The sequence below is a fragment of the Gopherus evgoodei genome, chromosome 16 (genome assembly GCF_007399415.2).
Source record: "Gopherus evgoodei ecotype Sinaloan lineage chromosome 16, rGopEvg1_v1.p, whole genome shotgun sequence".
Classification (NCBI taxonomy): domain Eukaryota; kingdom Metazoa; phylum Chordata; order Testudines; family Testudinidae; genus Gopherus; species Gopherus evgoodei.
The window spans coordinates 19,320,749-19,443,881 of NC_044337.1; the positions used below are offsets into that span (position 1 = coordinate 19,320,749).

The following is a 123,133-nucleotide window of genomic DNA, read 5'->3' on the forward strand; positions in this document are numbered from 1 at the left end:
CTGGTGTACAAAAGGTGAAACAGCAGAGAATTGGGGCCATTGTGTCAGGCTAGCGTTGTGCAGCAGATTGATGGCACGGCCACTAGATGTCACTCCTTTTTAAGACTGTGATTGAAAATTTTAGATTTTTTCTCATTGACATGTACTTGAGGAGGGCTAGGGTGTCTGTAAAATTTGCAGCATTTCCTGCATTCTCTGTGTGGTTTTGGTAACAAGCATACCAAATATTGCATGTTTCATCAGATGAATTTGTAGTGAGTGCTAACTGTTGTGAAGCATCATACAAATATTTATGCTCTGTGAAATTAAGTTTATTGGCAAATAAATCAAGGTGGCATTGTTGGCCCTTTCATCTGTGGGAAACTAAAGAGAACTGACATACATTTGGAGATATTATTAACAGGAGCATCATAGGTGAGACACAGGAGATAACTGTCCTGCTCTACTCAGCACTGGTGGAGCTTCAGATGGACTATTATGTCCAGTTTGGGAAAGATGTGGACAATTTAGAGAGAGTCCATGGGAAAGCAACCAAAATGATAAAAATTCTAGAAAACTTCACCTATGAGGAAAGGTTTAAAAAATGGGGCATGTTTAGTCTTGGGAAAAGAAGACTGAGGAGGGACCAGATAGTCTTCAAATATGTTAAGGGAGGTTATAAAGAGGATGGTAATCAATTGTTCTCCATGTCCACTGAATGTAGGACCAGAAGTAATGGACTTAATCTGCAGCAAGGGAGATTTAGGTTAGATAGAAGGCAATTAAGTACTGGAATAGATTACCAAGGGAGGTTGTGGAACCCCAGTATTGGGTGTCTTTAAGAACAAGTTAGGCAAACGCCTGTCAGTGATAGCCTGGGTATATTGGTCCTGCCACTGCATTGGGAGGTGGGGAGAGGAGCTCTCAAGGTCCTTTCCAACCTCACATTTCTGTGATATACAAACTGAAGGTGACTTTAATATTCTTTACATGAACTTTGAAATTGGCTTCTCATAAAAGAGTGGCTGGGCTTTTTGATCATTAAGGCTCCAGTGAGGCAAAACTCTTAAGTATGTACATAACTGTAAGTATGTACATGGCTGTACCGGAATCATGTTGGATCAGGAACTTAACAGAAGTTCTTGCTCTCTTCTGAAAAGCGTTACATCTGCTGTTCCATTGTATAGTATCTGAACAGCAACAAACGCTCTAGAATTGCCTTCTCCTTAATCCTGAGGATGTATCTCCCTATTCCTTTGTTCATAGAGGTTTCTAAATGCAGTGATTAGAAGCCAAATTCTTTGCTGAGCCAACCCGGGGCAAGTTTTAAACCACCTTTGAACCCTCCTGATTCAAAGTTTCTCCAGCAGCAAAAACAGCTCCCAGCATAACTGTTGCATTCTCCTGCTCAGTGCAGCTTGTGGCACAAGTCAGAATGGCTATAACGGTATGTGCTATGCCCGGTCTCCTCCGACTCCGTGGTTCCACCCTCAACATGCCTTCTACACCAGGGCTTGCTGCAGAGCAAGTATAGGGAGCAGAATCTCTTTTTGAGTTTTGTGCTTGCTTGGGGGTTGTTTGGTTTTAAGGATTTCTTTCCCCTTGACCAAGGGTTTTATATTACACTCTCAAGGGTCCATTAGCGTGAATTGTTTTTTGTTATCTTTGTATGCTACATCTTTCCTGGTCTTGGTAATAACATCCGTGTATAAGTGCACTGCCCTGTGTGGGCCCAGTCTTGCACATTTAAAACAGATGAGTAGTCCCGCTGGTCAACTCAGGTGAGTAAAGTTATATATGTGCATCAGTATTTGCAAGATTGGGACTTTAAGCCCTGATCTTGAGATGAGTTCCACACAGGTGACTCTAGGGCCTAATCTTGTAAAGATTTATGTATGTGCTTATCTTTAAACATGGCAGTAGCCTGGGACTACTCACCAGTGTAAGTATTTGCAGGTTGGAGGAGTGTCTTTTTTTCTTTGTAACTTTATTGCAAAATATCCATTATATATAAAGTATTTTTTGTTCTAAAGCATATTTTCTCTATTTCATTTTCATCGGGTGTTGAAAGACATTTTAGGTTTTAACTCTTTCCAGCCTAAAAATGTTATGTACATTTACATAGAAAAAGTCACCTATTTGTTCAAAGAATATTCCCTTATTTCTCCCTTTCTCTCTCTAATGCAGAGTGCAAACTCCAGTTTAGCTTTTGTTTGTTCCTTTGTACACCTCCACCTCTTATCTTCTTCAAACTGATTGTCCCTTTGCCCTTTTCTAGGCCTGCAATTCAATGCAGAACCTGAACTGAACAGAGTAAAAAGGGCTATAAATATAACTCTGAAACAGCACTGTCACTGCACTTCTTCACGGCTAAGAAAAAGGAGCTGATAGTCCTCGTTATGAACTGTCTGTTTCTAGAAGGAGTGGTATTTCTGTCCGGGTGTTTCAGTGAGTTAAATAGGAGATGGCAGATGGTGTGGAGAAGACTCAGAGATAGCAACAGAGCTAGATGGGAAGTATAGCTTGAACTAAAGGTCTTTGTTAAGTGCAGGGAGAGACAGACATGGCTGGGAAAATGGAAAAACTTAAAACACGCACTGTCTGATGATTATTTGCCTACATAAAGACACTACTGACAGGTCACTTGCAAATTTTGAACATGGGATCTTTCGATCAAGCCTGAGCCTCTTACTGCTTGAGCTATACATATGTGTATAAAGACTGGCACTCATGAATTCACCAAGTCCCAATCCAATACCTATTGAAGTGTCAGTAGAAAGACGCCTGCTAACTTCAATGGGCCTTGGATCAGGCCCCAAATGCATTAACCAAGTTGAATTCATGTTAACTTTAAAAAAAAAAAGTTTACTTTTTTGAGAGGCAATTTGTTTCTATGGACACGAGCAGCATCTAGGGGTCTGTGACTGTCCAGAGATTAGCCCCACAACTGAGGTGCTGGTGTTCATACAACCACTGCAGTTTGGGGTGCTGCCCTGCTGAAACACGCCTAGAGGAGACCTGCTAACATCCCCACATGGGTCACCTGCAGCGACGGAGCCAGGTAGCAGCAACATGCAGGGAGCCTCGGGGGCCATTGCAGGGGCAAGATGCAGAGAATCCGGTTAGCCACCGAAAAGACCCATTGAGTCCTGCAGCTCGGAGATTTCACTTCAGGCTCCGGATTTTTCAGAAGGGCTCACACCACCCACCGGAGCGGGGAGCCGCAGGTTTTCACGGGGACTCCCCTCCCGTTTCGGTACCCAAATATGGGGCCAGATTCTGCACAGCTCTAGGTAGCTAAACGGGAACGGGGCTCTTTTGACACTCGGCCCCCCGCTGCCTGAACAAAGGATGCCGCAGCCTTTGCTGCCCTAAGGCATAGGGGGCCGGGAGGTTCAGGAACCGATGGGGGGGGGTGGCAGAGATTAAAGAGACGGAGCCGGTTCCACACCCCCCTTGGCCTCATGCAGCACAGGGACCCCCCAGCAATTCGCCATCTGCAGCCCCGCTCCCGTGCAGGCTCCGCGGGGGCAGAGTTGGCGGGGCCGGGGCCATGCACCCGCCCCCTGCGCTGCCCCCCAGCCGGGGCCGGGCCCTACCCCCGCTCCGGCCCGCGCAGGCCGCCGCCTACCCCGGCGGAGCCCTGCGGCGCATGCCCCCCGCTCCCCGGGGGCAGGGGAGGAAGCGCCGCCCGGCGCCCGCCCCTGCACCAGCTCGGCGGGCAGCGGCCGGAGCAGGCGGGAGCCGCGCCCCGGGGCCCACGCCGCGCCCGCTCCCCCAGCGCCCCCACCCCGGGGCCCGGCGGCAGGTGAGCGGCCAACGCGGCGGGGAGGCGCCGAGGCCCCGGCCGGGCAGCGGAACTGCCAGGCCCAAGGCGGCGGGAGCCGTTGCCAGGCGGAGCCGAGGGGCCAGGCCCCGGGCAGCCTCCGCTCTGGGCGGCGGGGCGAGGCCAAGGGCGGTTGGGGGGCCGGGGTCGGTTAAGGCCCGGGCTCCTGGGGGGAGGGGCTGGGATCGCGGAACGGGGCCCGGGGGAGCTCTCGGGGGGGTGACAGGCTGCGACCCCGGGGTGGGGGGCTCTCCGGCGGTGACAAGGCAGGGTCCCGGGGTGATGGGGTGGGGTCGAGGGCTCCCTGGGGGTGATGGGCTGGGATGTGGGGGGCAGGGTACTTGGGGGTACAGGGCTGGGATATGGGGGGCAGGGAACTTGGGGGGCTCGCTGAGGGGGTCACAGGCTGGGAAACTGGGAGGGGGGCTCCCTGGCAGTGACATGCTGTGATCTCAGGGAGTGACAAGGCAGGGTTCTTGGGGTGATGGGCTGGGGTCCTGGAGGTGGGATCCCCGGGGTGTGCAGGGCTGGGGGTTAAGGGCTCCCTGGGGGTGACAGACTGGGATCCCTGAGGCTGGCTGGGGGGAGGGGTCCCAAGGGATGGCAGCCTAAGGTGTGTCTGGAAGGGACTGGAGGTTGTGGCCCAGGAGGGTGGAGTGGGTGATGTTTGAGCAGAGAAGCCAAGGGCTGGTTGGGAGTGTTTCTGGGTTGGGATCCCAAGGGGGTGTGAAGGCACAGGCCAGTGTGAGGTGGAGCTGAGGAATACCAATGCTTTGATGTCTCCTGATAGGGGCATCTCCTTCAGGAAGGCAAAACTCAGTGTGCCTGGTCATTCTTGGGCATTGAAGGTACGGTGGCACTGTTTGCGGACCATCTACTTTGCAGTGATTGGACTCTTCAGCTGCTGTTAAATCCTTTTGCCGAGGTGGGTTGCTATCACTGTGTCCATTTACAGCAAGTTACTGAAGGTTGTGTGGCAAGTCAGTGACACAGCTCTGAAGAGAACTGTGTCCTCTTCAGGTCCACGCCCCACCAGCAAGAGTAAGGATACTAACTTTAATGTCCTGGCCAAACTCCACTTGGATAACTAAATTCTACCTCCTCAAATGTCTGTGCTTGTATTTGGGTGCAGTATCCCGCACTTGCTGTCTTAAATTACTGTGGTACCTTACTGTCTAACATTAAATAGCTGCTACGTAACTCCTTAGAAGTGGCTGCATTTCAAGACTCAGTGACGTGATAGCTGTGTATACTCTCTGTAATGTACTTTGAGATCTTTTGTCCATAAAGATGCTTAATGTAGTGGTTATAGGTAATCTATTGCTTTAATTTAGTTGTGTGCAATTAAGTTCCGGCAGCCGCTGTTAAATGATTGGCAGTGGCCCACCGACGTTATGGGTGGATAACATGACACACAAATTAAACCCAGTCCCCTGTGGATAGCTGTGAATTTTCAGTATGCCAGCAATCCCATGTTGTTCAGATAATGAAAACATCCGCTATTCTGGAAAGAAAGAGGTTAATAGGGAAAAAATAGTGATGTGTACAGAGCCAAAAGCTTAAACGTATTGAATGCATTACTCAGGGGTAACTAGCCCAGTGTTCTGATTCTCTCACGCTCTTAATTCATTTCTCTCATAACATGATTATTTAAGTTACCACCCATGCTTGAAAGCTTCTGGGTTTTTTTATGAAGTATACCGTAAATTATACCACAGAAAACTTGGAAACTATTTAATCATCCACATTCTTTACCAGTGACCCTCTCAGTACATGTTACACGTAAAGTCTTCTAGGCTGCTGCTAAGTAATGACCACTTAGCTAGGTCACCAGTTCACCTGTGGTTCCTAATTGCTTGATACTTGAACAGTCAAAGATACTTGTATTTTATTAGAATGTGCATACTAGGGGTAAACTCTTAACTTTTTTTTTTTTTTTTGCTTGACTATAGAGAGAATTTATAATCGCATGTGTCAGATTGCTCTGGGCACCAACCAGATGGAAGAACATTCTTAATCAATATCCTTAAAAATTAAATTATATAACAAGAGCAATGCTCTAAAACTAATTATCACGGGGGAAAAAGTCAAGAATTGATATTTAGAGCCAAAGGCTTGAGCAAGAATGTTTTATGTCAGAACATTGTGGCAGGGAGCCAAAGGATGAAGGAGCAGCAAAAATATTAGCTCCGCTGGACTTTCCGGGATGGGAAATCATGTAAGGCAGATATGGGGTGATTCTGCCTAGACTGGTGGGATTTGAAAAATGACCCAGGCTGCTTTTAAAATGGTGTTAAAGTTCACCCCTGCCTCTAGATCAAAGAACAAGTTTGACAAAAGTAACCACATATAGCACACTTGCAATGCTTTTTTCATTCTTGGTGCTCCAAGCTTGCCTGATAAAAGTAAGCAAGCATCATTTCCCCCCGCATTTTTAATACCCACTTGTCTGTAACAAAACATGAGAGAGATAAGAAAAAGTTAAAATGTTTTGTTTAAAAATTATAGAATTATAATAATTCTTAAAGAAAATATACTGCCACAAATTAAATTTTTGCAAAAAACATCTTTCTGAATGCTCCGTCTAGAGGAAAGTTAGATTGGAAGAAATTCAAAGATAGAAGCTTGGTTTTATAGTTTCTGTACAGTACAATGCCATGGACTGATTGAGACCCAATATGTTTGTGGGGATGATTGTGTGCCACAGTTGTGGCATGTCTCCATTGCAGCAGTGTTTTGACAGAACACAGAGGTTGATAGGAGCATGCGTTGAGCTAACAAAATTAGGTCTTGATGCTGCAGACTGGTGCCTGTAGTCAGAATCCTGTGCCCTTGTGGAGTCCCATGGAAGATTGTAAGGTCTTTGGGGATGAGGTCTATTTTACGCTGGGTGGCTATACAGTACTTAAGAGAGTGGGTGCCTACTGTAATATAAAGAATAATTCATAATCTTCTTACCACTTTTACTGGCTCTTGAAGATTTGTATTTATAGAAGGGCCTTGATCCCGCAGTGAAGTCATATTGCTGAATGTATAACGTTGCAGTCACTCAGTGGAAATATAGTCATAAATAATTTTGCTGCACAACCAAATAGACAGTGAAACCTAGTTATGGATGGAGAACATTTAAACACAATAATCATAGTCAAGAAAATACAGATATTAGTAGAATATTTTGCAGTTTTCCCCCCAAGTCTGCTCCAGTTAAAAAGACCTTTTTAATTTTTTCTTTTGTCCCCAAACTCTTTATAGAATTAATAAAATGATGCACCCCCATATAAAGAGTCCTCTTCACCCATCCCTAAAATGCAGCTACAGCTCACCTTGACAACTTTTTATAGCCCGCAGCATTTTAGAATTAGAATCAAAGAATACTATGTTCAAAGTGCAGGGAGAGTTTTAGGTAGGCAGGATGTAATTACCTGGACTGGACTATAGCTAGAGCCAGAATTCCAGGGGATCTTTAATGACCGCAAATGGTCAGCACCTCAGTTTTATCTCCTCTTTAAATGGAACAAGTAGTAGATTTCCCATTTAAATGATATTGAGGAGCAACTTCTGTGACTAGCTGATGTAACAAGACTACTGGACATTAGTAATGTATGAGTTGTATCACAGAGTATCACATGGAAAACTAAGTAATGTGTTTATACATTTTATTTTATATACATTATATGAGTGTTTTTTCTTTTCCCTTAGGATGGATGAGAGACCAACCTAAAAAACAGTTCTTTTGCGGACTTCTTCATTGCCTGCTAGAATGTTTCTTATGAATGCCTCTCCTTTGATAGCTCTGAAGACAAAATGGGAATCTTTTGGACAATCAAGGAGTTGTAGATACCCTGTTTGCTTCTCTGAATCTGAAGAGGATGTTACTAGAGCATCTGTAAGTGCAAAAGTTCAGATGATCATAAACAACCTGCAAAGTCAAGAGTCTTCCCTGGATATGAACAATGATTATGATTGTATTACACAGAAAAAACGAAAGGGAGAAAAAAAGAGTAACAGACTTACATCTAGTACCCGGGTGCTACAACAGCACACCTATTCCAAGTGTGGTTGCCCTGCTGATTCTGATGGCACAGAAGTGGAAGACAGTTCAGAGTTTGGGACCCTCCTGTTGGATTCTGATAGTGATGATTCTGTTGATCGAGACATAGAGGAAGCCATTCAAGAGTACTTGAAAAAGAAAAGCAAGAGTATCCAGCCATTGCCAAGCAATGCAGAGTGTTCAGATAGAACAGATGTAGACAAGAGGGTCAAAAGGGAACTCTCACAGAATAAGGTGACTAGTAATCTACTCCCTATGAAATTTAAAGCTGAAATGGTGACTGAAGGCTTCATTTCTGACCATGTGGGAATTTGTGAAAAGCTACGGTCAGCTTCACCTCTGAGCATCAGTAGTGATGACTCTTTTGAACAGAGCATACATGCTGAAATTGTACAGTTCTTGAATGAAAAGAAACAGCAAGAAACTAATAAGTGTGTAATTGTGGAGGATAAAAACCTGGAACAGAAAGAAACTCAAGTGAAATCTATGTTTAAATATAACAAAGAATCAGCTAACAAAGCAAATCGCAGTACTTTAAAGCAAGGATGCAAAGCACTTCTCTTAAGGCACCAGCCCAAACTGAGGAAGACCAATGTACAATCTAAATGTTTGAAGTCTAAAATCAGTGAAGAGCCTAGTGACTTCAATAAAGCGACCCAGACACATTTTAAAATGACTGCTACTAGCCAGCCCTGGGTTGTCGAACAAAATAAAGAAGGTGAAGGCAAGAGACATTTCTTCAAAACCGAAGGAGAACAAATAATTGAAAGCACTCACTTATCTGATTCAAGTAGTGATGATGGTATCGAAGAAGCCATTCAGCTTTATCAGCTGGAGAAAATCAAGAAAGAGGTAAATCCTACAACAGACTTCCAAAAAGGTGTAGCAGACATTTCTGCAAGCCTAACAATTAGCTCAACAAAATGTGCATCGGCAGAAGACCATAAAAAATCCTTAAGCAGCAAAAGGAGGGAGATGAGTACAAAATCCACACAATTTAAAGGCACTGGCAATGAATTTAACAAACTGTTTAAGCCTTTGAAAAAAGCCAGAAGTTGTGCATCTCCGGTAAACAAAATTGCCAAATGCAAGCTCACGTTGCAGGCTTCTTGCCGAGCCGACACATCCACAGAACTGATGTGTGCGGAAGCCATCCTTGACATTTCCAAAACAATCATGCCACCCCAAATGGGATGCGAGGGCAAATCATTTGCAGCAAACCCTTTCTTCTACCCCCAAAGCTTGCCTTCCTCCCACTGCGAAAGCGACAGCAGCCCTGTGGACAGCGATGATAGCATAGAGCAAGAAATCAGGGCTTTTTTGGCTCTCAAGGCACAGTCAGAAAATCTTGTAACAAAACCTGGTAATTTGTCCCACTCTGTCCAAAGGCCCTTGTCTTCTGAGCGTAACAGTGTGACTGGTGGCCTGGAACCTTCCCTCCCCAAAACACTGAATCTATCATTGAGTCGTAAGAGGAGACTTAAAGGAGAAAGCAAAGTAGCAAAACAGAGCATAGACAATAAAACAGAAGGGCTGGAGATGGGGTGTACCCATGCGGGTTATGGTAATAGCGCCAAAATGCTAGTTTTGCAAGATGGGAGTGGCCTGAGCTGTCATAGAAAAGCCTGTGAAGCTGGAAGGTCTGGTAACAAAGAAACAAGTCAGCAGCTGATCTCTGCAGAATTCACTGGGCTTGTTGACAAGCATGTTGCTTTAGACTTTGCAAACAGCTTGATGCAGGTTCAGGGTAACACAAGAGAACTGATAAAAAATACAGTCCAGGCTCAAGAGAGAGATGGTACAGATGACAAGAGCAGTTCTCTGGACAGCGATGAAGATCTTGATAGCGCTATCAAAGACCTCTTAAGGTCCAAGAGGAAACTAAAGAAAAAGTCCAAAGACCAAAAAATCCAATGCAAGAAGAAAGTCAGATTTGGTGACACAGAAACCCAGCTTTTGGATGAACTCAGTAGCCTCCAGCGAAAGGACTGGAAATGCAAAAGTCCTATTCTGCTAAAAAGCTGCCTTTCAAAATCACGTAAAGATACTAAGGAAAATGCAGTTAGAAGCCCCCAGAACAATGTAAATGGCAGGCTCTCAAAAGGAAGATCAGAAAGCATAAAGGACTTACCGTTTGCGTTGCAGTTTAAAAAAGAATGTAAACCTAAACCAGTTTGCAACAAGAATAACTTGGAGGCAGCTAAAAATAAAAGATGTTCTTTGACTGCTACTTCAGCAACAGATGACAGCAGCTCTGTGGATAGCGATGACAGCATTGAACAAGAAATTAGGAAATTTTTGGCAGAAAAGGCTAAAGACTCTGCAAACAGTATGGAAATACGGAGGGATAACTTAAGTGCTGACTCATTGAGAGTTACCAAACCACGTGCAAACAAAGGAAAAACAAAGCATCAGCTAATCGAAAATGAGACTAACATGTTATCGGGTCAGAGTAAAAAAACTAAAAAGGTACCTCAGCAAACAGATGAAATGAAAAGCTCTCAGAGAACTGTAGGAGAAAGTGCAATAATGCATGATGGTGAGAAAAGTGCGTCCCATGCAGAGAATGTGTTCCTCCATACTACTCTGGAGTTGAAGGCTGAGCAAGGGACAGTATGGACTAAAGGTTTAGCTGCTGGTGCTTTGTCTGTAAAAGGAAATCCATTAAGTAAAAAGAGTACTATAGAGCCTAAGCAGAAAAGCCTTTCATCTACACACAGCAAAGGTGATGGGTGTAAATTGCAAAATTACTTTAATGCTAAGTCTAATTCCAAAAGAAATAGCACCTTTCAGTTAAAAATTTCAAGCAAATTTATAGCTGGTCTAAAGTATGCTCGTGATAGAAAGAAATCTGTGCTTTTAAACAAAAGGCAAAATGTAGAACTTCCACTTCCCCATAGCAGCACATTAAGGACTGAGGTAACTCTCCCGAATATTTGTGCACTTGAACAAAAAAGTGGAGCCTTGGTGCAGAATGGGGACCTTGGTGGAGAGGGAAAGACAGGAATAAAAGAAGCAAATTTTACTCAGAGCCTCATAGTAGAGGAGACAGGTCTCCATATAGCAGAAACCTGTGAAAAACTGGAGGCTGCTCCTTTGCATGTTAAAACTGAAGCAGATGATTACAGAAAGGATAACACTTTGGGAGACAAACATATGTATTGCAGCTCAGATTCAAATCCAGATCCCCAATTGCAGAAACCCAACATGGCAGCAGTAAGCGTTAGCGTAGGAACATGTATTTTTGAGAGCCAAAACACATCGATTAAGGAAGAGGAAGGAGAGAGCCAGCAAGACAGCAGCAGGCAGGAAGAAATTAATGTACCCAACTCTAGTTTGGAAGGGAAAATGTTAGCCGAGCAAAGTAGGGAAGCTGATCGTAAAGAGGACCATGTTCAGGAAACTTTAGACAGAAGTTCGACAGAGTTTAGTGACATAGCTGTACAGACATGCACAAGTTCCCTGGTGAAAAGCGAGGTGTCAGATTTGTAAGTATTTTTTTTTTATAACAGCATTCAGTCTTTTTAGAAAATACCTATCATTGTAAATACCTTGATAAAAGTTGAGAGTGAAAGGGGGAAGATGGAAGATACTGATCTACATCATGTGTACACTAATGTGAAAAATCCTATTTAACAGGTGTATCATGGATAAATGTTTAATTTTTTTTTGTAGAATTTTGTAAATGATTTAAAGTGCTTCAAGGAAATATTTTTATAATGATTTTTAGGGCATGCATTACTACAGGATGCTGTATTTAACATGTCATTGTCCTAGATAAGAAGATAGCATGGCTAATTATGCTTTAAATTATATGGTGCATCAAAACATACATATATTGAAAGTGAACCAATTTGTGTCCACAGTGTATTGGCCAGTTGCTAAGAGATCTTAGAAAACAGCAGCAGCTGATTAGGAATATTACAGATATTGAAGCACATTCTCTGTCATTTCATGGAATTGGAACTATTTTAGAACATCTGCATGTAGCTATTTTCCACTTGGATCCCCATCTTAAAATTAGAACTGCTCTGCTGGACGACTGTAACTAACACAGGCCCACTGAAGTCAATGTAGCTCCATGCAGATACAAGGGTCTGTCCCTATAGATTCAATTGCAAGTTCAGGAACATGGTGTGGAGCAGTCTTTTAAGGGCTTCCAGCTTCAACTCTGAGACTGCTGAGTCCTTTTTATCTTCCGAACATTCTGATAACCTCCTGTAAGCAGATGCTTCAAAGCACAATTGGAGTTCAGTATAGTGAAGCAACGTTTTGCTTCCATATGTTCATTCAAACAGCATTATTTCAGTGGATTGCACTGGATCTACATGCTGCTGAAGTAGACAAGGCCAAAATAATCCCATAGGCATTCTTTAATCTCATTTTGATGCTCTACAAATACATGATGAGTTTTGGCCTTCAAATTTAACTTGATGTTGCATTGGAGTGTCTTGTGTTTAGTTTTTAACAATGGTTTCTGTAAGATGCATCTCTGCAAAAATTTGATCTTTCTACTGTTTTGTGCAATAGAGGAAACTTAGGCTTGCTACAGTAAACACGTCCTTAAAAGCTTTGGCTGGCAAATATTTTGTCTGAGTGAGATCCTAGGGTATTTTCAGTGTCCCTACTCCATTCACCCCTCACACCTCTATTCCATCCACTGATGTTGGAATAAGAGCATCCCCACACATAGACTTGCACTGAAATAACTAAAATATGTGAATTAAAACTGATTTCATTGTTTCAGTTTGTGTGTAGTGAAGCCCTTCAAGTCAGTCTGTATCTTTTGTATCAGCAGTGTGATTTGGCATTTCTGTAATAATCTGGTCTTCTTAAGTGGCTAATCTCTTCGAAATCTCTATCTACCACCCATCTATTTCTTATTTCAACAGCCTGCCTGAGGCTGGCCTTAATTTCCCAGAATAGAGCAAAAGCAGTCAAGAATGCATCCAGTATTGCATTTCATCCCCCTATGTGCTCTGATCTTGCAGAGAATTGACAGGCTATGGCATAGATAGTGTAGTACTAGTAATGTTGTTATAAAAAAAGAAAACAATGACCTTTATGTCTAGACATCTTTTGTGTGCTTTATACTGTTGTGCAGTTACACTTAAAAAATATTTTAATAATGGTCGTCTGGCATCTTACTGCCTGACCACATTTGATTTTTAGATTAAATATTACATCAGGTCACTACAAATTTTAATTTAGTAATAGTACACCTGGAAAAAAAGTTGTATTCTAAGCCCCCAAAACTGTAATCAGTCTGCACAGGCATAAGGTTCTGCCTGCCTGAATCTGATTGCAAGACTGGGGTCTTTAGTTTGAAATTGGAATGCAAGCTGGTATTTTAAAATAGCAGTTTTCCAAATATATTGCTTTAATAACATTAAGCTGTAATTATTTTTAATGATGGAAGCACTATATACCCTGTCTATATAAACTAGGCTGAGTGTTTCCTCAAATAAAATTTCAGTAAACCAACATTGAGATTTAAAAAGTGTCTTATTCCCCAACTGATGTGCATGTGGTTGAAACCTTTCTTGATGTACTAATTCACTTTCAGTTAAGATGCAGTTCCTTGTAACTTGTGCTTTAAACTAATTAATTTTTAAAGAGCACTTTTTTAAAAATTGAAAAACTTGATTTGTATATAAGAAATGGTGTGAATTCATAAGTTTATAACATTTAATAAATTGGGTTCTGATCATGAACCATGAAACCAGCAAGATTTCAGGTGGTTTGTATCAACATCCTGTGTCGAAAGACTGATTCAAAATGAAATCTTTCTTTCCCTGCCCATTGTTTTTTTAAATGCAAGGTTGTCGAGAACCGCTGCCTGCAGTTTTTATGACTAGGGTCAGCTGGATCAAAACAAAGATTTACTCCGGCTTCCCTTGAAGACCATGGCAAAACTCCCATTGACTTAACTGGGAACAAGAACAGAGTCCCTAAACACTCATCTGCTCCTGCTGCTTATTGTCTTCTCCCACTTCTGTACACATCTTATCTGAAATCATAATTCTGTGGCTGACACACCAGGAGTCTGGTTTCCAGTGGGAAGAAGCAGCAGGAAGAGATTTAAAAGATCTTGGTTTTATGCAGATATTCCTAGTAACAATAAAGAGAATGAGAGGAGAACCTACAAAGCTATAAGAAGTGTGACTAGAATGTAGTTCGGAGAATTTCATGAGTGATGTGAAAAAAGGGGTCTATAAATCTAGAAGTTCTAATGGCTCCCAATTGCACTGAGAGCCGGGTTGATAGATGCTCCAGCGTTGCAAGGGAAGTAATAGTCGGCACCTTTTTTCCCCTAAGCTTGTGGACAAGGAGTGGGATCTTTCCTCAGCTTGCTGAAGCAGCTTCTGAAGACTGCTTTGCAGGAGTGGGAGGTAGGCAGAGGTAAGCAGAAGATAGTGGGATTGAAGGTGGAAAGCATTTGTAGAGACTTCACTAAGGAACTTGGGCACCACCAACCCCCACCTTCCAGGATCAGCACTCACTCTTACTCAGCACCACTTCTCCAGTATCCAGGACCAGCATACACTCTTTACAGCACCCAGGACCAGTGCTGAGGATTGGAGGCAGTGAGGGTGGTTGTCCGCCTGCACTGGTACAGAAGGAGGTGGATGGTTTCCTGCTTACACTGGGGTGTGAATGGCTGGGGTTTGAGACTGTTTTGGGAGGAGGGTAGTTGGAGATTAAAGATATTCTGCACGTGGCAGAAGCTTGTCTATTGTGGCCTGAGGTTGCATTTTGGTATGTGTCCCAACCAGTCTTCCCTGATGTTTCTGTCACAATGTGTGCCTTATGGATACGTCCCTAGATTGCTTTGATGCTTCTCCTGAATTTTCAAACTTCATCCCTTAGAATTGTTCACTTGTCAGAAAAGCAAACTGTCCACAGGGAACTTTTTTCTAAACACTACACATCATCTTCAGTGTTGGCACCACAGCCATACGCAGGCTGTTGTGTCAGGTGTTTTCCCATGCTGTGTTTGCAGCAGCATCATTCTGGACACAGTTCTCATCAACCATTCACTTAGTCAAGAAAATAAATCCTGAGTCCTTGGAACAATAAACAATCAATATTAAATGAATAGAATAAAGGCTGCCCAGTCAAGGAATAATAGCATTACATTAACTGAGTCAGTGACCCTGTGAATTTATGTGGATTTAAGCTTCATCCAGAACCTGCTTTGGGATCCTGCCTGACCCCTTCATACAAGGCAATGTCGTCTTAGGTACAATACCAGCATGGTTTGAGCTTCTGTTTTCTTTCTGCTGAGGAATGCCTTATTGGTACTCATCAAAGAAGCCAATGATTGAAAAGGTATGGAGCTAAACTAGCCCTCTTGACCCAACTGTGACGCCTCCAGGTGATGGTTGAAGGTGCACTGGCGTGCCCCTGCAGTGCCTGTCCTGTAGTTACAATGACTCCAAACTTCCTTTAGAAGTTGGTGTTATCATTTTACTGTTCCATATTTCCTCAGTGGTAGACAAACTCAGATCTTAGCAGGTAAGTACAGAAGAAAATGACTTAATTTAAAATCATCCACTGTCTTATTTTAAAATGTAATGTGATTTTTAACTCTGTGCATAAATTCTGCTCATGTAGGTTTTAAGCAATTTAAACTATATATATTTTGATGCCTAAAGCAGAAGTGATTATAATGCAGATCTGTTCCACTTTGCCTACTGATGCATATATATATATTTTTTGTTTTTGTTATTTTCCAGTTCTTTAAGAACCTCTATTGATCCTGGATTGACAATACAACCTTACATAACTTTATCTCCAGCACAGATATGTAAAAATCTTACTTTAAAAATCCAGAATGGAAGGAGAGAATTCCAGGTAGATTCTTTTTTTTGTGCGCCTCATTTTTTAATCCTCAGTGTCCCAAAGTTTATAATATTTAAACACATTGAGGGCCTATTCGTTGCCATGGGTCTTCTCTGGAGCTTACTAGATATACTTTATCTTATACTTAATGCTCCATATAAATTGATCCTAGCAGGAATCATCAATACAGGCCTTTTTCTGGTTAGAATGGACCAGGCCATCGTTGTAGAAAAGCCTCCTCTTTACCTTATTTAACGCACAATTTTAAGAGCAGACTACACTGAAGCATTTATGCAGCGTGCAGACACAAGGAGAGAGAACCATTGTTCATACACGTATCCTAAATGTACAAGTCCTGTATTGACCATGATATACATTGTATGTGGACTGGATAATCTGGAGGATTTGTAATAAGATAACGGAGGCTTTCACCTCTAGGCCAGCTGTGATTTTAAGTTGCTTGTATCTAACAATGGCCTAGTGACCTATGTGCAATGAATTTGACAAGTCTCAGTCCCATTCCCAGTGTACAGATGCCCCCATTAATAAAGCCACCACTTCAAAAGGCATTAATTAGCACCTTTCTTGGCAGTCTCAGTAGAGAGGTCAAGAATTAGATGGGACCATAGAGGTTCCTCCAGGTCAGGAAGAAAGTACATGTGTATGCCTGCACTGTCTGTTCTTTACCTGCTCTGCTACTAAACAGGATTACAGTCCCCAAAGTTGTCAATACAGCACTTTTCACCAGTAGTCCATCTACAACTGGTAAAGGTTATGTGCTAGCTGTATTTCAGACTCTAACGTTGATGGGCTCATTAAAAATAACTAGGCAAAGAGATTTGTAATATTTGTCTGGTGGGGGTGGAGAGGGAATGAAGGGTTGACTTAAAATGTTTGGAACAAATGTTTCCAGAGGCTGAAAAAATGTTATACTAGTAAATTCTGGATTAGTCACACTTAGAGAAAATGTAAATTTACATCTGACATCGACATCTTAGCTTAGTACTAAGCATATCAACAGCATCCCTGTGATAAATACTCAAATACAGTGTAAAATTTTTAGACTAAAACCTGTATAAATACCTAGAAAAAAAATCAAATGTCCTAACACACTCTTTTAGCATGGGCAATTTTCTTCATAACCCTATGGAAAGACTTCCCCCCCCCCCCAAATCATGTTGGTATGTTTAATCTAGGAATGGTGGGGGTTATTTGTTTTTCTTTGTTTTTTGGTGCTTTCAGAAAGTGTGCTGCATGTTTGAAGGCAAAAAGAAAGAAAAAAGAAAAGAAAAGAAGCCCGATTTGTTTCTCAGGGTTGAAAAGCAATGGAAATAACAAAATAATGTATGTACTGCACTTCACTATGACACCACTCGTAGTTTTAAAACTGTCTAATAGGCTTTCTGCAGGCAATTTTGTAGCTCATCTGCTGTTTAAAACAGCTCTTCAAGGCTTTTCCCACGACAGTTAGAAGTTTTACCAGTTAGCATGAATATTATCCAAATACCCTGGTCATGGTGATGTTTGATTCAAAAAATGATGGAATAATCACTTTGTTTCCTAAAAGGAGGGATAAGTTTAGTTGTGCATCTTGTATTATTTCATCTAAAAGGGGTGTGTTCCAGCTCTTTATAATGATACACAAATACAATTCAGTACAATATGACTTTATTTTGCATAGCATCTTTAATACAAACTGTATCCCCAAACGTGCTACAGAGTTAAATTATGCAAGGCAGCCTGTTGTGGAAGGTTGTGAGATAAACCATATGTAACAAAGTGAAGCATTCAGCTCAAATACCAAAACCAGGGAATTGGTTTAGGCATAAGAGAAAAGATTTTTTTATTTTTTTTAGGTGAGATTTTAAGAATTGTGGAGAAAGTATGTGGTAGAGAGATATGGGCAGGTAAATGTGAGTAGTTTTTTAAAAAGAGACAGTCCTCCCTGTAAACTAATCTCATCGGTAGAAAAAGTGGATGGAATAATAAAATTGTGTAAAATTGCCTGATCTGTTTCTTATTTATTCTGCACTGTGTTGATTTTGTATTTCAGGCAAAGAATTGGAAACAACGGAGGAAATGAAGACATGCCCTGAAGTCCTAGAAGAGAAGTGGTAAATGAGAAAGCAGAAGGCTGATTTTTTTTCTAAATTACTTTGTTTTTTCTGTGGAAACCATATGATAGATATTGAAAATATAAAGCCTTTGGGTGAATTTCAGCCCTTGCTTTATTATATTTGTTCAACTCCGTTGACAGGTTATAAATGAAGGCAGAATTCTGCCAGGAATTTCTGTATTTGAGATCACCAAATATTGTGTGGTGTAATAGTGAAACTACACCATGGACCTCCTTCAAAAGTCTTGGGGAACTACAATAGGTTTTAGATCAGGCACCATATATTTGTATTTGTTTGTTCTATATTCATGCCTTTATTAGACTTACTATTCAGTTTCATATTTCATTGCTGAGCTTGTTAACTAGTAACAAAAGTAACCTTGCCTTGCTTGTATTTTTTAAAACTTTCCCTGTTATGCTTGACCAGTTCAGTTTTATAGAACAGTATAAAAATGATTCATGTCAGAGTGAAGTTTTCTTAAGAAAATGTTATGAAAAATATAGGTTGCAGTATTACCTGGACACATCTCATCTAATATACCAAATATTATTTTCAGCCAGCTGCTGAAAAATGTTCATAGCTTTTTGTTATATATTACCAGTGTGTTGCACTGTTAAACTAGGATAGTGTCTCCTCCACAAACAAAGTTCTTGAGAACTATACGTGGAAATACATTGCACGGTTAGAACTGCAATGGAGTGTGATTTATATAAAATTGCACAGTTTCATCGGTTGTATAACTGCATTTGTTGCAATAAAACTTTAGAAAATATTTCTCTGGGATTCATTGCCCTTGTTTGAATAATTCATTAAGAAATTATAGTCTTGAGACAGGAATGAATAACAAATGTTCTACAACAAATCAGTTAACAATACTATTTAAAGGGTTAATATCTTTGGGAAAACATGGATCTTGAGATATCTAGTCAGATTCTAAGCAACATAGAAACAAAGATTCAAAAACTTCATTCATCCTTTAGTACCATGCAGTATGAGCCAAGAGTTGAAAGGATCACTTGTGATTGAAGAAAAGCTAAGTATATGTATATCTTTGTTGTAAGCTATGTTGACTGAACTATCACTTAATTATAAGTAACTATATGTTGACTGGAAGGGGTTCAGCAAGGATTTCTACCTGAACATCATTTAATCATATTAAATGTGTGTTAATGGATGTCTTTTTTTCTAATAAAAGTTTATTCTTGAAATTCTATAGTGATTTTTTCTAGTTCCAGGGTGAAACATGATTGTGTTTCCTAGACAGAAGCTATTGAAACTGTTTACAATGAAATTTCTTTAAAAATTTTGGATCTCCAAACGTAGATTTGAGGGTTTAGCTACTTGACAGTCTCTCTTGAACAAATTTCCCAGATGACACCTTTTCTCAGCTTTATGAACACAATTCCACCTTAAAACTCTTAATTTTGTAGTTGCTTTGTCAGATCCTCATAGGAAGTGTCCTGTTATCAAGCAAGGTAATTTTTTTTTCCTGCAGTGGGAAAAACATAGTTTAACAGGACAAGATTTGACTTTGAAGGTTAATGTGTTGGAGCATTTTTGTTAATTTGCTACCACTTACTGCACTGTAGGAATTATTTTACGGACAATTTATGTACTTCTGTTCTTCTATGCGGTATCAGCTCAAGTTATTGGTACCATTTAAACTACTGTTTCTTGCAGTAGACAAGAATCCATGTCACAGAAGTCACCATTGTAACTGGTACAGATTGTGTTCAAGAAATATGTCTGTTCTATAGTTAGGAAAAAAACTGATGATTATTCATATCAGATGATGATGATGATATATTTCTACTCCAGCAGTAACTAAATATGTTAAACAGCAGCTACTAACGTTAGACATTTATAAATCAGTAGGTTCAGATGACTTGCATCCAAGAATTTTGAAAGAGCTGGCCAACAAGCTCTGTGGACCTTTAACGTTGATTGTCAGTAAGTCTTGGAACACAGGGGAAGTTCCAGAAAAGTGAAAGAAAGCTAGTGTTGTGCCAGTATTTAAAAAGAGTAATGGTATGACCTAGGTAATTACAGGTCTGCCAATCTGACATTGAACCCAGGAAACATAATACCGATATAAGACTCGATTAATAACAAATTAAAGGAGGGATTAATAAAAAATTAAAGTAGGGTAATATCAATGCAAATCAACCTAGATTTGTGGAAAACTAATTTGATATTTGATGAGACTGTAAGTTTGGTTGATAAAGGTAACAGTATTGATGTAATATACCTAGACTTCTGTGAGGTGCTTGACTTGATAACAGATGGTATTTTGATTTAAAAAACAAGAATGATATAAAATTAACATGGAACACATTACATGGATTAAAATCTGGCTAACAGGTAAGTCTCAAAATGTAATTGTAAATGAGGAAATCATAATTGAACGGTGTGCATTTCTAGTAGTCCCTGGCAGGGATTGGTTCTTGCCCCAGTAGTTTTTAATATTTTTGCAGATGACCTGGAAAAAAATATAAAACCATCACTCTCAATGTTTGCAGATGATACAAAAATTGGGTGAGTGGTAAATAATGAAGAGGACAGGTCACAGGTACAGAGCGGTCTGGATCACCTGGTAAACTGGGCACAAACAGAAGGCATCTGAATACAGCTAAATGGAAATGTATACATCTGAGAACAGAGAACACAGGTCATATTTGCAGGATAAGACACTCTGTCCTGGGAAGCAGTGACTGAAAATAGTCATTGTGATGGATAATCAGCTGAATGTGAACTTTCAGTGCAAAATGGCTAATGAGAGGCTTAAACAGGGAACCTTGCGTGGGAGTAAAGATGCAATTTTACCTCTGTATTAGGTACTATTGCAACCACTGCTGAAATACTTTGTTCAGTTCTGCTGTCCACAGTTCAAGAAGGATGTTAACATATTGGAGAGAGAAGAGCCATGAGAACAATTAAAGGGTTAGAAAATATGTTGTATAGTGATAGACTGCGAAAGTTCAACTTATTTATTTTAGCAGAGGGAGGATTAAGGGGTGATGTGATCACGGTCTATAAGTACCTTCATGGGGAACAAATGCAGATAATGGGCTCTTCAACATAGCAGAGAAAGATGGCTCGCTGGAAGTTGAAACTAGACAAATTCAGACAGGAAATAAGGTGTAAATTTCTAACAGTGAAGATAATTAACCATTGGAGCAATTTGCCAAGGGCCCTGGTGGATTCAAATCAAGATTGGAGATTTTGCTAAAAGATCTGCTCTAGGAATTGTTTTGAGGAAGTTCTGTGGCCTGTTATACAGGAAGTCAGACCAGAGATCACAATGGTCCCTTCTAACCCAGAATAAGTGTAGCCCTTACTTGACAATCTGAGCAGAGGCCCAAGATAGGAGGGGGTCGTAGAACTTCTCTGAACTTCTCTCAGTGGTGTTTGCTGGGCATTCCTGAGGCACACTGCCAGGGCAGCGTGGCATGGGAAAGTGTGTGTGCTGGCTGCCTGTGGAGTGGAGCCATCCATTTATGTTTAACAAGCATTAAATTCACTTGTGTTCACAGGCATTTTAATAAAACAACAAACATTTTTCCAGATTTTTTTTCTTTATTAACACACCTGCTCTAAAGCAGCATTTTGCTCTTATTATTCTCTCAATGACAGAGTTTTCATCCGTGCTCATTGACTCATTTTATTCCGTTTTCATGACCTTTTCTACTACGTCATGCTAACATTGGATCTAGGCTCTCCTTCAGCAAGGTAACCTCAAGTCAGACAGCATAATAAAAGATTGCCATTGCAGCTTAATGATGCTTCAATGGCATGCAGCATTATTTTAACAGAAGCCTGTGTTTGTTGTGGTGAATCATCCTGCAAGCTAATGTGGCAGATGGAAGTGTATTTAACATCACTCAGTGCAGGAGTGCACCGTTTCCAGTCATGCTTTCAAAGATTTAGGAGAGAAGCAGAAATCCTAAGGAAATGTCAATGCTATTGTTCGCTCGTTCTTTTGTGTTTTTTTTTAACCAGGCAGTAGACAGTAGACTGAAGAACAGGTGTCATACTGCAGACATGATGGCTGAAACATTATTCACAGTGGGATGGGCCACTGCCATTGTAACTGGGGTGAAAGTTGAGTCTGTCGTAGAAGGTGATAAGGTTATCTATGCCAGTCACATCGCTTTTCTCCATGTAGGTGTTGAGCCCATTATTCCTATACATGCCACACTTTCCAAGATGTTTCGAAAATGCATGTGAGGTAATGTTAAAGGAGGTCTGTGGGGGAGAAAAGCAAGAGGAAATATTGTAGATACTCATATGAATAGCATCTCTGTGTTTTTACAAGAGCGAGGTTATAATTAAAAGGGCTCTAAATCTTCATGCTTCATAGCATGAACCACACACCAGCTATGGCCAGAAAAAAAACCCTACCCATCCACCCATTGTTTAGTATTTTTAATCAAGGGCCTGTGTACTCAGGAAACTTGTCCTATATTTTGCTGCAAGGGTGCTGGTTTCTGCAGCACACCAGTGGTGCAGGCCAGAGATGTTACACCAATTTCAGCTAAATTCAAAAACTGCAATTCTTACATACCATATTAATTCTTCTATCACAGAAAGGTATACTATGTGTGAGTGGGGAGAAGAGCTAGGGCCAGCTTCTGGAGCTTCAGGCATTGATCATCACACATTTCCCTGTGTATGGCTTTGGTTATGGTTTATTTTTTCACTTTGGCAATCACTATGTTCCACCTCAGCTTTTCTGATTTTTTTTTTAAACGTAGTAGTAGTACAATTGTTTGTGGGGGTGTTTGTGAGTAAACACCTTGTTCTCTTTGGCATCAGACTTCAGCCACAAGTTGCCAGAGACTAACTCTCCTTGTTTATTTAGGAGGGGAATATAATTGTGTCCAATTAAAAAATTATTGATCTACTCCAGTGTGTTTCCAAAGAGATTTTAGGTCAGTGTATCTGTAGTTTAAACTACCGAGTCTTTTCTTTCTAACCCTCTTATACTGTAAAATTCATTGCGTGGAGATACTGAAGCTTCTGGGTCGAATTTTTCAAAAGCCCCAAAGTGACATGAGAGCATATGTCTCACTGAGTCATTTAGAGGCTTCTGAAAATCCCACCTTCTGATTTCAGAGATCTGCTGAGGCCTACAATATGAAAATAGAACTATGGTGCCCCTCAGTTTTTCATGAATTATATTACTGTATTTTCCCTTCCTTTGTAAGTGGCTGGAGTGGCAACATGAAATGCAAATTCGAATAGCAATTGAAAAATTCACCTACTGGGTCTTATATAGGAGACCTAAATTTGAACCACTGCTGGCCACCATCAAAACCCCTTAAATTTAACAAAAGATATAAGGGTAAAAAAAAATTTTGAAGATCAGAATTCCCCCTTGCCAATTTCCCTTGACTACTTTTCAATATTCTGTGCCTGTATTCTGGTTGGCTGTGCCACACACGGACTGTTTCCCTACCCAGTTTGCTCATGCCAGTAACAGGCGATATCTGGGCAGAGGAGGGTGAGTAAACAGTGCCCGCAGGATAATATATGCATTTTAAAATACTGCAAAGGATAGATACTCCTGTAAGGAAGGTAAAGTGAATTGACAGTTTTTTTTAAAGGAACAAAGCAAAAAGCATAGCTGAGTATTTGTTTAAAGTATTCCTACAGATAAAGCAAATAACTTATTCCTCAACAGGTACCTAGAGCTCACTTAAAAGGTAAGATTGATACACACTTTAATTAGCCTTGTGCTGCATATACTTACTGGCATTTCATGTACGGTAGGCGCTTTGCTTCCATAGATCTGGTTGGTGGTCCTGTACATTGGATGAGACTCATTCGTTCTACACAATAGAATGCAATTTTACTTGGTATGGTTTCTTTCATACAAACTGTATCCCACAGCACTCGACAGAGTGAAATAGTGCAGTTTACAGAGATAAACTACAGTAACAGATGGACATTAAGAAGTGCAGGCAAAGGAAAAGATTCTTTTGGGGATGAAATGGGGAATGGATAAGGTGGGGAGAGATGAGAAGGCATTTCTAAGGGTATGTCCTACAGTATGAAATTATTTCAAAATTATTCTATTCGAATTTTTGGAAGCGATTTTATACATTTGGTCTTGTGTGTCCCCACTAAAGCACATGAATTCGGCAGAGTGCGTCCACAGTACCAAGGCTAGCATTGAATGTTGGAGCGGTGCACTGTGGGTAGCTATCCCACAGTTCCCGCAGTCCTTGCTGCCCATTGGAATTCTGGGTTAAGCTCCCAGAGCATGATGGGGCAAAAACATTCTCACGGGTGTTTCTGGGTGTGCGTTGTCACTCGTTCCTCCCTCCATGAAAGCTACGGCAGACGCCATACTGCCAGCAGACGGTGCACTGCCTGTCTCCTGGTACTATCCAAAAATTCAAATAGAATAATTTTGAAATAATTTCGTACTGTAGACTTACCTGTCTCCTGGTACTATGAATCCACCAGCAGTGAGACTGATGGGGCAGAGAGGAAATGTCTGCTAAGGAAACAGAAAGACTAGGATCCTGGAGGAATTTAAGAACAAGGACAATTCTGTGCATGCTTGACTCTGGAGAGCTGGGGCTTGAATGAAGATGGAGCAAAGCGCGCTTGGGACCTCTGGCCATGATGGCTAATCTGGCTGTAGATAATGGGACATATCCCAGAGGCCCTTCAGGCCTTAAAATGGGTATCATTTTCACAGACTTGCAGAGGTCATGACTTCACAGGATCTCAGGTCATTGTTGCAAAGTGTGGCAACCTCTGGGTGCACCATGAACCCCTCCCTCTCTCTCAGCATGCTGCTTTTGCTCATCACACAAGTTGTATCAGCTTCCTCACCTGTAGCCCCGAAACCATCCTGGGTGGTTGAACCTGGCTGGCAAATTGTCATTAACTCTGTAGTAATCACTGGTTCTCTGGGACCGACCCTCCTCTGCCTCTTTGTTACAGGTGGTGAATGCTTCCGGCAGATGCGCCTGGGACATTTTGAGTTAAGACTTTTTGGTGACTCTGGTCCAAGCTGGACAAAGAGGCAGGAAATTGACCAGGCACACAAGAAACAGGGTGCTTAAGTAACAAACTATGTTGCTAGGACACAGGCTGTAACTTGGCAACAAAGCGAGAGGCCCTTAAAGGCACAGTGCTGTAGACAAGGGTCCAGCTTACAAACGCTTTCCATGCACACCACTGGGAGTAGTCCCTTGAGGGCTGTGGAGTATTCGCTCATAGACTCATAGACTTTAAGGTCAGAAGGGACCGATGTGATCATCTAGTCTGACCTCCTGCACAAAGCAGGCCACAGAAGCCTACTCCTACTAAGCCCTGCAGTGGTTCTGTTACTTTCAGTCCCCCTGGTTCAGTAGTTTTCCTGAGAGTATTCCGCATGCCTCCTTTTCTAGCCGCGTATGTAGGAGAGAGAACCCTGCTGAAGTGAAGAACTAAGGCACATTGGCTGACCCATAACGTCTCCTTGTGTCCTGGCACTCCCCTTCTGCCTGCACCTCTTCTCTTTTACCCCATACTTAGTTCCTGCTGCAAAGAACTGACCTTCTAGCCTTTTGTTCTGTTTGCACAGTGCCTTGCGCAAGGGGATCCTAATCTGGGACTGGGGCTTTGAAGGGCTATCGCAGCCCACACCATAAATACTGATCATTTCTAAAAAGGGGGGTTGAGCTGAGGAACAGTCATTTGCTCACCAATAAACCCTGCTGTTTCCAGGGGGCTGGAACAACTTTTACGGTGGGGGTGCTGAGAGCCCTTGCACCAAACTGTAACCCCTGCCTAGAAGGGAAAGTACTTCAAGCCAGGGGGTGCGGCAGCCCCCCAGTTTCGGCACCGATGGTTGTTTCTAGGGACCCCTGTTCGGGTCCCGCTAGGAATTCCAGCCCGCGCCTGCTCTGCCCTTGAGGGGGCATTTGCAGCGCGGGGTCTGTGATCGGACCGGGCCCAGCACCGCAGACGAGCCCGCGGCAGGGGAGGAGCCGGAGCCGGAGCCGGAGCAGGCGGAGCTGCGCCCGGGGCAGGGGGTTGGAGGAAGCGGAAAGAGCCGGTGCAGCAGCCTAAGCTGCTCTTCCGTGGCCGGGCCCGCTGCTGCTGCTGCTGCAGCTCCGCTCCGGAGATGGCCGCTGCCAGGCTGCTGCAGGCGGGTGAGGCGGGGAGACGGGGCTTCCTGTGCGGGCAAAGACTCGGGCTGCAGGGGGGCTGGAGCCGCGGGGAGCGGAGTTTGAGGGGACAGGCGGGCGGATCCCTGTGCAAGTGCCTCTCTGCTGCCCTGGGCCGTGGCTATGCCAGGCTTTTGCCTGGTGTGTCTCAGGTTGGGGCAGTCGTGCCAACCTCAAGCACGTAAAGATCCCCAGTGGCTTAAATATCCGGAGGTCTCTTTTTTTTTAAAGCGCATTTTGAAAAAATGGAGCCTGGTCCTTTGCTCTCTGGTGTCTGAGCCTTGAGGGTGCACGTGGGTGACAGAAGCTAGACACTTGCCTTTAAATGTGAGCTGAACTTCTCCTGATTCCAGGAGCTGGGGCTTTAAGAAATCCCCCGACGATCTGGAGACTCGCCTCTTGCGGGGTTATGCTGCTGGAGTCTAGCTCCCCGGGAAACAGCCCCTCTGGTTGTTACTGAAATCAAGCAACCAACTTCTCCAGCAGTCCCCTTCTTCTCCCTAGCAGAGATCCTAAGCCTGTGCCCCGTGCTGTCTACCCTCTGCCTGCCAGGATGTCTGCTCCAGGCTTTGCTAGAGGAAGGGGGGCAGCTTGACTTGTTATGAGGTCCCAGGATCCCCTATGCAGAGCCTGCCATCTGGTGTGCACGCTTCATATTTCTCAAAGCCCAGTTGGAAGAGAGAAAGTTCTTAGATCTTTCTTAAGAAACTAGGCTCTAACCCTGAGAGGGTCCTGAGCAAGCTACTTCTCCACCGTGTGCCACGGAAAGCCTTCGTGTTTATGGAGTGCTTTGGGTTCTTCTGCAGATGGGTGCTGCAACGTATTCTGATTGGTGTCTTTATTTTACTACCCATCTGTTTAAGGCTTTTGTTTAATTTCTTCCTTCTCTCCATTGTCAGTGGTACCAAGGTTTCGCTGCCTGGGGTCCCTGGGGAAAGCTGCTCCCAGTACTTCACAGCTCAGCAGTCGGCTTTATGGAACTCTTCTTGCCCCGGAAGCGAATCAGCAGGTGGACCCCACTGGTGAGAGTCCTTACCCCACCTACTTTAGGAGAGTGAAAGCAACCGGGCTATTTGGCTTCTACTGTCCAAAGCAAGTTGAGTTAAGCCAACCATCCCTCTCTGACAGCCACCAGGTTTGCTTTAAGCTGGAAGATAATGTATCGCTAAGTTAATGAGTGTCTCTTCTGAGCCCTGTTGGCTACTTTAGTTTTCTGATTGTTTATGCATGTGATTTTCAGTACATTTGATTCCCCTCTAACCTATCTGATCATACACCTAGGAGAGGAAGGAAGGTTTTGTGCCTAAAGTTTGGGATTCAGAGTCAGACTCCTGGATGCTATTCCTGGCTCTGCCACAGACTTCCAGTGTGACCTTGGGGAAGTCACTTCACTTCTCTGTATGTCTGGTTCCCTGTATGTAAGAAGAAAGAAATAATATGAGTCTTGAAATGTGAAGCTCTAAAATACTTGGATGGAAGGGATTGTGTAAATGCATTAACCACCATATACACACCCAAACATTGTGCTGTTATTGGCAATCCAGGACTAAACGACCCTCTCCTTTTCACACCACCACTGAACCTTTGTGCTGCACAAACTAGGGGCAGAGCTCAAACCTCTTTTTTGTCCTCCTTTCAGTTATTAATGACAAGCTTATAACCGAGCCCCTCAGGCACCCGGACTTCTTCAACGTGAAGGAGCTCTTCTCCCTGAAAGAGCTGTTTGATGCCAGAGTGCACTTGGGGCATAAAAAGGGTTGCCGTCACGGGTAAGTTACACATCTTTGATGTGGAGCCTTGGGGTTGAGCCAATACTCATTGAGTCAATGGGTGTATTTCCATCAACTTTGGATCCAGTCTTTAGTTAAAAGAAGGGTCGGATTATTTGCCCTGTAAAGTGCTTTCAGGTGGCTCCTTACTAATGACTTTGACAATAAGTCTGTTTTTGACTGTCATAGCACAGAGAAGGTTATTTTATTTGCTGTTACGCAGGCATGCAGCACTGGAAGCAAAAGGTTTTTGGCATTCAAAGATTTATTCATATTGCCAATATTCTGGGATTTCAGTGTAATGAGCTGAGTGGCCAGTCAGTTGGTTTAGAACCAAAATAAAACCAGATCCACCTGGACGAGCCCGTCTATCAGGGCGTGGTGCAGGGATCTGATTGGCTGATCAGGGCCTTAACTGCTCTTTCTCTTAAATGGAACACAGGAATTGCCAGACAGGATCAGACCCACGTCCGTCTAGCCCAGTGGCCTGTCTCTGACAGCAGCAGCAGCAAATCCTTCAGACGAAGGTGCAAGAAGGCAATTATGGAACAACCTGCCCCCTGGCAAATTATCTCCTTGACTCCCATTGGTTAGAGGCTGTCTGATGCCCCAATGTAGAAGAGTTTCTATAGGGGCAGGAAGCATTTGGAAATGTCAGTCAAAAAATAAAAATGTTCTGAGTTCTTTATGTCTCATTCTCCTTCCCCAGGTTTATGGAGCCGTATATCTTTGGCTGCCGCCTTGATCAGGATATTATAGACTTGGATCAGACAATGAAACACCTCCAGCTGGCTCTGAACTTCACAGCCCATGTCGCTTACCGCAAAGGGATCATCCTCTTCATCAGCCGCAACCGTCAGTTCGGCCACCTGGTGGAGGTCACGGCCAGGGACTGCGGGGAGTACGCCCACACCCGCTACTGGCAGGGGGGCCTGCTGACCAATGCTCACATCCAGTACGGGACCGGGATTCGCCTGCCTGACCTCCTCATCTTCATCAGCACCCTGAACAACGTCTTCGAGCCACACGTGGCCATTCGGGATGCCGCCAAGATGAACATCCCCACTGTGGGAGTGGTGGACACTAATTGCAACCCCTCCATCATCACGTACCCCATCCCTGGGAACGACGACAGCCCCCTGGCGGTGGAGCTCTACTGCAGGCTCTTTAAGATGACCATTACCCGGGCAAAGAACAAAAGGAAGCAGATGGAGGTTTTGTATGGACTGCAAAACAAAGCTGACAGCAGTTAGGTCAGCGTCGTGCTTTTACTAGCCCCAGTGCAGGATCTGCTAGCTCATCCATACCACGATGGTGGTCAGTACTCAGCAGGGTACCTACCAGGCTTCTTTGACTTGCATAGGGCTTGGGAGGGAGGGAGGGAGGAGGGGATGGGAATGCAGGCTCCCATCTTAGCTCTGTACAGGTCTGATCCAGCTCCCATTGAAGGCAGTGGAAATATTAACATGAACTTCAATGAGAATTGGAGAGAGGTCCCTGGCCTAGTCCGGAGGAGGAGATCCCATGGGGATGGCAGCCCCTGCTCTGCTGTCACACATCTGTGCTCATCTGTGATTCTTAACTTGCCAAGCAAAAAAAAAAAAAAGTGTGTGGATTTGTCAATGAATATCACTCACCTGTGGGAGCCACTTCCCCCACAAAAGGAACTTCATCCAGAGCAGCTAGAACTATGCAAGGCTAAATAAGACGGGTATATCCAGTCTGGTTTGCTTGTATTTGCCTCTTCTTCAAGGAGGAACATGTAAAGCATCTGTCTGTGATGTCCCTCCCCCAACCCCCCTTAAACTTACTGTGATCTGAATTTAACTGTTAAAGTTCCCATCCCCTCTCCTCCCACTTCTCTTCTCCCTATGAAAAAAATAAAATATTCCTTCTTTTGCACGTGCAAGTGTGTTTTATTAAATGAAGGATGAGAAATCCCTTACAAAAATATAAACTGACTGGATGTCATTGATTGAGGGAGAGAAAAGGTGTCTTACAGCCTAATCAGTGCCCAGTCTGAGTCAGGTGTTAGGTCATAGGCTGAGTATGAATTGTATCATATGATCCTAAAATATGGCTATAAAATCTCTACTCTTTAAAGTGTCCCTATCAGCTTGAAATCGGGTGAGTTTAAAAAACGAGTTAAGTAGTTTCAGGTTCTACACTAGCCCCTGAGTGACCCAGGCCCATTTTTGTAGCTTGAAAATCATAAGAACGGACATACTGAGTCAGACCAATGGTCCATCTCGCCTATTATTCTGTTTCTGACTGTGGCCAGTGCCAGATGCTTCAAAGGGAATGAACAGAACTGGGCAGTTATTGAGTGATCCATCCCATTATCCAGTCCCAGCTTCTGGCAGTTGGAGGTTTAGGAACACACGGAGCATGGGGTTACACCCTTGACCATTTTGGCTAAGTGCCATTGATGAATCTATCCTCCACGAATTTATGTAATTCTTTTTTGAACCCACTTACATTTTTGGCCTTCACAAAATCCTCTGACATTGAGTTCCACAGGTCAACTGTGTGTTGTGTGAAGAAATACTTCTTTATGTTAGTTTTGAAGCTGCTACCTATTAATTTCATTGGGTGACACACACACACGTTCTTGTGTTATGGGAAAGGATAAATACGTCCTTGTTCACTTTTTCCACACCATTTATGATTTTATAGACCTCTGTCATTATCCCCTCCCCGCCCCCAGTCCTATCCATATTCAAAATATGGGCATACCATGGATTTATATAGTGGCATTATGATATTTTCTATTCTATATTATCTATCCTTTTCCTAATGGTACATAATGTTGTTAGCTTTTTTGACTGCTGCTGCACATTAAGTAGATATTTTCAGGGAATTGTCCATGATGACTCTGAGATCTCTTTCTTGAGTGGTAACAGCTAATTTAAACCCTATCATTTTGTATAGTTGGGGTTATTTTTTTCATTTTGTATTACTTTGCACTTATCAACATTGAATTTTCATTTGCCGTTCTGTTGCCCAGTGACCCAGTTTAGTGAAATCAATTTCCTCTTTGCAGTCAGGTTTGGACTTAACTTTTCTTGAGTAATTTTGTATTGGCTGTAATTTTGTCACCTGTTCACCTACTTTTCCAGATCATTTATGAATATGTTGAATATCACAGACCCCAGTGGAGATCCTGGGGAGGACCCCGCTATTTACCTCCTTCCATTGTGAAAACTGACCACATGTTCCTACCTTTGTTTCCTAACGTTTAGCCAGTCACTGATCCATGAAAGGACCTTCCCTCTTATACCTTGACTGCTTAGTTGTCAAAGATTTTCTGAAAGTCCAAAAATACTATGTCAGCTGGATCACCCATGTTCATGTGCGTGTTGACTCCCTCGAAGAATTCTAATAGATTCGTGCGGGCTGCTTTCAACTTTACAAAAACTGTTGACTTTTCCCCTCCATATCATGTTGATCTATGTGTCTGATCATTTTGTTCTTTACTATAGTTTCAATCCATTTGCCTGGTACAGAAGTTATGCTTACCAGTTTGTACTTGGCAGAATTGCCTCTGGTCCCTTTTTTAAAAATAGGTGTTACACTAACTGCCATCCAGTCATCTCACTTTCATCTCCTTTTTGAGTGTGTTGTTTTTCTGTTGCTGAAAGATCCACACAAACACTAGAGGGAACTGGCTGCAAAGGGGAAATGATGCTGTATTTGGCAGCACTTTATATAGTCATATTCAAGCTAAATTAACAGCGGAAATATTTTTTTCTCCAGTCTCTTCCCATCACAGTGATTGTAAGTGCTGCTTGTAACAACAATAACTAAAGCATTATCTAGACAACAGTGTGATATTTTTAAAGATTACACCATTCCATTAAAAGCTTTTATGTTTTGTTTTTTATTTTTTAACTCTTGCTTTATGTGGAAGGAAAATATGGGTGCCGAAATTGAATAAGGCCCCAGTTCACAAAGCTCTTACACTAGTGCTTAACTTTTTAGCTTCACATTGATTTCCCATTGAACAACTCACATGAATAGGTGCTTTGATGAAATGCAGCCCATATTATGAAAAGACTGGGTTCTCATCTTAGCATTTGAAGCAATCAGTTTCTTTTAACACCATGGCAAGATCTGTGTTTGACTTGAACAAACATAATTTGATCAGTAAAAGCAGGCTAAAAGATCCAGACTAACACAGCTACCCCTCTGATAATTTGATCAGTGGTCTCTGTGTGCCATTGCTTTTTAAACCAGCCTCCCCATTCATTTCAAGAAGAAAGTGTGTTTAGTAATCGTTGTTACCTATATGGTCCTATGTATGTGCACACCTTGAATACAGAAACGGTGCACAGGTCTTACTCAAGCTCACCAGACTAGCTTCCCACTTGCTTTCAGTCCATCAGCTCATTGCAGCTCTCTCCTCATATGCATGCACACTGAGATATTCCAGGGGTAAAATCACTTCCTGGACAGGAATGGGTCTCTAATCCAGCCTTACTCCACTTTTGTTCCTCCCCAAGGCTGATCTCCTCATTTCCCTTCCTTTTGTCCCCTGCCTTTACAGACCCCTTTCCAGTGTTGCCAGCTCTTGAGATATTTGGTGTTTCTCTTAAAGCTCCGTCTCCTGGAGTCATTGGATTCATTGAGACTGTTGTAGTTTTTTGTTTTGTTTTATTTTATTTTATTTTATTTTATTTTATTTAGGGAACCTGTGTGTCTAGCTTGCACAGCTGGGGAAGGAAGCTGGGAAATGTGAGCTGTATAGGCTCAGACGCCAGGAGGAGCAATAAAAAACACTCAAGCTATTTTAAATGTAGCTGTTGACCAGAGCTAGGCTCGTGCTTTTTGAAAGCTAGAGGTTGGCCATATTGGCCTCCCCTCCCCATGCTGATTCTCCTCCCTTCTCTGCTTCCTCCCCAGGCTGACCCCTCCTCCCCATCCCTGGGGCCCTGAAGCCGACTCGCTGCACTTCACGCTCCTGTCCAGAAGGGGGAGTGTCTGCGACCACGAGGCAGCTGCGGGCCGCGGAGGACAAGGTGTTTTGTCCTTCTAGGGCTCCCGTCGGGCAGCTCTATATAAGCATGAGGCGCGGCCCTCACGGGCTCTTTGTCTCGGCTGGCTGCGGAGAGGCTGTAAGTGTGGGGCGGCAGGGCCCTGCCCTCGCCGGACTGTGGGGGAGCCCCGCACCCCGGGGGGGGGGCCGAGCCCTCGTGCCGTGCTCCGCTCAACGGTCACCCGCAGGGCTGGGCCCAGCTGTCCCCGCCCCCCCCCCGGGCCCGTATTCGCGCCCCCAGGTTGCTCCTGGGGCGCCTCCCCCCGTGTATCTTGGGGGGGTCCCCCGGGGTTCCAACCCGCCCCCGTGGGGGGAGGGGGGTGCCCCTCTGACCCTGGTCCCCAGCTCCCGCCCGGCGCTGCTCCCCCCTTTCGCACAGCGCGGGGGGGGGGCTGTCGCGGGGAGCCGTGTAAAGCGGGGTGGCGGAGCGCCAGTGGGAACGGGGCCGCCGTGAGTAACCCGCTTTCGGGGCGCGCGGATCCTGCTGGGTCCTTCCTCTTCAGTTCGGCCGTTTTAAACGGGGGGGGGTTGAAGCCTTGTAGATAAGCTGGGGCCCTGCCAAATTCACAGCCATGGAAAATGCATCGAGGCCATGAAATCTGGTCTCCCTGTGTGTGTGTTTGCCCTGTACTATACAGATTTCACGGGGGAGACCAGTGTTTCTCAAATTGGGGTCCTGACCCAAAAGGGCGCTGGGGGTGGTCACAGGGTTATTTGCCACCCTTATATCTGTGCTGCCATCAGAGCAGGGTGGCTGGACAGTGATGGCTGCTGGCTCAGGGCCAGCTCTGCAGGCAGTAGTGCAGAAATAAGGGTGGTGATATCATGGCGTGGCGCATTCAGAGCTGGGCTCCTGGCCTGCAGCTGCTGCTCTCCGCATGCCCAGCTCTGAAGTCAGCGTGGCTGCCAGCAGTAGTGCCACACACACATACCCTCACAATAACCTTGCAACACTCCCTTCCACACACAACTACTTTTTGGGTCCGGATCCCTGCAATTGTAACACTCTGACATTTCAGATTTAAATAGCTGAAACTATGACTTTTATGACTTTTAAAATCTTTTGACCAAAATGAACTGTTAATTTGGTAGGGCGCCACTTATGGCCTTGATTTTGAGAGATGCTGACCACTGCCCAACTGTGGAGTTGGCAGCACGGGTGGCTCCAGGCCCCAGTATGCCAAGCGCGTGTTTGGGGTAGCAAGCCATGGGGGGTGCTCTGCTAGTCGCCGTAAAGGCGGCAGGCAGGCTGCCTTGCTTGGGGTGGCAGAATCCCTAGAGCCACCCCTGGTTGGCAGTGCCCAGGTTTTCTCAAAATCAGGCCCTGCTTATCCTGCAGATAAAATTTTTAAAGTAATCTGGCCATGCATCTTGAATTGTTAGAGGGGAAATTGTTGTTTTCAAAACTCTCTCTAAAGCACTTTTCCTTGGAAATATTTATTTAGTTACACCCTCTCTTGTGTAGTAGTCGTGCATCCAGACACAAGGGAGCTGCCAATCCTACTGCTGTGCTTTTATTCCCAAGGTTTTTAAAGGAAGGTTGGGACAAGGGGTGAAAGTGAATATTTTAGAAATTAAAGTGGGGAGAAGATTTTTGGGGACTAAGGTAAATTGAGGTGGGAGGTGAGCTTTCAGGAGAGGGAATTCTTGGGTGAGGAAAAAATAAAATTTAGGAGCTTGTGTGTGAGGCAGCTGTTTTATACTCTGTGTCCTCTTTCTGATTTCCTTTTTCTTGTTTAGCAAAAGTGTATAAAGAGATTGTGGCATGCAAGGAGGTTTGATCCTGAAAATGAGACACCGTGTGAGTGAATTTAGACCTAGTACAAAGTTATCTAAGTATGGTGATCTATGAAACACATTGTACTGGCTAGCAGAGAGCTTGTGTTAGCTGCTTCTCATTATGAAGCTGCTAAATTACATGGAAAATACATGAAATGTTTTCTTAATGTTACTTTTCCTGTAGGTCCCAGGGGTATGCTGAATGATTACAAATGAGAAGGGGCCTGTCCATGAGACAATCTCTATTAAAACATGACTTGTACAATGAAAGACATTGAGCACCCTCACTTAGCAATTAGGATATAAAGAGTAGTGCATCTACTTGAGAATCAGTGATGTTATTCCACTCTAAGCACATATGGATTTGATGTAGAAATTATTGTATGTTCTTTGGCACTGTTATGCAGGAAGTTAGATTAGGCAATCTAATGGTCCCTTCTGGCCTTAAAAATGTATGAATCTTAAAATCTCACACTGTAACTAGCTTTGGGGGAAATTCCCTTAAGAGAGAGAGCAGTATGAGGCATTACATACGCACACAACAGTGCATGAACAAATGGGAGTGTAAAGAGGTATATGACTGTATTGATATGACATATTTTTGTTTTATTGACTCAGTTTGTGCATCAGAATAGTCACCAATATAATTAAATCATTGTGATTTGCCATTTGTGTATGCATCTTTTGACATTAGATGGGTTCCTTCCCCTAGTTGTGCAAAGTGGCTACTGTGTCATCTTTGTTCATTGGGTGGAAGAGAGCAAGGGGCTATGTCTACACTCTGTTCTGAAACCCATGAGCACTCAGAATGGTTAATAGCCTGACATTGTTTATAAAATAGACTTGCTTTGTTGGCGGCACATGAGAAACTGGATAAATGTGCCCTTGAAGTCTCTGACTTCTCCTGTTTTGAACTTCATTGATCAAAGAATACCTTGTACTACAGTGGAAAAACCCTACTAGAAAGTTTGTGGGACATTGTCTGTGTTTATCCTTTGAAATTATGGATCCACTCAGTAAATATTCCTATACCCATTTCACAATTGGGAAACTGAGTAATGGAGAGAATATGATTTACCTATGGTCATTTAACAAATTGGTGGCACTACTGAGAATAGATCCCAGAAGTCCTGATTCCTAGTCCACAGCTCTAACGACTTGATTAATTTCTCCATATTTTTCATATGGAATTGGCTTTTTAGTTCTTCCTTGCTGCTGCTGTCCATTTTTTTTAGAACTGATGAAAAAGATCTCCTGCTAATCCGATTCTGTGGTCAGGTTAGTCTAGGGACATCTCTTGTAAAAAACCACTCTGGTCTTGCTGTGGGGCTGGTGGAAAGTAAAATTAATTGCAAAGATGATGTACATGTGTTATCCTCATAAGGTTAAAAAAAAATGGTTATATTCAGTTTGGCTGTAGTGCTTAGTCTTCCAAACTGCTCTCAGCCACACACCGATACCCAAATAGTGGGCCTGTGAAGCGCATGTCTAAATGAGTATAATAAATGCTCTATTCTGTTTTTCCTCTTGCTTTTTTTTACAGGGGGGCAGATGTGAATACTGCAGACACAGGAGTTTTCTCCTAGAGCTGAGGTGAGCATCATTTCTTGCAGGTTCACTACATGCCCCTAAAGGCGTTGCAGATATGGTTGCTGTGCCGTGTTTGTGTCATCAGGTGGCAGAGAGGAAGAGGCTGTGTCTGTGCTCAGTGTTCTGAAATCATGAGCACTCAGAATGATTAGCAGCCTGACATTTTTTAATATAAATGTAGTAGTCAGTGAAAGGTGCTGGATTCTGAGTTGTGAAGATAGAAGTTTTCTGTCAAGTGCAGGTATCATATGTTCAGGAGGAGGGCCAGTTTCTCTGTCCTGCCCTGCTCCAATGTGTTCACCTCTGGGCAAGTAGGTAATTGGTGTCTCTACCCATTCCGTTGGGGCAAATTGTGGTGATGCCTTTTGCAATGTTGACACTTGTCCTATGTTGGACTGACGCCAGCTAACCTATTGTGCATTACCAGAAGATAGCTGTTTAGTGGCTAACCATTTTTAGTTGCAGTACTACCAGCTGGAGCTGAATTTTAATCAGCAGCCTAGAATTGATGAGTATTGTATTCCACCAGTACCAGTCCCCTTCAATCATTTGGTATCCCCTGATGGTGTTGGTTCTAAAGTAGCGTAAAGAGGATGAACAAGGTCTTCTGTGAAAATTCGCTGTTTTGATCAGCAAGAGTGGAGAGCTCTAACCTTGTTTATGTGCTATTGTGACCTGGTGTTTCCGTGAACTGTAACATACTCGGTATTTGGCCCTCTTTAAAATTATAGGTGGAGCTGCTCTGATATTTTACTCTGCAGACTGGGATCCTTTCATGGAAATAAATGTCCATCTAGCATATTATTCCCCGCCCTCCATTTGTTCAAGAACATTGTTTGCAGAGGTAAGCCTGAATCCAAACTCTGCTTCTCTGAAATATCCTAGATCCAAACATCCCAATCCTTTCCATCTCTCCTGAATTATAATTCCTTTCCATGCCAAGTTTTAGAATGATTATAATTGCTGTTCAGTGCATTTTGTCTTTTGGGGAAGAAGAATCAAAAGATAATGTGGTCCCAGAAGTCTGCATCCTAGACATGAGGTGAGCATGGAGACTGTGTACATTCTAAATAGTACTTCCGTATATCAGAGACCATCAGCTAAGCCCTTGTCTAGACTAGGAATTAGCGTGTGTTTCCTAACGATGTTGACAGTCTGGAGTGTAGACAAGGCGGTTTGCCTTTAACACATGTTAAGCTGACATGTTAAAAACAACGAGGAGTCCACTGGCATCTTAAGGATTAACAGATGTATTTGGGCATTAGCTTTCATGGGTAAAAAACTGACTACTTCAGATGCATTTGAAAAATCCTCATAGTTTTTGTGGATACAGACTAACATGGCTACTACCCCTCCGATACCGTGTTAAACACACAGCCTTGTCTACACTAGCCTGCTAGTCTGTGTTGTCTAGACCAGAATTTGGAAGTAACTAGCTAAGTCCTTGATGTACAGCTCTACAATTAAATACAGATATAAGCTGCAAAATGGCAGGTATTTGCATTGCTTTAGATTGCAGAGAGATGAGAGCTGTCTCAGAGGAGCTGCTTATGAAATTCAGCAGCTGTTTGAGTTTTCTGAAGGCCCATGTTTTCTAAAGTAAGTGGATAGAGATGCGATTATGTGTGTTGATTTCAGTCTCATGGTTGAGGTCCTACTTTGGATTTCTTTTTTGTTGCTGCTTTGATTTTATTGTGGAAGAATCACTACTCTTCAGCATCCTGTGTGTTGATAGTCCTATGCCCCTAGAGGCATTACACATGTGGCTGTCATGCCATGTGTGTGTCATTAGGTGGCAGAGAGGAAGAGGCTATGTCTGCACTCAGTGCTCTGGAACCTGTGAGCACTCAGAATGATTAGTAGCCTGACATTGTTTCCAAGTATACCAGCTTTCTCCAGAGGATCGGTGAAAGATGGTGCAAATATCCTTTGAAAGGCAGTTAAAAGCACACTAATTTTAGCTGCATCAGGAAAAGGCCATACATCCTTGTATGCAAGGACAAGTAGAAGTGACTGTTCTATTCTCAGGAACTCCTCATTCCTATGCTTGCCTTTGAAACTGTCTTCTGAGGCCTTGGGGAAATTGCCACTTGGTGTCAGTTCTGCTATATCTAAATTGGAGATAACATTTTAATACCCCTCATGAGGTTTTTTGAGGGTTATACTTTTAAAGCAATTTGAAGACAAAAAGCATCATATAAATGCTAAGAATCTGGAATGAGTGATTTTCCAGTTTATCTAATGCCACATGAAGTGTTCTCCCAGTATACCTATAGCAGTCTGATTATACAGCTATAGTTTTGCTGCTTAATTTCCCATGTAGGCAAGCCGTAAGTAATGCTTCTATTTAAAATGTTAATCGATTAGCTTCAGTTCTGGGTTTGTGAGACTAGGCACACTTCTTAATGAAAGAGCGAAGAGAGAAATTCTGGTTATTTATGAATTGAAGTAGAAATATTTGTGGCTATTTTGTTGGCATGCAGCATGGTTGAATGTATACCGGTTACACAGTGCCCAACAAGGGGGGTAAGCAAATGATGTATGAATTGTAGGAACATTACTGAGTTCATGCAGTGCCTGCATGGAAATAAAAGAACAGTGCAGTGGGTTTTACATTTGAATGCATAATTTTAAAATAGGGAGAACTGAGAAGTATTTTAAAATCAGTGCCTTGCTTTGCAAATGTTTGATATTCTCTCTCCTGTTCATAGTTGCTCTTGAGGAAGGAGGACAGCACTAATTTCCTTTGAAATGGTGTAATGTAAATGCTGTTGAAGGTACGTACTATGGCATCCTTTGCACCAGAAGCTAATATTCCAGGCATGACATCAGTTACCACAACTGCTGGTGCTAGTGAGTTGGAGCATAAAAACTGATGTTTAAGGGACATCATGGTCCGGTTATTTAAAAACAATATATTTATTAAAAAAGTCCTTATTTGTCACTAATAAACTGTTAGATGCTTGAAAATGAAAGGTCTTTAAAATGTAATTTACCTTCCATCATTTTTGCTGATTTTTCCCCTCCCCTCCTTTACTGACCCTTATTTAGATTGGACAATGAAATTAGATTGGTAGTTTCACTTTCTGGTTCTCTGAAGCACTTTGCTTAGAGTTATGTTTAGGTTACTTAGGCTGAAGGGGATTTTTAAATTCAACCTGTAAACTGTTTTCATGGAATTAAAAACTTTGAGTACATTTCAATTTATACCTTATATTTCTACAACGTTCATTTTGGATCTAAGCTCCCAGACCATCTATTGTTAATTTTGAGAAACTCTGAGAGCAATTAGTTTTTCCTACTTTTTGTCCATCTTTGTTTTTTAAGCCTTAAAGAAAAGCCCAATAACCATGGAAGGCAGTCCTACAATGCATTCATTATTTAATTTAGAACTATCCTCATCATACATCATTGTCCAGTGGGTTTGGGCTAGAACTTTTTTCCTGGCTCATGTAGGAAACTGATAAAATGTGAGAGCTCTCACATTTTATGTTTTATACATACATTTTAATATTTGTAAGCACTATACAATTCATGTGCACACAAGCAGAACTACATAACTTTCATCATAATATTTACTGATAACAGCGACAACCTTTGAAACCAGACTCTCAGATGTGTGTGTGTTAACACTGCTTAACCCTCTGGCACAGGGCAGCTCTATCACTAGTGTGTCAGCATTGTGGAGACATATTAGCCTCTTAAGTTCAGATAGCTAAAGTAGATGTTTGCTACTTCACTTGGAAAGGCTGTGTTTTTAAATTTTCCTTTTACTGTTGCCTGCTAATCAGTTACTGCCCCGTGGACACATAAATGCAACTGCAGTATTGTCTTTATGCCAGAGGGGGGCAGAGAGGAAGCATTGGCCGCTTTGAGTCTATATCTTTAATGAGTGGCTAAACAATTTATTAATTTGGGAAGGAAGGATAGAAGGGCCATCTGTTTTCTTTGCATCAGACTGTTCTGTAGAGATTAAGTTGGTATTAAGGTTTTTACACAACCATTTCAGCAAATGAAAATCACTTACCTTTTAAAGTAATTGGCACATTTAAGGACTGCTCCGTTTCAAATTAAATTGGTCTTAATGCATTAATATAGCAATTACCTTGTAATACAAAGTTATTATTAAAGCACAGCATTTCTCTCAAATGTCTCAACAACAAAATTATGCTAAATCCAGTAGACACATTTGCTGAAGAACTTTAATGCTGATTGTATGTTTCTACACGTCTGTTTGCAAAATCCTTTCAAACACTGCAAAAGCATTCATCATACGTCACAAGTTTGTAATAAAAGACATTAATTCAGATATGTTAAAGGAATAGATCAGCTAAAAGAATACGCTTTCAATATCCAATCGAAACTCTGTGTAGAAATTCAGTGAAGTCCTTTTATAAGAGAGGAATAAACTTCACAGAGCATCCAATGATGAAATGCTTTGATCTGATTGTGTTTTTTAAAAAAAAAAAGAACTTTTTCTTCAAAGGTGCCACATGGCTTGTAAGTAACTTTTCTAATGAGTTTGTATGTTAATACGTCTGCGAAGAAGCTTGACCTCCAAGCTTATGAACTGTTAAGGAGCAAAGATATAAACGTAATAATTATGCAACACCTGTGCCATCTCAGGGGTATAGTGCAGATAGCTCTCCACTATATTGGTGTTGTAAAGTGACTGAAGAGGAATAGGCTATGGCCAGACTGAGCATTCTAAAACTCCTGAAGGCTTTGACTAATAGCCTGACACAATTTGACAGTGCCGAATGCTGGAAAATGTCCTCATTAAGTGGGCATTAGAGGGGCCAAAGGTGCCATTAACCAAGCGAGTAGCTGGTGGCTGCAAAATGAGCCATTTAATTGAGAAAAGGCACTGCCTGATAGCAGTGGCTTCATAAAAGAATGTTAATAAGGTTGAAGTGGATTTCCCAACATGTTAATAGTGCTAGTTAATAATTATCTTCCCAAAGGCAGACAGCAATCCAGATATGGACTACACCTTCCTGGGGGACTCATCCATGGTTCTGATTTTCAGCCATTGAAAATACCAACCTTTTTAAAGTAAGACATGTGGAAGTAGAGCAAGAACTGACAGGGATTTGAAGGCGATTTAAATGCAAACAGTCTCTTCTGTGAGCAAGAGTCAGGCCAGCTGTTACCGTAATAACGCAAGACTTGTAGAAATGAGGATTGTGAGGGGCAAGTGGGAAAACTGTGTGAGAAGTTGTTGCTAGATATGGAATGTAGACTGTAGTCTAAATAGAAGTAAGAAAAATAAGATATCAAGATGACCTATGTATAAACAAAATGCAGCTGTTGCTTATTGTATGTAACGAAAGGTATAAATGCTTGTTGTAATTGTTTACCTGGAGAGAGACCTGTTTAGCTGTCTCCCACCATGCAATTGCTGGAGATAATAACTATCTGACTTTGTTGCACCCAACCAGAGAGTGAGAACTCTGTTTTTCTCTGACAGACATGTTTTGAAAGAAAAACCATTGTTCACATTGACTCATACATCAGAATCTAGAACCATTCCATGCTGAGGCATAATTTCTAAAATAAGTCTTTACCATTATATGTTGCATTTAAATCACAAATATTCAAGATGTGAATATTGAGGGGGAAAAATAAAGTGCTTTTGAGACTCACATGGAGTATGAATGGTTAGACAGATGGGAGGAGAGCTTGAGGAGGTGGAGTTATAGCATAGCATATTGAAAGCTGTGCCAGAAGGAGATCAGTAGTAAAATGGTATCCAGTTAAGAATCAAGATATTTAATTTGAGTGGGAAGAAAGAAATGATCCGCATAATTACAGTCTCAGATGTTGAGCAAAATTTAAGGTAATGGCTTTTTTGGACTAACTACAAAATTAAGTAATGGTCTGACTTAAACCAAGGAATACAAAGAAATTAAGAGATTAGGTTATTGTTCTAGTTGCAGCTCACTGATTAGATATTGCATATGATACCTAATGCAAGTCACTGTTCCAAGACCTGGACACCGCTAAATGAGTTCAAGAGAAACTAAAGGCCTGTGTTCCACTATCTGTTCTCTAGCTGGCAGTGAGGAAAATACCAGCCTTCCTAAGGATTAAACAGATGAGCATGGACATCTCAGTTGAGTTCAACGTTACTTTGTCAGGTATTTATATGTAATTTCCTGCCAATATAATTAGCATCACTGAAAACGTTTGAGACACTGCAAATAGAGGTAGTAAGTTAGGACTTCAACACGTTTGATTTAAGCACTCCAGCAGTCTGAGAGTTGCAGTTGTAAAATCACCATAGTCGTGTGGTGTCAGGCCTTTTGAGGGTCTGAGTTTGAGAGAATGAAAGTTCCAGTCTCGACACAAGTGTTAATACAGAACAAGCAATAGTTTGTGGAACTGTAATAGGATTTCATATTTCAAGTTTTTTTAATTCATGTATCCCCACCAACATCTTTAACTTGTGAAAACAGGAATATGATGGGACAGCTATAAGACAAACTTGGAGGATTTAAAAAAAAACTTGGAAGAGTTGAAATATTACTGATATAGTGAGAAACTTAGTAAAAATGTCAAGCCACGTGTATTAAGAAAGGTTTTATGTTTAATTCAGAATATGCAACAATGCACATTTTAGCCTATCTTGAGACCCAGTTTAGCTTATGCTGCCTTTACTTTTTCTTCTAGGGTTGTCTTAGAATTCATACTTACTATACATGGCAATAATCTCTTCATAAATATTGCTATAATTTGGTTTCTGCATCAGGTTCGCTTATCTGCTGCCATAGGCTTTTACCTGCAGCTTGTGGCAATGGTGTTATTATCTGAGATGGGTTCTTGTAGCAAATCTTATTACTCAATATGCTCAGAAACTACTACAATCGATAATATTAGTGAAATTAGTTGCCAGAGGAGATCAAGTAATTTGCATAATAGCAAAGTAATAAAACCTTAGTAAATAACTAAGGCTGGATCCAATCTGTTGGAGTGCAGCTGAGAATGATAAATCCTTGAATGCAAATAGTTTTGGGGAAAAAATCCTTCCTTTGGTGTAGCTCAGCGGCATCCTCGGTAATGCTCTCTGTTGCTATTGGAGACCCAGTTTGAATACCAAGAGCCAAAATCCAAGCTAGACTTCAGAAGGGTGTCTAAATAGCTGCATCTTCATACTGAGCAGCCATAGGAAGGTGTGAGTTTAAAGTAAGAAAGAGTTGGAGCAGGTGCAGGACTGCTTAATGTAGCCTCTGATGTCCTTCTGTTGTTGATCCTTCCTGTACATCCCTCTTCCAGCACCTCCACATAGAAATTACACTAACATAGATTCTCAGTCTCAAGCCTACTTGCTGATGTAATCATGCAGTTTAGTTTTGGCTCTGATTGATACGGGCTTGGACCTGCTGTGATGTTAGCACACAACTTTGTTTTGAGGTGAGAGGCAGAGAGAACCTTGCATTGCTCACCAGTAGCATCTGCTCATCTTGAGATTTGCTATTGATGCTTCGTTCCTCTTCCGTTAAAAGGAAGGTGGCTACAAGTTGGATTTACACTGGTGATTAGGGGGGAATGTGGGAACTGGGAGAGGACTCTGAGGGATTCAGAAGACCCTCACAAGCAAGAAAGGATTGGGAAAAAGAGCTTATGGCTTGCTAAGCTCAAATGATTAGGTCTTTAACCTTTTTCCTGAGTGACCCATATCCTGAAGCTGATGGTTCAGTGTTGCCCAATAACCTTATGCAAAAATGGAATCCCTTGCTGTGGACAAGTCACAAGGTTGTGAATGGCTTCTTAACCTTCTATCCTCTTTGTTAAATGGGCCCTGAGTATTCTTTACTGGAATGAAATTCAGCTTGGTGCATTTCATGACTTACATGCATTGTCAAAGGGATTCATAGTTTGCATAGGGCCTCCTGCAAGGCCTTCAGTACTGGAATAAATTTTACCCACTGAGAGTCCATATTACTTTGTTTCTCAGTAATGTCCACCTACCACTGTTCTTGGGCACGGAGCGGTTAAAATGTAAACGCCTTTCGAATTCTTCATTTATCCGTTGTAATGACTGTACTGGAAAACTGAGTTTCATTTTATGGAGCTGTTTTTCTTTGAGAAATGAAATTCTCTGAATAGTCCTTGAGTCATAACTGACTCTGTTCAACATCCTTGGTTCATTAGCTACAGGGACAAGATATCTTGTTGCCAATCAGAACAGAGATGTATGTTCATTTTAAATGTGTACGGTACTCAGATGCTGTTCCACAGTGATCAGTAAGGTCTTAAATGCAGGGACTGATCAGCTTCTATCTTTCTCCTCAGAGCCACAATCAGAAGTATCAAACCAGATGTGCGTGAGGAGCAGCATGATGTACCTTCCTGGGCTACAGAAGTATTGCAATGTCTAGCACTATATTTTGAGGGCGACATTTATTTGAAGTTCTTATTCTAATATGCTGGGGCACTTTGTTTGCAGATGACACCTGTAGGTTTGTGTTTTCTAACAAGCCTGGCAGCAGCAAAAGAAACCATATGAGGTCTCTGCACTTGAAGTTTACTAGATTTATCTTCAGCCTCTGCCATGCACTGGCTCAAAGATGCTGCAAGCACTGCAGACAGTGAATGTGAATATAATATGCGGTGATGTAAATATATTCTTTGCAACTCTAAATGTTCTCTGTAACCTGTTGAGCCAATGTGCAATAAAGAATAAATATCTATTCTGATCTTCACACTGCTTGTGCGTGTTCCTGATAAACTACATTAAATGCTATATGCATGTATTGCCCAGGCATTTTCAGATTAGCAAATGGCTAGTGAAACCATAGAGGCTAAAATTTAAACTGACTTTATTCCTGGCTTGGGGTGGGGGCTTCATTTAAGTGTTAGCCTAAAGAAAAAAGGGGCCTACCCAATTAATCTAAAGTGAATTATATCGATGTATTCACAGTACCATGAGTAATATCCATTTAAACCATTCCAATTGGTTTATTTTTAAATTGCATTCAAAAAATTGTTTAAATTCACTTCTGATTCAACTGGCAAAAGATGGAAAATCTGGCATTTAACTAGGCAGGATCCTTAAAAAAACTATTCAACCGAGTGCCCTTTTAATGCAACAGCATGCATTGCATTCGGATTGTTGGCCTTACCTTTGCATTTCTAGGCCCCTTTCTTTTCCTTTTTTTTCTACCCACTGTCGTTCTATAGTATTTAACAAGTCAGAGTAACTTCTATGGACATAACACAATGAATCTGAAACCCCAAACCAAGTGCCCCCCACAAAAGATGCTTAGTCTTCTGGTGCATGAATTACTGTGGTGCAAAGCTGGCCTGGCTCTGGGAAAGCAAGTTAGACTGGCTGCAAGCTAGATTTAAAGCATTGTTGCCACTAAAACATTTTCCCCATAAATAACAGTTGAGTGGTGGTGATGATCTTTAGAACTAATAGAAAGGACTGATATCTCCACTCCAAAGGGCTCATAACTTTACAGCTCTGACATTAAAGATTGCTTTTAGAGGCTGTATATCCTGTGGGACAGAATTTTTTTTCTAGCGATTGTACTTCAGATGTGCTTCGCTTCACGAAGCTACTGTCAGATCACCAGCATACCGTCTATCAGAATGGATAAAATTGTGCAGGGAATGGAGAACCAACAATAGTTTACGTAAACTAAACACCCCACTCAGTCCATGTGTTCAGAGCATCTTGAATGCTAAAGGATTATAAGTAAATACAAATGGAAAGAAAGGGTCAGTATTTCAATAGCAGGTCAGACAGTGAATTGAGATTTGGTTTTATTGCCTACTGAAAAATTGTCTGAAATTCCTTTTATTTGTGGGCAGGGGAAGAGCAGTGGATTAATGGGGGATTAGTCTTTTACCTTTCCAGTCAAATCCTGTCAATTTTAAAAGTGCCAATTAAACCAAGAGGTGGATTTGGACCTGAACTGGTGTCTAAGCACTGTTGTTCTCTTGATGTGGGGAATACAGTATACCATGTAGCATACGTGCCACTATGTTAATTTAGTTATTGTCTGCCTGGGGACTTTCTGTATTTGTATATTCTGTTTTATCCTTATGTTATAGCTATCAGTGTCTTCCTTTAACTGTAATCATTTTAACACATTATTAAACAATGCAAATGGGTAATGGTGCAGTCCACCGGGTAATGCTCCTTCCCGCAAGCGTAGCAACTATTTACACAAAACCTAGAATTTTCCAGGACCTACCTGCTATGTGGTCAGGCAGTTCAGGAAGGTGTGTAACAACCAGAATCGAAGTGTGTGGGGGTGAGCTTGTCTCTTGGCTCCCTGCACTGTCTTGATTTTACGTATCAAATTCAGACATTAAAATAAATTGTGCAGACTCCAGGGTGGGGATACTTTACCCTTTTAAGAATCACCAGGATGCTGGTATTTAAAAGGCTGTTTGCCATTGATGTACAAATGCTACTCTCACAAAAGCTATTTATTTACATGAGGTGTTCATCAAAATAAGATATGACATTTACAGCATGATGATTCATTCTTGGTCTGCACTTGTGATTGTTCCTTGATTAGCAGGAAAGAGGTGCAGCTCAACTCTGGTTCCTCTGTCTTCTTCCCCCAAACCTATTCAGCCAGGCTCTTGGTATTTCTACTTTGCATCGTGTTCTTTACAGCACGCTATTGATGATTTTGCTGAGTGGCAATGGGTCATTGATGCTTTATGGGGGCGGGGGGCGGTGTCATAAAGGAAAAGACTGCAGCCATGTGAATTACCTGCTTCTGATGCAGTTCCTCTGACGGAATGAAGAGGCATGACCGTCTATCCTTAACTGGATACCAACTCTATAGCCTACCATCCTGGCTGCCCTGTTAGGAATATTTGGTATTTGAAATCTTCTTCCAAAGCAAGGTCTTGAGATTGTTCAACACAAGTGAGTGGTGCACTTCCATCTGGCTAGCCAGGCCGCTAAGGGTCATACAAGTTCGTAGCTGCTTCTGCAGCTCTTCTTTCAAGTCAGATGGCGCTCCGTACAGCAAGTAATCCTGCAGTAGCCCACAGACTTTCGCCAGGTTGGGCTGGACCATGTCGCCCTTGCACTGCTTCATGAGTTTGTCACAAGTTGCCATGCAGTCCTTCCCATAGGTGCAGTCCACATTCTGCTCACAGTGACGTCCCTTGAGGAAACCTCTGATTGTCATCTCTGTTGCCACCTTCCTCAGGTTGACCATTTTGAAGTCATACTTGTCATTGTAGCCCACATTCTTAAAGCTAGTTTCACAGATGTAGAAGTTCCCGTACGTCCCATGGAATATCTCCTCCACAAACTCCAAAAGGCCGATGGCGATTTTTGCTCTCCTGGGCCAGGCTGGGGCAAACCACTGGTGAATAATCTGGTGGATAGCTGAAGGCAGCAATGGCTGGAAGAAGTGAGGGACATTAGTACCATAGAGGGAGTTGTGAGGGATCTTCTCTGTGACGTACAGGTCCCCGCAGTGCCCCAACAATTTGGAGGTGTGCTCTTTCTCATGTAAGGAGAGCATGAGCAGGAATTCATTTAGATGAAGTAGGGCCCAGATGGATTTGGCCTCTGCCAGAGATACTTTCCCATCTCTGTTCACATCTGCCATGGTGATGATTCGGTTCACCAAGGCTGCAAGTGATGTCTGATCTCCTAGGTTAGCCTGCAATTCAATAAGAAATCGCATCAGCTCTTTAAATTTTGCCCATTGTGTATATTAATTCAGGGCAGAGTATTAGGGTGCTGCTTTCTGAGTGAGATAAAAGTGCTAGAACACCCCCAAGACACGCACTCTGTTGCAGCCAGTTGGTTACAGTCCTTCAGATTCTCAGAGTGATTTTGCTGCTGAGAGCTGCTTTAATGTGGGAAGAGCCCTTAAGGAGGATAGGCAGAGTGCAGCATGCTCTGGACACACCTTTGTGCCTGTCTGCTACCCTTGGGGCATAGTGGTTCTACACCAATTGGGGCCAGCCCCAGGGAGTTGCAGTCAATCTGGGATCAGAGCCACCAACCCCTTCTTCACAGGAAATCTATTGCAATTGAATCTATATTCTAAAGTCAGAATAAGAGGATGTTATCTTAACATCCTGATTTAGGTTCAAATGTTACCACTAAATTGCACAGGAACGGTAGAGACTCACATTAAAACAGAACATCACTTATTTCCCCATGGCTTTGAAAGTCTGCTTGCAGGTTCCTACTTTTGCATTTTAACTTACTTGCTATCAGGAGATGCAGCTAGCCTAAATATTTGCAAATATGCAGTTCTAGGAGGAGAGAGAGAAACTAGCACGTTGGGATGAAAGCAGGGGCGAGTGTTCCTAACATGTTTCTGAACATTTTGGGACTCTTCTGCAGAAAGTACGGCAGCAGTGTGTGGTGGTCTAATTAATCTGTGCAGTCTCCCCTTTAAGAACATTCCCTTTTTTTATACTTCTTGAAAGATAATAGCTTAGAAAAGGAGTTAAAAGGAAGCCAGTGCTTGTCGGCTTCAAGAAGCTAGAAAACTTAATTTCAGGCATGTGTCACCTAAGATCACTAATTTCTCTTCCCATAAGGCTTTTATCCCTGCCTCACTTGGAGGGAATTACCAACTGAGAAGTGATTTGAGTATTCCTAACAGGATGACTTAAAGTGTAATCAAATAACATGGCCTTTAGAGCTCTAGATACAGTTTTATTGTTTCATCCACACCAGTGTGAAAAGTAGCTAGTGCTTAGCAGTACACAGCAGTGCTACCCAGCAGTTCTAGGCTTGGATGTGATGGATACCTCAGTCAAGTAGAGACCACATTTATAACTCCTTCAAATAGAATGGCAGCTGAATTGGAATCTGGCTGGGTCACTGGGATTATAAACTCCTCCTTAGCAAAAGGGCACTGGGCTGCTTTTAAAAGCCATGACTAGAGGTGGTCAGGAAAAAAAAAGTAAAAATTGCGATAAGTAAAAGTTTTTTCTTTGGGTTTTTTATAATTTTTTTTGATCAGTGTGGTTGTGGGGTGCATTTTAATTCAACATTTTTAAAAAATCATTTTTGAAAATAGGAAAAATGAACACTTTCAATGAAAATGTTCAATAAAGCTACATTCAAACTCAAACAGGGTATTTTAAAGACAAAGACTTATAAGTACTTAGAACCTCTATATAAATTCAAAATAGAATGATGCCCCAGTAGTGCTGCATTAAAGACAGTAAGAGAGTCCCCTTAACTGCTATATAAACACACATGGGACACTGTCCAGGGCTCTGTATTAGCAATGCTGAGAGAAGAGCCAAAAAGGGCCTTTGACCCAGATCCTTAAATATATTTAGGCTCCTAACTTCTGTTGAAATCAATGGGAGGGAGCAGCTTGAGTCCCTTTCTGACTGACTGTAGGGGTTGGTCTTGCAAATAGAATTCCAAAATGAGACTGAAATGTACCCTCTCACCTAACACGGTGATTTTGTTCGATACGTATCCTTATCTAGTGGATCAGTATCTGCTCTGGGGATGATCTTGACTATGACATATCACATGAAGCCTCACTCTACAACAAAGTGGGGATCAGAGTCCTTCAGACAGGACTGGATCTTTTCAAGGATTACAGGGGATAGAAGAATGCATTTAGTTTAGGCTTCTCCCCACTGGCAAGCACTATTGCTGGTCCCAAGGACTTCCAAACAGAGATGATAATACCCTGTCCGGAAAAATGCACTGTGAGAGCTTGGGTGCCTCAGCAACACTGACTTTTAGGAAGTTCAGGAGCATCTCTCTGAATTCGTCCATGGATGTCCCTCTTGTAGGCTTGTCAAAGAGAACCAGGTCCTTCCTGGGCACTGAATCGGGGTTGCTGTCTGCCTTTAAAGCATCTTCAATACCACATTTAATGATCACTTCTTTCTCCATCCAGCGCCCCCGGTAAACCTGGACCAAAGCAGAGGTAAGTGACCCTGGGAAGACTGACTGGCTGAAAGCAAATGCAAATAATTGGTAGGTTCTTGAAGGGTTCCCAGGAGAGCCCAGTGGCTGTGGGGCCCATTGGATGATATCAGTGAGATTCCTTCCACTAATTCCATTTAGTTTAGTATTGGTAACAGTAAGAGGGTGGGTTTGCAGCCATGCAGCCCTCTCTCTGCATCACAGGCATCACATGGGCAGAGGCAGTGCAAGCTTCGCCTACGTTGCTGTGCCAACATTACTCAGAAGGGTTCTGGGTGGCCCACTCAGTCCTTGGCCTTTCCACTGACGTAGCCAGGGCGGAGGCATATGGGGGGTAACCACAGTGGAGGTGGTCTGGGGAGTGTGTTCACCCACCTATCAAGGGAGCGGTTGAAAAGCAGCCCCACAGAAGTGCCATGGTAGCCCAGCATTGCACCGAGGCAGGATCGGCGCCAGTGTTTTGGGTGCCCTAGGCGCACGGCCATTTCGCCGCCCCGCGCGCTGCTTCCGCAGCTCTGGTGGACCTGCTGCCTGTGCCTGCAGGAGGACAACCGGAGCCGCCTGCCGCCCCCCCAGCAAAATGATGCCCTCCAATAATCCTGGCGCCCTAGGCGATTGCCTAGGTCGTCTAAATGGAAGCGCCGGCCCTGCACCAAGTCTTCTCCATTTTATTTAAGGGGGATCTTGGATGCCAACTCCAGTGAGTTCAGGTAAGCACTGCGGCCCCACTCTTCTAATGGCTTCTGTACAGCGACTATTTCTTGTCAATGCCACCCCCACCAGAGGCCAGGAAAAGCTGGTTGACCTGCCTCCTCTCCAAGGGCCTCATCCAAAGTCCATAGGAAGGCTCCCAGGAACTTCCATGGACTTTGGATCAGGCCCTCCCTGCTTTGACTGTAGGAGACTGGCCAGGGGAGGGATGAGGTTGCTTAGCAGCACAGGCCGGCCTGCAGCTCCAGGAGAAGGAAGCAGCATCCACTGAGGTTTTGAAGGAGCTCAGCCCAGACCTCCCAAGCAAAAGACGGTTGTGAGGAGAATGGTGCAGACCAGGCTCTGAGGAGTATGGGGTGTGCATGGCACACAGCTATCTTAAAGGGACGCCAGTAGCCTACTCCCCCTGTGGAAAGAGATTCATTTACCCACCAAGTTAAGTTCCCAGAGCTCAGACAGCTCTACCTACCTGCTGAGTGGGGGATGAGGAAAGACACTGCTGGAACACCAGGGTGTGCGCCTCACACAAGTCTTTGCACGTTGAGCCAGAAATGATCCCCTTCTTGTACTGATCGCACTGGGGAAAGGGAGAGAGAGGTTAGCCAACTCAGGATCAGAGGCATAATATGACTGCCAAGGGCAACGAATGAAAGGTGGGTCAGACAGATTTAACCTTAATGCAGAATGCAAACAGCCAATTCAAAGGGAACTAATTGCCCCATCTGATTGTGGCACTCTCTACTCGCTGTCCTGCTCCATGTAAATCTGTCAAGCGAGTCATGCAGGATGAAACCTGCAGCTGTCCAGCCTACCCACCACCATTTTCACAGGGGGTTAACTTCAATGCTTGCTGCTAAGGCTTTTAAATACTGATCTAGAACAGTCTGAGTTACTGGGAAAAAAGAAAACCAAAAATTAATTATAAGAGGCAGCTGGGTTCAGTTCAGTTTCCGACTCTGTGACCCAGAAGAGCCTGTAGCAGCTGAGTGCTTTAACTATATGTTATGAACTGCTGCCAATCTTCTCTCTAAGTTAGCCTCTGAAATTGATGTAAAGTTCAGCCACTCTTGACTGAGAGCTATGCTTCCCTCCGTGGGAGTTAAACACAGCCAGTTCAGGGCCATTGGACTCGAAATGAATCAGCATGAAAATCAGCTGAATGATCAGCACAGTTTACTCCTTTCCATAGTCTAGCACCTCATTGGTTACGTTTTGAGATTTGCATCTTCCTCTGAGCACAGCGAGATGCTCTTCAGGCAGCTGGAATCCTATTTGCTCTCAAAGAGTGCGTGGAACTTTAATGTGGTGTCCTCGTTATAGCTGCAGCCTTTTAGCTTTGGCAAGCCCATTCCTGTAGGGTAACCTCGCTAAAAGGGGAAAGCCAACGACCAAGAGCCCATAGGGGGCAGCAGTGCCAAGTGCAAGGCGCACAGCACCCCACACACCCTCACATTTTGAGAGCTGCACAGACTCCTGGGAGCGGAGAAGCGTTTTGGTGTCTCCAGGGCTGGAACTTGTCCTTGGGAGAATATCATGGCCTTTGTGGGGGGGGCTTTTTGCTTCCAATTCTCCTGTTCCTCCCCTGCTCCCCCCACTGGTAAACATCTACGACTAATTTTTTTTTAAATCATGGATTCAGGTGTAACTAGCTAACGGATATTGTACCTCGTACATAAAACTAAAGTGATGTTAATTTACTGCTATTTACTATAACCCTACAGTAAATGATTCAGAGCTTAGACTAGCTAATGGTTCAGTAGCTATATGGACTAGTTTTATATTGTTAGATATGTTTTAAATAGGTTTTATACAGTCTGGTCAAAAGGACACTGTCAATTAAAAACACATGCACAGTTGTCTTAAATTATATTTTAATCTATTGGTAGAAGTTGACCAGCTAAAATGACAAGACATGCAGATTAGAGGAAAATACATACTTGCTCTGTTTTTCTGTTTGTTTACTTTGTGCATTCAACAGCATTTTGCTTATAGTCAGTTTCACAGTTTCCTCTGCTCAGGGGTGGGGCCTTTCAGCCAGTAACTGGGTCAGGGAAGAAAACTTTATAAACTGGAAGAGGGTGCTTGTAAATACACAAAACTTGTCTGGAGGATTCAGCTATGTGGAGGTGTTCTGTGCCTCAGTTTCCCCACCTGTAACTTGGGGATAATGATACTGAACAACTGCATCTGCGTGGGTGAGGCTTAACTCATTAATGTTTGCAAAGAGCTGTGAAATCCCAGAGGAGCTATATCAATCCAAAGGGCCAACATTTTCAGACGTGGCTGGTGATTGTTGCATGCCGAAACTGAGCCAACAAGAAGGGTCGTGATTTTCAGAGGGCAGGTGCTCAGCCACTTTCTGAAAGTCAAGCTTCTTTGGGGCTCAGGTGGCATCCCCACAAAGGGCAGTGCCCAAACTCACCAGTCACTTCTAAAAATCTTGCCCAAGAATTTCTATTATAAAGAGCCAAGGCTAAGGTAAAACTGGCTCCTATAACTTCAGCTGAGCTGGGTCTAATTTTTCCATGTGCCATCTACATTTGGCTTTATGCAAAAGCAGACTGTGCAGCTCAGCTGGAGCTGTTGCCTTTCCTGGCAATTTGATCTGACCTGTTGCCTACAGCACATGTCCAGCCTCTTCCTGGACACTATCAAACGGCCATCATCAGAAGCAAGACAGCTGATAAGGGTGAGCCCACTGCTTGGGAATGGAGCAAATTCCCCCACCCAGGCATGTGTGCTGATTTGTCTACCCAAATGGCTGCATTGGCCTCTCTGTTCTGAAAGAAACCCACCCCTTTAAGCCCACTCTGTCCCAGGCTCAGGCCTGCCCTAAGGATCCAGCAGGCATCAATAAACAAATTAGTCCCCGCAGGCAGGGGGTGGATCAATACTTGGTAATCACTCATTCCATTGTGGCAGTCTCCATCTGACAGAATGAGTAATGCCTTAATTAGGACAGACGGGCAGGCAGCTCAGCACTAAATGACCTGGGGGGAGATGGGCTGTGTGGTCACCGCATTGCTTCCCTCACTTGAGTTGTTTCACGCCATTCTTTGCCCAGCTCTCAGTAAGCACAAACAGGATGCTCCAGCTCAATTGGGATATGGCGCTTTCCAGCCAAGACACTACTCTCCAGATGAGGATGAGTGGCAAACTGAATCGGGTTCCAAACTCCCCCAGCGTTCAGGGATGCAGGGGTTCCCGTTCAGCCTCTTATGGTGCTAAAGACCAGCCTCAAAGGGCCAGGTGCTCAGCTGTGCTGTGAAGTGGTCAGGGCTAATGAGCTGGGGGGGGAGTTGTTCTGAGCCCCTCTCCAGGTGAAATTGGTGCTAAGGCATGTCCCAGCCTATGGGAATGGGAGCATCTGTCACTAGAGATTCCTCCCCTCTTTAGCACAGGACCACAACTTTCCTCCAGTTAGTACCATTGCAATCTCAAGTCTCACGGACAAGGCTGGGGAGGGGAAACAAGCTACCTTGGTTTGCTTTCAGTGAATTGCAATTTGAGATGGTCACATTGACCCTGACCTAGGGCTTTATCCTGCCAGGGGCAGAGGGCCCTTTGAGGGCACTGGGCATCTCTTAGGAGGGTTCAGCACCTTGTGGGATGAGCTCCCATCACTCCGTTTATACAAAGAGGGCCCTCTGGCTCTGCTCACTATGGTGGTGATAGAAGAGGGTTACCAGCTGGGCCAAACAGGAGAACCAGATGGGGAAGCCCCTGAACTCCCCACCCATGTAGCTAAACAGAGGTGGAGAGAAGCACCCCACTTCACACAGAAACAGCCAGCTAGCTAGAGCATTCAGGGAAAGCTGCCAGGCCCTGGAGCAGAGCTGAGAGTCCCAACCTTGCAAAGCTAGGGAGAGTCAGTAAACAGGCAACACTATAAAGCAGGGGGTTGTGAGTCTGAGGGATTGATTACAGCTGGAGTTATTCCTGATTGACCTGCTGGGTTGAGCTAAACCGGAACAAGGCACCTCCTGTTCCAGAATCAGAGCGGCCCCAGGTGGAGTAGACAAACGCTGAGTGGGAGATGGGCTACACCTGCCATCCCTGAGTCTGGCTGATTGGAGAACGGGTGGGGAAGGTGGCCAAGCCTTTGAAAGGGCCTGTCTGAGGCCTAGGTTGCCCTTAGGTAGGTAGTGACTCTCCTAGTTGCTGCAATGCTAGGGCTCTTGTGGGGGGGGATTTCTTGAGAGAGGAAAAATGTTGTTTTTTTTTTAAAGTCTCCTTTGCTCAAGCTGTTGTGTAGCTTGTAGTGGGGGGAGAGTCCAGGCAAGGAAGCCTGGGGGCATGCCGGGTTGCTGAGTAGATGAAACACCTCTGAGGTTTGACAGAGGAAGGGGCAGCTGCTGGAGATGGGGGCTAGCTGGGATGAACCTGAATCAGGGAGAGACGAAGGGGTCTTGCCGTGTGTATTTGTTCTGTGTTTGCTACGGTGGCTGGTAGAGCTGCTGGGGAAGGTGGGGGCTGGATACAAATCAATGGTGACTAGTGGCCGCATAGAAACTGAAAAAGCATTTTAAGGGGGAGGGAGGGAGGAGGTCTTTTACACCTGCCTGGCCAAATGAATCACTGTCCCAACCTTGCAAGATAAGGCTGCCTTTCCTCCTAAAGCCACGTGTCCTATTCTGTCCTCAAAGGATCCCGTTTCTTCCCCTTCCCAGCAGGGCTGTGCACATGTCCATGCAGCCTGGGCACCATCTGATCCACAAGCTGATTGATGCTTTGATACAAATGAGTCAATTCAAGGAGCTGCCCCGTTCTCCTCTCCCAAGACAATGTAGATGCTGCCACCTGACCAAGCACCTCCTGAGATCTTGGTTCAGAGGCTGGATTTGTAGCAGTTGTTGCCAGTTAAGAAGTTTGGGCCCTGCAGTGACTTGGACTTTGAGTTAGGAAAATAAATGGGTTTTTCCAGTGTCCCCAGATGACATTGACTCTCTCTCCTCCCCCAACTCCCACCAACAGCTCCCCCCTGCCCCCCAGAGGGACCATTCTGAGCTTGCACCTGTGCAGTCTGGCAGCAAGGGATTGTGCTGTGAAGGCCTGTGCAGACATCAGCACTGTGCTCACCCTGGCTGTTTGGCCTTCCCCAGCAGCATGCAACCCGATGCACCTGCAGCTCCCACCAATTCCCCCCTGAGCACGCAGGGCCCTGGGGATTCAGGCCTGGAAATAAGCTCTGAATAAGAAAACAAAGAGCCAGGTGAGCTGCTATCTCATCCAGGCAGGGAAGATGCTTCCAGCATCATGTGGCCTGTGTACCCCAGTCCAACACTTCCCCAGTGGGGTTGGACCAGCTCCCCCAGCTGACAAATGAACCCTCAGCTCAGGAGGGCTGGGTGCCTGCAGCAGCGGGCTCAGCATGGCCAGATGGTGGACTCCTACACCAGGTTACAAATCCTGCCTGCTCCCACCCACGACCTGCCCTAGCAGAATCGGTTAGAGCCGACAAGGGAACCCAAGGTTGCAGACAGAGCCTGAAATCCGGGCTACCAGTGAGACACAGCTGGGGTAAAGCAGGGTCAGCAGAAACCCAGCTCAGCCATTGCCCACTACCAGCTCAGCACACGGCAGGGGAAGGCGCCCTTACTAAGGCTGGCAGGCTGCGCTCAAAGGCACAATGATTTGTGTTCCTGTAGTGTCCATCATGCCCCAGGCTCTGCCCAGGAGATTTCATGCACTCTCCTTCTCCCTGCCCCAAAGATCCTGCTGCCTATGGAGTCACGTTCTGAGGTTGTGATGTGTCTCTAAACCCATTGGGCCTAGATTTCAAGCACCTCCACTGCTTGGAGCACTCAGCTGCAGGGTATGGGCCACCTCTATAAACCAGTCTTGAGAAGGAGAACATGCATCCTGCTTACAGGATGAGGAACTGTAGCCCCGCTCTGATGAGGACTTGGGGGCCCCGGTAGAAGCCAGTTGTACATAAGCTCACAGAGGGCTGAGGCAATTCTTGGATGGATAAGAAGGGGACTAGCAAGAGAAGGGAGCTGGGATTACCTCTGTACATGGGATCAGTGAAACCATCATTAGATACTGTGTTCGGTTCTGGTGTCCACACTCGGAAAAGAGGTAGAAAAATTGGAAGCGGCTCAGAAAACAGCTACCAGAATAATTTTAAATCTGGCAAACCTGCCTTATTGTGAGGGGCTTAGGAAGATCAGCCTATTCAGTTTTATCAAAGAGAAGACTAAGAAGTGACTTGATCGCTGTCTATCAGCATCTAAATGGGGAGACAGCTTCTGCTAAGAGAAGGCTCTTTAATCTAGCTGGCAAAGGCATAACAAGATTCGATGGCTGTAAACTGAAGCTAGGTAAATTCAGGACAGAGACAAAGCACACGCTGGTGTTTTTTACAGTGAGGGGAACTGACAATGGGGACAATTTACTAGGGATGCCAGGGATCCGCTGTCACTTGATGTCTCTAAATCCAGATTAGATCTCTTTCCACAGGAGATGATCTAGTTCGTCTAGAAGTTATGGGCTTGAAGCAGGAATTACTGGGTGAAATTCCATGGCTGGTGCTACACAGGAGGTCAGATTAGATGATCGTATTGGTCCCTCCTGGCCCAATATCGATGAACGGTGTGCCCGCCACTGGAATCCCGTGCTTCTCTCCGGTCACCCACTCTGTAACAAAGCTACAGCAGAACTAGCAGGAGGTTCAGAGACAGCAGTGGAAATGATCAGAGGCTAGGAGAGACGCCCAGGGAGAGCCTGAAAAGTTTGTGTTTAGCTTGGCAGGGGGGAGTGAACAGGAGGGAACGTGATAGAGGTATGAAAAACGAATGGTCTAGAGAATCTTTGTTGGTCTGTCGTGTCTATGTAGAAGGCAAGTTTCGGGCAGGGGCTGTCTTTCATTATGTGCCTGTTCAGCGTCTGGCATAATGGGGCCCTGCACAGCAGTTGGGGATTCTGGCCGCTACTGTCATACAAGCATCGGAATAAATAAATAATGCTGGGGGGGAGACGGGGAAGAATAGATTTTTGAAGCCAACACGATCATCTCGTCTGACCTCTTGCATAGCACAGGTCAGAGACCACCAGCCAATAGTTTCTCACCCATATGTGCTGGGATTACCAGAGCGATGCGTGTTTTGTTGTGAACAGCTCACTCCAAGTTGAAAGTCTAGGGCCTGCAATCCACCCCCCTGCACCCTTCTCCCCACACAAGCCTCCCCCCCCCCACATTTTAGTGGGAAACATATGCCAGAGCAGCAATGATCTTGGCCGGCCATGGGGGTGGACTCTCAAACGGTGCTGGTGAAATGACAGCAGCAGACCCATGGGGCACCAAGCATTTCATCACCCCGTAGCTATTCCATGTAACGATAAGTGCACTCCCAAGGCCAGGCCTATCTATCCTGGCAGCAATTGCCAGCAATACTGTCATTATGTGTTCCCTCATCAAGCAGGCTCGTTAGGAGCAGGGTTGATTCGGTGACATCTCACCAAGTAGAATCAATTAATGTGTCAAAACAAGGCAGGCACGGTAGTGCTGAAATCTGAAATGAGCACAGCGCGCCTGCAAATGAAAAGGTTCCCTACCCAGGGAGTCGTTATTAGCGATAAAGCTGAGAGGGGAGAGATCTTAGCACAAATGGGGTGGGATCGCGGCTTTACCGACTGCTGCCACATTGGGGGTGAGCAGAGGAGTTCGGCACGAGTGGCAGTTCCTAGATGCAAGCTGCCTGCAGAGATGAGTACAAGGTACAGAGAACAGGTGTCAACATATACCACAGCAGCAACCTCTCTGACCTCTGAGCGGGCATAGCATGTGCTTTCCCCCTGCCAGCCGGTGAGGAAGGGCCCCTCTCTTCTCACGCTGGCACCCTAGAAAATCCTATCAAAAGGGTAGTACTGGGAACAAACAGGAGAATGTCCATGCCAAGAGAAAAAAACCGTTAAAATAATGAATCTGCCAGGCACTTGGTCTGAGGGCATCAGTCAGCTAAGTCTCACAGCAATGGCAGGGACGAAGTGTTTTTAAATCCATTTATACTGAGCGACAGCAAAGTGAAGTGATGACTCAGTGAATGAGAACCCAGGAGTCCTGACCCTCAGTCAGCAGCCTTAGGTACAGGCCTGCAGTCTCCTTCCAAAGCTGAGAAAAGAACCCAGGAGTCCTGACTCTCAGCCAGCAGCTTTAACCACAGGCCGACACTCCCTTCCAAAGCTAGGAACAGCATCCAGGAGTCTTGACTCCTGAGTCCAGGTTCTAACTTCTAGACAATGTTCTTTATATTGGGGGGGGGGGGAAATGACGAAGTAGGAAGAGGCCATAAGAAAGGAACTGACTGTGAGTTAGGGACAACCGGAGCATGGGGTTGCCTTCCTGACATCCTGGCTAACAGCTATGAATAGACCTATCCTCTAGGAACTTATCTAATTCTTCTTTGAACCCAGTTGCCTTCACAACATCCCCTGGCAATGAGTTCCACAGGTTGATGGTGCGTTGTATGAAGTAGTACTTCGCTGCGTATGGCTACATTTGGAATTTCAAAAAAGTGTGAGTGTAGTCAGAGCGGCAGCGCTGGGAGAGAGCTCTCCCAGCGCTGCATGTAAACCACATCCCTTACGGGCTTTACAGCGCTGTATCTTGCAGCGCTCAGGGGGGTGTTTTTTCACACCCCAGTTGCAGCGCTGTAAAGTGTGAGTGTAGCCAAGGCCCCTGTGTTTGTTTTAAACCTGCAGCCTATTAATTTCATTTGGGGTTCTTGTGTTATGGGAAGGGGTAAATGACACTTCCTTATTCACTTTCTCCACACCTGTCATGGTTTTACAGACCTCTATTGTATCTCCCCTCAGTGGTCTCTTTTCTAAACTGAACAGCCCCAGTCTTTTTAATCTCTCCTCATATGGAAGCTGTTCCCTACCCCTGATCATTTTTGTTGCCCTTCTCTCTTGCACTTCTTTATAAGGGTCCGTGTATGCTTCCAGGTCCCTCTCACGGGGAATGTGTGCTTGCGGGAAGTAACAGGGACTCCTGCATATTAGTGCATCCTTAATGGCCTAGTGCTTCTGACCTCCTGATCTTCCCTTCCCGTTATTACTGCAGGATTAGTGATCAGGTGCCCACTGCCTGACCCAATTAACTCAGTAGTTACTCACTGAGGACGATCAACGGCTGCTGTTAAAATCTCATTAAGGGCGGTTGGAGAGACAGCGAAGCTGTCTGCGAACGGCTAGGAATCTCCTTACCAGAGAATTGGAGCCATGACACAAAGGAGAAAGGGATAACTAGTATAACCAGGAGCTTCTCCCTTAACGCCTCAGCCCAGCCATGTCGGACTAGCCCCAGCAATGCACCCGACCCTCTCACAGAGGGGCCTGCAGGGCAAGCCCTTGCGAGAGATATACTGATGTGTTCAGGATCTCCCCAGAGTGGCCACACACGCTGCATCTGTTCCTCTGGCAGAGCAGCTTGTGTGCTACGAAGCCTTGGCACAACCAGGTTGAGTTCCGGCTGGCAGCCTTTCTGGGGCATTTCATTGCTCCTCTCGACTCATCGATTTTAAGGCCCGCAAGGCTCCTTGTGATCCTGCAGCCTGACCCCGTGCCTAACACAGGCCACTCAGCAATTCAGGTCAATCGCGTAACGTTACATTAACACAACTTCTCGGCGTTTCATGGCTTTTGTTTGGGCCTCTGTACCGCTGAGTGCTAGTTCCAGAAGCCACAGCTTTCCCCCACTTCTCTTTATTATGCAGCTCTCACTAAGAGGCCCTGCTTTCCCTCGGCAGGCGTGGACTGAAATCATTTTGCTGCCGTTCTGCTGGTGCACATGATCTCCCCTGACACAGGAATTGCTTTGTCATTGCCTTGACATTGTAACTTCATTTCCATGGCCTGACTTTGACGTTAATTTGCCGCTGTCTGCCTGGCCTAGCCTCCTCTCTGCCAACACCTAATTAAATTGCTTTGCCATCCTCCGGCCAGGACAAGCTCAACTCGCTCATCATGTGACTTCCCCATGTGACAATGCCACATCCTGGGCTATTAACAGGGAGGGGAATTAGGAGTTACAAAGAGTTCTTGGGGCCCAGCTTTCAAACCTGAATATTTTAATATCTCAGCTCCCCTTTGCCAGGATGCAACAAGCTTGAGCGCAGTTAGGCAGCTGGTGTGCTCAGACCACAGCCTAGCATGCTGACCAGGACTGTCTTATTGATTCCTTGTGCTCCCCAGGGGATCTGCCTGTATCCATCGATTGGCTCTTGCCTCATACTTAGATTGTCAGCTCCTTGGAGCAGGGATTGTCTTCTTCTGTGTTTGTACAGCCCCTAGCACAATGAGGCCCTGGGCCGTGACTGGAGCTCCTATGTGCTACTGCATTACTAACAATAGACAATATTATTCAACTGCTGTAACAAGCTAAGGGGCCAGGCTGTGAACTCCTTCCCCACTCTGGGACAATGCACGGCTGTAGCTACTCACCAGTGGGTGTAAGGGGTTCACAGTCTGGCCCTACATGGCTGAAATCCACAGTCCAGGATAGCTGGCTTGGGGAGTTGGACTCAAACTCAAGCATTATAAGCCTGTGCCTAGGAAAGCCTGAGAGAGAGGAGTTGAGAGAGGGAGCGATCTCTTTGTAAGGTGCCCAGAGGCCACAGTGATGGACGTGGCATTACAATTCTAGATGGGTGGACAGAGGGACTAGACAGGCAGATAAGAACACCAACAGACAAACTAGGTGAGAATGAAGCACCGCGGTAGCAGGGAGCTGATTCGTGTTACTCTAACAGCCCTGGTGCCATTCAACCGTGGCCCAAACCCAGAGGGCGTTGGACGAGAACAGGGGGAGGTTTTGTGGTGCACTCACGGTGCTAAGCAAGGGCTCCGACCGCCCCCTTTAGCATAGGCTCAATTCACTGCTGAGAGCTGCAAACCTCTTCAACATCCCTGCTCTTGAGATCTGCCTGCCATTGCGATAGCCTCTGGCAAGCCTTTCCTCCCACATCCCACTAGCTGCTCGGTGTCTGCCACGTGTGTCACCCTGCATATAAACCCATCATTCTAACAGGCTTCAACAGCGCGATAATGCTCCCAGGACCACGGCTATGGTCTCCCTGCTCCAATCTTGCTGCTTGTGCTATTAATTTACATCTAAGACTTGGCAAGTCTCAAGCAAAAGCATTCCCTAGCTTCCAACTGCAGCATGACCCAGACCAGTCCACAAGCCTTCGGCCCTGGCTGTTGGGGATCGCCGGAGAAAACACCAGTCACAGCCTACAGCTCGGGTGCTGTAGTAGTAATGCAGCTGTCATGAGACAGAGGGAGAAGCCAGGAACAAGGGTACAGATTCGTAGGCTTGCTGATGTGTCACAGAGGGATTACTAGAGCTGGCAGCAGGCGACAGGTAGGCAGAGCGCGAGGAGAGATTGAACGATAAATTCAGGGAGCTGAGCTGCTGTTTTCCAGGCACCTGGAGAAGCTTTCCCAGAAGGAGCTGCCTCTTTGTGTCTGCATCATGCCTCCCTCTGCTCGATGCCTATTCTCTAGCGCCTTTCAGCACAGGGTCTGCCGTCGGGTTCAGGCACTGGCCTGAGACTCCTGAGACCCGGGTTCAGTTCTCGGTACTGCCACAGATGCCCTATGTGACCTAGGGCAAGCCACTTTGTTTCTCTAGGCTGCAGTTCCCCCTCTGTGACATGGGGTAATAATCCTGAGTTGTCTGTTTAGACTATAAGCTCTGCGGGGCAGGGACTCTCTCTCACTACATGTCCATGCAGCACCTAGCACCATGGCTTCTGATCTCCATTGGGGTCTCTCTACCTAAACAAGTTCTAATAATAATGTGGCCCCATAGGCTGAGTGGAACAGAGGTGAGCACGTCTGGGGTGTGTGTGGCGGGCAGGGAGGGGGCGCAGGCAGTGGATTCACAGGAGTACGTCACAGCAAAGTCCAGGCTGCATACAGGGAAATGCTCAGAAGGCCATTAATGGCAGTTGTCAGGGAGCACCGTCTGCTGTGTAATCCTCTGTCTGCCAGCAGTTCAGAGAGGGAGGCAGGGATCTCCTTGGAGACCGAGCCAGCCAGCATGAGACTAGGATCAAGAAGAAGTAGGGTCTGCCATGGCAGGGGAAGCAGAAAAGAAAACGGAGCTGAAGCTGGCACATTGATCCATGTCCCTGCCACCACATCTCAACCCCGGCAGTGCCCGGGCAGAGCTAAGGCTCTGCTGTCCTTCCATAAAGCTCTCACTCCATAGACACATACACAAACCCCCTGCCCCTTACCTTGGTCACCACCTGTCCAGTCACTAAGCTGTAATCACCAGTCCACAGACTCCTATGGCAGGATACCAGCCAGTCCCATTGAAGTCAATGGGGCTCACTCATCCCAGCCCCACCGTCTCTGGCTAATCAATAGGTGTCTGCTTCCATGTCCCCACCAGACACACCCAGCTTCTCAGGTGCCCTTGCCAAGTGTATGCCGGGTTCAGAACCACCCTTGTGCGGACACGGACATTCCACCTGCTGCTGTCATAGCAGCCCCCCGGCTCCTTCTGCCAGCGCCTGGGACACCTGCCTGGGGAGAGGGGCCAAAGCACCAATCGAACTGGGCATGTTTGGTCTTGAGAAAGGAAGATGGAGCAAGGACCTGAAAACAGTCTTCAAATATGTTATAAAGAGGCGAGCAGTGGATTGTTCTCCATGTCCACTGGAGGAAGGAGAGGAAGCAATGGGCTTAATCTGCAGCAAGGGAGATTTAGTTAGATCAGGGGTTCTCAAACTGGGGGTTGGGACCCCTCAGGAGGTTGCAAGGTCATTACATGGCGGGGTCATGAGCTGTCAGCCTCCACCCCAAACCCCACTTTGCCTCCAGCATTTATAATGGTGTTAAATATATAAAAAAGTGTTTTTAATTTATAAGGGGGATTGACTGAGAGGCTTGCTGTGTGAAAGGGGTCACCAGTACAATAGTTTGAGAACCACTGGGTTAGATATTAGGGAAAGCTTTGCAACTGTAAGGGCAGTTACGCTCGGAAACTGGCTTCCAAGGGAGGTTGTGGAATCCCTGTCATAGGAACAGGTTGGACAAACCCTTGTCAGGGATGGTGACCTGGCCCTTCCTCAGCGCAGGGGGCTAGACTCGATGACCTCTCCAGGTCCCTTCTAGCCCGGCATTTCTATGAGCCTATGACCTGAATCTGTGTCCCAGACTGGGCCCTGCCTTCATGGTTGGAAGCCATGCCAGTAGCTTTTCCCCACTTTGTCTCCCCATGCATCTCCCTCGGCACGGTTGCAGAGGAAACACCAAACATCTCCACAAGCAAGCCAGCGCCCTCTGGACTCCCAGCCCCCCAGCAGCAGGAACTCTGTCCTTGTGAGCTTTGCAGCCAAACCCTGCATGCTCCACAGGTAGAGAAGGTTCAGAGAAGCATCCAGGCTCCTAATTCCTCGTCCTGATCACAGTCCCCAGCCTAGAACCCACTGTCCCCACCTCACTGTAGACTGACTTATAAGCCTCTCTGCTACTAAACTGCCACAGCTCACGTCTCAGCACCTCTCCTCTCCTCTATTTAGTGCTGCAATCGGTTACAGCCTCTTCCGAGCCCATCAAATTGGTTTCAGCCTCTCCAGGTCACTGCACAGCTCTCTGCACCATCATCCAATGATCAGCAGTGCATGAAGGATTTTCAGGTCATGAAAGTTTTAGAGATTTTTGACTTTTTGGCCCAATTTGGGACAGGAAAATTTTTCAAAAATCTGAAAAATTCTCACGGGACAAGAAAATCCATAAAGCTCTAAGAATCATCCTGCCTTCCTGCCACCCTGTCTATTTAGGGTCTACACTTTATGGGGCAGGGACTATCTCCTCCTGGGCATTTGCATGGTGCCTGGCACAATGGGCCACAATTTTAGCGGGGGCCACTGGGCGTTACCATAATACAAACTATTAATACATCCTCATAAAGAGATGTTCAGCTCCGATCACCCATCGCTCCACGCTACTGCCCAGCAGATCACCACTTTTTGGACCGTATCAGGACAGAAAGGCAAACAAGCTCTGGTCTCTCCTTGCTCTTGGTACCCCTGCCAACCTCTACATCCTCAGCCGCCTGGCTGCTGCATGTTTTCCAGTGCCCTCCCTCCTCCTGTCACCCAGCACCTTGCTGTGCAGTTACCCCCTTCGCTGCCTGTACAGCAACTATTCAATCAGACGGGAGGCAGGTCACGCCTCATTTAACAGCCAATAAATCGGGGCCTTAAGAACTGTTCAGTAGAGGCCACTCCCATCCCCAGCTCTCGATGGTACATTTTGGCCCCGACACGCTAAAAGCTTGGATTTCTCTCCCTCTCACTCACTCCTGTCCCTGATCCGTTAACAAAACATAGTACAACCTTTCAGCAATCAGGGCTGATTAAAAAGCCTGTCTTGGTAAGTGTGTGTGGGAGAGAGAGAGAGAGAGAGAGAGAGAGCCTGCTCTCTCGAGACTTTCCTTCCATTTTGCGAGGGCCTTACCCATCCCTCGGCTGGGTGAATTCCTGGCCAGGTGTGGAGAGTTGCCCTGGAAGGCAGTGGAGGTAGGTACGCATGCAGCATGGATCGGCTGTGCACACAAGCGGGGGAGCAACACGCAGGTATCTGCACCCACCTACTCACTACCTGCTGTGTGAAGCCTTCAGCGTGAAACCAGTCTCCGTCACCCACTGTGCAGATGACTCAGTCCCCTTGGTCAAGTCTTCCAGCTCAATGAGGGGTCATGGAGGGATTCACCTCTGGGAAGGGGGTCAGCACAAGGCCTGTGCACCACTTAATAACAGTACAGAAGGAAATGGTTCAGATTGTGACCTCAGTAACAACCCTATAAATCAGGAATAACTTCACTGAAATCATAAGGCCTCACGGGCAGAGCACTGGACTGGGACACAGAAGACTTGGGTTCTATTCCTGGCTCTGCCATGGATCTGTTAGGTGACCCTAGGCAAGTCATTTTCCTACCCTGTGCCTCAGTTTCCCCAAGTGTAAAATGAGAATAATGATACGGTCTCTCCTTTTGTAAAGTGCTCCGGGATTGACTGATGAAAAGTGCTATATAAGGGCTAGATATAATTATTAGTAAGGGATTACCCCATCTAGAACAAAATCTGTTCCAAACCGATGCTATAATTTTCCCTTGTCTTTTATTAATTAGATCACAAAGCAGATTTCATTCATCTGGGTTGCTATCGGATCCGACTCCAGCAGCATTCACAGTAAAGCCTCTCTTCCCCACTTCATTCCAATTACAAGAATTAATCACCACTGAAGGCAGATCTGATGTGAACACTAGATTGGCTAGTCAGTCAGGAGCGACCCCTGGAATAAATAACAATAGGCCAAAATGCTGTCTAGCTCTTGTTCAGGCAAAACATCCACTGAAGACAACAGAAGGTTTGTCTAAGTAAGGACTGAGTATTGGCCCAATACGAATATCTTGCATATCATCCCAAAGTGATAGGTAAACTGTATGGGGAGTCACTTCAGCCCCCACTGAAATGCGGCCACTTCTGGGTTGGAGTATGGCAGCTGTTTAACAGCACACAACAGCACTACACTGCAGTCTAGAAGAGATGCTGATACAGAATCTTATAGCCAACTTAAAGAGAGAGATTTGAAGTTGCCTGGCCCCAAATTTGATCAATTTTCATCTTTTTCACTCTGTTTTCAAAGTCTGTGTAATTCTTTGTATAGCTTTTTCCCCACAGTAGAAGCTGAAATGTTTTTTTCTTCTGTAAGTGTGATCCATGCTGGCAGCTATTTACAAGATGCTGCAAAACAAGCCAGTACACTCTCATGCTTCAGGGTATAGGCTGAGCACTAATTGCTTGGCGGTCAGGAAGAAACTGCCCCCATGTGAAACGTCCAGCACCTTTCTCTGAAGCATCCTGTCGCTGGCCACTTTTCAAGTCATGATACCAGTCTAGGTGGGCCAAGGGTCTATTCTGGTCAGACAATTCCTATGTTTCCAGGATACTCAGCTCCAGGACTCATGAGCCACCCAAAAACCAAACACACGCATGCAACCCAGGACCTGTGAGCAACCCTCCAATAACAAGGGAATATTCAGTCTGAAGAAGAAAGAGAATTAAGGCCCAGGCAGGACTATGAAAGTCACATCTCACATTTCAAAGAACTAGGCAGGTGTGGGGCAGGGGCATGGGTACCAGATGTGGGCTGGCAGCTGTGGGGTATGCTCCCTAGGCCACTTCCCATGGCTGGTCCAGTGACAGCTGCTTCTCCTCGGTCCATCCACTTCAATGGCTGCTTGTCTCTGCCGAGCTGCCCAACAGAGCGGCGCCGCTCACACACAGCATCGTGCCATCTGGGCATCGTGCACACAGCTTTCATCCGAGCCATGGAGGAGGGGGATCCCTGTGACAGGGCACGGAGGCAGCCCTGGCACGGGCTCGGAGGGGCAGGGAGCATACCGGGCACATTGGTGGGCTCACACAAGGGCCGATTCTCTCCTCATGTTACAAGGGAGAGGTTTTGGGTTCAGGGAGAGGTGACTGAGTCCAAAGGAGCCAAGACGGAGCCGGGTATCCAGCAAGTGAGGATTGCCCTGAACAAAGGGCCCCGTGTGAGCACCCAGAGGACCGGGATCAGTTCACAAGGCATCGAGTTTCCGCAGATGTCATTTACTATGCACAGGGCTGTTCCTCACCACCGCCCCCCACCACTCCCAGTCCCTCTCTCCCCTCTGAGTTCTACACAGGAGATACCACACGCTTCCTAGCTGCAGGGTCAGGATCAATAGCAGGAGATTAAGACAGGCTCAGCTGGAAGCTTCAGAAGCCTACCTCCTCCAAAGGGCACTCAGGCTCCAAAGGGAACTCAGGCCTGGAAATGCACAGGTTTCCCCAGGCCCCAGTGGGATAGCAGTAGACGGACAGGCCTGGACACACATACATACACCTGTTTGGCTGTGACCCCCAGATGGGGTGAACTGATCTGACTTCAGAGCTCTGCCAATGATCTGGCACCTCATTGTTCCAGCCCCCTTCCAGTTCCACCCCTGCTCAGAGAAGCTCTGGTGATTGTTATGCGGCTCCAGCCCCCTGGGCAGTTCTGAAGCTCTGGGGCAGAGATTCCTCCACATTTGCCCCAGCCCTGGCATGCTCATGGCACCTCTGCAGGTGGAAGTGACTCCTGCCTCCTCCTCCTCTGTGGGCCCGTGCGGCTCATCTTCCTGGGGGTGACAGGACCAGGTCGGGGCCCGGGATCATTCCCTTCCTGGTCTGAAGTGGAAAAGACCCTTCATGGCTTTAAAATAAGAATCAAAAAAGGAGATGAACGTGCTGCTATTTCATTCTAATTTTGACAGCAGAATTTAAATCCTTAACGAATAACTTGTTAGGAGGTATTTAGAACCCCAAAGGGAGATGACAGAGAGTTAACGATAAAATTGATGGACAGTGTTGCATCGTTTATTCAATATTGTCTTTCTCATAGCTCCCCCCATCCACCATTCCTTTGGGTTTTAACAGCTTCCCAGAGCTGGCTGGCTCAATTAGACAGCTCAGCCTGCATGCCAGATGAAGCATTTTTCAATCCCACTAACATCCTCCCTCCCCCACTGCTGCTTTCTTCCTTCCTACTATCAGATTAGAATGTAACAACGTTACTACGGCCATTTGCAGGAGTCGGTTAGGGCTGGTTAGTGGGGTTAGGGGTGAGAGTTAATCTGTCTCAATGAAACCCACAGCCAGGAAATACATTTCTGGGAATTTAAATGGAGTGAACACACACAAACACGCACGCACACGCGGAAACAAACCCTCACTCGTGGACAAGGCTGCACAGACACAACCACGCTCACGCCAACAGGCATTCGCACTCAAACACGTGTGCACAGAAGTTCACAAGCACGCACATACACACACAAGCACATGCATGCCTATACATACAAGCATCCATACCTGTTGACACACGGTAGCTCTTTTTATCATCAGTCTCGCAGCAAAGAGATCTGTCCTGCAGGCTCTGAGCCGGAAAGATACTGAGAGCATTGCATCAGGGGGAGTTCTGGGTGCTCAGTGGATGCTCAGGATCAGGCCCAGAATGGTTTTCTTTGCCGGACTAGGATTTGTATTGGGAGGGTATAACAGGAAGACACTGGACTCCATCCTATGATCCTGAAAATGGCTACCTGTCCATCTCTGTGTGCATTTTGCATTGGCACAGGATATCCCTGCATTTTGGGGGCATGCCCCCCCCACCTCAAAAAATCCCTCTCCCACCATTTGCCTTTCTAGTCATCTTGTCAGTCTGGGAGGTTTGCATGGCAAGACAAACTTCTCCCAACACAACAACAGGCTGCAATGGGACCCCCAGGATGTTTCTGTACAACGTCACCATAGTGTCATGAAACGGCCGGCGCGCTGCAACCCAGCCCCCAAAGCACGTGGATGTTGTGTCCCAGTGTCAATACACGGCACAGGAGTCTCAAGGTGGGGTCGCTTGCTCAGCCCCCCACAAATAGCCATTCAGGCAGCTGTGATCATTGCTCGTGGGATGTGTACTCACCCCAAACCAAACCAGCATGAGGCTGGAAAATTCAGTTTCCCAGACATGTTGGTCTAATACCCTGGCTCAAGGCATTCAGCTATGGCTAGGGTGACCAGATGTCCTGATTTTAAATTGACGGTCCCGATATGTGGGGCTTTATCTTATATAGGCACCTATTACCCCCCACCCCCGTCCCAATTTTTCACACTTGCTGTCTGGTCACCCTAGCTATGGCTCTCCCTCTAGTATCTGCCCCCATCCTTCTCCTTACTCCCAGATGAAGGACTTAGGACAGGATTTTCCAAAGTGACTAGTGATCTTGGTTAGTGCAGGCCCAACCTGAGTCACTCTGAAGCGGTCTGACTTGAGGGGTGTTCTGCTCCTCTGAATATTATGCCCCTTTGAGGCACCTGAAGTTGATTACTGAAGCACCCAAAGTCACTAGCTGCTTTGCAAATCTTGGTCTTATTCCTGCAGCTCAATGGTTGAGGCTTATGCATTTGGTACCCAGATCCCACCCTCCAGCCGATGGTGCTGTCTAGGTCTCTCCTATCTAGCTATCGGCTCACATCCTCTAGGGTCAGAGGGCTCTTCTCCCGCAAGGGAGCGGACAGTGTCCTAGCACACACAGGAGGAAAAATGTTGTAGAGTGGGAGGAAGCTGCTACCTTCCCCAGGATCAACAGCACCTCCACACCCTGGATGATGCTTCAGCGGGTGGATCTCCAGGAAATAGATGGGTTGGAGATCAGGAGGCTGTCTGGGCAAGTGGCCACATTGCCAGGGCTGGGTTTTAGGGAGGGGGCTTTGGAGGAGGGAGGCAGGGCAGAGAAATACCGTGGAGCGATGTCACTTCACAAGGTGGCAACATTTGCAATTTCCTTTCACTGCTTGAGGCCGTCGCCTTCTCACATGTTGTGTCTGCTCTTCCCCACATGCCGGGGGGGCAGGGTGCTGCTGCTGTTCCTAAGTGACACCATTGCTGAGTGCAGGGGAAATGGGGCTGCTTTTGTCCCGTTCTTGCTATATGAAGCCAGGGGCCTGGTCTCAAGACCTGAAGACCAGCTTTGTGAGCTGGAGCAGGCTCAGGGCCTTGGGATGCCTGTCCTGGCAACAGTACTCTGAGAAGGAGAAGACATTGACTCCTTTTTCAGAAGAGATCTGAACGGAAGGGGCCCTGTCCCAGTTCTGGGGCTCCATGGACGCCCGCTAAAGCTGACTCGGGGCCGGTGTTATTTCCATTGCGGAAGGTTGGGTGAGAGCAGAGGTGAGTTGAGACGAAGCAGAACCCAACAAGTGTTAATGGGGTTAGGAAGGCAGCAAGAAGTGAGCCAGAGAAGCAGAAAATTCTCCGGCATCTACGCCTCATTACACCGCTGAAAACTCTTGTGTATGTTAACTGTGGCATAGATGATCTTTGATTCTCCACTAATTACAGCTATCGGGTGAATACTAAGTGGGCTTCTTTGCAGGTCGGAGGCTTCTGGCACTGGGAAGTCACAGACAGGAAGCACTGGGCGAGCATCTGGGACCACCAAAGAGGTGTTCACTCTAATTAGACATCCCTTCATAAAGCCCAAGGAGCCAAGTAAGAAGCACCATGATGGTTTGAAGCAGCTTTCCAGCCATCACCCTGTGGAATCCTGTAGCCGCACTTTGCGGGGCTGCTTGCTCAGCACATCTGGAGGCTGCTGGGGAGGAGAAGAGCTGCCCAGGACACCTTCAGGGCACTGGGCGTATTGGCACAAGGTGAGAAGGGGTGAGCAGGGGTGAGTGCTCTGCAGAGCAAGGACCCTACCTCATCGGTTCATGTTCTTAGTTGTTTGTGTTACCAGCGAGCCCCTAATCGGAGCTCCATAAACACAGAGTTTGAGACAGTCCCAAAAAGAGATTCTCCCCATGGTACTGAGGGGGAACTGGCACCAAGGCAAGGTGACCGGCCCAAGGTCTCACAGAGGGAGGCTGGGGCAAAGCTGTGATTTGAACCCAGCTGTCTTGCCTGGGGTCCCTTCCAATCCTACCCATCTGTGACTCTTGTGTCTTGAGACCCAGCCCAGGGCCCTCCTTGTAAGGCCATCTTTCGTCTCCAGGCTACTCCAGCCGAGTACCAGGAGCGGGGCCTGAGAGGGGAGAGTCTGGCTACATGTCTGCTCAGCATGATAAGGCTGGAAGTGAAGTCCAGGTCGGCTCCTCAGACACACCCCTCCCCGGCCCTCCTTTACCCTGCCCCTGGGCGCGTGCAAGGGGTTGAGACTCCGCACGGCCCCGTGAGACTGAACTCATTCTGACAACCCCTGCCGCACACAAGGCCTTGCCACACATTCACGCCATGCATTTGTCAAGAAACGTTTTCCACATTGTTCACCTCGCTCCATCTCTGCCCACACGGACACGCTCCATTCTCAGATCCCCCGGCAGCCAGCTCATTCAGTAGGAGGTACTCAGATATTAGGGGAATAAAGGCCTTAGAGCTCCCTAGATATGTTATCAAGCACAGCAGATCATCTCCCCACAAAGGGAAGAAGCCAGGTCCATGCCAAAAAGCCCTCCAGCATCATTTGGCTACAGTCATCCGCTCTCTTCCATCGGGGAGAAAACAGAAACCTCCCCCGACTCCTGGCGCCTTATTAGAACTCAAACCAAACTTCATCTCAGTCCTGAAATGCTAAAATCAGAGATGAGGCCAAGCCACAAAGCTGGGGTTGGAGATGCGTCCACACTTCTCTAAAGCTTGGGGATGGTCGGGAATTTTCTGACAAAAACTTATTTTTGCTGGAAAATGCCCATTTGTCATAACTGAAACCTGTCACAGAAGCAGCTTGGGTTTGATGTTAATGTTTCCCAGACCTGAGGACAAGTCTCCGCTCTGCCTGGGGCTCTTTCTCTCCGATTTTTCATAAAAATAATCTCCAACACAGAATGACAAGACATGACTAAATCTCTAAATGTTTTGTGAAAAGCAGGGTTTCTCAAACTGGGGTCGCCACTTGTGTAGGGAAAGCCCCTGGCGGGTCAGGCCGGTTTGTTTACCTGCCCCGTCCACAGGTCCAGCCAATCGTGGATCCCACTGGCCGCGGTTCGCCACTGCAGGCCAATAGGGACTGTGGGAAGTGGCGCGGGCCTGCAGCGGGCTCTCCCTACACAAGCAGCGACCCCAGTTTGAGAAACACTGGTGGAAAGGAATTCTTGTTTTCTGGCCAGCCCTAGTGTTGTTCTGTCCCTAGGGGGCAGGATCAACCCACTGTGGGAACTGAGACCAGAGCAAAGAATGGGAAGGGACACCAACATCCCTGAATTTGGTGGGCTTCTTGTCCAGGGACGTGGTTCTGTCCCTTATAGAAGCACACACCAGCTATGAAGTGTACATCAGGCTCTGAGCCTCTCCACAGTATGTGAGTGCCTGGATCTTTCACTGGGCTGTTTCTTCACTTCTGAAATGTAAAAACATCATGGAACAGGCTGTTCCCCCTCCATTGCCTGGAAGCCGAAGCACCAGAAATCTCCCCTATACGATTTTCAGCCCTCTCCTGTCTTAGTTTTATATATGGCCCCTTTCATCCTCAAGAACCCTCAAAATGTGTTAAAAGTGACACCCAAACAATCACAGCGATCGCTTCCCTCGGGGAAATGTAGCCAGGACTTCTGAGTCCAGCCCCTGCTCTGATGACACTACCTCCCAATGTCCGAAGTCCCCCTCTCCCTTCCTGAGGGCTTTGAAAAACACACAGATCTGAAGCAAAGCAGCAGGAGGAAGTAAAAGTTGCCAGCACTCACGATTATCATCTGGCAGACGTGACCTCTGCACAGTTCGGAATAGGACGAGTAATGTATGTACACCACCCAGCTGCCCACGAAGATGCCCAGCCAGGCAAGGAAAAGATATTTCACTTTGATGCCAGGGAGACGACTCTGGAAAAAACAACAGGAAAATGCCAACATTACATACAAGGAATATAAAAGTTAACACTTGAAAAAGGCTAGGCAGGGGGTGTACTGTGACTTATTACACTCCACGTGATAATTTCACTGTTACGTTATCCGTCCTCCTAACCCCAGCTGGTGTATTCACCTGTTGCCTTGCTGAGCTTTGACTGTGAACTCTCTGGGGCAGGGACAGTCCTCTGTCATTTTTGTTATTTGCGTTGTAGTAGTGTATGGATGAATATTTGTACAGCTCCTAGCACATGGGGGCAGTGATCCCATATCCGGGCCTCTGGGCATACTACAATGCAAATAACAAAAAGGAGGAAAGTACAGAGAAGAGGATTTGGGCCCCATGGGAGGAGCACTGCTTTCCTTCCTCTAAGGATCAGGTAAAATAAGCAGGTGGCCATGGGTGAGTCTCTGCAAGGAGCAGCAGTATTAAGGTTTTGGCGGCGGTCCCCATAGGGGACATATTGTGCAACAAGGATCCTCCATTGGTTCAGACCCGTGGCTGGTGGAACTTGGCCATTGAAGTCAGTGGAGCACTGCTGATTAACACCAATTCACCCCAGCTGGGGCTCTGCCCCCAGTGGCCTCTGGGCATGGAGGGAAGGAGCACGAGGAGAGTGCAGGACTCACTCCCCTTCCCCGCTCCTGCAGTCATCTTGAATTTAAAGCACGCTAGACGGAGCAGTTAGGTGCACTTATAACTGGGCTGTTTTTCACTCCCAGAATTACTGGCAGATACAAAGCAAATCACATCAGAGTCACCCACAGCAAGTTCTGCTCCTGCAGAGTCCTTCCTAGGGGAAGAAGCAATTACCCTCCTCTCAATCCCATTGTGTATGTTTACACTGCACTGTAGACCCAAGTTCAGGCTCAGGTTTGAGACCAACCCCGCCCTTCTGTCCACACACAAATCAGTCTGACTCGAGTCAGCTACTCAGGACCAGGTCCTAGGACCCACTTGGCACAGGGGGTCTGAACCCAAGTCCCACTGAGACTTGAGTCCAAGCCCTGTCATTCTGCAGTGTGGATGCAGCTCAAGCCGCAGATCCAAGTCAGAAGGTCTGCATAGGGCAGCATGGATCCATTAGCCCAGGTGAGAGACCACAGGTCCAGCAATTGTAAACCCAGGTTTACAATGCAGTGTGGATGCTCCGGCCTGGGCTTGGACACACCGAGTCCACTAGCCCGGGTCCCACTGACCCAGGCTTACAATGCAGTGTAGACACACCCATGCTGCACAAAATCCCAGCTGGAGGGAGTGTCAAAAGCCTCAGGCTGAGATCAGAGGAGTCTCGCTGGTTTCTGCCTAACTCTAGTCATTTTTTTCACGGATTATAGCCCCAATTAAGCTGAAATGGGGCTTTTATCAGCCCCTAAGGAGAGGAATTGCCATCAAAAAAGCTTATTACATGTGGAGGCGAGAGGAGAAGGTCACCAAACAGGCTGTAGACATGCATTACTATCAGGGGAAAATATCCTAATGGCAGACACACGTGAGCTGTGTGTGTGGCCATGGGCATATGTAGTCACGTGTGGATCTGGGTACATACCTATTGGGGGAGTGAGTGTGTGTGTGTGAGTGTGCGAGCATGTCTGTGTATATGGCCCTGGGCGTGTGCAAGGGAGTGACTGTGACCCAGATCTTCACTGGCAGCTATACACCTTGGAGGAGCTGGGCCTGGGAGATCTGTGTCTGAGTGTGTTCGGGAGGCACGCTCACGTGATTACATTTCCACATGGAATAGTCTGAGCACCAGCAGAAACTTCAGACTTTCTGTTCTCAGTAACTCTTTTTCTAACCTTTATTTTGATTTATCTACACACCCCAATCTCTCAGGTAACATGGCTGCGAGTAGGTCATTTGCAAATTAAAGAAAAGGAAGATTATTCTGTGAGGATCCAAGAAGTTGGCCAGACTCTTCAGTACAATGGAGATGGGTAACCACATGTCCTGAAACCCGGAAGGCGAAATCACATGCCAGCTGACTCCTAGGTTTGGGGTGATGTCACTGTGCCCCAAGGTGATGCAGCTCTGTCACTGCGATGCAAGAAACATCAGCCCTTTCCAAAGCAAATATTATCTGTTATGTGAGAAATGAGGGGCAGGGGTCTACAGAGCCGTTTCCCCGCCTTCGAGTCCCTAACACCATTCTGGTGTTTTGGTTCAGTGCCAGCTCGGGGGAGGGGAGGGGAATCACCCCTGTGATCATGTGCAGCCCCTGGGGTTCTCTTTGAGCTCTCATCTCCCCTGTACAGAGCCGCTCCAGCGCTGCCTTGCTTGGGAAAGCTCACAATGCAAGCGCCTATCTCATGGCACATGCTGGGCTCAGCTGGTTTATGTCAGCACAGCTCCATTGACTGGGTTGGTTTGCAACAGCAGAGGCGCTGACCCTCTTGTGAAACTGTTCCAAGGTCCTGTTAAAAAAACTACATTTCCTAGCTACAGTATATTCCAAGGGCAGGGATTCCAGTCATCCATAAACTCTCTAACACCGCCACTGTCCCCTTCGTAAGGGGCCTGGGATAAAATGGTTCTATGCTGACATTTACAGCTGGAGGCATTGCCTGTTGCTCCTTCAGGACACCTCATGTACATGGAACAAAAACCCCTTGCACTGTCATATTCTGTCCTTTGGTGTCCATGCCTTGTTGTGGTGGGACAGCTCGCATGATCTAACAATCCCTAGAGTCTGTGTCAGCGGAGGCTTCTTGCTCTGGGCAGGTTCAACCCGGCTGGATTGGTCTGTGGAGGAGAGGCCGGACAAAACAGACACCCTGGTCCTCCAGGTTGGGGGTTAGGCACAGGGCTAGCAACCCTGTCCAGTAAAAAACAAAATATGTTACAGAAACAGCAGCGGAGAAATTGACTGTTCCTGTGTGTGATGGACGGCAGGAGTCAACAACCCGTAGGACCGGCAGCGGTGAAAGCCAAGAGGAAGCCACTGGCATGAAGACTGAAGTGCTCACCACCAAAAGAAAAACCAAACTTGGTGTTTGGAACACACAGACATCTCAGCAGAGATAAGATGCTTCAGTTTACACATCCTGGATGCCAGCGAGAGCAAATGGATGGGATTAGGAAGATTAACAACAGACATGGGCCATGTGCTTCAGACAGAAACTGATTTCATCACCAGAGTAGGAATAAAATGGACACATGAAGGCAAGCGAAAACGAGGCCACCCGAAAACAACATGGTGAGGAGCTGTGGAAGCCGAGCTGAAAAACCTGTGGCACAGCTGGGGAACCACTGGAAGACTTGCCAGAAACAGACAGGGATGGAGGAGCTTCGTCACTGCCCTAAACACCAGAGACGTAATGGGAACGTGATGATGATGATGACTGTCAGGTTCTTACCTCTGGGTTTTCATTCTGGAGAGTTCACAGGAACAATGAATAATGAATGGTCTGTCAAAGGCATCAACAATATTCCATGCAAATAACGACAAGGTTCAGAGACTGACTTGTTCCTGGCATTAAGACAGTAATTTCTCCCTCTCTGCCCCAGGGCCAGCAACCGCAGTGCCACTTTCTGATATCATTTGGCTTCCCTGCCATGAGGGTCTTGGCCTGACTTTTGTAATGGGATCCAGGAGTCCTGGTGGATCCCCAACAGTTAAGTAGATCTAGCAGCCAACTGCTTCATTTCATCTGCATGTGATGAGGAGGTTGCAACCTTCCTGGGGAGGAACCTTGCCCCAGTAAGCCAGTCCTTGGTTGGCTCTAGACTGGATTCCTGCATTGCACTCTTCCTGAGGTTGCATCTGGAGATCACTTAGAAACCTGAACTAGTGCAGAATAGCAGCTGCAAACTTAGGACCTGAGCCAATGACCATGGGAGTCTTCCCATTGGCTTCAATGGACTTTGGATAAGTCCCTTACTTGGCAGAGCTCTTCACAGAAGACTTTGTTTCCAGTCTTCCTGGCATTTTATGGTTGGGATCATGGCTACCGCAGAAACGCCCCCTCTCCTCATGTTCTGTCTCAACAGCTGTGATCAGTCAAATCACTCAAACTGAGAGTTTCCATTTTTAGGACCAGATCCAAAGGCCATTGAAGTTAATAGGCATCTTTCTATTGATTTCAGTGGGCTTTGGATCAGACACCCAGCGGCTGGAAGTAGGGTATCTTCCCTTAGAGGTCACCAGCTGTGGACTCATGCCGCATACTGGTCTGAGAGGCCAAGTTTATTGACCTTCAATGTGTGTTTCAATGCCTCCCTATTTCTGCTGGCTTTTCCCGGAGGGCATGAGCCGGAGGGGCCAGCACGGTTTTAGGAAGTGGTGCAGAAATGTCAGTGAGAACTTCCACTGACACTGGGGGGGTCACTTTGTTAATTGTTCACTTCGTTATTTCATTAGCACATTTCCAGCTGAGCCTTAGAGAGTTCGGCAAACATGTTTCATCAACCAATCAATGTCGCACTCATTGGTTTATTCATGCCCACTCAGTGATGTTGTATTTGGGTCTCCAGCAAAGATTATAAACACACTGGTCCAGTTAATCAGAGAGTCACATCGGGGTGAATCTGACCCACAGTTTCCAGTGAAATAACTAACCAAAATTGGCAACTGTTTCTATTCATGTAAGGCCGGATCTGAATGGACCCAATGGATTTACACCAGTCCACACCAGCTGAGGATTTGGCCCATTTCATTTTCCAAAGCCACTTATGAATTCTAAATATTGGGGCTGTAGCACTTCCTTGATCTAGCTGCATGAACGCCATATGGTTTTCTGACCTGCTGTCGGAAACAAGGGCAACAAACTCCCGTTCTTGCATTTCAGCTCGATGGGACTGAATTAGCTACATTATTTCAGTTCAATCTGAATAACTGTTTCTGAACTAATCTGCAGATAAGTGTGAAAGTGTCTAGGTTTGAGCAGACATCTTGACACAGTGTGTGCTAATTGCAAATACTGTACCAAGGTGTGAATCAGCCCACAAAGCCCTGGGTTAGCCTTATTTCACCATCAAAAACATTCACCACAAATTACTGTCTGCAAAAAGGGGGACTCTAATTACCATGAGCAGTTGACAAATACAAGAGATTTGTGACTATTCCTATTTGACTATGTTGCATTTATCTAAAAACAGCTGTACTCAATAAAGGCCCACACACATCATCAGCAAATGGGGCTTTCTCCTGGCAGTTTAATACTGCCCCCAAGGCGGCTTCTGTTGGATCTAGAGGGGGCCTGATATGGGGCCGTCAAGCGAGACTGGGTGTTTAGTCTAAAAATCCTATTCTTTCTATTCCGGTGCTTGGTATCTGAATGTAATGATGCCCTGCTTGGGTCACCTACAGCACTGAATCCAGGACATCTCACGCTACAAGCGTGACCTGGGTCTGCAAGCTTGAAATCAGTAACAGACTCATACTCCTTTTACATGATTCAGCCACTAGAGGGAGAAAAAATGCACTGGGCCAATGTATTTATAAGCAGGAGGCTTCAATAGGAATTTTGCTCACAGCACACTTTGGTAAAGCCACATGCTATCTGAGTCCTTTGGAACACCTGAACATTTATATTGTCCCGGTTAGTCTGGTTACTTGTCTGACTGTAGGTCAGTGTCAGTGTACGGATTTCAAACTGGCCCAGGAAAACTGATGGAGGAATCTTCATGAATCAAAGTCTTTGGATTATATTTGAGTGTCACAAAGCTTCACCAGGTGCCTTCACCGCTGATAGCTTAGAAGGAAAAAAGTGGCTCTATTGCATTGGCCCAAGCAGCAAGGCCAGAAACTCCTGTGTGGCCAAGAAGAGAGAGCCGGTTCAGCAGGCAGAAGCTAGCTCCAGCAATATGGACAACCCCAGCTGTTCAAATCATGCGTCAGCTGCCACCCCGGTACAAAAAAAATCCATGAGATTTGAAAAAATAATATTTGCCTTCTGGTGTTTAAGCCCTGATTCTGATGTATTGACATGATTCCAGCAGCTGGGGCTTTAAGAAAAAAACATCAAATATCCTGAGACTCGCAATAAAATTGCCAGAGTTTGCCACACCACTACAGGCTCAACATTCCCATTGAGGTGCTTGGGAGCCTCACCTGCATAAGAACTACAGGACAGGTCCCTAAAATGTTAGGGTTCTTTATTTTACACCTGGTCTCCATCTGTGGAGCAAGCCAGCCAATTATTCCAGAAGACACCACCAGTGGCTTTTCCCTCTTGATTAATTGGATCCAAATACCAACTGCCTTTGGCCTATTTGGTCATTTTATTCTTTTTAAAAATCCCTTGGCTGAGGCTGTCAAAGAGGTTTGCTGGGACAAGCTGCCAGGGCTGGGATCCAACCTCCAGAGAATCAACAATGGATGGGCCAGGCCTGGGCCACAACATTTTAGATCTAGATTCTGACCACCTCAAACTCTGAAGGTGTTTGGATTTGGCAGTTCAGATGAGGCCCTGGTTTAATGTCAGTGCATCATACACATAGGTTCATAAATCCGTGCAAGCCAGTTACAGGAGAATAGTATATGTTATATTGGGGCAAGTGATTAGAGAGAGAGGCCTGGTCCACACTACGCAGTTAAACCGATTTTAACAGCGTTAAATTGATTTAATGCTGTACCCGTCCACACTACAATGCACTTTATATTGATTTAAAAGGCTCTTTAAATCGATTTCTGTACTCCTCCCCCACGAGAGGAGTAACGCTAAAATCGATATTAACATATCGATTTAGGGTTAGTGTGGCCGCAAATCGAAATTATTGTTATTGTTATTATTGGTTGGCTACCCACAGTGCAACGCTCCGGAAATCGATGCTAGCCTCGGACCATGGACGCACACCACTGAATTAATGTGCCTAGTGTGGCCGCGTGCAATCGATTTTATAATATCTGTTTTATAAAACTGGTTTATGTTAATTCGAAATTACCCTGTAGACATACCCAGAGAGATTAGATGATAAGTGAAGAGATGAGAGGCTGCACTCATGTTATCCTGTCTCCGTTTTCAAGGGAAGTTACATACCCTAACAGCTCAGCCATCAGCCCAATGATGGTCCAGTCAACTATGTGCTCTCCCAAGGAGGGCATTGGAAATGCCATTTCTTAAGACATGTAAAACTTGCCTAGACAATGTATTCCAAGGTACACTGTAGGGATGGACTAGACCAGGGGTCGGCAACCTTTCAGAAGTGGTGTGCCAAGTCTTTGTGTTTTCACTCTAATTTAAAGTTTCACGTGCAAGTAATAAATGTTAACTTTTTAGAAGGTCTCTTTCTATAAGTCTATATTATATAACTAGACTATTGTTGTATGAAAAGTAAATAAGGTTTTTTAAATGTTTAAGAAGCTTCATTTAAAATTAAATTAAAATGCAGAGCCCCCCGGACCGGTGGCCAGGACCCAGGCAGTGTGAGTGCCACTGAAAATCAGCTCGAGTGCCGCCTTTGGCATGCGTGCCATAGGTTGCCTACCCCTGGACTAGACAATCGAATGGGCCTTTTCCATCTTCAGCTGCTATAAGTGGCATGATCCAGCCTTCATCCACTGAGCTGAGACAATTGGTATTAGAGTTTCCAGCGCCAGGGCTACTTCTGCTCTCCGTTACACCAGTGGAATCCAGAATAAATCCACTGGGCTAAAAATCTCGGCGTTACTCTGGATTTACATCAGAGCTGTTTGAATGGCATCAGGACCTGCTCTATAAATAACAACAGGACCCATTTGTCTTGATTTATTTAGAGCTGGATCTTCACTTTGCATAAATCAGCATAACTCCACCGAAGTCAGTGGAATTCTGCCAGTTTACACCAGCTGAGGATCTGGCCCTTCGGGTTTAATTTTTTCCAGTTTTATGAGTAACTCCACCAAGCTAAAAACCTTGACTGACTCTAGTTCATACGGCGTAAAAGGGAACAGAATCTGGCCCCAGAAGGGATCCGTTTGTTTGCTAGTTTGTATGTATTTAGTTTTTGGCAAAATATGGGCCACTTTCCAGGAAATCAGAGGGAATTTGTGTTGGTGTTTAAACAGTCGCTTTCCTTGACTAATCATTCGGTAACCCCTAACGGCAGGGACCAGGGCCCCCTCCCAACTAACAGAAAGACACTTCCCTGCCCCAGAGAGCTCACAGTGCACACAGGTGACTGAACAGACGAAAGGGAGGGAGTGGGGCTTGGAGGACAAGAGAACTGCAGACAAGTGTGTTCTAACCCCCTGTGAAACCCTGAGAATGAGCAACAGATCTTCTGCTCCCACTGGCTCCCTCTGCAGGCAGTTTTCATCCCAGTGAGGACAGAGACATTCCGGGTATTTTTAATGTATATTTCACAAAAACCTGTTCTCATTATCGGGCAGAGTTTTACCATAACACCGGACGCTCTCATTAAGTTCAACTACATCTCATCAGCAGCTCGTGTCTGCCCTTCCTTTGGCCAGGGTACAGTGGGTAGGCTGAATAACACGCTGTCAGCTGGCCAGCAGGAGTCTTCAGTGCCTCCTGTTTGAAGTGCTACAGATACTTGGCTGGAGTGAACTTCAAAGGCGAACCTGACAGAGCGCTCAAAGGCTGCTCTGTCTCCTTTCTTTTGCCGCAGCTCTCCATGACCTGCCAGCCAGTCTCATGCCTACCTAGCCGCCCCTCTGACGATGCTCTTTCAGGACAGATGTGGGACTAGGGCAAAATGTGCAACATCCATTTTCTTCTCTGCTGGGCTTTACTAGCGGATTGGCTGTTATTTCACTACAGAGAGCATCGGTGCATTTCCACAGCCTTCCAGAGTAACCTTGGTTTCATCACCCATGTCACTCTGGCTCTTTTCAAAACAATTTGCCCCATGGCCTGTATATTTGTACTGTTTCTTTAAATCGGTTGCAGGAAGCTAGACAAGATGGGCCTTGGGTTCTCAGCAAAAGTTCCCCATTGAAGCCTGGAGACAGAGAGAGAAGCTTTAGGGATAATGCTGGATTTTCCCTTATTCTAATGGAGTTCAGTGTTGGAGGAAAAAGGCTCTTTCTGTGATTCTTTACCACTGCCAACTGCCAGGCCTTGCTAACAGAGAGAGAAACTCAGGCCTTGTCAATAAGATTTCCCACGACTCTTACATTAAAGGAGTAAACTGTATTACAGGCAAATTTTAAAAAAAGCAAAATACAGCATCACAAACAAGACTGGTTCAGGACCATTATCAGTGCACACCAGGCTCTCACTGACCGAGGTTCTCTAGCCAATGAATATCAAGTTCCTTTCTGTCGGCATCACATTTCTGATTTCATAATTTGATGAAGCAGATCAAAATCAAATATGCACACATCAGCTGCCAAATGCACTGATTTCACACAGACACCTAGAGGCGGATTCTCCACTGTCTGGCTCCTTACGTCAGCATGCGCACCTGGGCAAAGGGAGCATGAAATGCAATCAAATCAGAATCTGACACTCATGCTGGTGCTGGCATTTCACTCCCCACTTTGCCCTTCCTGGGCCTGATCCTCAGCTGCTGCAAATCAGCACAGCTGCAGTTTATGTTTACAGGGCTAGATAGATACTTGGGGATAGGTTGAGGACCTGGCCCACTTTGCCCAACTATAAATGATGACACAAGGTGCAGGGCACAGGGAATCAAGCCTTTATGGCTTCAAGGAGACCTCTTGTGCGAAGAAGTCGTGCTGGATTTGGTCCTTAAACAGCTCTGCCGGTCTCTTGACTTTGCCTTGCAGGGTTAACACAGCGAGTACTCGGAAAAAGAGCCATGGCACTAATCCTAATGCAAGTGCAAAATGCTGCTAAGTATTGCCAGAGCTGCACAGTTGGCACAAGAGGAGCAGAGCACAGTAAAGAGATGCCAACATGGATGGCTAACATGCTCGCCTGTTTCTGTTCTGCGTTGGTGGGAGCTCGCTATTTGACACTCCATTTCCCATACCAGGGACTGATTTCAAGTCCTGCGTGTAATGCTCACGCTGCTCCTCGTGTACAGCAACACCCCCACTGCCCATTTCAATGCCATGATTGAGTACGATAAGGAAAGCAGAGAGCCTGGGCAGCTCAGAGGCCCTTCACCTCTGAGATCAGGACTAAAAGGAGCCAGCAGAATGCTTTCAGCTCAGCTCCTTCCTGGGCAGCGATCCCCATCTCTTTGTGACTGTCCCACATGCTTTGGCAGAGGGCCGAGCTAGCATTGCAAATTCGATCTATATTGCCAGGACTGTGATCATTCCAGCTGGAGAGGGGTTGAGAGGGCAGTAGGGAATACATCATTCTGCAGGAACAGATCTGCCATAGCTGAGAATTTTGCTCTTTAACTGCTCCCTCAGCCTTTTGGGGTTTGCTGGGTTTCTTTTTCTCATTTTCTCTGCCATTCCTTCCATTTCTCCCCCAGTGCTGGCCCTACTGGATAATAAGAGATCTCCTCCTCACATTAGCCCATTTTCCAGCTAACCAAACATGTAAGAGCAGCTGGGATTATTCCTTCAGCTCTAATGGCCACTTGAAAAGACAAGTATCATTGCTGGCTTCCGTGTGACTTTTTCTGGTAGAACATTCATGGATGAGGAATTTCTGCTCTCCAGAGTCAGATCTGCCCCCACCCAATATATATCAGTGAGCCTCAAATTCTGCTCATTTTCCTTGAAATTCCCTGGGAGTTTTGCCTTGAGTGAGAACCTCAGGTTCTGTTGCTAAGTTCTATTCCTTGCCACTCCAAAGACCTCTTGGGAGATAATTATTCCTAGTCCTTCTCCTCCTGTATGACCCAGACTTTGAATTCAGTTAGGTCGGTGTGCCAGAGAAAAAAGTAGTCATTCTAGACTGGTACATTGCTGCATTGGTTTGTTCCACTATTTATGTAAGGACTGATTGCCTCTACATAGCATGAAAGAGCCAGTTTATCAATGTGGATTCTTCCCAACATGAGGTTCACAGTTAAACTTCCTGTTATGCAATTGGTGTGCCGTGCTGGTCCATATTTACTCCATGTAGAATAATCCAGGATCACTTTTCAAAAACAAGCCAGAGAGGGGTGCGGGTGGGGGAGAGCATTAGTGGTTAAAATATCTCACTGCAAACCAGTGGATTAAGGGCTTGATCTAATGCCCCTTGGAGTCGGTGGAAAGACTCCTGCTGATTTCAATGAGGGTTGGATCAAGTCCTAAATATAGTGGAGCTGAAGCTGAATATCCATCTATTTGCTTTTTTCATTACATGCATACCTGAGGTTTCATTCACAGCAGGGTCAGAAACAGATTTACAAATGTAGCATCCATACTGACCCTCTCCAGCAACCACAGGGAACCAGTCACTCTTATCAAATTAAAATAAAATAAAAAACCCTCGGGGGGAAATGGAAAAAGAAGCCACCACAATGACACAGCTCACAGGGCTGGAGGTTCTTCTAATGTTTGGTATAGGAACCCAGCATTCTGCAGGAGAAGAAAAATGAGTTTGGTACCAGGGAATGGTTTCATCAGACTCTCCCCATCCATCCATCTGTCATATGCACACAAAACACAATTTTCATCTTTCTCTATGTATCCAGCCCCCTGACCCACAAGGTCCCCTACAATGGAAACGCAAAGGTGCAGTGAAATTAACCATCTGTCAGTTTCCCCCTCGGGTGAATCCCTTAGGGAGTGATGGGAGAAGAGGGGGTTAAATCCCCCCCCCCTTTTTTTTTAATTTCCTTCTCCAAATTGCACTAGGATCGAGCTGCGGAGCCGGACACGGGCTTAACTTTGTAGGTATTTATTTATTTCCAACCTGGGATCCACGGCAGCGCCCCCCTCCCTCCCAAGGAGGCAGGATGGACCCCCGCCAGGGCGGCAGCTGCTCACCCCCAGCCCCCTCCCCGGCCCTCACCTGCAAGCCCTTGGAGAGCGGGCAGAAGAGCACCAGATGCACCAGTCTCCGGAGCCGCCGCATGCTGCGGAGCGGGGGGCTGGCCGAGCCGCACGAGAAAGCGGGTCCGCTCCCCTCCCTGCTCTCCGGCGCCGGGTCCGGCTGCAGCCCCCGGGGCGGGCGGGAGGAAGCAGCTCAGCCCCCGCCGCCAAGACGATCCTCGGGCGAGGCGGGGTCCGCGGCTCTCCTCCCCGCCGGGGGCGGGCTGGCTACCGAGCCCGGCTGCTGGGCGGCTGCAGGGGGCAGCGGGCGGCGGTGGGCGAGGGCAGCCGCATCCCCCCGGCCCGGAGGCTGCACGGGATCAAGCCCAGCTCGCTCCGGCCCCGCTCACCCCCAGGCCTGGCCGGGCCCCGGGGACCCCCCGGGCCGGTGCATGGGGACCCCGGCGCCGGGCTGCGGGGCGAGCGGCGGGATCTGCAGCAGCCAAGCCGCCTGGCTCCCAGCGCAGCGCAGCGCCGGAATTAAAGGGGCGGCCAAGAGAGGCTTTCTGACGGCCGATAGGGAACGGGGGGGGTTGCTTTCCCCTCCTCCCTCCCCCCCCGCTGCGCTGAGCGCCCCCCTCCCCAGCCCCCATCGCCCCCCGCCGGCTGGTGCTTGAGTCAGTGAGAATCTGGGCTGTTTTGGGGGAGCCCTTTGGGGGAGATGTCCCCTGGGGGCCGCAGGCAGGGGAATAGGGAGACAGGTCCCCAGTTTCTTTTCAATCCAGCAGCCCTCTTGAGGGTCTCCAGACAGGGCCGGCTTTAGGAGGTGCGGGGCCCAATTCGAACAGTTTTGGTGGGGCCTCGGCAGGGATGACTTAAAAAAAAAAAACACATAAAAAAACATGTGAGGCTTGTACTCACCGGGCCCTGCTCCAAGTCTTTGGTGGCACTTCAGTGGCGGGTCGTCCCCTTGCTCCAGGTCTTCAGCGGCACTGACGGACTCAAAGTGCCGCTGAAGACCCGAAGCGAGCGAAGGACCCGCTGCCAAAGTGCCGCTGAAGACCCGGAGCGCCGCCAGGTGAGTGAAAATTAAAAAGGCGCCTCTAGCCAGGGACGAGATTCTCACTGGGCGCGGGGCCCAATTAGGTGCGGGGCCCGATTTGGGGGAACTGGTAGGATAGGCCTAAAGCTGGCCCTGTCTCCAGACCCCATTGAAGGTCCTCAGGGAACGAGGCTGCTCTGGCCCCTAGATAGAGGCCCTGGTTGCTGAATGAGCTTCCCCCCTCTCATTTCAGTGCAGGGGGCCATTTATTTGCAGAGTGCCCCCAAAGTGGGCCTGGCGCTTTGCTGCCAGATAAAATGCAAGGGCTTTAGCCCATGAAATCACCCCCCTGGGGCTTTCATCTTGCAACTGCATCTGCTAGCCCTGGCCCACACGGAGCCCACACAAGCAGGTCCCATTGCAAGTTTGTGGTGGGGGTGACAAAAATCTTGTTGCATATCTGTCCCTTCTAATAAACCTAGGGCTATATCTATCCCCATCCACCCTATCTATCTATCCCTATCTATCTATCCCCATCCACCCTATCTATCTATCTATCTATCGCCATCCATCCATCTATCCCCATCCACCCCATCTATCTATCCCCATCCACCCCATCTATCTATCTTTCTATCTATCTATCTATCTATTGTAGGTATCTATATGGCCCTTATCATTATAATGTTGGAATACCTCATCTGAAGTCTCATTCAACTTCAGAGAGTATGCCCAGAAAATGTGTCCCTAATGGGCTTTTCCTGCAAGATGTTCGACTGGAAATAATGTATTCAGCTGACAAAAGCATTTCAATAAAGACACTGGTTTTTCTGACCAATAATTTACACATGCTCACAAAAGTGCCCTGATCTGTTTACAGTAACTAACCTCTGAGAGCGTTCTCAGTGCTACACGTTTCCCTTTTGTTTTATGTTCCAGTAGATGACGCTTATCATAGAAACTCCACAGAGCTACTCTCATAGCCAGAAGGGACCATCCTGATCATCCAGTCTGACCTGTATACCAGGCCACAGCCCCTCACCCACCCCCTCCTGTAATAGGCCCATGGCCTCTGGCTGAGTTACTGAAGTCCCCAAATCTTGATCTAAAGTCTTCAAGTTGCAGAGGATCCACCATTGACACTAGTTCAAATCAGCAAGGGACCTGTGTCACACGCGGCAGAAGAAGCAAAACAAAAAAAAATCCAGCGTCTCTGCCAATCTGACCTAGGAGAAAATTCCTTCCCTGTAGTGAGAAAACAAATTCCAAGTTTCTTTCTTTCATCTTATTAATTTAACAGTACACTGATAACAATATTAATTATTGTTGTTTGTATTACATAGAGGCCCCATTGTGCTAGGCATGGTACGAACTGATAGAAAAAGACAGTTCCTGCCCCAAGGAATTTGCAATAGAAATAAACAAGGAAGAAAAACAACAGCACAGAGGGGGAAATGACATGGATAAGGTCACACGTAAAAGTTAAAACTCATATTTTTAAAAGAATTGCTTGCCTGTGTTACTAAGAGCACTTTAGATTATTAAACCCGCACAGATAGTTTTGGCGTTGGTTTGGTTTGTTTTGAATGTACTTTCCTTTTCAGCGTGTTAACTAGTTGTTTACTTTTGCACTTCACTCAGAGGGGACTTTGAAACCAGAATGTGCTCACTTTCACTTTAGTTTCCCGTTGGTTTCTATTCAGTTTTCCTTTCTGGTTCTTATATATTAGCACAAAGCTGCTATTGTTTAAGTTCATAACCCTCTAGGGATGTGCTTAAATTAACAAATAAATAAAACATCCTGTTTATTTAATTTTGCTTTTAATAAAAAAAAATTCTAATCATCTTAAATCCCTAGAAAGATTTTATTACCTCTGCCCTGGGAGTTTGAAACTACTAGTTAACAGCATCCCTTTTATAACAAGACTGGATTAAGAGCCAGCTATGGTCTCTGGAGGTCTCATTTACTCAGTTTTCTATGGTCTGATGAAGTTGTCCACCTTATTTTTAGTTTTAATTGGCCCAGGAAAACAGGTAAGTCCCTTGAACTTTCTTTTAAGCACCATTTTCATGGAAAACATAGAGAGCAAGAAGACGGTTGTGAGAGACATGTACCGAAACCCCTAGTACAAGTAGGGAAAGGGTCAAATGTCCCAGGCAGCAGGTGTTCCTCTTAACATAAAGAGATCAGCTGGGAGACCTCTGGCATAGACCACCACAGTGGGGTGTAAATATATTCCACTGGGCCAGGAGAATTGTTTATCTAAAGTCAGCCCAGTGAGTGGAAGCACATTTGAAAAGCACGTTGCCAATGTCACTTGCAGTGTGGGAAAACAGGACCTCCTACCAGATCATTCTCCCCCACAGGGCCAGTGCAAAGATATTTTGCGCCCTAGGCAAAACTTCCACCTTGCGCCCCCCGTGCCCATCTTTTCATTGAGGGGCAAATCCCAATGAGCCTTTATAGATCTCAGGGGCCAGCCATGCCCAGGGGCTGCTCCCCAGACCAGGTTCCCCGCTCCTCACCCCCTGAACTCCCCTGGAGGGTGCACAACTCCCCCACGAGCCCATCCCACCCCGTCAGCCCCCACCCCAAGTCCACTCACTGGCTTTGCCAGGCTTGGGCCACTGCAGCAGCCCTGCAAAGGCGGCAGCACCGCAAGCGGGAAGCAGCCATGCCCCCCCATCCCTCCTGCCCCAGGCTGCGGCCCGGCACCCCTCCCGAGGGCTCCTGCAGGCTGCAGCGGATGCATGCAGGCTGCGGCCCCCGTGCACCCCCGGCTCCTGTATGCCCCCCTGCACCATGCCAGCTCCTCCATGGCTGGGTCTCACTGCCCCCGCAAGCCAACACTCTGGCTTTCCAGTGCCTCTGGAAGACGACTCCTCCCTGCTGAGCCAGGGCAACGCTTTTTGGCGCCCCCAACCACTTGGCGCCCTAGGCGACCACCTAGTTTGCCTAATGGTTGCACCGGCCCTGCTCCCCCACCCCAAAAAGCACATCTCCCAATCAGATTATTATATCCTTAAGCACAAGACTTTCCTGCCCCTATTTTAGGACCTGACCCTGGAGGTACTGAGCTAGAAGAGGTCAGACTAGATGATCGTAATCAGCCCTTCTAGTCTTAAAATCTATGATTCACCTATTGACTACAGTGAGAGTTGAGAGCACTCAGCCTCGCTCAGGAGGTACTCAGCACCTTGCAGGATCAGTCCCTTTGCCTGTATCACCACAAATGCTGCTATAGTCCACGAGTCCAAGGCTGGATCAAGATTCTGAACACTTCAACATTCATGGGAGTTCAGTTCTGGATTTTCAGTTCAAAGCATTACAAAGATAGGGAGGCAACTGGAAAAAGGGGATTAGCTCCTGGATTCAGAGTTCAGACAATCCCATATTGCAAGGAGGTTTAGATGCAGGGTTTTGAGTCAAGCCTGTAATGCCCTGGCAACATCCCATCATGATTCCTCTTCAGGACTTTGGAACCACCGTTAGAGAATCCATCCCAGGTTTTACTGCAAGTTCATGGAAGACAGGACTTCTAAGAGTTTAGTCAGTGTAGAGTGGATGCCAAGCTCTGTAGTTCATTACCCTCACTGCCTAGACTCAAGTGTTTTACTTCAGGAGGTCCTCAGAAACCTGGAACACAGCTGGGCTTATGCCTAGCTTAATGGGATCCAGGCATTTGCCAGAGCAGTTAAAACAGGTGACTGACATCTAATCTGGACCTGATGCTCCTGGAGCAGTAGAGTAAAGAAAAGTGACCAGACAGGTCAATTCCACAGGGCAATGCTGGACAGAAGTTGGACACCTACTTGCACAAGTTTAGTTAAATTGGAAATGGGATGCATTGCAGCTGCTACTAAACCAGTTTAACTCCCACTAGTAGAGGGTTCCTTTGGTTGCAAGCCAGATTATTCTGTGTCAATGGAAGTCCAGAGAACTCCCCCAGGAGGACGTGTGTGCATGGACACACAGCAGTTGCTACTGGTATAAGGAAAGTTATATAGATCCAGGTTTGGTGTACAGACAAGATCCTCCCAGTGAAATAGAGTGAAAATCCCAAATGAGCCCAGCTCATTGCAATGTGCCGATTACCATTTTAGTTGTAGGGAAACATCTGTTTCGAATAAGAGGGATCCATGGTGTGTTTGCTCACTCACACGTGTATGCACGCACACACACACACACACACTTTGTCCTCTCATCCACCTAGCATTTCATTTCATAACAGAACATGGCATGGTTCTCCCATTCCCCCTCATCACCCCCTCTTCCTCATCATAGACTAGGGTCATAAAGTCAGGAACCAGCCATGTTCCTAAGCAATAATTCATTATTTTGCTTTGAATCTTAAGATCATTATTTTCACATTTACCTAATCCTCATTGGCTTGGGGATCCATGAAGCAGTCTCCAGGCCACTGTATGTGTGTGTGTGTGTGTGTATATAGATATAGATATATATGTTTTCTTGAGGCTTTTGTATCACAAATGGCAAGGATAATATTCCTCTTCCCCACACCTTCTCTCCCTGCCTGCCCCACCTCCACCCCGGCTCTCTACAGCCAGCCACAGTCCTTCTGATAAGATTATGCAGTGATCCTTGTTTTGTATTTTATTGACAGGTGACCTAATTGACCTACTTGCAAAAAACCCACCACTCTGGCCCCTCTGTGTACATGGAGCCCGTGCTTCCTAATAAAAGCACCCAGCCTTAGTATATAGCTCTGCCTTTGACTCCAGCAGCATCTTGCTTTCGCTGACATAGCCCTGGCAGATGTACAGCTCTTGATCTTTCGCTCCTACGCCCTGTGCTCGCTATTAATTGTCATTCTTCTGCTTGAGATTTATGCATTTTAAAAGCCCAAGAGCTGGGGCAGAGCTCCATTAAGACAGGCACAATCGTACCATGTGTGGAGGCCTGGTGGAATAAGGAGCAAGATGAGAAATGACACATTTGTGAGAAGGGCTCAGAGGGGTTTGAAATGCCACAGATTCCCATAGAGGCTGTGTAATATTCAGAGGTGAACTGTCCAGACTATCTAGCTAGGCATTAGCAGCATCCTGCATCCACAGCAGCATCCTGCCAAGTAATTAAGTGATTAGTATTGATTGTTGAGATGCTTAAAGCTCAGTTATCACTGAATGATTAATTAATCCAATAATGAGAGTAATAAAAATTCTGCAGGTGTGATTATATCATCTACCCACTGAGCATGGATAGAGGAATCTCTCTGCATCTGTCTCTGATTCTGATATCTAGCTACACGTATTTACATACTGTGCGCATAGAGTATCTGACACTGAACACTGGAGTAAATCAGGAGTGCCGATTCTGTTCTAAGGGTCTGATCCTGCACCACTGAAATTAATGGGAGTAAGAGCAGATCCTTATTCTGGGGTAAATCTGGAGTAACTCCACTGAAGCAATTGGAGTTACACCAGTATAAAACTGGAGTGAGATCAGAATCAGGCCCTATGGCCTCTTGCATTCAGATCAACCTACGCAAAAGTCCTTGGTGCCCAAACTGCATTGCTCTGACTCTCTGCCTTCCCATCAGGTGTGTGGGGATTTTTTAGATTATCCTTTTGTTCCAGAAAGAGCTGAAATCCAACAAAGGATTAGTGGCTGGCTGGGAAATTATATAATTTCCCATGGAAATTTTGAACAAAAATAACTGTTGTTTTTGTTAAAAATATTCATCATTTTTTTCAGGCTTTGGCATTTTTTGTTTACAAGATACCCAAATTTTTCAACAAAAATGGACATTTTTCATGAAATGTTAAAAAAGCTATTTCCCATCCGAGAGTTTCAATGGAAAGTTTTTGACCAACTGTACAAAGAGCTCATTAAAACACCTCAGCTCTGTTAGACTGCTAGACCCAGAGAGGCCAGACAAAGGAAGGAGAGAAGAGGTATGATGGGGTGAGGTGGCAGGAAGTCTGGATAAAAAATAACTCATTCATTAAAGGCCTTAGGTGCCATCCAGGCTCTGTTCAGGTATCATGGGAATTATGCCATGGACTTCAAATGGAGCCAGGATTTTTTCCCCTTGTTTCCAATGGAGAAACTTTTCTCGGTGACCTATATGGATCACACCACACTGGCCATATGGGCCCTTTGATTAACTTGTTTCAGCTTCTCTCCAGTAATTTAGATCACAAAGCCCTGATAATCTCCAATAAACCGGCTTCCTAGAAAGCCACAGTCCTGTGATCACTTCTCAGCCATGGTGCGTCTTTGGCAACCGTTTCACTCTTACTGGCTGTGTGTCCTTGCATTGAATCGATACATTCGCTTCTAAAAACACCCGCAGTGTCCTCTCAAGAAATGTAGAGCCATGGGAATGTTTCTGTGTATAATCAGAGTAGGATAGGAATATGTTCTTTTGTTTTGAAGTGCTGTTGAGACCTCATGAATTCCAATTACATCTCCAGAAGTTCTCAAGTGGCAGCACTCAGCTATCTGTCTCTTTCTGACACATACATGCAAATAGTATAATATATAATCCTTAGAATAGTGTAATAAGCATCCCCAAATAATAAATAGCCCTTATTTATGAATGACACTTCCAACCCCTCCATCATTTGGCAAAACATTTACCAGTGGACCAGACGATTTCCCTTCCAAACAGATGTGGTAGACACAATTGTGATAACACATCAGACCAATATCTCTTTGGCGTTGATCTCCTGTCTCGGACAATGTCCAGGACCAGATGTTTCAGAGGGAGGTGTACTAGATTGCTAGACCCAGGATATGGGGCTGGCATCTTTCCTAGTAGGGAGGGGGGGCGGAGAGGAATGAACAAATCCTGAACATCAGGAAGCAATTCCTGTCTGCAAGCTTTATTAGGCTGGGTGCAATTCATGGCCTGCGTTAGGCAGGTCGGGCTGGGTGGACATGGCCTTGTAGCCTATGACCCTAGACTGTGGTGGAGTCTCTGAAGGGAAGTGATGGCTCCGTCCCTTGGGTCATTTAGGAGTAGAATTGATAAAGTGCAAGGAACAATCCTGCGTGGAGTGAGAGGACCGGCAGCAACACCCTCGTTGTCCTTTTGTGCCTCTGGCTCCTGGGATAGACGGATGGACAGACAATGGGGCACGTGCTTGATTTTCCCCAGTGCTGCCTCATTATTAGCCACCCCCAAATGCAGATAGTGATGATTGTCCTCAGGGGGTACCAAGCCCTGCCCAAGTGCCAGTAACTCCGACTGTTTGTATTACAGTACCACCTAGAGGCCCTCATGGACATTAGGCTCCATCGTGCTCGGCCCTGTACAGACACAGAGTGAAAGCCAGTCCCTGTCCCTGAAGAGCTTAAAGCTGGGAGAAAGGGAGTATTATTACTCCCAGAAGGGAAACGGAGGCACTGAGTGATTAGGTGATGTGCCCAAAGTCACACAGACTCCCCAGAGTCACTCCAGTCCCTTCAGAACAAGGCCTCCTTCCGTCTCCTCTTTGCCTGTAATTCTGAGCAAAATCTCTCCAAGTGTCTGGATCATGTCTGCCAGCAGCCTTTGTGTGGGGGCCCTGCCCCCGGCACACTGCTGCCATGGCAGCCTACCTATCAGGGTGACTACATCGTCCTACCCCAAGACCGAAGGTGCCTTCACCAGTAGCTGCTTGGTGTAGGGAACAGGCACATCGTCGGAGACCATTGTGCTTTCCCATCCTGCACTCGCTCACCACCCAGCATCATTCCAGATTACAGCCTCAGGGATTTTATCTGCACAGAGTGGATGTGAAAAGCAAATGGGTAGCTCTAGGGTGCTGCTGACGCCAGGTTTCCCGGGGAGGGAAACCTGCAGGGTGGAAGGATGGCAGCTCTCCCTTCCAGACACAGCAAAGGGAAAGAAATCAGAGACAGGGCGTCAAGTAGAATTCAATGGGATTGTTTGAATTCTCTCTAGTGGGACTGATTATGCTGCTAGCGCTACAGGAAACACAAGGAGTCAGAGTCTGCTTTGAGTTGTGCTGGTGTAAATTAGCATCCCGGGGGTGAGCCTGGTGGAAATAAAAGCAGAATCCGGACCCCAGCCTCTCCTATCATCCCCATGGAAACAGTTCATGCAAAAATGGAGAGCAGCACAGCAGCCTCCCTGCTTCCTCAGGTCCTATCCTACAGGATCTTGCCTTCAGAGGGTCGGGGCAAGTGCTCAGCACCTCTCAGGATCAGGCCCGCAATCTGTTATGACAAAGATTAGGGACCCAATCCTGCAAGGTGCTGATTGCCTTCTGCACATGCAGAGATGAGTTTAGGGCACTTGAGGGTGCTCGATCCACTACAGGATCAGGCCCTGGGGGGGAGGGGAAAGGAACAGCTCTCTCTGCCGGAGGGATTAACTCACAGACTAGCCAGGCCATGGGAGCGAAGCAGGGGATGGGGGCTTCCAAAGGACACGCACACTGTCAGGAACACCCAGACACACACTACCGTACAGAGACACAGCCACTCTCACACACTAACTCACAGCCACACGCGTGTAGACTCTCACACGCCCGAATAAGGAGATGAGCTCCCCAGGAGGCATGTGCCCCTCTCGCACGCTGCATTTAAAGCGACTCGGTAACACTGCAGAACATACGTGTTCGCTCCCGAGAGCGCCCAGCTGCCATCTCTTGGGAGCTGTTCTGCAAATGACAGAGGCGAGGCAGGATCCTGAAGAGGAATCGTTAGATCATTGCTATGCAATATTAGGGCAGGTTGGATCCCCTGGGATTGGTAATTGACTGATTCCTTGTGCAGAGACTTGCCCTCATCACATTTAGCCCTTGCTACCAATTTGATCTTGTCAAAGGAATGTGGCTCAGCCCACAGGGCTCAGGGAGGGATGACAAGGCCACACCGCTCACAGATCAGATCTTGCTGCTTGATTTGAAAGGAGGAGGTTTTGCTTTCCCAGCTCCCCGCCGTAAGCCAGCCCTGCTGACTGTCTCTCTGAAAAATCCTCCTGAGCTGCCCCAGTCTTCACGGCTCATCAGACCAGCCAAGAAGGCAGGAAGTTGGATGTTGGCTTTGCGTGACAGTGAACAGTTCCCGCTGGTGACAGCCCAGTCACTCTGATGTGTCACTGAGCACTTGCCCACTCTTAAGAGGCATCCAGATTAAACCATGATCCAGTATCTGAGGCAGTCTGGTCTAGTGGATAGGGCACAGGTGTAAGATTTAGGAGAGTTTGGGTTCTATTCCTGACCCCCACTGGATGACTGTGGATAATTCACTTCCTCTGTCTGAGCCTGTCTATAAAACGGGGGCAGAGCCTGCTTCCTTCCTTTGCCAGTACACTGAGCTATACAGATGAAGGCTCTGTATAAGGGTTAGATGTTATTATTCTGAAATCCAGTGTTTCTGCCTCCTCTCAAATGCTAGAGGTTTCTGACTGTGGAGGTTCTGCTTAGCAAGGTGTTTCTCTAAATTAATTTCCTAACAGGACAGGTGTCCCAGTCACAGAATCCATCAGGGCCAGCTGGCAGCTTCAGTAGAGAGTCCTAGGACTGCGGGGCCCATGGACAGAAATCCCCAAAGCAAAGATATTCTGCTAAGTAAACTCACATCACTGGGTTTGCCAGTGAGCTAGTCTGGTATGTCAGTTCTTATTTCCTTCCATGTGGGATCTCAGTCTCTCCCTCTCAGCCATGCGTCTAAAAAGAGATTTAAATCCACATTAAGCTACTGCAAAGAGCCTGAGATGAGCCAGCCCCACGAAATGCCGAGCTGAAAATAAGATTCTTTCTCTTCCACCCACCTACTCTCTCCCCTGTTATTCCTGGGGAGGGGAGGCAGCAGGCACAGTGCTTACTGCATTTGGTCAAACAGCGCAAGGATTCCAGCTACCTGGAGCCCTCAGGTCAAGGTTTCCAGGCTGGGTCAAGCTAAACCAGGGTCCCCTACCAAGCCCCTCAGCTACGCCCTCTGTTGTAAAGCCCAAGATTTAGAAGCCTTCTCCCCACCTGCCCCTACCTGTTCTACCATGAGGCTAGCGGATCACTTGAGCTCAGGAGTTCTGGGCTGCAGTGAGCTTGGCATCTGCTCTAAGGTCAGCATCAGGATGGTGGTCCCCAGGGAGTTTGGAGCCACCACCTGTAACACTGTGCCCTTGGGTGGGTTATCATCAGCAGGGATTGAACCTCGGATGTCTGGTTCTAACAGCGTGCTACAGCCTCAGGTAAACGAGCCTGCCCTGTTACCCACAGATGTAGCAGGCTCATAGATTCATTGATTATAAAACCATAAGGGACCACTGCGACCATCTTGTCTGACACCCTGTATAGCACAGGCCATAGGACTTCCTTGAATTCCCATGTGAACTAGCGTGTTTCTTGCAGAAAAACATCCACTCTTGATTTCAAAATTTCCGAAGATGGAGAATCCATCACAGCCCTTGGTAAATTATTCCATTGGTTAACTACCATCCCTGTTAAAAATGTCTGAATCTGTCTAGCTTCTTCCAATCATTGGATCTTGTTATACCTCTGTTTTCTAGATTGAAGAGTCATTTATTACCAAATTCCTGTTCCCTGTGTAGGTACTTATAGACTGTGATCAAGCCAACCCTTAATCTTCTCTTTGTTAAGCTAAATAGATTGAACTCCTCGAATTTATCACAATAAAACATGTTTTCCAACCCTTTAATTGTTCTCATGCCTCATCTCTCAACCTTCTCCAATTTTTCAACATCCTTCAGGACTCCTGCGCTGGACACAGCATTCCAGTAGTAGTTGCACTCGTGCCAAATACAAAATATAACCCACCCACCCCCCATTCCTCTTCAGTATTGCCCTGTTCATATATCTAAGGATCATGTTAACCCTTTACACCACAGCATTGCACTGGAATCTCATGTTCTGCTGATTATCCACCAAGACCCCCACGGTTTTTCAGAGTCACTGCTCCCCAGGGTAGACCCCCCCATCCCCTAAGTATGGCTGACATCCTTTGTTCCTAGATGTATACATTTACATTTGGTCTTATTAAAAGGCATATTTTTGCTTGCGATCTAGCTTATCAAGCTATGTATCAGTGACCAGTTCTCTTAATTATTTACCCCTCCTCCAACCTTTGTGTCATCTCCAAATTGTATCAGTGATGATTTCATGTTTACTTCCAGGTCATTGATAGAAATGTTAAGTAGCACAAGGCCAAGAAAGAACCAATCCCTGCAGGACCCCACTAGAAACATATTCACTTCATGGAGATTCCCCAGTTACAATTACATTCAGAGACCTATCGTTAGACATTTTTCAGTCAATTTAGGGTGTGCCATGTTGCTTTTGTATTGTTCTAGCTGCATCAAAATGGTGTGTGTTACCAAGTCAAATGCCATATGGAAGTCTCTTACATGGATGGCCTTGCCCTTGTCAGCCAAGAAGGGGGCTAGTTGTGATGCACTCCAGGCAGGGCATTGAAAAAGGGGATAATGCCCTGAACCAGCAAGAGCCCAATCAGCATGAAGCAGCTCACACTGCACCCTGTTAGCATTAAAGAGGAAACATCATATTCAGGATTTCCCCTTCTGCCTAGTGAGGTGGGAACTGAGAGCCCCACATGGCCGCAGGTTTGACCCATCGCCCAACCTGGGATTCCCAGCTCCGCCCAGTAGATGACAGACTCCTCTTGTAATGTTATTTTCTGTTCCTCCTTTAGGTGTTTGAGACAGATCATCCATACTTCCTGCATCTAACTCACAGCTGGCTGTACACAATGCCATCAGCTGTCTCTGACTGCTTGACAGGGCTGATGTTGCTGGGTGCAGCAGTTATAATTAGAAATGCTAACCGGCTCTTGTTTTTCTGGCTTGGCAGCCCACCCACCCCCAACACAATATTCCCTTTCTCTGTGTGTGTGTGTGTCCTCCGCCTCTTCCCTGAATTCCCCATTAATTAATTAATTATGATTAAACTCTACTGAAATCAGTGAGTCTCCAATTTGGGAATTCAGGGTCTGTTCAGCTCAGCATGCAGGGTGGGGGAGGGGGAAAGAAGCAACGTTTGTATTACCTGCCTGCCGGGACTTCTTGGTTGTGCAGAATTGGGCCAGCAACGTCGAGAGTTCAAACGGATTCCCAGCACTTCCCCCTCCGGCCTCAGCCTGAAACAGGGCACGCAGACACGGACCAGGCTGTTTCAGAACCTGAACGAAAAGGCCGGTGAAGATTCAGGAAGTAGGAGAAGAGGAAGGTTCTGTCTTTAATTTCTTCCTCACCCCATGGGATGTCAGGATTCAATTCCCTCAGCTGAGACTCCTAGCGTCCCCCTTTCCTATCCCCATCCCCTCTCCCTCTTCCCCAGAGGACCCCTGGGTTCTATTCCTGGCTCTTCCACTGTCTCCCTCGTGCGAGTCCCACACAGCCACAGCACTGGGACTTCTCCAGGGCTCAGGGATGCTCAGATTGAGGGCTTGGGGCATGCCCCCTCCCTGCACCTCAGTTCCCTGTCTCTAACATGGAGATAATACCAGCCAGGTGTAAGACTTAGGACACTGAGCCCTACGTACCACCAGACATTTCTCCAGGCACAGGGTGAATATGAACAAAGTCCTGCTAATGATATTGTTACCCAGGGGATAATAATCCTTCCCTGCCCCTTAGCAGGGCCTTGTGAGGCTTATTCCATTCATGACTGTAAAGTGCTTTGAGATCCTCGGATATCAGGGGCTGGAGAAGGGCAAAGGATTCTGGGTTCAGCTGGATCCTTGATATGGTTTGTAGAGACAAGATGGTTTCTCAGGGACTGATTCAGCTTTCCCTGCTTTTACCCCAGTGTCACCCCATTGACTTCAGGGATGTTGCTCCTGATTGACACAGGTGCACGCTGGAGGAGAACCTGTCTTTGCCTTGGCTGTGTCTTGACTCAGACAGCCCCATTTGCACACTGGATTTAGCACAGCAGAAGCGAGAGCTGAGCCCCGTGGTCTCTCCTCAACCTCTCATACACTGGCAGAAGTAATTGCCTATTGACTTTGTAAGTGTTTCCTGTTTCCGGCAAAATGTACATTGTTATAATTGTCCCTGTATACCCCGCCCTCTTGGTTCAATCCATTCCCCGTGCCAAAAACATTACTGCAGCTCAGGCTCTGTGTCACAGCAGCCTTTCTACCTCTTGCCCCCTCGCCTCATCTCCTGACAAACCGAGATGGAAAACACATTTCTCAGGGAGGTGAAATCCTCTCAGGCCACATGGTGAAGCAGTGGGGAACGGCTGCACTTGGCTTGTGTCTGCAGAGCTGTGGGGTGGGTTTGCCTCACTCTGCCCAGATGGGGTGTGGCAAAGGGGTGGAAGGATGGACCAAGGGGGCAGAGGGCAGCAGAATCCTGCTTGGGCCAAGAACTTCCCATAAAATAGGAAGCGATCTGAATTTTGATCTGAATTTTTGCCCAAGGCACAAACTGACCCCAAAGTCTATGTCTGCAGTGGTGTGGTGGTCATGTTGGTCCCAGGACATTAGAGAGACAAGGTGGGTGAGGTAATATCTGTTACTGGATCAGCTTTTGCTGGTTAGAGAGGCAAGCTTTCGAAGCTCACGCAGAGCTCTTCTTCAGGGCTGGGAAAGGTACTCAGAGTGCCCCAGCGCAATATGAGGTGGACTGGATTATTAGCATAAGGAGTTAACATATGTTGCAAGAGACCATGCAAGGTGAAGTGGGCAGTTAACATCTCTGCAGACATAGGGCACAGGAGGGTTAATGGGATACAGATTGTTGTATTGAGCCACAAATACAGGGTCTTTACCATCATTTCTGGTGTCTAGCAAAGCTGGAATTTAAGCTCCCAGGCTCATCTTTTGAAGGGGTTGTGCAGATTTCTTTGAGGATGAGGACTAGGGGGTCTCCTCTAAGAGGCGTGATCGCGTTCGGAAAAGTGCTTGCCCGGGTGATCACGTGTTTTTGTCTTTTATCATTTTTCGGTGCAAATTCATTCAAGAGCCTAGTGATTGTCTCGTTTCACACACAAAGTTGTCATTGGGACATTTAGTGACTGAGCAGAATGTGCAAGGTGAACATACCCACAGAGACTCTGGATCAGCACCTGAATCTAAACACTGAGCCAGCAGAGGTTTCCCCATCACTAGAGGAAATCTTCCTGGGCAGCTAAAGTGGAACTCAAAGGCCCAGGCCTGGAGGTTCTGGGCTTGTTTTTGTGCCAGGATTGTCACAGAAGAGAGAGGGATGGACCTATGTGCCCAGCCCCAGAACAAGGGGGAGGCAGTGCCCTTTGCTCAGCTTACATGACTTTAATGACCCCAGTGCATCTCTGGGTCATGGTGTTCAAGGTCACAACCTACCACTTGCCAAGCACCAGGGCAGTTCCTCACCTTATCTGTGCCAATAGGGTGCAGAGGCAACAAGCTGATATAGTGTGGGATGGGGGAAGGAAGAGGGCCGGCCTGTTCTGCACTGCTCCTTTCCTCAGTTTCCTCTGTCCTTTGATTTTTTTTCCAGGAGAGACACTTCCCCAGTTATCAGGCTGGTGGAAGTGTGTGTGTGCAGGTGTGTAGGTGTGCTAGTGCATGGGAGCCCAAGTGCATGTACCTATCTGCACGAATAGGTGTGGTTCCCAGGAGGGCTGACCAGCAAGGATGCCTTCTGCATTCCCATGCACCTGGAGAGTTCAGCAGCCAGGCTGTGAGTGGGCAGGGACAGGGAGGGGAGAGGCTAGGCCATGCCCTCCCACCACTAGCCACCTTGCACTGCTGTTGGCCCTGTCATCACGTCTGTTCGTCACTCAAAACACTTAGGAGCTCCCTGCAGCTTAGCTCTTGCTGGGGAGATCTCAGCTGGGCCAGAACCCTGACATCAGCCGGGTGCAGCACCCGGCCTCCCCCCGAGCCCAGGGTAAGCTGAGTTAGGCTTATGACACAGGTGACGATCCCTAGCAATGCAGAAGTCAGGGAAATGTTTTTCTTCTTTGCCTTTCTCCACCAGGAGATTCCAAGCTCAATTCATTGGGCTCGGCCCGAGCTGCTTGCTTAACAGCCCAATTCATCAGCTTGCTGGGGCTCAGATGCTGGAGTTAAAGGCAAAAAGGTGGAGTCAGGAGGAATGGGAGGAGGCTGCCATTCAGAACAGCCAGCCAGGCGGCTCTGAAAGGGTAGCTGCTTTCATTAGGATTTCTGTCATGTGCAAACTGCAGGCTCTTCCCAGCTGAGAATCCAAGAGCAGAAGGAAGACAGGGGTTGCTGAAGGAGCCTGAGTCAATGTAGGAAAAGAATGTAGCTCACCTAGTGAGTTAGTTAGTTGTTAGTCAGTCTTCACTGTTTGTGCTGGAAGATGGAGGCTGCAGAGAAAAACCCTTGTGAAGTGTCCTTTGCTTCCCCCATCTCTAATCCCTCCCCCCACCACAAGGCATCATCCCACCATTAGCTCTTAAAACAAAGAAGCCTGGGTCTTCTGCAGAGAAAGAGGCTGTGAGCCAAAGCCATCTTGTTCTCCCTGCAGGAGTTACGGCCAATGAGATCAGTTCCTTGGAAACAAGGGCAATGGACTTTGGATGCAATGTTTTACTCACAATAACGCTGTACACACAGGGCGGTACACACAGAACCGCTATACACCCCCCCTCAACACACACACACATACAGCTAATACCACAGAGCTATTGCAGACACACCCAGAGAGCAATACACGCAGAACTGCGATACACACACACTGCTACACAAAACCACTGGATACATGCACAGAGTTATACACACAGAGCTATGGCATACACAACTGCTGCGTATGCAACTACAGTAAATACACACCGACAGCGATATACATAGATGCCGTATACACACACACAGCTATTGTACACACACACACACACACAGAGCTATTGTACACACACACATATACAAACACAGCTAATCAGTTCCTGTTTTGGCCCATCTCTACTGTGCACACGTATATTTACTGTGTATTTGTCCCATACATACAAAGCGTGTGTGTCTGGGACTGTACTCTGGCAGGTGTGCAGACAAGCCATAGTCAGACAAAGACAGAGGCCTCGGGCTGATCAGTCACTAATCCTGGACATGTGATTAAAAATGCTTAAAAACATTGAGCTCCTCCTGGCATCAGAGCGGTGCTCCGAGCTGGTCCACGTTTTGAGCGAACTCAGCCCTCCAGTGCAGTGAAGAGCTTATAACATCATTACAATAAAGCTTCAGAGGCATGGAGGCAGGAAATGAAATTTTATACTGAGCTACACTTCTAGGAGCGTCTGCAGAATCCGTGAAATATCACAGCTCCTTTAAGTGGTGTTCTGCTGGGAAAGAAATACACAGCTCTCGGGTTTATTAAAGTCAGTCTTCATCTCCCAAGTGCGTCTCATCTACTGACATAATGTGTCAGTAGGAAAGAGCTGGACTCGAAGGGGTGAGCATGCAAAAGGGCAGGATTTGCAATAACACCGGAATGGCCAGAGGCCCGGAGCAGATTAGAATTACTCCGGTTCACCTGTCTCAGACAGCAGCTGGCACCAGTTGATTCAGAGCAAGGTGCAAGGATTTCCGTAATGGGCAAGTATTATTATCTATTATTTATATTACCATAGCGTCCAGGGGCCCTAATCAGAGACCAGGACCCCACGGTGCTAGGTGCTGTACAGATGCAGAACAATGCAATAACCTGCCCCCCAGGTTAATGCCCCTTTCTTCCATAAGCTACCGCCCAAGCACCTAATTCTTCTTTCAGAGACTCCTTGATAAACCCCCACTGAAATGGGAACTGAGGATACATCAAAGAATCAGCCTCCTAGGACCCGATCCTGCAATTGGATATGTGTGGATGGACCCCTGGCTCCCTGCAGAACCCAATGGGACTTATGTGGACTTGAATGCAGGATTGGAGCTTTGTAAGCCCCTTGGGGCAGGCACCTGTGAAACTGGTATGTCTGCGAGCTGCTGAAACAGGAATGCGATCTTTGGGAGAAGTCCTGTTGTTTAACAAGTGAGCTCAGGGCTCTGAAGATGCTGCTGATTGCAACACGAAGGATCTCAGGGAACGGGGCTGGTCTGATAAGACTCCTTTCCTGTGCAGACTGATGCAGGCTGTGCGGTCTCACTTCCCCACAAGGCCTGGAATAAGCTGTCAGACTCGACAAGGTGACACTGAACATAGCGTTTCCCTGCTCTGGGCCTACAGTTCTCTCCCAACCCCGCTCACTGCCCATGTCCCAGGGCTTTCACCACAGAAAAGCTACCATGAGCTCCAGGCAGGGAAGGGAAAGGAGACAAACAGTGGGGTGGGGTTCAAAAGAAGGAAAAGCTTTGTTCAGTCTCTCTTTGCCTTAGTCAAGGGTGCGTTACTGAGCGGCAGGTGGCACCCAAAGGTCAAGTCCTGCCGGAGGAGGCTGGGTTTGACTGGTGCTGCTGGAATGTGGTGTGACATTCGGAAGAATCATGTAGTGGGGACACAGCTGTGTGTAGTCAAAGCTGGTCACACACACACGCACACACACTTATCCGTGTGCACACACATGACAGGGGCACATTGCACCTCAGAGCACCCGTTCCCCACAGCCCGTGGGAAATAGATGCCCCAGCTATGATCTGACTCGTTTGCAGCCCCGTCTCTTACTGGAAAGAGCATCTGGGCCTAGGGTGGTTTTTCTTCTTTCGTATTCTGAATATAGTTCTGGTGTGGGGGCATTAATCCACTGGCCTTGCACCTCAGAGACTCAGATCCAGACCCTGGTTCAGGTGAAGATGGGAGCTGGCTGGTCTCACCCCAGCCTGTTTGTGCCTGACACACACTTTAGCACAAGGGGAGCACTAGCCTCTCCCAGTCCTGGAGAATGACAACAACAACACACGTAGACAGCGGAGGTCTGTAATGCCAAGTGTCCATGACCACACTGCACGGCTTTATTCCAGTGTCTCGGAGTGCCGCAGTTATTACTGACCAGAGGCAGCCAGGGGAATTACAGGTGATGGAGGAACTTCCGCTCGTCCTTGGCAGAGCAACATCCCTTCCTGAACTCAAGGCCCAGTCCCAGAGCCTTCCTCCAATTGTTGTGTCAGGGCAGAGGTTCAGCTGCTCAATGGAGCCCACCCCCAAGATTGGCCCACATGCCCTGGATCCGCTAGATACCCAGAGCCATCCCCATGGACACTCGGTGCCAGCGGTTCTCAGCCTTTCTGGGCTCCCGACCCATTTGTAAACCTTGATGGCTCATCACAAGCCAGGAAATACCTTTAGTGCAAAAAAAAAAAATCTGGCTTGCTAAATATTTCTTACCCACAATATAGAATATACACATTAACATACGTACCCCACGGCCTCTGTCCCATGGTGCTGGCTGGGCTCAGCTCTCTGCTCTGTGCAGTGCGACCTGGGTGACAGAGCCTTTCAGGTTTGGCCCAGCTGCTGTGCCATTCAATCAAATATGGCCTGGCTTGATCCCCTGCTCTATGCCTCACTCCAGCTCAGAGACCTCCTGTTCTCCTGGCAGTGTCACTCCGCTGCAACCCATGTCCTCTGCACACCCAGATGTAGCCTCTGCTCCAGAACACCAAGGCATTGGTGCTTTGATTGTCTAAGGTGCTGGGCAGAGGAACCAGTGAGGCAGATAAGTCCCACTTGTTTCTTCAGTTGCATCATAACATCTGGCTTGTGTCCTGCCTTGTCATACAGAGCAAGAGATTCGCTGCTGCTCCCTGCCCCAGGCCAACCTCCATCATGTGAGTGACAGCCCAATTTCCTTGGTTCCTTTGCGAGCCCCCAGCACCCTTTTTGTTTCCCTTTGATGCAGTGCCAATAGTTTGTCCAGAATACATTAAAGGGCTGGGTTAAAGAGTGATTCTCATCCCCCTACAAGTCTCCCAAAGACCCTGTAATCACGGAGAGACGCAGCGCCGGCAGTCGGGGTTCTCAGGCACTTTTTCTCAACTCTCAGGTGATGACATTGGAGCAAGAATTAATTACCAGACCACACCAGGAGTATCCCTGGGCCTGATTCCCACTCCCTCCATTCCCACAATAGGGGCAGGGTTGGAACAGGTGGGACTTTAAGCTGACGTTGTGCTTTCCACACCGTGGGGCTGTGCTGGGTCCTGCTTGGGCCCTGGCATAAATTCGAGCAGCCCCTGCACCACCTGTGTAGAGTCTGTCTCACTTCCTGGGGCCTCGTTCGCTAGCAGGGAGTTGTTCAGTTTGTGCTTTCTATGATTCGGTCTTGTTTATTTACAAGGAATGTAGGAAGTCCTGCTTCTGTGAGGGCTGGAGGAACTAAAGCCACTGGATCACTTCTTTCAGCCAGCGTGCCACCCCAAAATCTTCCTCTAGGCTTCTCCCAGAGCTGCCCAGGCTGCTGCATCGCTTCCCTGCTCTGCATCTGAGTCTCCCTCAGTTTCTTATCTGCACCCCAGCTTGCCTTTTTCACACCCACTCCCAGTGATGCAGACACATAGGGCTTGTCTACATCACAAAGTTGCAGCGCTGGTGAGGGGGTTACAGCGCTGCAACTTAGGAGGTGTACACATCTGCAGGGCATCACCAGCGCTGCAACTCTCTGTTTGCAGCGCTGGCCGTACTCTCGTTTTGTCTCGGGTGTAGAGGATCCAGCGCTGGTGATCCAGCGCTGGTAATCAAGTGTAGACACTTACCAGCGCTTTTCTTGACCTCCGTGGAATAAGCAGGTATCCCAGCATACCTGAGGAAGCCTCTGGTAATCAAGCTGGTCTCCTTCCCCGGTTTGCTCTCGCGTTCCCCGAACCTCCGTGCAAGCAGGTCTCCTTCCCTGTGGTTTGCAGGGTGGTTCGGGGAACGCGAGAGCAAACCGGGGAAGGAGACCAGCTTCGCCGCGGTTTGCTCTCGCATTCCCCGAACCACCCTGCAAACCGCAGGGAAGGAGACCTGCTTGTTCGGGGAGCGAGAGCAAACCGGGGAAGGAGACCAGCTTCGCCGCGGTTTGCTCTCGCGTTCCCCGAACCACCCTGCAAACCGCAAGGAAGGAGACCTGCTTGTTCGGGGAACGCGAGAGCAAACCGCGGCGAAGCTGGTCTCCTTCCCCGGTTTGCTCTCGCGTTCCCCGAACCCCCCTTGAAGCCGCCCAACAGCGCTGCAGTGTGGCCACATCTAACACCACTTGCAGCGCTGGTTGCTGTAAGTGTGGCCACTCTGCAGCGCTGGCCCTATACAGCTGTACTAATACAGCTGTAACAACCAGCGCTACAAAATTTTAGATGTAGACATACCCATAGATGCAATATTCAGTGGAACTGTCCACATGGTGCTAGTTTCTCCATAGCCTCCTCTTGCCTCATATAGGTGAGGCCCCTTACATGTCAATTACTGTCATCTTAAATGAAAGGGACCTTCGCACCCATCAGCTTCAATGAGGTTTTAACCCAGCTCACAGGAATACTTTTAATACCATGTAATTTTTAGTCACACTCAGTTTTGTAACTCCTCTTACTTAAAAAAAGAAATTTGCGGCAGCTGAAAATAGCCACCCACCCTGGGAGGAAGATTATCTTTGTATCTATGTTCATCTGCAACTATCATGTGAGACCAAATTAGGGCCCAGTTCTTTCCTCCATCACGCCAATGTGAATGCCTGTGAAATCAGTAGATTTAATCCAGATTCTCCCCGGTGTCACAAAGAAAAATGTAGCTCCAAACCCTCTCAGCTACCCAGGGCCTGTGCTATCTGTGTGATTGCCCCTTAACCAAATAAAGGATTTACACAATGAAAGGCACTGCAGGAATCGTGGATGAACAGGAGCCAAAGCGAGTGTTTGCAGCAGCTCTTTGGCATTTGGGAAAGAGCAAACAGCCTTCCCTTCCCCTCGCTTGGTTGCCAAAACATTGCAGTTTTCAGAGGGGGGAAATAAAAGAAATACGGCTGTGTAGCAAACAAGACAATTGGTCGTGGTCTTTGCAACCAAAGCTCTTTTCAGAGAGTCTCTAGCAGCTTGAAGTTGTATTTATTTGCTAGACTCCAGTTTGTAGGGTGTTCAGAGACTCTCAGTTTGATTGGTCAGGGAACCTGACTGTGTAGGTGTTTAATGAGCATCAGGTCACTTCCTTGATGCTGTGAAGGGGCATGGTCCCCCCAAGGGACCAGTAAGGGGATGCTGACCCTTTAGGACTCTGTTCTCATCGAATCATAGGACTGGAAGGGACCTTGAGAGGTCATCTAATCCAGTCCCCTGCACTCATGGCAGGTCTAAGCACTATCTAAACCATCCCTGACAGGAGTTTGTCCAACCTGCTCTTAAAAATCTCCATGATGGAGATTCCACAACCTCCCTGGACAATTTATTCCTGTGTTTAACCACCCCGACAGTTAGGAAGTTTTTCCTAATGTCCAACCTACACTGCCCTTGCTGCTATTTAAGCCCATTGCTTTTTGTCCTATCCTCAGAGGTTAAAGAGAACAATTTTTCTCCCTCCTCCTTGTGACAACCTTTGGAAACGGTTCTCATGCCCCCTCTCAGTCTTCTCTTCTTCAAACTAAACAAACCCAATTTTTTCAATCTTCCCTCATAGCTCATGTTTTCTAGACCTTTAATCATTTTTGTTGCTCTTCTCTGGACTTTCTCAAACTTGTTCACATCTTTTCTGAAAAGTGGTGCCAAGAACTGGATACAATACTCCAGCTGAGGCCTAGTCAGCACGGAGTAGAGCAGAAGAATTACTTCTCATGTCTTGCTTACAACACTCCTGCTAATCCAGCCCAGAATTATGTTTGCCCATTGCCATAGTTATTCCACCTCCCTGACAGGCAGTAGCTAGTTTGATAGAAGAATTCTTGAATCAATGTAACGTTGTCTACACCGGGGCACAGATTGGTAGAGCTATATCTCTCTGGGGTGTGGATTTTTCAGTGTAGACTAGCCCTCTAAGATAGCTTGACAGAAGTATTCTTCCATTGACATAGCTGTGTCTGCACTACAGGTTAGGACAGAATACCTATATCAGTCAGGGGTGTGGTTTTTTTCACACCTTGCACCGACATAGCTATATCAACCTAACTTTTAAGCATAGACCAAACCTGGCTTTGCAGAATATTATTCTGTGTCTTCCCCTCCCCTCCTGTTTATTTTTACTGGGGACAATCCCCAGTAACCAAAAATCTGGGTCTGAATTTTGAGAGAGTGCGGACCCAGGATCCAAATGTCACAACTTGTATGAGGGATGGAACCAAATCTCAACACTCTTGGTGTCTGGGTAAGTCTGGATCTGCACCCAAACATTAGGGGCGGCCTGTAGCTCTCCACAGGACTCAATCCAAATTTTGGATACAAACACCCTTGGTCAAAATCTGTGGCCTACATTAACCAGTGAAGAAAGAAAATTGACTCTGACATCAGCGAAATGGTCTAACCAGAGTGGCCGGCTGATTGGGAAGTCTCTGGGGATGAGTAGTTAAAATTTGCCATAACTAACTGAATTTCTCTGCAGCTCAGGTTCCACAATCCATAGGAGAAAGGTTCCAAGCTTTTAGAAACTAATGAGAGTTTGACCCTGTCTGTGCAGCCATTGGAGCTTTGCCAATAAGTCGCTTGGCTTAAGGGGCCTCCTTTTTGTTTACATATCAGATCAATTGGGATAGTTATAATCTAGTCTCTGTGAAAGACTTGAGGACCTGCTTTGTTATCAAGCTCTCTTGGGGGAAGAGGGGAGAGAGAGGTCATGATGAAATATCGATGTGGTGGTTTTGCTCCCAGAGAGGACTTTTGAAGGGACCTTCCACCCAGGAGATCTTTTCTCTGTGCCTCTTGCTAATGCCTCTCCATTGATCTCCCCTCACAGGCTGCAGCTACAAGATTTTTTAGCTGGAGTCATTCAAAGGAATCAATCAATAAGAGGTAAATGCACATGAATGTGTTGAGGGGGGCAAAGGGAGGGGAGAGAGAGAGAAAAACTGTTTCCCAAAGACATTTTCTCCACAGGAGTTTTAGCACTTCTGGATTTGTTGTTTTTCAGCTGAGATAGAGGCCTGCCAAAAGAGTCACGTTGCCCTCACCTTTGGCAGCTGGGGCACTGTCTCCTAACCTAGCCATGCCCACCTCTTGAACTCAACCCCATCAGTGTGATAGAAAGGGGCAAAGGTAGGTTTAGTTTATAGTAGTATAAACTTCAGTTTAGAATAGGGTGACCAGATGTCCCGATTTTATAGGGACAGTCCCGATTTTGGGGTCTTTTTCTTAGATAGGCTCCTATTACCCCCCACCCCCTGTCCCGATTTTTCATACTTGCTGTCTGGTCACCCTACTTTAGAAACATATAGGGCCAGGCTCCCTAGTGCTCAGCATTCACAATTGGAGCCTTGTCTTCCAAAGAGCGAGGCCCCTATCCAGACACCTAAATAAGAGGCAGCATTTCCTAACAGCTCAGCCCCCGGCTGCTCTCATTGTGAGACTTGTGGTCAGATTTTCCAGCAAGCACATGAGACTGGGTGTGGAGCTGTTCAGAAAAGCTGGCTCTTGATTTTCGTGCCTAAATGAGAGCTGAGCTCCTTGGAGATTTCTGGCCCCCTGGTGGCTGAATTCTAGTCTCATTTACACCTGTGTAAATCCAGAGTCACTCCATTGAAATCAATGACATGACTCTAGATTTGGACCAGTACACATGAGGTCATAAACCAGCCCCAGACACTCCCCTGCACCCAGTTTCACATCTTGCAGTGTTCCTTTGTCCTTTTCCCTGCTGATGGAAAATGAGATCCCCTGGGTGGAGAGTGAATGCGTTTGAGAAATAAACAGTTTGTGTGTGAAATGCCAAAGACGGCTCTAAATCTCCCCTTCCTCCCTCCCTCTCAAAAGTCATCTTGGGAGTTACACAACTAAATACCTTTGGGGATTGGAGTCATTATGTCTAATCCACATTAGCATTACCCAGATGTGGGATTAGTCCTGGCACTTGACTTTGATTCTGCAGTGTTTGCAATGCAAGTGTCTCTTTCACAGGGAGTCTTACAACCCTGGTGAACTGCTAGAGGGCTGCGTGGGTTAGCCTACCGCAGTGCTGTCTTCTCTAAAGATCTGCTGAGCAGCTCCTGACTCCCAGCTACCTGAGGATAAATAGCCCGTCAGGGGTTGCTCGACTCCTTCCTTCTTCAGTTATAGGAGGTTGGGGAAGGAGAAGCTTCAGGAGCGGGGGAAGTGAAATGCGGTTTGGAGACACAGCTTCAAAAGAAACAGCAGGAGAACAGGGTAACTTTTGAGGCTGTGATGCAAATATGGGGGACATTTTAAAGACCACCTGAGGCTCTCCCTGCCCTGATCTCCAGCAGTGGCAGGATCCTTAGCATCTTTGCAAAAGAGATTTCCAGGCAGAGAGGCAGGTACTGCATGCAGGATAGCTCTGAGTACCTCATGCCTTGCAGAATAGCATTCGTTTTGCAGGAGATCCCAGTTAGAGCCAGATCCTGCACAGTGCAGGTGTGGGGAGGTGCACATGCAAGCAATGAGCTGGCCCGAATGGGCGGGGAACCTCATGCTCCTTTAATGACAGTACTACTGGGAAGACGCCACCTTCTTCCTGTCTAGCAACCGATCATTAGTACTATGCACTCCAGACACTGTTCTCCACCCAAGCCCTACCCTTCTGCTATGTCCTGCGCTTTTGCAGGGAAGCAGGATTCAGCCAGGGCCTTGCTACTCTGTGCAGAGGGTCATGCCAAGCATTTAACCCAGTATCGCCGATCCCAAGTGTTCAAAAAACATGGGTCAGGTCCCCAAACCTTGAGATTGACTTAAAAGTCATTCGGAATTTTTTAAAACGATCAATGTTGGGTTCTCTTTCTTTGTCTTCTGGTTTCTGAGTTTTTGCTTTATGTCTCCAAGCTTTTCTCATCAATCACAAGGGCTGGAGATGAACTTTATGTCAATGAAAATGGAGATTCTCATGTAATCTCTTGATTCCAGCACCTGGAGCATTAAGAAAAAAACACAAATATCATGAAACTCACAATAAAATCTCAAAACTGGTTATACTGCTAACTTTACTTGTTCCCATGCATGGCCTCTGCTCGCTCCTGAGTTGGAGTGAAATGAGTTCACACTCCATGCCAGGACTAGAGGTGGACAGGAAATTATTATCCCATCCTATGAAAATTTTTGAGATATCAAAAAAAAATTCCAAGCCGAAGCAGTACAAAGATTCAAAATCTCGAAGTGTTTACAAGCTGAAAAAAAATGGTTTGTGTCAATTGAAACGTTAGATTTATTTATTTTATTTTAGTCTAATTAGTTCTAATTTCTAAACCAAAAGTTGTTTTGAGCCAGAAAACTGGAATTTTGTTTTGAAAATGTCAAAACAGAATGTTTCAACAATTTCAAAACTTTATAGTCAAAAATATGTGTTGAAACCAAACCTTTCCCGTGATGTTTCAGGTGTGACAAATGGGTATTTTTCAATGACAAACCATTTTGTCAGAAAATTCCCAACCAGTTCTACTGGGGATTTTCAGGATCAAAGGTTTAATGGGATACTTATTATTGAGACATCATATGGGTGAATGGTGGGCCTGAATCTCTTCTCACACTGCAGTAATTCAAGGAGAAACTCTTTGAAGTTAGTGGGCTGGATTCACCATTTCCCTTCACCGAATACAGTCACCTACCCTGAGGTAAACCTTGTTTTGTTCAGAGCAGCGTCAGTGGAAATCATAAATTATGTTGTCTGCAGGACACAGCCAGGGAGAAATAGCGTTTAGCGTAGGACTCCTGGGTTCTATTTCTGGTTCTGCTACGGACTCACTGTGTCGCTTTTGGCAAGTCACGTGCCCCATGTCATTTTCAAACATCCCGCTGATTTTGGGTGTCCCAATTTTTGGGAAGCCCAGCTTGAGATACCTTTTATTTGGGAGGCAAAATAAAAATTTCAGAGCCTCACTTTAGGCAAACAGGTATGAAAAAATTGGCCTTAACCTTTGTGAGCCTCTGCTTAAAGGAGTATAAAAAACTGCCCTGACACCAAGGCTGTTATGAGGGATAGTTAATTAACATTTGCAGTGCATACCTCTGAAGGAGTGCTGGGTTTGCAAGGACTAAAGAAGAACTCGGGAGTCTTACTGAGAAATTAGAAGTGCACAGATATATTGACCTGATTCTTATCTCAGGTGGGTGTCAGAGCTCAATCCTGTAAGGTGCTGAGCGCTCTGGCCCAGAGTTCGCAAAGCAATTGAGCACATGCTTAACTTTAAGCCTGTGCTTAAGTCCCATTGACTTCTAAAGTTATACATGGCCTTCAATGCTTTTCTGAACAGGAGCCGAAGTGCTGAGCTCTCAAGAAGGAATAACTCCCCCGACTCAGTGAAGTCACTCGCCAGTAAAGCAAGAGGCGAATCAGGCCCTTATTTTCATTAAAAACATAGGGGCACCACCCACCAATGGACAGCATGAATGATTCGTATAGTATTACAATAATAGTGGCACAGTAGTGTCGTATTATTACTCACAGATCTTTGGTCGTCTGCCCATCGATCTGAGATACCATTCAAAACCAATGACGCCAGTGTGATTGCTAGGGATACAACCGCTACATGCCCAATGCACAGTAGAAACAAAGGAACAGAGCAGGAAAGAGAGGGCGTCTGGATGACAGAGCAGGCAGCATGATACTGACTGAGCTGTTTCGCTTCCCTTTTCATCTGTATCACACCTCTCACTTAAATCTCCCAAACCCCAAATCATCTGCAGCTCTGGCTCATGCAGCCCATTGCACAGTGGTAATTACAGCAGCTTTCTTGGGAAACCAGTTTTTTGGCTTCCACATAATTACAGCTGCATGTCTGCAGTGAAAAAATCAAGGGGGAACAGGGGAAGCATTAATTATAAACTTGTGACCGCTAACCTTTGGCGCATGTTGTAAGAGCTCGGTGCTCACACACAAATGTGTTTACAAGCATGCACACCCAAACGCTTCCAAGTGCATCAGTGAAATCATGCTTATAAATGCACACGTGGGCGTGCACACACACAAATGCACAGCAGCTCTCTCTTTGTGTTCTTCCACACACACACCAGGGGTCGGCAACGTGTCCATTGTAAAAATGTCAAGGTCTGTGGCGTGGGAGGCTCTCACCTCAGGCAGTTCGGCTCCCCCCACCAGTGGCTCCCCATCCCTGCTGTTGCTGGTGGAGGGGAGATGTGGCCAGGCAGCTCTGCAGGCACCGCCCCTGCAGCTCCCATTGGCTGCGGTTCCTGGACCCTGCCAATGGGCTGGGATGGGAGCCGCGGAATCAGCGCTTGGGCAGGGGGGATGGAGGCAGTGTGCAGCACGCTGCCTGGCCTTGCCTCTCCTCCGCCACCAGCAGCGGGGATGGGAGCTGCTTGCGGGGACGGGGAGCAGCCCAAGGTGCTAGAAGCAGATGAAGAAAAAAGAGCTGTTCAGGCTGTTGGCACTGCAGGTCTCTGTAACGGAATGGATCCCCACACAATTAGCCAGCTTTACCCACTGTGCCACGTTGGCAGGCTATGTAGAAGAGGGCCATCTCAGCGGGAACACCAGGGGGCACTGAACCTGATGGGAGCATAAGCCCAGACCCCCAAGGCCCCATCCATCCCTTCAGGATAGTAGCCATGCTCCTCACCTCCTACATCCGAGCAGTGGGCAGACCATGACCCTGCCTTCTCCTCAGCCCCTTTTGTGCCCAGGGAAGCCCAGCATGGCCTCAGTGACAGCAGAGTTTGGGAGGCAGTAAAACCTTCACTCTCCGTCCACCGGGCTCAGCTTTGTACACGGTTATGCAAAATTATTGGTTGCATATCTCCTTTATTTGCACCTCTCCCTGTTTCCCCACACGCTTGTCTCATCTCCTCTGTCTGCCCTGCATGTGCATGTGGGTGTGAGAGACAGAGGGAGAGCTGCTTTTCCCTTTCTTTCTTTTCTAGGTGAAACCTATTCAATCAAAAGTGGGTGGCTGCTTCTTGCCCTTGCTCAGTTTCCTGTACTGTTTCCATGGGAGGCAATACATCAAAACAAGTAAAAGCTGAATAACCATGTTGGGATTCTGCTCCACTCACCTGCATGGATTTGGCCTGATTTAAAGTAAATGGAAAGTCACCGTTTTTGTGCATATTTATACATAACTGTTGCTTCTCCAAGGCCTCAGATGTGGAGAAGCTCCCATTTAATAGATACAGGCTCTCAGTCATGAAAGGGGGGAATTTGAGTCACAACAACAACAACAGTGCTATACAAACAATCCAGGAATGGGCATTTTAAAAAATCTATTATGTCTTTGAGATTTTGTTTGAAATCCCAATCCTACAAGCTGCCCAGCTCGGCTCTCTTCTGCCTCTACAGAGCTGTACTGAAGTCAGTGGGGCCTGCATAGGTAGGTCTGCTGAAATGGATCATGCAGAATCGGGGCCTTGGTTTGTTCTATTTGTATTGTGGCAGCACCTAGAGACCTCAGGTGAGGTTCAAGGCCCCACTGCGCTAGATGCTGTATCTAGAATAAAAGGACAATCCCCTTCCCTAAGAGCTTACAGTCTATTCAGGGTCAGTGGTGCTTTGAGTTTGCATAAATGTGTTGGACACATGCATTTAGAGCCACCCAGAGGCACATTTGAAATAAATCTGAATAATTAAATCAATCTTTTAAATATGCAAAATACACTGCACAATCTAGTAGGTTTTATTAAAAATACAGAATGTTGTATAATGTACATTGTTGTTGACTTGCCCACAAAGAGATGCTCTCCCTATGCTTTCAGCAGAGGATGGGGTAGCTGTGCTACTGTGTTTCCACTTTAATCCCTGCCCAGAGCTGGCTGCATTTCAGTGGTTGTGATGTGATCCTTGCCACATTCTCTTGCCATTCTGTGAAGTACTTGGGGGCTTGTGTGTGCAACTGTATAAATCAGTTTGTTATGATAATATTAATGCATGAGCAGTTGTAATCCGGAGATAACGATCTTCTGCATGCAGTAACTCAATATAACCACTCCACTTCCTAACATACAGTACAGGTCCATGCCTGGTTTTCTAGTTTGGCATCAGAAATTACTCCCTTTCCTTCACTTAGCAGCTACAGACTTATATTAAGTGTTTCATTTGCATTGCTCAAGCAAATCCATTAGAGGGCTTCAAGACTTACAGCTGAAATAGACATTAACCCTTTATAAGAGACAGGTAGGTGAAATAAACTGATAACACAATGATCTCTTTTATATTGTATTTGCTACCATCACTTCATGTCATCTTTAAATTTCGTTTTTTCTAATGGCACCTATTTTCAAGCAGGGATGCTTAGCTAATAAGACCCCAAAGTGATAGATTGTGAGTAACTTTCTTAACAGGTTAACAAAAGTGAGTATCGTAATAAGTCAATGCAAAAGTGTTCCAACACTGAAGAGTTCAAAGATTTTCACAAACACATGCTGTATGGTGCAAAATCCTAACAAGGATAACTGCAAAGTCTTATATGGTACAGGCTACACAGATTAATTTAATGCAGTATCTGGATGCTAATAAAATCAGGTTTCTTGGTGGTATGAGTGGGAATCATGAGGCCAGCTGTGAGACTGGGTGAAACTTTCTTGCCCTCCTTGCACAACACTGGTGCAAGCAATTTTAGGGACTGCAAGCCTTGATCTATAGAAATAAGAGATGTAACAGCTGCACTTGTCTCTCTTTTTAACTATTAAAGCTGCTTAATTATCAGATCCTCTTTAAGACGGACAGTAAAAATACACACAGGCAGACCCTGTTTTTGCTAAGTGCTCATATGGGAAAGGTCCGTACCTCTGTTATTGAATGTAGGGATCACAGTGAAAGGATAAGAGGTTGTAAAGGGAGGATTTAACTAAAATGACCACATGGTGTTCATTATCTATGATCTGTTCTCTGTCTTTTTGTGACTTTTAGGTCCTGATGTACAGAAGTCAATAGGAGCTAGGTGCAGCCCTAGACAGCACAAGAGCCTCATCCTACAAATATCCTTCAGGGAAATCCTACTCCAATGAAGTTAATCAGTTTTCCCATTGACTTTAATGGGTTTAGAATTTCAGGAATAGGGTCTATTGCAAAACTCACTTAACCCAATGAAAATGATCCCATTGATTTCAATGAACTTTGGATCAGGTTGATAGTGTTTGCCACCATGAACTGACGCAGTGAAGTCACTGGTCCTGATTTTGCTATCACGCTGGTGTAAATCAGGAGTAACTCCACCAAAGACAATGGATTTATACCAGTGTCAAGTGAAAGCGGTAAAGCTCAGTGGTTCATTCATAATCATTAGCACTTCACCTGGTGCTACGTGTTTGCAGGTCTGAGCCCTTAGTGGATTTCTGGGAGCAAGGGCTTCATTTCTTATTGTTTCTTCTTACACATTGCTTAGTAAATTGCAATGTACTGTCCATCTCCAACAATGTGGCAGAGAGCACTGAAAATTGAGAACACCTTTGAATCAAGGGAGCTCTCTGTTTGGTAGAAATTCCAGACCTCTGTGAGCAGTGTTATCAAGCTGAAAAGAAATAAAGAGGTGATGCACAACGTCAGGGTGCATCCGAAAATCAGAGCTGCATGAGAGATTGGGGATGTGTTTAGAATCTGAAAAACTGTTGCCCTTTGGAAAACATTTACATGTCTGTATTCAGATGTTATGTAGTTGAATGGGTACAAATTATATAAAGCAAAGGCTCACCGTGTGTTAAAGGGACACGATCAATTTAACTTTTGCCCACCAAATTTTGATTTTGTACAAACAAGCTTTTAGAAAACCTAAGTCCAGTAGAAATGTTCTTATGAATTAGGGGCAAAATAAAACTCCAAGGAAACTTAAAAAACAAACAAACTCTCAACGCACTTACAGCCAGGTGGAGCCTGGCTCCTTGACTGCCCATGTACAAGAGACAGGATATTTTCTTGCAGGGTGTCCCTCTGACATGTGATTGCAGATTGAGGGTGCTTGAATTGACTTGTACAATAGCTCCATCCCCAGACTTCCCCAGGGCTCAGCATAGGAGCAGAAGGCAACTTGCATGAAATCAGTTGCAGGAACAACATGTAAGCTTGTATTTAGTTTATTCACTTGATCTTATTTTTTCCTGAATTATTTATAGATATTTTGGTGCCACTCGTGCAAACTGTCCTACACAGGCAGATTTCTACATCCACACAGAGCCCTACTGTGCCTTCTTCGGGGCTCTGTGCAGATGTAGAGCCCACTTGCGGAGCAGCTTATGCAAGTGAAACCAAAAGGCCTTGTCTACATTAGAAAGGGCTTGCTGGTATAGCTAGTATAGACAATAGGCACAGCTTATAGAGGCAAAAGAATGTTTTTGCCAGTACAGCTTATGCTAGTATAACTGTCTACACTAGGGCTTTTGCAAGTATAAAAATGGTGTAAAAATCACACCTTTAAGTGACATTCTATATCGGCAAAAGATTCTAGTGTAGACCCTGCTTTAATAAATTATTTTAACCTTTTTCTCCTTTTCTCTTTAAATACCTTGTGTGTGTGTTTGTGTTAGTCTGTGTTTACTTCTGATCCTGCAACCCTTGCGCCATATCTACACTACAGACTTCTCTGATATAGTTACATCGGTCAGTGTGTGAAGAGGTACAATCCCCAACCAACACACCTGTGACAGCAAACACCTCTAGTGTAGACAAAGTTATACCAGCAAAATTGAGCTTTTAGCAGTACGGCTTGTTTGGCTTGGGGTGGCTGGAATATGCTTTTCTGGTAACAGCACACTTTGCCAGTATGAGCTGCACAACACTAGGCGCATTTTGCCCATAAAGCATACTGGTATTGCGAGAATGGTAAAGCACTCCTAGAATAGACTTGGCCTTACTCACTTGAACAGTCCCACTGCAGTCGAGCATGATTCCCCCCCTCACCTTCTCTGGGTTTTCAGTGGTGTAACTCCATTGCCTTCAAGGGCGTTGTACCAATTTACACCAGTGTGAGATCAGAATAACGCCCAGCATGGTCACTTGCATGAGTAAGGATTATTCATGCATTGCAGGGGTGGCTCTGCAATGGGTGGGGTGTGTGTACAATGGGAGAGTTGGTCTCTTTCCATAATAAATGTTTGGCAACGCTTGCTGACTTCTCAGCTGTCACTTTGGACTGTGACTACAACCCAATTACCACCGCTACTGAGCAATCCTCATAGAAGACCTGGGGCAATCCCTCCTGCTAATCAACATGCAGGAAAGAAAATTCAACTCCTGGTGCCACTTCAACCAATGCAGCAAATGTTCTCTCCACTGCAAAGCACTAGAGGATAAAACACTAGTTAAAAATGAAACACAATCATTGTTATGGATCGTCATTCCCCGGTCTCCAGTGACCACAAACCAGAGACGGAAATTGGCAGATACAAAGCACAGTCTAAATCCAGAGAGCAGCAACTGTGCAGTCAACGTGACAGAGAAATGGAAGCACAGGGATGCTTTCCACTCCGGTGTCTGAAAGATGGCATATTATGAGCTTTCTTCAAATGATTAGGAATCATAAAAGCTGCCTCTTCAAAAAGAGATGAAGAAAAATTTTGCCTGACCCTGGGATTAAAAAGAGAGACCAAAGTCAGTATCATGCTGCCCTGGGATACAGAATGGACAGTGCTGACAAGTGGACACAGGGAATCAAACCCAGGACACAGCATGTGACACTTTCCTGGACAGGTCAGACCCTCCTCCCCGATGGGCACCACAGCAGTCTGCCTTTTCCTTTCCCCTTGGCATCACTTGCCTAGCTTGTAGTGCCGACAAAGTCTCATTAAATACTGCAGGAAGGGAATGCCAACACTGGATAGCACAGGGCCTGGGTCAGGTGAGCTGGATGGGAGGGGCAGGGAAAGACCCCAGAGGGTCTTGCCCAGTAATATCCTTGGCTGGGAAGTGTCTGTTGGTGCTCAGAAGCCAGGGAGGGGAAAAGTGTATGTTGGCGGGTAGAAAGTGTGAGTGTCACAGAGAGGGGGATAGAGTGAGTGTGTCAGGATGAAGGGGAGGAAACAGTGAGTGAGTTGGGGTGAGATGGAAGAAAAGAGCGAGTGTCAGGGTGAGCGGGTTAAGAGTGAGTGTATCAGCGTGCAAAGGGGAAGAGTGTGTGTGTCGGTGTGGGGGGAGAGAGTGTGTCAGGGTGAGCATGGGGAAGTGTGACTGTGTCAGGGGGTGGGGGAAAGAAAGTGTGTCAGGGTGAGCAGGGGAAGAGTGAGTGAGTGTGTCAGGGTGAGCAGGGGAAGAGTGAGTGAGTGTGTCAGGGTGACCAGGGGAAGGCTCAGTGAGTGTGGCAGGCTGACTGGGGAAGAGTCAGTGTGACCAGGGACAGGGGGAAGGCCCAGTGAGTGTCAGGGTGAGCACGGGGAAGACTCCATGTGTCAGGGTAAGCAGCAGCCGGGGGAAGGTTCAGTGTATCAGGGTGACAGGGGAAGGCTCAGTGAGTGTGGCAGGGTGACCAGGGAAGTCAGTGTGACCAGGGACAGGGGGAAGGCTCAGTGAGTGTGAGGGTGAGCACAGGGAAGTGTCAGGGTGAACAGGGAAAGGCTCAGTGTGTCAGGATGAGCACAGGGAAGAGTCAGTGAGTGTGTCAGGGTGAGCACGGGGAAGAGTGAGTGTGTCAGGGTGACCAGGGGAAGGCTCAGTGAGTGTGTCAGGGTGACCAGAGGCCAGGGGAAGGCTTGGTGTGTCAGGCTGAGCACGGGGAAGGCTCAGTGTGTCAGGGTGAGCAGGGAAAGGCTCAGTGTGTCAGGGTGAGCACAGGGAAGAGTCAGTGAGTGTGTCAGGGTGAGCAAGGGCTGGGGGAAGGCTCAGTGTGTCAGGCTGAAGAGTCAGTGTGTCAGGCTGAGCACAGGGAAGAGTGAGTGTGTCAGGGTGACCAAGGGAAGGCTCAGTGAGTGTGTCAGGGTGACTAGAGGCCAGGAGAAGGCTCGGTTTGTCAGGGTGAGCATGGGGAAGGCTTAGTGTGTCAGGCTGAGCATGGGGGAACAGTGAGTGTAGCAGGGTGATCAGGGAAAGGCTCAGTGTGTCAGGGTAGGCACGGGGAAGGCTCAGTGAGTGTGTCAGGATGACTGGAGCAGGCTCAGTGAGTGTGTCAGGCTGAGCACGGGGAAGGCTTGGTGAGTGTGTCAGGAGCAGGCTCAGTGAGTGTGTCAGGGTGGCTGGAGCAGGCTCGGTGAGTGTGTCAGGCTGAGCACGGGGAAGGCTCGGTGAGTGTGTCAGGAGCAGGCTCGGTGAGTGTGTCAGGGTGGCTGGAGCAGGCTCGGTGAGTGTGTCAGGCTGAGCCCGGGGAAGGCTCAGTGAGTGTGTCAGGGTGGCTGGAGCAGGCTCGGTGAGTGTGTCAGGCTGAGCACGGGGAAGGCTCAGTGAGTGTGTCAGGGTGGCTGGAGCAGGCTCGGTGAGTGTGTCAGGCTGAGCACGGAGAAGGCTCGGTGTCTGTGTCAGGAGCAGGCTCGGTGAGTGTGTCAGGCTGAGCACGGGGAAGGCTCGGTGAGTGTGTCAGGAGCAGGCTCGGTGAGTGTGTCAGGGTGGCTGGAGCAGGCTCGGTGAGTGTGTCAGGCTGAGCACGGAGAAGGCTCGGTGAGTGTGTCAGGGGCAGGCTCGGTGAGTGTGTCAGGCTGAGCACGGGGAAGGCTCGGTGAGTGTGTCAGGAGCAGGCTCGGTGAGTGTGTCAGGCCGAGCACAGGGAAGGCTCAGTGAGTGTGTCAGGCTGAGCACAGAGAAGGCTCGGTGAGTGTGTCAGGCTGAGCACGGGGAAGGCTCGGTGAGTGTGTCAGGCTGAGCACAGAGAAGGCTCGGTGAGTGTGTCAGGCTGAGCACGGAGAAGGCTCGGTGAGTGTGTCAGGAGCAGGCTCGGTGAGTGTGTCAGGCTGAGCACGGGGAAGGCTCGGTGAGTGTGTCAGGGTGACTGGAGCAGGCTCGGTGAGTGTGTCAGGCTGAGCACGGGGAAGGCTCGGTGAGTGTGTCAGGAGCAGGCTCAGTGAGTGTGTCAGGGTGGCTGGAGCAGGCTCGGTGAGTGTGTCAGGCTGAGCCCGGGGAGGGCTCGGTGAGTGTGTCAGGGTGGCTGGAGCAGGCTCGGTGAGTGTGTCAGGCTGAGCCCGGGGAAGGCTTGGTGAGTGTGTCAGGAGCAGGCTCGGTGAGTGTGTCAGGCTGAGCCCGGGGAAGGCTCGGTGAGTGTGTCAGGGTGGCTGGAGCAGGCTCGGTGAGTGTGTCAGGCTGAGCCCGGGGAAGGCTCGGTGAGTGTGTCAGGAGCAGGCTCGGTGAGTGTGTCAGGTTGAGCCCGGGGAAGGCTCGGTGAGTGTGTCAGGGCGGCTGGAGCAGGCTCGGTGAGTATGTCAGGCTGAGCCCGGGGAAGGCTCGGTGAGTGTGTCAGGGTGGCTGGAGCAGGCTCGGTGAGTGTGTCAGGCTGAGCCCGGGGAAGGCTCGGTGAGCGTGTCAGGAGCAGGCTCGGTGAGTGTGTGAGGCTGAGCACGGGGAAGGCTCGGTGAGTGTGTCAGGGCGGCTGGAGCAGGCTCGGTGAGTGTGTCAGGCTGAGCACGGGGAAGGCTCGGTGAGTGTGTCAGGAGCAGGCTCGGTGAGTGTGTGAGGCTGAGCACGGGGAAGGCTCGGTGAGTGTGTCAGGAGCAGGCTCGGTGAGTGTGTGAGGCTGAGCACGGGGAAGGGTCGCTGAGTGTGTCAGGAGCAGGCTCGGTGAGTGTGTCAGGCTGAGCACGGGGAAGGCTCAGTGAGTGTGTCAGGGTGGCTGGAGCAGGCTCGGTGAGTGTGTCAGGCTGAGCACGGAGAAGGCTCGGTGTCTGTGTCAGGAGCAGGCTCGGTGAGTGTGTCAGGCTGAGCACGGGGAAGGCTCGGTGAGTGTGTCAGGAGCAGGCTCGGTGAGTGTGTCAGGGTGGCTGGAGCAGGCTCGGTGAGTGTGTCAGGCTGAGCACGGAGAAGGCTCGGTGAGTGTGTCAGGGGCAGGCTCGGTGAGTGTGTCAGGCTGAGCACGGGGAAGGCTCGGTGAGTGTGTCAGGAGCAGGCTCGGTGAGTGTGTCAGGCCGAGCACAGGGAAGGCTCAGTGAGTGTGTCAGGCTGAGCACAGAGAAGGCTCGGTGAGTGTGTCAGGCTGAGCACGGGGAAGGCTCGGTGAGTGTGTCAGGCTGAGCACAGAGAAGGCTCGGTGAGTGTGTCAGGCTGAGCACGGAGAAGGCTCGGTGAGTGTGTCAGGAGCAGGCTCGGTGAGTGTGTCAGGCTGAGCACGGGGAAGGCTCGGTGAGTGTGTCAGGGTGACTGGAGCAGGCTCAGTGAGTGTGTCAGGCTGAGCACGGGGAAGGCTCGGTGAGTGTGTCAGGAGCAGGCTCAGTGAGTGTGTCAGGGTGGCTGCAGCAGGCTCGGTGAGTGTGTCAGGCTGAGCCCGGGGAGGGCTCGGTGAGTGTGTCAGGGTGGCTGGAGCAGGCTCGGTGAGTGTGTCAGGCTGAGCCCGGGGAAGGCTTGGTGAGTGTGTCAGGAGCAGGCTCGGTGAGTGTGTCAGGCTGAGCCCGGGGAAGGCTCGGTGAGTGTGTCAGGGTGGCTGGAGCAGGCTCGGTGAGTGTGTCAGGCTGAGCCCGGGGAAGGCTCGGTGAGTGTGTCAGGAGCAGGCTCGGTGAGTGTGTCAGGCTGAGCCCGGGGAAGGCTCGGTGAGTGTGTCAGGGCGGCTGGAGCAGGCTCGGTGAGTATGTCAGGCTGAGCCCGGGGAAGGCTCGGTGAGTGTGTCAGGGTGGCTGGAGCAGGCTCGGTGAGTGTGTCAGGCTGAGCCCGGGGAAGGCTCGGTGAGCGTGTCAGGAGCAGGCTCGGTGAGTGTGTGAGGCTGAGCACGGGGAAGGCTCGGTGAGTGTGTCAGGGCGGCTGGAGCAGGCTCGGTGAGTGTGTGAGGCTGAGCACGGGGAAGGCTCGGTGAGTGTGTCAGGAGCAGGCTCGGTGAGTGTGTGAGGCTGAGCACGGGGAAGGGTCGCTGAGTGTGTCAGGAGCAGGCTCGGTGAGTGTGTGAGGCTGAGCACGGGGAAGGGTCGCTGAGTGTGTCAGGAGCAGGCTCGGTGAGTGTGTCAGGCTGAGCACGGGGAAGGCTCAGTGAGTGTGTCAGGGTGGCTGGAGCAGGCTCGGTGAGTGTGTCAGGCTGAGCACGGAGAAGGCTCGGTGTCTGTGTCAGGAGCAGGCTCGGTGAGTGTGTCAGGCTGAGCACGGGGAAGGCTCGGTGAGTGTGTCAGGAG

The 123,133-nt window shown here is 46.8% G+C and overlaps 4 protein-coding genes, 1 long non-coding RNA gene and 4 other non-coding genes across 31 annotated transcripts; 7 read left to right on the forward strand and 2 right to left on the reverse strand.

Annotated features, from left to right (window-relative positions):
• The first annotated feature begins 3,021 nt into the window (after positions 1-3,021).
• Positions 3,022-20,301, forward strand: PPP1R26 (protein phosphatase 1 regulatory subunit 26). 3 transcript variants are annotated; one of them, XM_030535692.1, is made up of 6 exons: positions 3,738-3,787; positions 4,596-4,730; positions 7,505-11,344; positions 15,596-15,713; positions 16,944-17,045; positions 17,755-20,301. In XM_030535692.1, exons 3-5 carry the CDS (start codon positions 7,566-7,568, stop codon positions 17,034-17,036), a joined length of 3,990 nt encoding a protein of 1,329 aa, XP_030391552.1. In that variant the 5' UTR covers positions 3,738-3,787; positions 4,596-4,730; positions 7,505-7,565; the 3' UTR covers positions 17,037-17,045; positions 17,755-20,301. The 3 variants fall into 3 exon arrangements, with proteins under 3 accessions (XP_030391551.1, XP_030391550.1, XP_030391552.1); XM_030535691.1 differs by lacking the exons at positions 3,738-3,787; positions 15,596-15,713; positions 16,944-17,045; positions 17,755-20,301 and adding an exon at positions 3,022-3,040 and having other exon boundaries at positions 7,505-13,581; XM_030535690.1 differs by lacking the exons at positions 3,738-3,787; positions 15,596-15,713; positions 16,944-17,045; positions 17,755-20,301 and adding an exon at positions 3,253-3,272 and having other exon boundaries at positions 7,505-13,581.
• A 40-nt stretch (positions 20,302-20,341) lies between these two features.
• Positions 20,342-25,609, reverse strand: C16H9orf116 (chromosome 16 C9orf116 homolog). Of its 2 annotated transcripts, XM_030535697.1 has the most exons (4): positions 25,522-25,609; positions 24,665-24,845; positions 23,571-23,649; positions 20,342-22,063 (listed from the first exon to the last, which is right to left on the reverse strand). In XM_030535697.1, exons 2-4 carry the CDS (start codon positions 24,808-24,810, stop codon positions 21,875-21,877), a joined length of 414 nt encoding a protein of 137 aa, XP_030391557.1. In that variant the 5' UTR covers positions 24,811-24,845; positions 25,522-25,609; the 3' UTR covers positions 20,342-21,874. The 2 variants fall into 2 exon arrangements, with proteins under 2 accessions (XP_030391557.1, XP_030391556.1); XM_030535696.1 differs by lacking the exon at positions 25,522-25,609 and having other exon boundaries at positions 24,665-25,511.
• Positions 25,610-25,882: 273 nt separating this feature from the next.
• Positions 25,883-44,864, forward strand: MRPS2 (mitochondrial ribosomal protein S2). Of its 20 annotated transcripts, XR_003996791.1 has the most exons (9): positions 32,781-32,869; positions 34,531-34,591; positions 36,113-36,162; positions 36,891-37,003; positions 37,672-37,758; positions 38,871-38,936; positions 41,124-41,214; positions 42,215-42,299; positions 44,455-44,864. XR_003996791.1 is itself a non-coding variant. In XM_030535694.1 (4 exons), the coding sequence occupies exons 1-4, from the start codon at positions 25,944-25,946 to the stop codon at positions 29,006-29,008; spliced, it is 825 nt and encodes a 274-aa protein (XP_030391554.1). In that variant the 5' UTR covers positions 25,883-25,943; the 3' UTR covers positions 29,009-29,661. The 20 variants fall into 20 exon arrangements, 1 of the variants encoding a protein (XP_030391554.1); XR_003996784.1 differs by lacking the exons at positions 37,672-37,758; positions 41,124-41,214 and adding an exon at positions 37,103-37,201; XR_003996783.1 differs by lacking the exons at positions 37,672-37,758; positions 41,124-41,214 and adding an exon at positions 37,131-37,201.
• On the forward strand, positions 35,267-35,398 carry LOC115636271. Its single transcript, XR_003996869.1, has one exon. It is a non-coding gene; the product is annotated as a small nucleolar RNA SNORA43 (small nucleolar RNA).
• Positions 36,191-36,323, forward strand: LOC115636273. Its single transcript, XR_003996871.1, has one exon. It is a non-coding gene; the product is annotated as a small nucleolar RNA SNORA17 (small nucleolar RNA).
• On the forward strand, positions 37,898-38,031 carry LOC115636272. The gene has a single exon (XR_003996870.1). It is a non-coding gene; the product is annotated as a small nucleolar RNA SNORA17 (small nucleolar RNA).
• On the forward strand, positions 39,953-40,064 carry LOC115636275. The gene has a single exon (XR_003996872.1). It is a non-coding gene; the product is annotated as a small nucleolar RNA SNORA17 (small nucleolar RNA).
• Positions 44,865-45,962: 1,098 nt separating the features above from the next.
• On the reverse strand, positions 45,963-85,221 carry DIPK1B (divergent protein kinase domain 1B). The gene is made up of 5 exons (XM_030535693.1): positions 85,021-85,221; positions 73,051-73,185; positions 51,240-51,347; positions 49,868-50,044; positions 45,963-47,804 (listed from the first exon to the last, which is right to left on the reverse strand). The coding sequence occupies exons 1-5, from the start codon at positions 85,081-85,083 to the stop codon at positions 46,992-46,994; spliced, it is 1,296 nt and encodes a 431-aa protein (XP_030391553.1). The 5' UTR covers positions 85,084-85,221; the 3' UTR covers positions 45,963-46,991.
• Positions 85,222-108,758: 23,537 nt separating this feature from the next.
• On the forward strand, positions 108,759-116,717 carry LOC115636076. The gene is made up of 3 exons (XR_003996804.1): positions 108,759-108,814; positions 110,795-110,857; positions 115,827-116,717. It is a non-coding gene; the product is annotated as an uncharacterized LOC115636076 (long non-coding RNA).
• Positions 116,718-123,133: the final 6,416 nt, after the last annotated feature.

Bases quoted from the DNA above. Each gene is read 5' to 3' on its own strand.
- PPP1R26 (XM_030535692.1), top strand. From the start codon at position 7,566: ATGTTTCTTATGAATGCCTCTCCTTTGATAGCTCTGAAGACAAAATGG. The intron at 11,345-15,595 runs GTAAGTATTTTT...GTTATTTTCCAG, and splicing joins AAAAGCGAGGTGTCAGATTT to TTCTTTAAGAACCTCTATTG. The intron at 15,714-16,943 runs GTAGATTCTTTT...TGGTGCTTTCAG, and splicing joins ATGGAAGGAGAGAATTCCAG to AAAGTGTGCTGCATGTTTGA.
- C16H9orf116 (XM_030535697.1), bottom strand. From the start codon at position 24,810: ATGTCCCAGGCGCATCTGCCGGAAGCATTCACCACCTGTAACAAAGAG. The intron at 23,650-24,664 runs GTGAGGAAGCTG...TCTATTGTGTAG, and splicing joins GGATGGTTTCGGGGCTACAG to AACGAATGAGTCTCATCCAA. The intron at 22,064-23,570 runs GTAAGTATATGC...TCTCCCCCACAG, and splicing joins CTACCGTACATGAAATGCCA to ACCTCCTTTAACATTACCTC.
- MRPS2 (XM_030535694.1), top strand. From the start codon at position 25,944: ATGGCCGCTGCCAGGCTGCTGCAGGCGG. The intron at 25,972-26,885 runs GTGAGGCGGGGA...CTCCATTGTCAG, and splicing joins TGCCAGGCTGCTGCAGGCGG to TGGTACCAAGGTTTCGCTGC. The intron at 27,009-27,625 runs GTGAGAGTCCTT...TCCTCCTTTCAG, and splicing joins TCAGCAGGTGGACCCCACTG to TTATTAATGACAAGCTTATA.
- DIPK1B (XM_030535693.1), bottom strand. From the start codon at position 85,083: ATGCGGCGGCTCCGGAGACTGGTGCATCTGGTGCTCTTCTGCCCGCTC. The intron at 73,186-85,020 runs GTGAGGGCCGGG...TGTTTTTTCCAG, and splicing joins CGCTCTCCAAGGGCTTGCAG to AGTCGTCTCCCTGGCATCAA. The intron at 47,805-49,867 runs GTCAGTGTTGCT...ATTGAATTGCAG, and splicing joins TGCTCCTGAACTTCCTAAAA to GCTAACCTAGGAGATCAGAC.